This window comes from Tachysurus vachellii, chromosome 1, assembly GCF_030014155.1.
Source record: "Tachysurus vachellii isolate PV-2020 chromosome 1, HZAU_Pvac_v1, whole genome shotgun sequence".
Lineage (NCBI taxonomy): Eukaryota > Metazoa > Chordata > Actinopteri > Siluriformes > Bagridae > Tachysurus > Tachysurus vachellii.
Window position 1 is genome coordinate 12,519,342 of NC_083460.1, and position 125,862 is coordinate 12,645,203.

General features: G+C 41.9%; 11 protein-coding genes across 16 annotated transcripts; 6 read left to right on the forward strand and 5 right to left on the reverse strand.

Annotated features, from left to right (window-relative positions):
• Positions 1–1,189: 1,189 nt before the first annotated feature.
• LOC132843334 (uncharacterized) lies at positions 1,190–4,432 on the forward strand. The gene is made up of 5 exons (XM_060866582.1): positions 1,190–1,233; positions 2,196–2,382; positions 2,945–3,153; positions 3,286–3,487; positions 4,146–4,432. Exons 1-5 carry the CDS (start codon positions 1,231–1,233, stop codon positions 4,430–4,432), a joined length of 888 nt encoding a protein of 295 aa, XP_060722565.1. The 5' UTR covers positions 1,190–1,230.
• Positions 4,433–5,811: 1,379 nt separating this feature from the next.
• rhbdl2 (rhomboid, veinlet-like 2 (Drosophila)) lies at positions 5,812–17,111 on the reverse strand. Of its 3 annotated transcripts, none has more exons than XM_060872951.1 (8): positions 16,738–17,111; positions 16,054–16,274; positions 14,977–15,125; positions 14,766–14,878; positions 14,569–14,669; positions 14,098–14,158; positions 13,748–13,809; positions 5,812–7,327 (listed from the first exon to the last, which is right to left on the reverse strand). In XM_060872951.1, exons 2-8 carry the CDS (start codon positions 16,264–16,266, stop codon positions 7,145–7,147), a joined length of 882 nt encoding a protein of 293 aa, XP_060728934.1. In that variant the 5' UTR covers positions 16,267–16,274; positions 16,738–17,111; the 3' UTR covers positions 5,812–7,144. The 3 variants fall into 3 exon arrangements, with proteins under 3 accessions (XP_060728934.1, XP_060728926.1, XP_060728917.1); XM_060872943.1 differs by having other exon boundaries at positions 16,054–16,350; XM_060872934.1 differs by having other exon boundaries at positions 16,054–16,279; positions 16,738–17,110.
• A 7,873-nt stretch (positions 17,112–24,984) lies between these two features.
• Positions 24,985–28,097, reverse strand: akirin1 (akirin 1). Its single transcript, XM_060872964.1, has 5 exons — positions 27,723–28,097; positions 26,125–26,250; positions 25,865–25,999; positions 25,527–25,598; positions 24,985–25,411 (listed from the first exon to the last, which is right to left on the reverse strand). The coding sequence occupies exons 1-5, from the start codon at positions 27,925–27,927 to the stop codon at positions 25,401–25,403; spliced, it is 549 nt and encodes a 182-aa protein (XP_060728947.1). The 5' UTR covers positions 27,928–28,097; the 3' UTR covers positions 24,985–25,400.
• A 3,660-nt stretch (positions 28,098–31,757) lies between these two features.
• pnrc2 (proline-rich nuclear receptor coactivator 2) lies at positions 31,758–32,168 on the forward strand. The gene has a single exon (XM_060866594.1). The coding sequence runs from the start codon at positions 31,758–31,760 to the stop codon at positions 32,166–32,168; it is 411 nt and encodes a 136-aa protein (XP_060722577.1).
• Positions 32,169–35,044: 2,876 nt separating this feature from the next.
• LOC132843351 (macrophage mannose receptor 1-like) lies at positions 35,045–43,278 on the reverse strand. Its single transcript, XM_060866607.1, has 7 exons — positions 43,179–43,278; positions 39,064–39,243; positions 38,527–38,626; positions 37,878–37,940; positions 36,080–36,436; positions 35,649–35,981; positions 35,045–35,513 (listed from the first exon to the last, which is right to left on the reverse strand). The coding sequence occupies exons 4-7, from the start codon at positions 37,912–37,914 to the stop codon at positions 35,143–35,145; spliced, it is 1,098 nt and encodes a 365-aa protein (XP_060722590.1). The 5' UTR covers positions 37,915–37,940; positions 38,527–38,626; positions 39,064–39,243; positions 43,179–43,278; the 3' UTR covers positions 35,045–35,142.
• A 7,271-nt stretch (positions 43,279–50,549) lies between these two features.
• LOC132837796 (macrophage mannose receptor 1-like) lies at positions 50,550–56,503 on the reverse strand. 2 transcript variants are annotated; one of them, XM_060857708.1, is made up of 5 exons: positions 56,370–56,503; positions 56,112–56,174; positions 51,835–52,209; positions 51,404–51,736; positions 50,550–51,265 (listed from the first exon to the last, which is right to left on the reverse strand). In XM_060857708.1, exons 2-5 carry the CDS (start codon positions 56,146–56,148, stop codon positions 50,895–50,897), a joined length of 1,116 nt encoding a protein of 371 aa, XP_060713691.1. In that variant the 5' UTR covers positions 56,149–56,174; positions 56,370–56,503; the 3' UTR covers positions 50,550–50,894. The 2 variants fall into 2 exon arrangements, with proteins under 2 accessions (XP_060713691.1, XP_060713780.1); XM_060857797.1 differs by having other exon boundaries at positions 50,551–51,265; positions 51,835–52,191.
• A 1,781-nt stretch (positions 56,504–58,284) lies between these two features.
• LOC132837904 (macrophage mannose receptor 1-like) lies at positions 58,285–62,976 on the forward strand. The gene is made up of 5 exons (XM_060857928.1): positions 58,285–58,455; positions 58,877–58,942; positions 61,329–61,685; positions 61,776–62,117; positions 62,256–62,976. The coding sequence occupies exons 2-5, from the start codon at positions 58,903–58,905 to the stop codon at positions 62,624–62,626; spliced, it is 1,110 nt and encodes a 369-aa protein (XP_060713911.1). The 5' UTR covers positions 58,285–58,455; positions 58,877–58,902; the 3' UTR covers positions 62,627–62,976.
• A 4,412-nt stretch (positions 62,977–67,388) lies between these two features.
• Positions 67,389–70,052, forward strand: LOC132837962 (secretory phospholipase A2 receptor-like). Its single transcript, XM_060858055.1, has 5 exons — positions 67,389–67,396; positions 67,602–67,664; positions 68,334–68,690; positions 68,789–69,121; positions 69,254–70,052. Exons 2-5 carry the CDS (start codon positions 67,628–67,630, stop codon positions 69,577–69,579), a joined length of 1,053 nt encoding a protein of 350 aa, XP_060714038.1. The 5' UTR covers positions 67,389–67,396; positions 67,602–67,627; the 3' UTR covers positions 69,580–70,052.
• Positions 70,053–71,606: 1,554 nt separating this feature from the next.
• dop1a (DOP1 leucine zipper like protein A) lies at positions 71,607–94,871 on the forward strand. 3 transcript variants are annotated; one of them, XM_060872976.1, is made up of 39 exons: positions 71,607–71,707; positions 71,814–71,949; positions 72,834–73,001; positions 73,120–73,301; positions 75,672–75,842; positions 76,501–76,690; positions 76,779–76,877; positions 77,112–77,211; positions 77,816–77,925; positions 79,000–79,114; positions 79,322–79,442; positions 79,530–79,649; positions 79,776–79,863; positions 80,196–80,225; positions 80,963–81,175; positions 81,311–81,767; positions 81,944–82,221; positions 83,626–83,778; positions 83,886–83,986; positions 84,164–84,441; positions 84,550–86,623; positions 86,709–86,820; positions 87,675–87,851; positions 88,064–88,189; positions 88,277–88,411; positions 88,730–88,785; positions 88,875–88,979; positions 89,083–89,149; positions 89,368–89,512; positions 89,593–89,672; positions 89,762–89,871; positions 91,173–91,322; positions 91,488–91,549; positions 91,909–92,061; positions 92,195–92,331; positions 92,428–92,483; positions 92,633–92,797; positions 93,042–93,171; positions 93,782–94,871. In XM_060872976.1, the coding sequence occupies exons 3-39, from the start codon at positions 72,864–72,866 to the stop codon at positions 94,085–94,087; spliced, it is 7,290 nt and encodes a 2,429-aa protein (XP_060728959.1). In that variant the 5' UTR covers positions 71,607–71,707; positions 71,814–71,949; positions 72,834–72,863; the 3' UTR covers positions 94,088–94,871. The 3 variants fall into 3 exon arrangements, with proteins under 3 accessions (XP_060728959.1, XP_060728966.1, XP_060728975.1); XM_060872983.1 differs by having other exon boundaries at positions 71,613–71,949; positions 77,843–77,925; XM_060872992.1 differs by lacking the exon at positions 80,196–80,225 and having other exon boundaries at positions 71,613–71,949.
• A 2,496-nt stretch (positions 94,872–97,367) lies between these two features.
• Positions 97,368–116,374, forward strand: snap91a (synaptosome associated protein 91a). Its single transcript, XM_060873006.1, has 28 exons — positions 97,368–98,009; positions 101,542–101,684; positions 101,800–101,875; positions 102,420–102,522; positions 102,985–103,078; positions 103,341–103,452; positions 103,579–103,685; positions 103,798–103,839; positions 103,929–103,990; positions 105,086–105,098; positions 105,561–105,673; positions 107,335–107,414; positions 107,647–107,661; positions 107,993–108,181; positions 108,315–108,383; positions 109,395–109,655; positions 110,433–110,519; positions 111,228–111,296; positions 111,583–111,672; positions 112,072–112,134; positions 112,250–112,429; positions 112,694–112,924; positions 113,013–113,037; positions 113,317–113,395; positions 113,541–113,615; positions 113,941–114,036; positions 114,124–114,218; positions 114,404–116,374. Exons 1-27 carry the CDS (start codon positions 97,880–97,882, stop codon positions 114,208–114,210), a joined length of 2,691 nt encoding a protein of 896 aa, XP_060728989.1. The 5' UTR covers positions 97,368–97,879; the 3' UTR covers positions 114,211–114,218; positions 114,404–116,374.
• A 63-nt stretch (positions 116,375–116,437) lies between these two features.
• Positions 116,438–121,288, reverse strand: prss35 (serine protease 35). The gene is made up of 2 exons (XM_060873019.1): positions 121,096–121,288; positions 116,438–118,882 (listed from the first exon to the last, which is right to left on the reverse strand). The coding sequence occupies exon 2, from the start codon at positions 118,861–118,863 to the stop codon at positions 117,643–117,645; it is 1,221 nt and encodes a 406-aa protein (XP_060729002.1). The 5' UTR covers positions 118,864–118,882; positions 121,096–121,288; the 3' UTR covers positions 116,438–117,642.
• Between the last annotated feature and the right edge of the window lie 4,574 nt (positions 121,289–125,862).

The following is a 125,862-nucleotide window of genomic DNA, read 5'->3' on the forward strand; positions in this document are numbered from 1 at the left end:
TACTTATTTATTTATTTTATGTTCCAATTGTACTTGTTCATTTTGATATTTAATTTCTTGTAGGGTAAAAAACACCCTACAAGAAATTAAATATCAAAATGAACAAGTACAATTTTTTTTTTTTTTTTTTTTTATATTGATGTGGAAAAAACCTACTAAAAATAGTAGTGAAAAAACCTGCAGATCAGCTGAACATGAGTACAGATAATGCACCTGATTTTGGAGATAAACAGTGAAAATTGTGATGATGTATTTAAATCTTATATCTGATCACGCCATCTGATAGACGCCCTCTACAGGTGAGTAATTACACTGACTGTCATCTGAAAGACTTAATGAATTTATGGAGCTGTTTATCAGGGAGTAGCTCAGAACTTCTCTGATAAATGTATAAATCTGCACACAATATCACATCATAATTCAGAGCTACAGTTAATCATACGATACTCATCTACAGCTCTGATGTAATAATCACCAATAATCTCTCCATTCTGTTTCTAATCAGTGAGAATTATTTACAGATGTACAGATTTCTGATGGCAGCAAACACTTCCCTCTGCTGGTCACAGAGAAAAAAATAAAAGGCTCTATTTATTGTTTGTAAAATTATACATGGCCAAAAATATTGACTTTGTTGTGTTGGTAAGTTGGGTTGCTGTGTTTTCTTTGACCATTAACTTTTTTTTTACTTCCTCCCTTCAAATCGTCCATCACCGCTGTACCTGCTGTCTGAGTAACATCTAATCTCTTTTCTCCTGTAAACAGCAAGAATGCATCAACCCCAGAAAGACAGATCCAGGCGGCTGCTTGGCTGTTTTCTACTCTGATATCTACTCTGATTTCTATCTTATTTCCATAATCACTGGTGCTCATCAAGGCTGATCGTGTGTGACGATAATCTGTGCTTTGGGGTCTGTGTTTCTTTTTCTGATAGATATGTGTCTACAGCTGTTGTTGTTTTGTGACACTGTACACAAATTGAATTGAATAATTCAGTGAAATTGAATAAAGATGACAGTCTGAGTATTTACAGTACAGATTTGTGTTAAATATTTACATAGACAAAAAGAGGAACATGCCACATGCTGACACAAACAGACTACAGATTTAAATAACCGCATAAAACCACATCCTTTCATATAAAAATTAATATATTAACTTCCTGTGACACCAAAACGTACTGCAGACACATTAGTGAACTCACTGGATGGTGAGTGCCGGTGGACAAAGATGGTGGGTGTTGCTTTCTTCCTGAAATATTTGAATCTATATTTTCAGTTGATTAATTTTCATATTTTTATTAATAATTGTTGTACTAAACTATTCATATAAATTATTGTTTGGAAATATTATTATTTAAAATAATCACATGGATATTTTAGTAACAAAGGACGAACGTTCACACCAAAATTTTTAAAAACAAATTAAATAAACAAATTTGTAATGATTAATAAAATGAAATAGACAAATTTATTCATTTAGACACTAATGATGTAGAAGGTTGTAATATGAAGTAGCTATAGATGAACTAATATAGAGGTGAAGACACGAAGATGGGAAAATTTCTGAATGTTTTGGTGATGATTTGTTTAAACTGCAGGCTTCAATCTCAAACACATCACTGCCCTTTACTTAATCACCATCACACTCTTCACCAAAAGCTCATAAAAAAAGGAGAAGAAAAAATCAAACAAAAGATTGCAATCCCAAAGAACGATTCAATTATAAATTACACCCAAATAACAACTTATTTAAAAAAATAATTATAACAAATTATAATAAATAAAGCCTCTACAAATTGAAAACGTTTACAAATGAAGCAGCAATTCTGTAGTTTTCTATAAATCAACTCAAGAATCTGTTCTGTTTCACTCATATTCAAGTAAAAGCTTAGAAACCCGCAGCACCTGTGTTTATTTAATGTTGTGTTCATTTACTGTTTTGTTTATTCAGTGCTGTGTGTTTATTGTGTAGTAACACTTCAACCTAAATACTATTATAAACGAAAATGACTGTGGAGCTTAATCAGTATTTGTGTAATGAAAAAAAGGAAATGAAAACGCTCGTAAGTTTAGTGTATTTTCATGAAGAGTGAAAGACTTTTACTGATTAACAGACCCACTGATGTGCTGAAATTTTTGACACTGGTTTCCTGTCCTTTATTTTTTGAAATCCTCATATTTGGTTTGTTTTAGGCACAATCAAAGGAGAGTAAGATGAGACTCATTTTGGAACCCAAGGTCTTCACAGTTGTGAAAAATTACAACGAGGAATACACTGGAGATGTGCAAAATGGAGACATCTTCATTGTGCAACATCATAAATGGAGCATCGATGCTGGAGTTTACTGTGCCGAAGACACACGGATCATTCGGCTGAAAAGTAATCTGTACACTCCTTCGTCATGGATATCATACAACTACACACATTGTTAATTGTGATACTATTAACACCGGAAAGTTGATTATTTTGTTCTAACGTCCGACACTGTTTTATTCCTTTTACACCACAGCAACTTAACAACGTGTTTACATCAGAAGTCCCTCTTTATTCTCTCTATTAAATTTAATAATATAAAATTGCAGCTTGTAAGTGAGGATGTAGGAAAACTTCAATTGTTAAGGCTGACACTGGAGACTCCTTCCACAACACGCGTGTTTAATCAGTTTATCAGTGGTTTGTGTGCTGTTCATGTCCCTGTGAATGAGCTGTTACTACAGAAACGATAATATATCATAGTGAGTGAACTAATATAAACCTGTTTATCGTGTCAAAGATGCATTTCTTGCTGTACAGAAATAATGTGCACCCCCTGACCAATCAGATTTAAGTGTTCATTGTGCCGTGGCATTACTTTGTCGCTCGCAGGTTTCTATCATGAAAGTCCTGTGATGCATCATATGGTATTATGTGTATAGTCATTGTTGTTGTTTTTTCTTTACAGAAAAGTTTTTCATCAGCACAGAGGTACAGAAGGTGAATGTGCACACCTTCACCAGAGGGAACAGATTTGCAGTTTATAGGAAGAAAGGAGGGATCCCTCATTCATTCAGAGAAAATGTTAATGAAGCAATGAGCAGAGGTCCAGAGTACAGTTTAAGCAGATACAACTGTATTGAGTTTGTCATGGATCTTCTTGAAGTTGATCTAAAGGTAAAACTCCCATTTTCACAGTTTAAAGGTTAATTGTTAATTCTTTTCATTGTTTGTTTTCATAGTGCTTTATTTTCCTTTTTCTTTTCTTTACTAAACAGCATTTCAATTGACTCGTTTTTTTTTTCTCAGCCGACTGTACAGGACTGCATAAATATTGGACTCGGCACTAAACCAAGGGGCTTCAAAGTTGTCAAAAAATTCTCTGACAGTTATCCTGGAAATGCAAAGTTAGGGGATCTGTTTATCGTGGAAAGTGCAATGAGTGAAATAGGATATCACCATGCTGGAGTGTGTTGCTGTGAAAGTGGACAGGAGATTATTCACTTCACACGTAAACGCTACATGTCTTTATAAATGTCCACATGACACACACACACAACAGATTAAAAGCATTCTTAATATCAGTGTGATTCCTGTGAAGAGAAATGTATTGTGCTGATCAATACATTAGGGCTGATAGTCAGAGGTAAAGCTGGAACTTTAAGGTTTCCCACATCTTCAGGACAGAGGAGTTCACACTTCTTTTGCGGTTGTTTATTGTAATAGGTCATTCTCTATTTCTCCGCAAGGGGAGACAGCGAGCTACTTAGTCAGCTGTGTGTTTACTAGGAGCTCAGTGGACACTGTTGTATGTGGACGATCTTAATACGATAAACGTTATTTTCTCGAATAATTGTCTCAGGGTTGTAAAATTGTGAATTGTGCGTGTAAAAAGTAGAAGGAAGAAATCCTCTCATCCGTTTCACAACCTGCTTCCTGCACGTTGTTTTGCGCCTTTTGTTATTCCTTTTTAAATTAGAGCTTTCTACAGAAGTTGCGCTCACACACACACACACACACACACACACACACACACACTCTCTCTCTCTCTCTCTCTCTCTCTCTCTCTCTCTGTGGACACACACACACTCTAAAACAACATTAACACAATGTTTCCTTTCTCCAGTATTATATTATATTATATTATCAGTGTGATTTCTTTTCTCCAGCCTTGTATCCTGGGTCCTTTGGGATCAGTGCTGCAGTCTCTTCCTTATCCACTTCCTGTCAAGGTCTCGTCAGCAAAGTGAACGTTAAAGGCTTCACACACAGCAAATTTGCCGTTTATAGGAAGAAGACAGGAATCTCTGACTCATTCCAGAGAAGAGTCACAGAAGCAATGATCCAAAGCCCAAAATATCAACTGTTACATTATAACTGCATTCACTTTGCCCTGGAGCTTTTTTATGGAGATCTGGAGGCAAGAAATTTCAGTTCTCTTAATGTGTTCATGTGAATTACTGCAACCAGAACACAATCTATTGATATACTTGAGATTCATATCAAATCTAATTCGAATATACAGTATACAGTATATTAACAACAATATATTAAGAAATATAATTAATAAATATCCTTTTTTTCACAGGACAAAGACAGAAATGTGGAAGATCTAATGAAACTGTTATTTGATGATTTTGAAGAAACAGAACATTTTTCATTGTGACATTAATACACTTGTAAAACACACACACACACACAGTCCCACTCACACACACACACTGTCCCACACACACACACCGCTCTGATTCAAAGTTAGCATGTGTTCAGCTAAATGCGCTTAAAGCCTTAAATATAAATGTGTTTGAAATGTGTGTGTAAAGATGAAGAGCAATGTTGTGGTGGTGTTTTTGTCATTTGTTTTAAGGAGACGTTGAAATGTCCTTGTTGGACACAAAGTCTGCTGATGGATCATTTTTGTTCTATGCTGTAATTATTAGACATGAAATGAGTTGTGGATTTTGATTGCATTGTTTCATATAAACTGATAATTCAATAATGTAGGTTAAACCCTTATATTAGTATTTATCATAATTATTGTTTCCTCTGTCATTTCATTTTATATGGTTCATTATTGATTTAGAGAATCAAACTTCTTGTAAAAATCAAACACATGAAGTTAACCAGCAGGACAAATCAAATGGATTTTATTGAACATTACAGAGTGAAGAGAATAGATAGGGTTTAAAAATAGACAGGAGTTTATATACATATTTAACTCACTATAATACAGAAACGTGTTATAAAGAGTTAAATTGTGTATATAAATATTTGTTAGCTTTGAAGGAAATTTGTGTAAATTGTGTTGAGCTTTGTGAGGAACATTTACATACTTTTCTTTTAAAACTCTAAATATTACATTATTAACTGGAGAGTGGGGGCACGGTGGCTTAGTGGTTAGCACGTTCGCCTCACACCTCCAGGGTTGGGGGTTCGATTCCCGCCTCCACCTTGTGTGTGTGGAGTTTGCATGTTCTCCCCGTGCCTCGGGGGTTTCCTCCGGGTACTCCGGTTTACTCCCCCGGTCCAAAGACATGCATGGTAGGTTGATTGGCATCTCTGGAAAATTGTCCGTAGTGTGTGATTGCGTGAGTGAATGAGAGTGTGTGTGTGTGTGCCCTGTGATGGGTTGGCACTCCGTCCAGGGTGTATCCTGCCTTGATGCCCAATGACGCCTGAGATAGGCACAGGCTCCCCGTGACCCGAGGTAGTTCGGATAAGCGGTAGAAGATGAATAACTGGAGAGTTTTTTAATACATCACTGCTATAAAAACAATTTATTCTGTACTTTATTCTAAAGATTTTAGTGATTTTAAAATGAGTGAATAAAACAAGTTTTAAATTTTGAAAATGGCTTTTAATGAAACATAACTTCCAACTGTACAAATAACAGGTTTCTAATATTTCCATCAAAAACCACGTAAATTTTCCCCTTAAAGTAACAGCATAAAAACAGGAAATAAACACAAACACAATCCATAAATTAAAGCGATAATTTCATATCGTTTAGGTCTGAAATCAGATTAAAGATCAATGTTTCCAACAAATACCTGAGACTTCAATTAGAACACACTCACCTCACACACACACACACACACACACAAAATGCTTAAGGCTAGAATATTCCATTGCTTGTTAGCTACATTGCCACGCAGGTCTCAGCTGATCTTCAATCAGTAAAGAGGAATCTGTGAACATTTGAAATTTGTACTTTTGGCACAACATATCCTTATAATGTTTTTTAGTAGAAGAAGAAGCCATTATTATTGACACACGTTACATTACAGTACAGTGAAATCTTTTCTTTGCATATCCCAGCTTTTTGAAAGTTGGGGTGAAAGCAGAGGGTCAGCTATGGTACAATGCCCCCTGGAGCACAGAGGGTTAAGGGCCAAGCTCAATGGCCCAGCAGTTGTAGCTTTGCGGTGCTGAGGATTGCATCCTGATGTTCTGATCAACAACCCAGAAACTTAACCACACAGTCTTACACCAACACACAAAGAGCTTCTGTCTGGCTGCATGACAAACAACACACTAGTGCACCAAGTTGTGACTACATTATGGGGACACCATTATGACTACAAAATAAAATGGTTTTGAATTATGACTACATAATAATAATAATAATAATAATAATAATAATAATAATAATAATAATAATAATAATATAATGGTGTGCTGAACTGGTGGTGGTGGTGGTTAATTCTCTCTAACAGCACTTTTATATTAAGGCACTCGCTCTGATACCTTCTAATTTCTATAGTAACAGCTCATTCACACAGACATGTAACAATTAGAAAAACATGTGCTTGCTGAATAAAATAAAATAAAATAAAAAACGGAATAAACTGTAAACAAACCCCTAAAAACCCTGAAAATCCCCAAAAAATGGAAAAGCACCATAAATGAAGTCAGTTTTCTTCTATAAAATGAAATATTAGAATGAAAAGCTCACTAAAGGTCCATGCGGTGTTCATGTCCTGTAGCAGCGAGGTTTCAAACAGCACTAAAATTATTTTCTGACTTGAATTCAAATGACATTTATCTGCAAGATTACTGTGTTTTTAGTGTTTGATTTCTCAGCATTAAACCTGAAGATGTCTGTAAACAGCATGTTGATGAAGATTCAGACAAGGCTGCGTTCCCACGTCTCGGCTCCACTGTTTTATCAGCGAGGAGCCGGAGACAGGAAGATGTTGAAGAAGACGGCGAAGAGCAGGAAGATGGTGTAGCCCACGATGCAGAACCAGAAGCGAGGATCTCGCAGGAGTTTCTGGTTGTAGTTACTGAAGAACACGTAGCCTATGGTCATTCCTGCGATTCCTCCACCAATATGAGCCACAAATGACACCTGAGTCAAAATACAGAGTCAGTGACAAGCATCCAGTCATGGAGGTGACAGATCCGAATCAGCACCACAACAAGTGTGTGAGAGATCAGTGAGGCTCAGACACTCACACACACTGTGTCACACTCACACACTGTCCCACTCACACACACACTCACACTCTGTCCCACTCACACACACACACACTCTGGCACACTCACACACACTGGCCCACACACAAACACACACACACACTGGCCCACACACAAACACACACACACACTGGCCCACACACAAACACACACACACACTGGCCCACACACAAACACACACACACTCTGGCCCACACACAAACACACACACACTCTGGCCCACACACAAACACACACACACTCTGGCCCACACACAAACACACACACACTCTGGCCCACTCACACACACACACTCTGGCCCACACACAAACACACACACACTCTGGCCCACACACAAACACACACACACTCTGGCCCACACACAAACACACACACACTCTGGCCCACACACAAACACACACACACTCTGGCCCACACACAAACACACACACACTCTGGCCCACACACAAACACACACACACTCTGGCCCACACACAAACACACACACACTCTGGCCCACACACACACACTCTGGCCCACACACACACACTCTGGCCCACACACACACACTCTGGCCCACACACACACACTCTGGCCCACACACACACACTCTGGCCCACACACACACACTCTGGCCCACACACACACACTCTGTCCCACACACACACACTCTGTCCCACACACACACACTCTGTCCCACACACACACACTCTGTCCCACACACACACACTCTGTCCCACACACACACACTCTGTCCCACACACTATCCCACACACACACACACACACTATCCCACACACACACACACACTATCCCACACACACACACACTGTCCCACACACACACACACTGTCCCACACACACACACACTGTCCCACACACACACACACTGTCCCACTCACACACACACTGTCCCACTCACACACACACACACACACACACTCTGGCACACTCACACACACTGGCCCACACACAAACACACACACACACTGGCCCACACACAAACACACACACACACTGGCCCACACACAAACACACACACACTGGCCCACACACAAACACACACACACTCTGGCCCACACACAAACACACACACACTCTGGCCCACACACAAACACACACACACTCTGGCCCACACACAAACACACACACACTCTGGCCCACACACAAACACACACACACTCTGGCCCACACACAAACACACACACACTCTGGCCCACACACAAACACACACACACTCTGGCCCACACACAAACACACACACACTCTGGCCCACACACAAACACACACACACTCTGGCCCACACACAAACACACACACACTCTGGCCCACACACAAACACACACACACTCTGGCCCACACACAAACACACACACACTCTGGCCCACACACAAACACACACACACTCTGGCCCACACACACACACTCTGGCCCACACACACACTCTGTCCCACACACACACACTCTGTCCCACACACACACACTCTGTCCCACACACACACACTCTGTCCCACACACACACACTCTGTCCCACACACACACACTCTGTCCCACACACACACACTCTGTCCCACACACACACACTCTGTCCCACACACACACACTCTGTCCCACACACACACACTCTGTCCCACACACACACACTCTGTCCCACACACACACACTCTGTCCCACACACACACACTCTGTCCCACACACACACACTCTGTCCCACACACACACACTCTGTCCCACACACACACACTCTGTCCCACACACACACACTCTGTCCCACACACACACACTCTGTCCCACACACACACACTCTGTCCCACACACACACACTCTGTCCCACACACTATCCCACACACACACACACACACTATCCCACACACACACACACACTATCCCACACACACACACACTGTCCCACACACACACACACTGTCCCACACACACACACACTGTCCCACACACACACACACTGTCCCACTCACACACACACTGTCCCACTCACACACACACACACACACACACACTGTCCCACTCACACACACACACACACACACACTGTCCCACTCACACACACACACACTGTCCCACTCACACACACACACACACACACACACTGTCCCACTCACACACACACACACACACTGTCCCACTCACACACACACACACACACACACTGTCCCACTCACACACACACACACACACTGTCCCACTCACACACACACACACACACTGTCCCACTCACACACACACACACACACTGTCCCACTCACACACACACACACACACACACACACTGTCCCACTCACACACACACACACACACACACACTGTCCCACTCACACACACACACACACACACTGTCCCACTCACACACACACACACACACACTGTCCCACTCACACACACACACACACTGTCCCACTCACACACACACACACACACACTGTCCCACTCACACACACACACACACACTGTCCCACTCACACACACACACACACACACTGTCCCACTCACACACACACACACACACACTGTCCCACTCACACACACACACACACACACTGTCCCACTCACACACACACACACACTGTCCCACTCACACACACACACACTGTCCCACTCACACACACACACTGTCCCACTCACACACACACACTGTCCCACTCACACACACACACTGTCCCACTCACACACACACACAGTCCCACTCACACACACACACAGTCCCACTCACACACACACACAGTCCCACTCACACACACACACAGTCCCACTCACACACACACACACACTGTCCCACTCACACACACACACACACTGTCCCACTCACACACACACACACACACACTGTCCCACTCACACACACTGTCCCACTCACACACACTGTCCCACTCACACACACTGTCCCACTCACACACACTGTCCCACTCACACACACTGTCCCACTCACACACGCACACACTGTCCCACTCACACACGCACACACTGTCCCACTCACACACACACACACTGTCCCACTCACACACACACACACTGTCCCACTCACACACACACACACTGTCCCACTCACACACACACACACACTGTCCCACTCACACACACACACACACTGTCCCACTCACACACACACACACTGTCCCACTCACACACACACACTGTCCCACTCACACACACACACACACTGTCCCACTCACACACACACACACTGTCCCACTCACACACACACACACACTGTCCCACTCACACACACACACACACACACACACACACTGTCCCACTCACACACACACACACACACACTGTCCCACTCACACACACACACACTGTCCCACTCACACACACACACACACACACTGTCCCACTCACACACACTGTCCCACTCACACACAGTGTCCCACTCACACACACGCACTGTCCCACTCACACACACGCACTGTCCCACTCACACACACGCACTGTCCCGCTCACACACACGCACACACGCACTGTCCCGCTCACACACACACACACACACGCTGTCCCGCTCACACAAACACACACGCTGTCCCGCTCACACACACACACCCACGCTGTCCCGCTCACACACACGCTGTCCCGCTCACACACACACACACACACACACACACGCTGTCCCGCTCACACACACACACACGCACTGTCCCGCTCACACACACGCACACACGCTGTCCCGCTCACACACACACACACACACACGCTGTCCCGCTCACACACACACACGCTGTCCCGCTCACACACACACACGCTGTCCCGCTCACACACACACACGCTGTCCCGCTCACACACACACACGCTGTCCCGCTCACACACACACACGCTGTCCCGCTCACACACACACACACACGCTGTCCCGCTCACACACACACACACACTGTCCCACTCACACACACACACACTGTCCCACTCACACACACACACACACACTGTCCCACTCACACACACACACTGTCCCACTCACACACACACACACTGTCCCACTCACACACACACACACTGTCCCACTCACACACACACACACTGTCCCACTCACACACACACACACTGTCCCACTCACACACACACACTGTCCCACTCACACACACACACTGTCCCACTCACACACACACACTGTCCCACTCACACACACACACTGTCCCACTCACACACACACACACTGTCCCACTCACACACACTGTCCCACTCACACACACACACACACACTGTCCCACTCACACACACACACTGTCCCACTCACACACACACACACACACACACACACACACTGTCCCACTCACACACACACACACACACACTGTCCCACTCACACACACACACACTGTCCCACTCACACACACACACTGTCCCACTCACACACACACACTGTCCCACTCACACACACACACTGTCCCACTCACACACACACACACTGTCCCACTCACACACACACACACACTGTCCCACTCACACACACACACACACTGTCCCACTCACACACACACTGTCCCACTCACACACACACACACTGTCCCACTCACACACACACACACTGTCCCACTCACACACACACACACACTGTCCCACTCACACACACACACTGTCCCACTCACACACACACACACACTGTCCCACTCACACACACACACTGTCCCACTCACACACACACACACACTGTCCCACTCACACACACACACACAGTCCCACTCACACACACACACAGTCCCACTCACACACACACACACAGTCCCACTCACACACACACACACTGTCCCACTCACACACACACACACTGTCCCACTCACACACACACACTGTCCCACTCACACACACACACACTCTGTCACTCTCACACACACACACACTGTCCCACTCACACACACACACACACTGTCCCACTCACACACACACACTGTCCCACTCACACACACACACACTGTCCCACTCACACACACACACACTGTCCCACTCACACACACACACTGTCCCACTCACACACACACACACTGTCCCACTCACACACACACACACTGTCCCACTCACACACACACACACTGTCCCACTCACACACACACACTCACACACACACACACACACACACTGTCCCACTCACACACACACACACTGTCCCACTCACACACACACACTGTCCCACTCACACACACACACACACTGTCCCACTCACACACACACTGTCCCACTCACACACACACACACACTGTCCCACTCACACACACACACACTGTCCCACTCACACACACACACACTGTCCCACTCACACACACACACACACTGTCCCACTCACACACACACACACTGTCCCACTCACACACACACACACTGTCCCACTCACACACACACACACACTGTCCCACTCACACACACACACACACTGTCCCACTCACACACACACACACACTGTCCCACTCACACACACACACACACTGTCCCACTCACGCACACACACACACTGTCCCACTCACGCACACACACACACTGTCCCACTCACGCACACACACACACTGTCCCACTCACGCACACACACACACTGTCCCACTCACACACACACTGTCCCACTCACACACACACACTGTCCCACTCACACACACACACTGTCCCACTCACACACACACACACTGTCCCACTCACACACACACACACTGTCCCACTCACACACACACACACTGTCCCACTCACACACACACACACTGTCCCACTCACACACACACACACTGTCCCACTCACACACACACACACTGTCCCACTCACACACACACACACTGTCCCACTCACACACACACACACACTGTCCCACTCACACACACACACACACTGTCCCACTCACACACACACACACTGTCCCACTCACACACACACACACACTGTCCCACTCACACACACACACACACACTGTCCCACTCACACACACACACACTGTCCCACTCACACACACACACACTGTCCCACTCACACACATGCTGTCCCGCTCACACACACGCTGTCCCACTCACTGTCACTCATTCTGTCACGTGCACACACAAAAAACGGCTAGACTTATAATTTAATTCATAATTATCATTAAAACATTATTATTAATATTTTATTATTAATAATAATAATCCATCCATTAACAAAGATTAGATTATTCAGCTTGGTTTTCGATGCTTTTACTCATTTCAAGATTTAGCACATATTTTTACTTATACAGTGTAGAAGCCATCAGCTGATGTCAGATTAATTTGCATATTCATTTAAAGGTGATTTGAATATTAAAACTCTGATCTATTAAAAATCCACCGGAGACATAGACAGAGTGTGAAACTCTCACCTTTAATCCTGCAGCGTCACTCAAGAAGCGTCTGTAAAGAGCGAAGCCCACGTCTGTGCCCACTACACAACATACACAAAATACACAACAGATATACAACACAAGTTTAAAAACAATGAACATTCAACATACTGTGGTGTTCTTTTGCTAAGTAACAGTGTAATTAAAGCCTTTTTTTATAAACAATAATCACGGTGATGGGATTGATGATGTCACATGACCACATTTGCGATTGGCTGATCAAATTTTATTTAAGCTCTGCTCTGATGAATATTCAGGTCAGTTCTCTAGCTGTAATTATCATCATAGTGTTGGATGTAGAAAGGCTAAAGTGTGTAACAAAAACCAACCGATGAGAACAATGACAAGGATGCGGAAAGCTCCAAGCAGAGGAATCATCTCTCTAAAGTTCTGTAGGAGAAAAAAGAGCAAGTAAATACACGTGATGTAAAGTAAACATAATGTATAACACTGATGTTGAAGTTGTGCAAAAAAGCACAACATTATCAGTAGAATTAGCTTAAAACCTTAATTAATATTTCTTTACATAATCTATTTGCTTTCAATTTGTTTCAGTGAATAAAGAAAAATAATCTACAAACAGGAATGAATCAAGTGAATCACATTGAAACAGTTCTGTCAGGAGATTCGAATGAATCAAAAGTTCTTTTGCACACGTGTGGACAAAATGAATCAAACTGTGATGATTGAGCTGTTTTCATCACAAATATTTAGACATTTCTAGATATTTTACAATGTTTTAAAACTGAAAGCTGAAAATTGTCAAAGAATTAAAAAATAATTTGAAATAAAGAGCGCACCACTACAGCGTTCATGAAGTAACCTCCGATCAGGGCGTAAACTCCTCCTGAAGCTCCAACAAGGGCGCTGTAGGGGTCAAAGATAGAGCTTGCTAATGATCCTAAAAACACACACACAGACAGACACACACACAGAGTTAAATAGACAATACAGAGTTTTTCTAATGAAAGATGAACAAAAGTGTCCCGTGTCTGACCTGCGAGGACACCGCCGAGGTACACCATCCCCACCTCAAACCCTTTATGAACCAGTTCTAATGGGATCCCGAGGAGCAGCTGGAGAATCAGGTTTCCAAGGATGTGCTGAACTCTGGAGAGGAGAAGATAAGCAAAAGCATGAAATCACACAACAAAAACAAACAAAACAACAAACACTACTCATGTCAAAGAAGGAAATAATGTGTTTACCCCGCATGTAGGAACATGTAGGAGAGGAAACGCCATGCCTCCTCTCGCTCGTCAGGTTTATAAATTAACGGACTCCTCCAGATTCCGTCATCCAGAGTTATCCACTGCTTCTGTGGCTTCCACACGGCGTAATAAATAAAAACCGCCAACTGTCACATGACACAGAAAAGGTTATTAATATTCATTACTGTTTATCCACACACACACACGTTCCTCTTAATTTAAGTTAAATGGCTGATTTATTTTAATGATAAGAAAGAGTGAGAGAGACACAAACTGTGATGCTCTATAATAAATATAAAAACTTAGAGAGAAAGATACTTTCAATTGAAAAAAATGCATCTTCATATTAAACCTTTTTAAACAAGTTTAAAATGTTAATGCCGTTTAAAAGCCATCCTCAGACCCTCAGATTGCAGTAAGACACAATGCTTTTACAGTCCAAAACGAATAAACACTGTGTTGTTTGCCTGAACAGTCAACACTGTTACTGCTGTGTGTGTGTGTGTGTGTTTAGTGAAAGAGTCTAAAAACTGTTTTTTTTGGTTGTGTGTGTGCTGAATGTCCTAATTCATGTCTTTTTTCCCTCTAAAACTCAAAACTCACTGAAAATAACCTGCTCACACAGACACTATACCCCAAATCACCCTCTCGGTTTAACAGAATTCAGGAGCGATGAAATTGTTTACTCTTAATACTCAGGGTCAATGTGTGATCTGATTAATACAGAACATTTTATGCACTCAACAGTAAAAAAAAAAAAAAAAAAAAAAGTGTATAATCTGGTTTATTATTATTATTATTGTTTTCTGGTAAGACTGAATTGAATGTTTGTGTCTACTGCATTAATAACAAACAAATTGTTTGTAATGTATGTATGTAAACAAATGATTGTTTACTCAGCTATAAAAGAAACGTAGAAATAAATCATGAAATAAATCATCTGATTTAGTTTTATATTGTTTACTTATGTAGTGGAAAGTATTTTATAATGTTAACAGTTTTTTCTTTTTTTTTAAAAAAAAACATCTATACAAGGTTTTTTGTGTGTCAAAACCGTGTAAAGGTTTGTTTTACCTCTCCAATGCTGATGAGGATGATGAAGATAGGCGGCGGGCAGCAGTTTGCTCTCTCCAAATACGTCTCTCGCAGGTCCTCCGGCAGCATCCACCTGGACACGGACACGTGGAACCTATCATGGCATCCCAGCTCCCTGCTCTCCTCCTGCTCCTCCACATCGTCTCTCTCTACAGGAAACGCTTCACTCGCCTCCACATCCATGCTTGCCATCTCCAACCCTAACCTTCAACATGTGTGTGTGTTGTTTGGGTGTGGGGGGCAGGCGGTTGAACACAAACGCACATCCTGTAAATACTCATACAGGAAATGGCCAAAGCAACACTATATTTATTTATAAACACACAATTTATACAGCAAATCCTTCATAGAACAGTGTGATCAAACACACACACACACTTTATACAGCAAATATTTCCTAGAACTTTGTGCTCACAGTTTACTCTGTATTGCTGTCCTGTGTACAGGAAATAGGAACATAAACACCTCTCTCTCTCTCTCTCTCTCACACACACACACACACTTTGTATATTTTATCAGAAGAACCTAAAGAATAATTATTAAAGTTCCTTCTACACTTTCCCATGTTCTGCTCAGTAAAAGCTCCTCCGAATTCGTATAAAGAAAAACTTAACTGGAAACTGAAAGGTAAAAGAAATCTGAAATTCCAGTAAATTTACTCACCGACTTTTTCTCTTTCCTATTCTAGAAGGTGAGACTTTTCTGAGCCGAGTGCGATCAGTGTGAGACTATGTGGAAGAAAAACGTGCTGTGGATCTGATCAGTGTGTTCTAGTGTAGCTCAGACCCTCTGGTGTACTGAACCGCGCGCGCGCGCAAACACACACACACACACACACACACACGCTCAAGAGGGAAATCGCGATAGAGATCCAGCTTTAATCAGTTCTTCCTTCCGCATCAACATTCCCTAAACCCTGCAGCTCTCCTCTTGTTTGTTCACTTCAACAATCTCAGAACACAAAGAGAGTAAAAACCTAAGACGCCATTTCCCGCAGTGCCACACCTGAGTGACGTCACGATCCGGAAGCAGTGCACAGGTAGACTGCAGTGTGTGCAGGAATTTACTTAACACCTGGTTGTTTGTTTGTTACTCATCAGTAACGCATTGCGTGCAGCTCTTCTGTAGAGGATGTGTGAAATACATTCGAATGAGAAGTAATGAGTTGTTTTCTCCTTTTCAGTTTGTAACTCATTATTGTTAACGACTCAAGTCACGTGACATCATGAGACTTAGAATACTACAATAATAATAATAATAATTAGCCCATAGATACTATAGATATTTTAAATTAACCTTTTTTAAATTAATTTTAAACTTTAATTGTATAAATGCATTTAAGTATTTTTATCCTTATTTCTTCTTCTTATTATTATATATTTATTTCTTTTTTTCTCTCTCTTCTGTTTCCATACTTCTGTAAAGCTGCTTTGAGACAAGTGGAATTGTTAAAAGCGCTATAGAAATAAATTGAACTAAATTGAATCTTCGGAAGTTTGTAAATAAATCAGAAAAAAAAGTGTGAAAAGCTTTTGTGATTTTTCAATAAACATCAACAATCCTGCTGTAGTTCATTTATTAATCAGCATTAACATTATATCAATAAAACACTGGATGAGAAGTGAAGATGGAGCGAGTGAGTGAAATGTGAAGTTTTAAATGTCACTCAGCTTGATTACTGTTTATTTTTCTTCTCTGCTGCTCATTTTAACTACAGATATAAATGTGTTACAGTGTAGAAACTACAGAAATACTTTAACATTTAAAGTAACAGCAGTTGCAAGTGAAATTAGCTTCGGGAAGTTTTTAAAGAGCTTTATAGTGTCACAGGGACGGTCGGTCGGTCGGTCGGACGGACGGACGGACGGTCGGTCGGTCACTCGGACACACACAGACACACACACACTCACTCGGACACACACAGACACACACACTCGGACACTCACTCACTCGGACACTCACTCACTCGGACACAGACACACACACACACTCACTCACTCACTCACTCGGACACACACACTCGGACACTCACTCACTCGGACACAGACATACACACACACTCACTCGGACACAGACACACACACACACTCACTCGGACGGACACACACACACACACTCACTCGGACGGACACACACACACACACTCACTCGGACACACACACACACACTCACTCACTCACTCGGACACACACACACACACACACACTCACTCGGACACACACACTCACTCACTCGGACACACACACACACACTCACTCGGACACACACACACACTCACTCACTCGGACACACACACACACTCACTCACTCGGACACACACACACACTCACTCACTCGGACACACACACACACTCACTCACTCGGACACACACACACACTCACTCACTCGGACACACACACACACTCACTCACTCACTCGGACACACACACACACTCACTCACTCGGACACACACACACACTCACTCACTCGGACACACACACACACTCACTCACTCGGACACACACACACACTCACTCACTCGGACACACACACACACTCACTCACTCACTCGGACACACACACACACTCACTCACTCACTCGGACACACACACACTCACTCACTCACTCGGACACACACACACACTCACTCACTCACTCGGACACACACACACACTCACTCACTCGGACACACACACACACTCACTCACTCACTCGGACACACACACACACTCACTCACTCACTCGGACACACACACACACTCACTCACTCACTCGGACACACACACACACTCACTCACTCACTCGGACACACACACACTCACTCACTCACTCGGACACACACACACTCACTCACTCACTCGGACACACACACACACTCACTCGGACACACACACACTCGGACACACACACACACTCGGACACACACACACTCGGACACACACACACTCGGACACACACACACACACACTCGGACACACACACACACACACTCGGACACACACACACACACTCGGACACACACACACACACACACACACTCGGACACACACACACACACACTCGGACACACACACACACACACTCGGACACACACACACACACACTCGGACACACACACACACACACTCGGACACACACACACACACACACTCGGACACACACACACACACACTCGGACACACACACACACACTCGGACACACACACACACACTCGGACACGGACACACACACTCGGACACACACACACACTCGGACACACACACACTCGGACACACACACACTCGGACACACACACACACACTCGGACACACACACACACACTCGGACACACACACACACACACTCGGACACACACACACACACACTCGGACACACACACACACACTCGGACACACACACACACACACACACACACTCGGACACACACACACACACACTCGGACACACACACACACACTCGGACACACACACACACACACTCGGACACACACACACACTCGGACACACACACACACACTCGGACACACACACACACACTCGGACACACACACACACACTCGGACACACACACACACACACTCGGACACACACACACACACACTCGGACACACACACACTCGGACACACACACACACACTCGGACACACACACACACTCGGACACACACACACACACTCGGACACACACACACACACACTCGGACACACACACACACACTCGGACACACACACACACTCGGACACACACACACACTCGGACACACACACACACTCGGACACACACACACACTCGGACACACACACACACTCGGACACACACACACACACTCGGACACACACACACACACTCGGACACACACACACACTCACTCACTCGGACACACCACACTCACTCGGACACCCACGCACACACTCGGACCACCACACCACTCGACACACGCACTCACTCGGACACACGCACTCACCGACACACCCACTCACTCGGACACACACCCACTCACTCGACACACGCACACACCACACTCGGACACCGACACACGCACCACTCGGACACACCCGCACTCACTCGGACACACCCCACTCACTCGGACCCACCGACACACGCACACACACTCGGACACACGCACACCGACACCACTCGGACACACTCACACACGCACTCACTCGGACACACGCACCACCGACACACCACTCACTCGGACACACGACACACACACACACTCACTCGGACACGGACACACACACTCACTCGGACACACGCACACACACACACACGGACACACACTCGACACACCACACCACACACGCACACTCACTCGGACACACCACACACGCGCACTCACTCGGAACACACCCCACTCACTCGGACACACGCACCACTCACTCGACACACCAACGCACACTCACTCGACACACGCACACCACTCACTCGGACACACGGACACACGCACATCACATCGGACACACGCACACGCCTCACTCGGACACAACGCGCACCATCACTCGGACACACGCCACTCACTCGGACACACGCCACATCACTCGGACACACGCGCACTCACTATCGACACACGCACACTCACTCGGACACACGCGCACTCACTCGGGGACACACACACGCACTCACTCGGACACACACACACGCACTCACTCGGACACACACACGCACTCACTCGGACACACACACACGCACTCACTCGGACACACACACACGCACTCACTCGGACACACACACACGCACTCACTCGGACACACACACACGCACTCACTCGGACACACACGCACTCACTCGGACACACGCCACCACATCACTCGGACACACGCACTCACTCGGACACACGCCACATCACTCGGACACCACGCGCACTCACTCGGACACACGCCACAATCACTCGGACACACGCACACACGCGCACTCACTCGGACACCACAGCCACTCACTCGGACACAGCACGCACTCACTCCCACTTCGGACACACGCACCACCTCACTCGGACACACCACACACGACACCACACTCGGACACTCGGACACACGCACACTCACTCGGACACACGCACACTCACCGACAACCCACTCACTCGGACACACGCGCACTCACTCGGACACACGCGCACTCACTCGGACACACGCGCACTCACTCGGACACACGCGCACTCACTCGGACACACGCGCACTCACTCGGACACACGCGCACTCACTCGGACACACGCGCACTCACTCGGACACACGCGCACTCACTCGGACACACGCGCACTCACTCGGACACACGCGCACTCACTCGGACACACGCGCACTCACTCGGACACACGCGCACTCACTCGGACACACGCGCACTCACTCGGACACACGCGCACTCACTCGGACACACGCACACACGCGCACTCACTCGGACACACGCACACACGCGCACTCACTCGGACACACGCACACACGCGCACTCACTCGGACACACGCACTCACTCGGACACACGCACTCACTCGGACACACGCACACTCACTCGGACACACGCACACACACTCACTCGGACACTCGGACACACGCGCACTCACTCGGACACACGCGCACTCACTCGGACACACGCGCACTCACTCGGACACACGCGCACTCACTCGGACACACGCGCACTCACTCGGACACACGCGCACTCACTCGGACACACGCGCACTCACTCGGACACACGCGCACTCACTCGGACACACGCGCACTCACTCGGACACACGCGCACTCACTCGGACACACGCGCACTCACTCGGACACACGCGCACTCACTCGGACACACGCGCACTCACTCGGACACACGCGCACTCACTCGGACACACACGCACTCACTCGGGGACACACGCACTCACTCGGGGACACACGCACTCACTCGGGGACACACGCACTCACTCGGGGACACACGCACTCACTCGGGGACACACGCACTCACTCGGGGACACACGCACTCACTCGGGGACACACGCACTCACTCACTCGGGGACACACGCACACACTCACTCGGACACACACGCACACTCACTCGGACACACACGCACACTCACTCGGACACACGCACACTCACTCGGACACACGCACACTCACTCGGACACACGCACACTCACTCGGACACACGCACACTCACTCGGACACACGCACACTCACTCGGACACACGCACACTCACTCGGACACACGCACACTCACTCGGACACACGCACACTCACTCGGACACACGCACACTCACTCGGACACACGCACACTCACTCGGACACACGCACACTCACTCGGACACACGCACTCACTCGGACACACGCACTCACTCGGACACACGCACTCACTCGGACACACGCACTCACTCGGACACACGCACTCACTCGGACACACGCACTCACTCGGACACACGCACTCACTCGGACACACGCACACGCACTCACTCGGACACACGCACACGCACTCACTCGGACACACGCACACGCACTCACTCGGACACACGCACACGCACTCACTCGGACACACGCACACGCACTCACTCGGACACACGCGCGCACGCACTCACTCGGACACGCGCGCACGCACTCACTCGGACACGCGCGCACGCACTCACTCGGACACGCGCGCACGCACTCACTCGGACACGCGCGCACGCACTCACTCGGACACGCGCGCACGCACTCACTCGGACACGCGCGCACGCACTCACTCGGACACGCGCGCACGCACTCACTCGGACACGCGCGCACGCACTCACTCGGACACGCGCGCACGCACTCACTCGGACACGCGCGCACGCGCTCACTCGGACACGCGCGCACGCACTCACTCGGGGACGCGCGCACGCACTCACTCGGGGACGCGCGCACGCACTCACTCGGGGACGCGCGCACGCACTCACTCGGGGACGCGCGCACGCACTCACTCGGGGACGCGCGCACGCACTCACTCGGGGACGCGCGCACGCACTCACTCGGGGACGCGCGCACGCACTCACTCGGGGACGCGCGCACGCACTCACTCGGGGACGCGCGCACGCACTCACTCGGGGACGCGCGCACGCACTCACTCGGGGACACGCGCACGCACTCACTCGGGGACACGCGCACGCACTCACTCGGGGACACGCGCACGCACTCACTCGGGGACACGCGCACGCACTCACTCGGGGACACGCGCACGCACTCACTCGGGGACACGCGCACGCACTCACTCGGGGACACGCGCACGCACTCACTCGGGGACACGCGCACGCACTCACTCGGGGACACGCGCACGCACTCACTCGGGGACACGCGCACGCACTCACTCGGGGACACGCGCACGCACTCACTCGGGGACACGCGCACGCACTCACTCGGGGACACGCGCACGCACTCACTCGGGGACACGCGCACGCACTCACTCGGAGACACGCGCACTCACTCGGACACACGCGCACTCACTCGGACACACGCGCACTCACTCGGACACACGCGCACTCACTCGGACACACGCGCACTCACTCGGACACACGCGCACTCACTCGGACACACGCGCACTCACTCGGACACACGCGCACTCACTCGGACACACGCGCACTCACTCGGACACACGCGCACTCACTCGGACACACGCGCACTCACTCGGACACACGCGCACTCACTCGGACACACGCGCACTCACTCGGACACACGCGCACTCACTCGGACACACGCGCACTCACTCGGACACACGCACACTCACTCGGACACACGCACACTCACTCGGACACACGCACACTCACTCGGACACACGCACTCACTCGGACACACGCACTCACTCGGACACACGCACTCACTCGGACACACGCACTCACTCGGACACACGCACACACACGCCCTCACTCGGGGACACGCGCACGCCCTCACTCGGGGACACGCGCACGCCCTCACTCGGGGACACGCGCACGCCCTCACTCGGGGACACGCGCACGCCCTCACTCGGGGACACGCGCACGCCCTCACTCGGGGACACGCGCACGCCCTCACTCGGGGACACGCGCACGCCCTCACTCGGGGACACGCGCACGCCCTCACTCGGGGACACGCGCACGCCCTCACTCGGGGACACGCGCACGCCCTCACTCGGGGACACGCGCACGCCCTCACTCGGGGACACGCGCACGCCCTCACTCGGGGACACGCGCACGCCCTCACTCGGGGACACGCGCACGCCCTCACTCGGGGACACGCGCACGCCCTCACTCGGGGACACGCGCACGCCCTCACTCGGGGACACGCGCACGCCCTCACTCGGGGACACGCGCACGCCCTCACTCGGGGACACGCGCACGCCCTCACTCGGGGACACGCGCACGCCCTCACTCGGGGACACACACACACACACACACACACTCACTCGGGGGGACACACACACGCACTCACTCGGGGGGACACACACACACGCACTCGGACACACAACACACTCGGGGACACACTTATTCACACTCTCTCTGACGCTCACTGTCTCATGCACGCACACACACACACAGACTCTCTCTCGCACGCGCTCTCTCTCTCGCACGCTCTCTCGCGCTGTTTAACGCGCTCTCGCACGCGCTTTCGCCCTCTCACACGCACGCTCTCTGTGTGTGAGAGTGAATGATTGTGTGTGTTTGAGTGAGACTGTCTCTCCATGACACTATAAAGTACTTTTACTTAATCTCACTCACATTCAGTCTCAAACTCACTCACTAAAATATTCAATAAATGATGTGAAGATAATTTAATAAGAATTCTATTTTCATTGTGAAACCACAAACCCTCCTGCTTTTCAGCCTGCCATGTGAAATGCTTGTGTTACAACAGCAGTGTTACTCATCTCTATTTTAATACACCACTTTAAAAAGAACTCCCATAATTCTCTTCATGATTTGAGAAGAAAATACTGCATCAAATAAAACAGCTGAGAAATAAAGAGTGAAGAGGGGCCTTGGTTTGAGAAGACCACTGAACCTTTATTCTTTTCAAAAAAAAAAACAAAAAATATAAGAGTAAGGAAAATAAAAATATCCACATCCCTCAGGTTTGAAGCAGGAAGTAGAGTTGAGTGTGTTATAGAAACGTCAGATTCAGAAACATTCACTTTCAATTTTCTGTCTATTTTAAAAAGAGGGAAGAGAGAGTTTATCATCAGAACAGCGTTTATTCACGACTGCTCAGGAGCCGGGCTTCAGGAAGAAAAACGAAAAAGAAGGTTACGTGGACAAAGAACCCAGATCACCCGAACAGTGTTTAAAATGAACAAGGAATGAGAGAGAGAGAGAGAGAGAAGAGAGAGACGAGAAAGAGAGAGAGAGAAATGATACTGCAGCAACCATGCTGTTGGCTTGTACTCGTCCATTTCAGAACTTCAAGATACGTCTGAAACAAAAACACACACAATTTAAGACTTAAATATAAAACCTCAGAGTTAACTGTAATACAAATAAAGTTTATAATCGAATAAATGTTAATGAGAGAAGAGAAGTGTACATACAGCTGGCAGGTCGAGCTCCGTACCGCCTCATTATCTGGTCCTGTGTGAATTTCACAAACGATTCGTATTGTTCTGTAATGAAAGAGAGAGGATCAGCATGCACACACTGGGCTGTTATTGTGTTTGAGTAATAAAACCACTAAAAAACAAAAATAAAAAGAGTGTTTAATGTAATCACAGAGTTGGATAAAAAGAAACTCTCCAGTGTTAACGATGTTAACGTAATTAGAGACATGACAATGATGTTAACAGTGTGATCACTGAAGGACTCAGGACTGAAGTTATTTTTCAGAAGTCAGTAAAATCTGCTGGAATGATAAGTCTTCTCTCTCTTGTACCTGCCAGTTTGGTGTTGAGGATCTGCTCGTACTCCTCACGAATCTTCTCTTCATGGTCTTTCAGGAGGCGCTCGCACAGATAGCTCACCTGCCGCAGGGTGAACGTGGGCTGGTCCTTCTTCACTGATGATGCACCTGTGGTGAAGGAGGAAGAATAAACCAGATCAGATCAACGTACTGTTCTCTCACAGCTCAACATCAGTGCAGTGTTCTGACTACTGTCTTCACCCAGGGTTTAGAGTTCGAGTGTGTGTTCTGACCTGATGGTGAGCTGGGGTTGGAGCTCTCAACAGCTGCACCCGTCTCTGTCTGGTTAAACGCTCCCTCCAGCTGCCGTCGCCGTTGGTAACGACTGTACTCCTGCCGAATGTTCTGGAAGATCTGCTCTGTAAATACAGACACAAACAAAACATTTAACCAAGTTTTAAACAAATATTTAATGGTTTATATTAATTCATGCACTTTGATAGGTTATTGTTTCAATAGTAACAGCTCATTCCCGGGGACATGTACAGCTTATGTTTTGCCAAAAATTGTGGGGAGAGAGAGAGAGGGAAAAAAAAAAAAAAAAAAAAAAAAAACCCCACCATTTCAACAGCAACTACACTTCATCACACTGCCATTATTTTACCACAACATACACACTTATGCACACACATGATTAACTCAGTGTATTTAACATCTGAGTTGAGGCATCCTGATGAATAGAGACAACTCTGAGCGTTCTGTTGTGGCGAAACACTGTTGTATTAACTGTGTGTGTGTGTGTGTGTGTGTGTGTGTGTGTGTGTGTGTGTTTTCAGTTCAGTTCCTGAAAGTCAGGTCACCATATCCATCCTTTATAATCAGATATAAAATATACTGAAAACAGAGTAACCACATTAGTGTAAATGCAGCATAATACAATTAAATCCTAAAGTTAAATAAGTCTAAACAGGGGAGAGAAAAAAATTGCCTTGTCAATAAAAAAAAACAAAAAATAAAAATAAAAAAAAAATTAACAAAAGTATATAAATAAATAGCTGTAACTGGATAGCGATCTAGTTACAAATTCTTGTTATTGTACTCTCAATTTAAAAATTTGTATTTTTTTTTTTTAAGTTTACATTACACGTTTAAATTACACAGTAAACCTTAACTAGTGATTAATCCGGAAACTTTATATTTTTACATTTCCCTCAGAACATTATAATCTGGTCACTTTTATTCTACTTTAAAAGTATATGATAAATATTCTTTGTTTTAAAACAAATCCTCAAATAAACAAAGCTCGTGAGAGTCTGGCTAGGTATGTTAGCAGTGTTGCCATTATTTACCATATTGTATTATAATACGTACTGAAATACTACCGCGTTTTAAAGAAATAAACATACATGCACCTTTAAAGTGTCATCATCTGGATTGTTTGTTTATATTTTTTCTGCTGATGCTGCTTGAATGAGAACAAAAGGTTATAACAACAACAGTTAGCCTACCTTAGCTAGCTTGATTAGCGAGACGCTAACGCGACAGAGATGCTTCAGGCTAATTACACTATAATTACACCAAATGTAGAGAAATACTTCATTTTTAAGACATATTTGACTATAGAGATGTATATGAATAAAAATAAGATGTGATGTTTAAATAAAAAACCCTAAAGCTAGCTACAAAAAGATAGTTTAATCCCAAACCGCGACCCACTTGCTACATTAGCACCCTACATAGGGCTCCACTGTACATACCGGCTGCTGTAGTGCACCAAATGTATCATAGGAGTATATTCGGAATTCAGCCTTAGATAGTGGAGCTAAACCTGAGCCTAAAGACTAAATAAAGGTCTGATATAACGCGAACGATCGGTGACTCGGCTCTTTACCTGGAGTTAGCCTGTGTTCTCCGCTCAAAGCCTGAGGGGACGCCGGGTTGACTGGGCTTTCCGTTTGAGGTCTTAGGCTGCACCTCTGCGGGGAAGGAGTAGCGGCGGCTCCGGCTAGCGGGCTACACCGCCGGCGCTTCGGAGACTGTGGGCCCAATAGGGCCTCAAACTCCATGGAGCGTTTTAACGTCGCACCACACGCCATGTTTTCACCAGATTGGATAAAATCACAGTCGAGTTTTGAGGGCTTTCAAAAATCCCAAGTGTTCGACAAAACCTCCGACTTCCGCTCTCTCAACCCGTCTTTCTCTCCCTAAGCTTTCTTTATGAACTCAGCGGATTGCTCCCCCTCCCACTAACACCGGTTTGGATTTGCCAATTGCCAGTGTCTAAGTAAAATGCTACTGCGTCACAATGCCAGACTGTACCATGTCGCACACATAGGGGTGTACGTTAACATGCTTCCTCGCAGTACATACGGTTTTGTCTTTATTATTCAGGCCCCATGTGAGGAAATTTTGCGTTCTATGTTGGTTACAAACGATTATAGAAAAAGGTCTTTTTGTTCCTGTGTTCATCCGAAAACATTTTATTCACATACCGTTTCTTGGCTTGCGTCCAAAAAACACACCTTATTCAATAAACCAGTAATTAATCAATCGATAAAGTACTGGTTTATTGAATAAGGTGTAAATGTAAAGCTTCTGGATTTTAACAGCATGCACAATATGAACATTCAAAATTCTATTTTTAACTCTGTCACAGTTTATATATATATATATATATATATATATATATATATATATATATATATATATATATATATATATAATTATTATGGAATTCTCTGATCTTATTTTTTCCTTCATGCTCCACTTCTTCAGTGGGTTCTTCAGTGGGTTCTCTGTATCGTTTTAGTTTGGAAACCTTCCTGATTGTAGGGTTTTACACAGCAGAAGAACCTTAACGTTGAGGTTTCTACATCTGACCTCTTCACCTAAAGATGTTTATATCACACCTATATGAAAAAGACATGATGAACCATCATAAGCTATTCATACACCTTTTACCTAAAGATTTAGCTTGTTATCTGTCGGTGTTCAGTAATGCTGCAGGTTTTATTCACTTTTTTTTTTTTATGTCTTGGGAAAAAAATGACACAAATGAAATTTAACACGATCATAAACAGATCATTTGTCTTCCTACAGATTGAGTGATGAGTATCATATACCGTCTAATTGTAGATAATAAAGTGTAAATTAATAAAGTGTGCTGGGTTTTTCAGATCACCATTATTTATATCTCATTCTCTCTCTCTCTCTCTCTCTCTCTCTCTCTCTCTCACACACACACACACACACACACACACATATTGTGTAAATAAAAAGTCTACACACCCCTGTTAAAATGGCAGGTTTTGGTTGTGTAACATGTCAGAAACTTTTCTTGTTTCAAAGCAGTTTAACAGAAGTATAATGAAGTTAATATATATATATATTATATATATATATATAATATATATTGGACTGATATAACTGATATATTACAATACAATTTGAGTCAAAATTAGAATAAAATGATTAGAACAAAATATATGAAGAAGACAAAGACAATTTGAAGAGAGGGCTGTGTAGTTCTATAGAGATAAATTCAAGTCTGTGCAATTATATATTCCAAATATGTTTAAAATACAGAGTTGCGCTGAACCTCAATTGCTACAACACCCAATATATTTCTAAACACTTCTTGTTTTTCCATCAGGTGTGAAAAAGCCACCACTTAGTTTTGGACATTACGAGATAAACAGATGTGCACACACTTCATACCTCATCTCCTGAGAGAAAGAGAGAAAAACACCTTATGTATGTATGTGTGTATATATAGATGAAATAGAATTAATAATTTTTCCGATTCTCTACAAACTGTCTACAAAAAGTGCTGCATTTCAGACAAACTTTCTCATTTTTTACAACAAACAATTGAAACAATTCTACAAGTCTGTAGAATTATACCATTATCAATTATTTGTTCTAACAGTAGCATAAGACATTATATTTTATATAATAAACTCTAAATTCATATATTTTTTTTGAAGAATATGATTTTTTTTTATTAACTAACAAACTCAAACATAGTAGGGAATTTAAATATGCAGTACTATTTGATAAAGATAAACAAGCTATAATCCATAAACTGTATAATGTTATAATGTACACAGGAGTCGATGATGTGGGCAGCAGTTTTAATGAATCACAAAACATTTGGTGTCATTAATAATAACGGAGTAAAAACAGGAGATGAATCGAAAGTAAAATTTGCAACAAAGTGAAAAATAAAAAAAAATCAGAACTAGAAAAGTTTTCTTGCTAAAACTGCGTCACCGTTTTAAGCCTGTGGCGTAACAAAGGCAGCAACAAGCGTGTCGCTCACGCCTATTGGTCTAACCAATTGAGTGTTCCATTTTGATTGGTCGCGGTACATATTCTTGACCGAGGAGCCATTTTGTTGTGAGACAGACGAAGTGAAGGAGAGAGATAGATAGATGTATATATATAGAGAGAGAGAGAGGGAGAGAGAAAGTAATTATTTGATTTGTTATATCGGGTCGAAGAAGCTGTTAGCTCTTGTGGGCAATAACTTTCACCCAACAGCTGTAGCTGGCGTTTTCGCCCACAATCCCTTAAGGAAGTCGGTAAGACGTCTTTTTTGATTCCTTTTGCTAGTTAGTAAAGTTAGCTTAAAGGGAGTTTTTTTCCGCACCCGTTTTGCAGTTGTTTCTTCGACGTTTACGTTAGGATTGGCTAGTATTTCGTAGCTCTGTGGTTCCCATTGGCTAGATGGTTGTAATACGATGCACTAGCCAATCATTGCGCAGGAGGAGGGATTTACAGAATGCGGGTGGAAATGGTAAACCAGTCCTTCGACCGCCATATTGTGAGCTCTTTGTTTTGGTACGGCTCCAACTTTTTGTTTGCTAGACCTTTTCCTTTTTGTTATTTTACGTTTTGTTTAGTGAAGTCTATGAATACACGTTTTTGCTTTAAGCACACCGCTTAAGTTATCCGTGTAATTAATTAACCGTTTAAATGTTCCTGGAATAAGAATGTAAATATCTCCTATTGAGGCGTCGAAAATCCTTTTGTCTTCTGAATGCACCAAGATTCGGTAGTTAGGATTATATTATAAATGCTATTTGATATATACATTGATATGCCACAGTTATATATTTCAATCAGACTGTACGGTATGAAAAAAAACACGATTTTCTTTTTGTTCGTAGATTTAAGGGCTTCCTTGAGCGCCGTGTGTGCCGAGGTGAGTTGATGTTCAGCTCGGCTTCACGACAAAACGTCGCTCTTTGGCACATGAACACCACAAAGACCATAAAGACCGAGTTAAAGACGTGTGCAGTGAGAAGTAGACGGACTACTTCGAGGACCTGGAGACAGATCAGTGAGGAGACGGTGAGAAGGAGAAATCTCTGCAGAGTCCACTTTACATCAACAACAAAGAGGTAAAGCTGTGCTACAGAAGACTGTGAGAGAGTGAGATGATGGTGATGATGATGAAGCACAACAATTTAATTTCTTTTTTTAATAAAGCATACATACTAAAATATTATTTTGTACATGTTAGATCACTTTTTTTTAATGCAGTGCTGCGATATATCTTGTCTTGTGTCGCATATCATAAAATAAGTGTGTTCTCTGGAGGTAGTTTAAAGAAGCACCTAGTTTGTCTTTTGTAATCGATGGAAGATTCAGTCCTGCATTCAAATGCATTTGTGAAGTCATTACGCTGTTTATTATGAAAATGATTTGATAAGTTTCTCCTAATTTCTCATCTTTTGTTATTAAGACTTAAGTGTTCTGAACAGTATGAAACTTCTTGATTAGCTGGTATGATCCTGCTATGTCTTTTCGGTTTGGCTGATAACGTTGTGCTTTATCAGGTTTATCATGGCTACAGTAACACTGGCTCTAATTCCCCTTGATGTTTGTTTATATTTTCCAGGTGACATCGAGCACAATCAGAATGGGAGGCGGGGAGAGATACAACATTCCAGCGCCCCATCCCGATCACTCGGCCTCCAAAAAGCACCGTCACGTTAGCAAGGCCAAGCCGAGGAGCAGGAACCAGCACACCAGCTCTTTTTCTGTGTCTCCTGGTGCTCCAACCTCTCCTGAGAAACTGGCTGAGAAGGAGAACAGCTCTGTTCGCTTCTCCTACAGCAATCAGTGCTGGGGAGGAGCCGTGACTCACTTGAACAACATTCTGGTCACACAGTGCAACCATGCCTATGCTGGCGCCAAATTCAGCGAGCCGCCTTCTCCTAGCGTACTCCCTAAACCTCCTAGTCACTGGGTTTCCCTTCCCATGATTCCCTGCGATCGACGCGAGTTGATGGCCTTTCAGTTAAAGAGCCTCCTCAAAGTACAAGCGTGAAGAAAAACAATGTTAATGAATCATCAGCAACTTCATACCAGGCTCCGCCCCCCCTGCAACGCTGCAGCGCTGTGATTTTAAACGGGACCATTACTGCAAATGGTTCCATTTTAACTATATAGTATTTTTATTTTATTAATTTTTTTTTTTTTTTTTTTTTTTTTTTTTTTTTTTTATAAATGTTTAGCACAGATATCGTCACTGCGGCCTTACAGGAGGGAGGAGTGTTTTAATGGAGTCAAACACCTTGATGAATGAAACGCTCACCTGAATTTCCTCCTCACCTATATCTTTTTCGTTTGTTTGTTTTTGTGTTGGCCGTTAATGTTAGTCAGTGTGTGGTGGGACACGTCCTTTCTCTATACAGTGTGCATCATAAAAACTTTTTGTTTACTACAGGAAAGAGTTAACCATCTTGAACATTAAACATCCAAACAGCCAAAGTGCTGATGAGGGTGTTATCTCACACTTGCCTTTACATTTCACACCTTTTTCTCAAAGGCAAGCCATGTCTTATTTTATAGATCAGAAAACATCGATCTGGCTTCATGTGGGTTGTATATTTTTCTTTTTTTTTGGGTGGAAGAGGAAATGTTTGATGCAAACCAAATGCAAACGTGTGTATTGTGACATCCTCACAATGTGGACCACACACAGCTTGTGTTTTCAGCCCCTATACTTTTATAATTAGCGCTGTGCGCACTGCACTATGGGGGTTGAAATTCGACAAGGTGTGTAAATAAGCATCTCCTTTGATTTGCTTTATTCTGTCAATCCTATGTGTTGAAGTTTATCACTTACATCAGGAATTCCCTTGGTCACATGGTTACAGATGTACGTGTGCTGATAGTCTGTAGAACGGTATACCTCACTGTTAGGCGTGGACGACGTGCAGTCGAGCTCCATTCACGTCCACTTTAGTTTCAGACCAGTTTAATAGAGCGCATCTTAGGGCTCTTATTAAAGTCATTTTAAATCACAGCAGCTCCGCTGTCAGTCACGACATAGAGCCGTGATATCAACACATGTTTGTGGAGTTTCCAGGATTTACACCAGAAAGGAGGATGTGAACGCAGTCAGTGACTTACAGCAGCTTTGTGGCAGACGATGCAGAGGAAGGTGTATGGAGATGAGGTGCAGGAGTGTTGAGCATCTTGCTCTCTAACTTCATTCACCTGTTTGTCATGCAGCATGTCGTTAAAGTCGTGTTGTAGCAGTTAATTGTTTACAGGGGCCAAAGTTTTAGACACAGCTGACTTGTTCTTTGACTTGCACTGTGTGTCCATGTTGTGAGTGGGTTTTATTTCCTCTTTGTTTAACATGTTCAGGCATGTGCCATGTCATTTACTGTAACTGCCCAGTCTTCTAAGTCTGATATTGTACTTAAAATAATAGTAAATGATTTAAGATGGAATGTATTAGTGCAGTGTGGATCATCACAGGTTTAGATGTCAGTTCAAATACAATCACAATCCCATCACATCCTTTCACAGCTTTAACTTTCCACAATAAGGATAATTGTAGAGTATCGTGATTTATATCGTATAGCTGATTATCGCCACATGCCTGAACACAGTGTTCTGTTCTGCACACGGGCGCATTAACGGCCAGCAGGAAGGCGACTCTGGATAGCGCGCCGGAGCCGTGTAAATAATGAGCTGTATAAAACCTTGTAGCATATTGTACATTGAACGCAGGGTTGTTTTAAACCTGCTGATAAAGTATTTTTAGTAACAACACTGAATGTAAGTCATGCAGATGATGTGGCTTGATTTGAAATGCTGAAATTATTTTTGTTTAGAAAAAAAAAAAAAAGCAAATTTGTACTGTAGCCTGTGGAAGTCCCTCTGCACGGTGCCGTGTTTCTGCCAGTGATCCTGCACATGATTTTATTTTATAGAAGGCACAGTGCAGAGGAGAAAAGCTTTAAGTGCAAGTTTAAAAAAAAGGTTGTTTTTTAAAGTTTCAGACTTTTACACACACATCAGCTCCATTTTTCAAAGCAGAACCATGATTTTATGATTTTTTTTTTTCTTCCCCCACTTACAGTAGAATTTAAGTAGCTTTGTGTATCCATGAGTGAGTTCTTTCGTCTGCAGACTCGCATTTTAAATACATTTATTATTATTATTTTTTTTATTTTAGTATTTTTGTTTCAATGTTTATTTGCTGTGTGTGTAAAAGTCTCTGGACATTCCCTGATAATTGGTGTTGAATTTGTCCCAAACTTTTAATATGTCACTTTAGGAGAATAAATAAAAAAAGAAACAAGGCCCATTTTATTATAATTGGTATGTTATTAAATTTTTTTAAAACACTGCCTAATTTGGTTTAAAAAAATAAATACCCCCCCTTTAACCCCCAAAACTGTGTGTGTTTCTTTTCTTGAAATAATTACTATGTGTATTATATTGTTTGTGTAATTAGTGTGTGATGTGCTGCTGTTCCTCGGGGAAGTGGAAGATGGTAGAAGTGTTGAATTCTCAGCTGAACCGGATGAACACCTAAACTCACGTCACTGGTTTGTTTTAAGTCTCAGAGTTTAGTGACCTCTGTGGTGCAGGGCCGAGCAGTACACACTCTTGTAGTGAATAAAGTTTGCTCTGGATAAGGGAGTCTGCCAAATGCTGTAAATGAAAAGTTCAAGATGGCTTCAAAAATACATAATCTTTTAAAATATTTGAGTATTAGTTTTAAAAAGCAAAATAAGATGATTAAAAAACAACCAAACCCTATGAGTTTCACATGTAGATGAATAATGTTTAAAATGGTTAGTAATGTAAATGCAGTTGATCTAATTTTTTTCAAGAATTCCTATTTCTATCAGTGTAGTTATATTAAAATTTTCCCACAAATAACCATGTAGTCTCTAAGCTTTAAATGAAAATTATGTTGAATAATTACATATGTGATAGGGAAATTTTATATTATATATAAAAATTGATAAACATGTATAGTGTATATGTATAGTGGTTCATGGAGAACATCTGATGTGACAGAGAGCTCTGTACTGAGCATCACAGTTCATGTCTTTCCATCTGTAGCTCTTTTGTGGAACGATGGCACCGCAGTGCTGAGAGAGTTGATGCTCAGGCTGTTTCCCTTCATCCCAGTTGGAGTACGGAAACACAGCTTTCCCATCGGGCCAAATCCAGAACCCAAAGAGCTGGCTCTGTCTAAGCCCCACCCACACAGGCTCAGAGACACGCCTCCTTCTGAGCTCATTCTCCACATCAGTCTGGTCATGGTCAGACTCAATCTGCAACAATCCAGCTCTGTTCTTTTTATCACAGTAATCCAGCGCATTCTTCCAGCTCAGAGCCTCTTCACTCACATGTATGGAAGCTGATAGAGATACAAAACACCAAAAGGAGGAGTGATTAGTGTGATATCAGAAACAGAGACTCACACCAGCTGTGTTCTAGTCATCATACAGAAGATTGCTGAGATGATTTTACTGTTCAGGAAGTCGACACTTACTGTAGTAGCACAAAGCAGAGGCTTCATTACTGCACGGGACTGAGTACCATCTCCCTCCTATCACTACTGCACAGCTGTTTTGTTTTTGAAGTTCACCGCTATCCCAGTTTCTGTAGGCAGAGATTCCTCCATCAATCCACTGCCAGTCATCACACAGCAGGCCGATCCAGAAGGGTGTGGTACTGTTTAACCCTTTAATCTTCACCTCTTCATTGTGCTTCTGATCTCTGATGCTGACCAGGTCAGTGTATCTCTGTCTACAGTAACACTGAGCTTCATACCAGGTCTTAGTCTCAAGGATTAGATGATAATTACGAGTCTGTGAGGAAGCATCTGTGGAAAGTGCGAAAATAAAAATGTCTATTTATCTTATTTATCTATATTATATTTATATTTCATAGTTATACTGTAATGAAGTCACCTGGAGTTACCTTGTTCATAGCACATGAAATTTCTTGTCACTGTGCACTGAAGACTCTCCCACGAACCATCAGCCTTCATAGCAGCACAGTAGCTCGATATCCCACAATCCCCTGTCATTTTTCTGAATGTTACAGGATCACCATTAGACCATTTCTCACTAAAATTACTGCGATAGAGTCCGATCCAGCCAGAAACATTACCAGCCTTTATCGTCAGTTCAGCCAGTTTAGTGTTGTCTCCATCAGAGTACACAGTGACGAGGTCGGTGTAATTTTCTCTGCAAGCTTTCCGGGCCTCAGTCTGATTCATGTGAACCGGAATGATATGGAGGGAAGTGAGATGACTCTGGACTGGTGGAGTAGAAGCTGTGGAAGAAATTTCTCCTGTTAATGTAGCAGGACAGAAATAAAAGGGCTGAAATGTGATGTGGTTAAATGCAGACATTAATCTTTTTATGTATTATTAATTTGTTTATATGTATATTTGATTAATGACATAAATCATTATTCAAATGATAGGGTTCATTTGAAAATAAAAAGTGTTCTATGAATGAAGATAATTCTTTAAATAATATTCTATTAACCATAACTTTCTATAAGAATAATGTTAAACAGCTTCAGAAATAGTCTGTAGTCTGTAATAGTCCTGTAGACTGAGCAGTAAAACTAAACCTCTCCTCACCAGCAGGTGGCAGTGTGAGTCATTTGAGCACACAAACATAAACAGGAGCTCAGTCGCTGGTACAAGTGCGCATCAAAACAAATAATGTGTTTCTTCTATTACGTTTTGTTTGCTGATGTATAAGGTTGTGCTCACAGCTATCACAGCATGAGAAGGGGCAGAGTTAAGCAGCATTGAGGGTGTGGCTATAAATTGATTGACAGGAGTCTCATAAACAACACCACTTTCCTCAGCTTCAAACAGAGAAAAACATTTCAAGTGGAAAAAGTTGTTCTTTTCTGTGACATGTTTATAATCCAAATAAACAAAATTCACATTCACATAGTTTTATCTGCTTCCAGTCTCCATATCTGAGACCTACAGTGTGTACAGGAATTTTACAACAACACCATGTGAGATATCAGTAGCCATGTTTGAAATTAGATTTAAAGTAGATTTTGAATATTTACTTACAGATAAAATAACGTAAATGTGAATGTGTTTCTCTCATTCTCACAGCCCAACATTCACTCACACACACACACACACACACACACACACACACACACACAGATGCTACACAGTATTATTCCATGAGCTCCAAACTGTTGAACCATTAAAAACATACTGCAGTTTTAACCTGGCTACTGATTGGAGCTCGATACACTGCAGGAAAAACTGCAGCTTTTGTCCTGATTAAACAATAAATAAACACATTTCATTGTATTTTGTTTAACAAATGACTAAAATCATACACATAGACTTGCAATTCTGTCGACAATGAGATACTAAAATACTTTTAAAATACTTTGTCAGTAATCTGTGGTGTTTAATTTGAATGGTTCACTTTTTTGTCCAGTCTCCTCTGTGCTGAGCTACAAAACTCATCCAGATAATATCATCCTGAGCACATAATCACAGCCACTGACTTTATTATTTCTATGAATGATAAAGCAGAAATAACCGTGAAGAGTTTATTTATTAAAACAGATGTCAGGGTCTTTCATTCTGTAATCACATAGTCTCACACATACTGTTTATAATGATGAAACTTTCACTCTGAATATTTTCACAGTTCAAAATGTACAACAATTATTACATCTGAAATATTTTAACAACGCTTATTAATTATAATGAAACAATTACCTGAGAGCAGGAAAAACAGGACTGACACGGTTACCATGGTGACAGCAGTGCTGAGGTGATGCCCTGTGTGTTAAAAATCCAACATCAGATAATAATAATTCATTCATTCATCTTCTACCGTTTATCCGAACTACCTCGGGTGACAGGGAGCCTGTGCCTATCTCAGGCGTCATTGGGCATCAAGGCAGGATACACCCTGGACGGAGTGCCAACCCATCGCAGGGCACACACACACACTCTCATTCACTCACGCAATCACACACTAGGGCCAATTTTCCAGAGATGCCAATCAACCTACCATGCATGTCTTTGGACTGGGGGAGGAAACCGGAGTACCCGGAGGAAACCCCCAAGGCACAGGGAGAACATGCAAACTCCACACACACAAGGTGGAGGTGGGAATCGAACCCCGACCCTGGAGGTGTGAGGTGAACATGCTAACCACTAAGCCACCGTGCCCCAGATAATGATAATAATAATACTAATAATAATAATAATAATAATAATCATCCCTGCACCCAGACGAAGGGCTTTTTGTCAGAGAGCAGCTCGCTGTGTGTTTGTGTGAAGTGTAAATGATAAAAGCCGTGTGTGAATCAGTGAGAAAGAGATCAGGTAAACAAATCCAGGTAAAGTGCTACAGTCTTACCTGTTGAGCTGCTTGCTGCTGAATGGAGGCTCAACGTTCAACTCAACCCTTTTTAACGTCAGTCACTTTGGTGATGTCACGTGATGAAGTTAGATGAGAACTGATAAACAAATATGTGGAGATTGAAACAGTAGAAAGATCTGGTTTGATAATGAGTCACATAACAGAACTCAAGCACACAACAGTATCAATGGTGCACACACACTAGAGGGATAAATAAAAGTTAATCCTTTTAAAGTGAAAAACTGAGAGGAAATTGAACTGAAAAAGTGAATGTGAGTGATATTTAGATTGGTTTGGAGCATGAAACTCTGATTTTTTCCAGTAGAATGTGTGTAACTCCTTCTAACTCCTAACCACCAGAAGCACTGAGAATCTTGTGTGTCAAGATCATTAACAAACGCCTAATGTGATTGTACATGTAGTATGTGATGTAAATAACGTCACACACGGACGTACACATGTAGGAACTCTTGAGCACCCTACAGCTCTCTGAGTAAAAGCTTGTGAATGCTTATGAAACATCTGTAAACATACAGGCACTGCTCCTCTCTCATAGCTGTGGCTCAGTCAACAGCCTCCATCATCTCCTGACCCGCAGCCTGTGGCTCAGTATGGCTCAGGGATTCTGCAATAATGAATGATCTTCATGTCTAAGCTTCCTCAAAGTGGACCATCTACAGGACGAAGTCTTCAGGTGGACTCCCCGCTCTGTCACTGTTTACAAATCAAAAAAATTGTGAATCAAATTATAAACAGTGTACATTTACAAATCTAAAATCTCTATTTTTACCAGTACTTTCTAAATGATCTGTTATCATACAGACACGGCACTCGGTTAAATCTATAACACAGACCTTAACATAAAAATAGCTGTATTGAGAAGCTAATCAGTATTCAACATTAGAGTTATCGATAACATTAGCCAGTTAGCTTGTTGCTAAGCTTCTCACTAGTGTGTAATTTTCTCGCTGTGCTGCAATTTCTGTCCAAATTGTTGCATGAATGTTTGAAGGTCACTCCAGTAGAACAGAACTGATAGCCTATAAACATGGTCTAACAAAGCAAACAAAACTCATGCCTTTATGGAAGCCTCCATGTTTTTTCCACTTCACACTTTAACTGTTCCAAAGTAAGGAATGATGTTATTACAACCTGCAAATTTTCACATACAAACTCAGAGTCTTATGCTAATGTGTAGGAGTCCTGCTCTCAGACAGATAGTGGAATTGTGGACAGTAGGAGAGCAGATGCTTCCTAAGACACGTCATGTCTGTAGCCATGGCTGTGAAACGTGCAGCTCGTTGCAGTGAATGCGTTCCTGAGCAAAGTGCAGTGCTTTCTTCACAAAGGATTCTTGTTGCAAGAGGATATAGATTATTTCACGAGCAGTTTTTGCTGATGGTTCAAAAATATGACAGTCTTTTTCTCCACACACCTGATTAAATGGTGTGGAGGTGATGCTCAGGAATCAGGAAGAGCCACACTGATCGAGTGAACTGATGTTAACTCAGTTAGTGGGACATTAAATCAAAATGCTTTCTAGGCAATCTGTGCACCTGAAGTCTACAAGGATCTTGGCTTGATCACTCATCTGGTATGAAACAGAGTAACAGAATGGTTCTGTAGATGAACCAATGGACAGGAGAATACTAAAAACACGACTACATTCAATTCAGTTCACTTCAGTTCATTGTGTACAGATTTTGTCTCAAAGCAAGTGGAGCTGGACTTTAATCTGGGTCTAGACATTACATGTCTATAAACACATAAAGTCTGTTACAAAACACACATATAAATGTTGATTATTTCTTCAGCAGAGATCCAACATACAGGAAATGAAGTTATGGAGAAAACTGAAACTGCAGAACAAAACACATGCAAATGCTTCTGGATGGAAACAGGAAAACTACTGGAGATAGAATATCATAAAAATAGACGGATTTACATCATGGAAATCATACATCAAGCAACTTAAAACATGACTGAAGTAACATCACACATGTGTCATTAACATTAATTATCCAAACTTTACAGATTATCCTCCAACCTCATCAACAAAACTCCATCTAAAATAAAGCTGAGGTTACAGAGTTATTTTTATAATGCCTCTTTTGATCTCAATCTTATTAGTTTTATTTCTCTCTGCCTTCAGTATTTTATTAGCATTCTACCTGGTTTTATTTCCCCAAAATGTATACACACTAGTAGCTTACATGAATATGAGCGAGCGCTATACATGTACGTGTAATGTTTTGTCTTCATGTTAAGGCTCATGTTCATATTATTGAACATAGTCTTTCTTTGTGCCACAGGTTTCATCTGACGTCTCAGTTGTGCTCATGTAAAAGTTAAAATCTTGTGCAGTTTTCACACGATGTGCAACTCTAACTCGTCCAGATGCCATATGTGGGCAAGATTTGGACAGAAATTACTAAAACAAAAAACCTGACCAGTTCTCCTAATGTTCATATGTGTATTAATAATAGTTTAGACCACTGATTACATTGCTTACTGATATTTTAATGCCCTTAACTAATAATTTACTACATTATAGAGTAACAATCTTGAGCATTAAACAGCCAAAGTGCTGATGAGTGTGTTATCACTCTCTCGCCTTTACTTTCACACCTTTTTCTCACACGCAAGCCATGTCTTCTTTTATAGATCAGAAAACATCGATCTGGCTGCCTGTGAGTTCTGTTTATTTATTTTTTTTGGGTGGAAAAGGAAATGTTTGATGCAAACCAAATGCAAAACTGTGTATTGTGACATCCTCACAATGTGGACCACACACAGCTTGTGTTTTCAGCCCCTATACTTTTATAATTAGCGCTGTGCGCACTGCACTATGGGGGTTGAAATTCGACAAGGTCTGTAAATAAGCATCTCCTTTGATTTGCTTTATTCTGTCAATCCTATGTGTTGAGGTTTATCACTTACATCGAGTCCCCTTGGTCACATGGTTACAGATGTACGTGTGCTGATAGTCTGTAGAACGGTATACCTCACTGTTAGGCGTGGACGATGTGCAGTCGAGCTCCATTCACGTCCACTTTAGTTTCAGACCAGTTTAACAGAGCGCATCTTAGGGCTCTTATTAAAGTCATATTAAATCACAGCAGCGCCGGAGTCAATCATGACATAGAGCCGTGATATCAACACATGTTTGTGGAGTTTCCAGGATTTACACCAGAAAGGAGGATGTGAACGCAGTCAGTGACTTACAGCAGCTTTGTGGCAGACGATGCAGAGGAAGGTGTATGGAGATGAGGCGAAGGAGTGTTGAGTTAGCAGTTAATTGTTTACAGGGGCCAAAGTTTTAGACACAGCTGACTCGTTCTTTGACTTGTGTAGCAGAGTGAGTGAGATTATTTGCTTGTTGGGTCACGTGATGAGTAAATAATTATATAAAGGCAGGTTTTGGGTTACCTGGCTATGCGTCATTTTTGGCACCGCCCTCTCATGGGACCCCATTCATGGTTTTCTCCAGGTATGTGTGTTTAACAGCGTGGTAACCTGTCCGGCAAACTTTATATGCGTGCTTACTTATGTACTTTGTTAAACACTATAGGACAATACTGTTCTGCTGTATGTGCGTTATTTTCTGTTTTATACGAACTGGTGTACTGAAATTTAGGTGTGTCACAATTTCAGTGTGGGCTGGCGTCCAGTTTGTGAACAAGAAAACTCAATCTAGTGAAGGTGCTTGCGTTTAGTGAGTTACAACCAGAGCCGATCCTGACCTCACTGGGGCCCTAAGCAAAATTCTGCTAAGGGACCCTCCTACCTGACCCGTGAGCTATGTAAACCATTTGCCACACATTCACACTTGACACCCCACTGCTCCCACTACAAACCTCCCTCCTTTTAAAAAAGTTTGCTCCATCTCTCGGTCAAAGAGTAAAACAATACAGAATTAAATGAGGTATAAACAAATCTTTATTGAATGGAATATTTTAAATAGAATTTTGAGTTGAATTTAAGCAAGAGAATTTAAATGTAATTCCTGATATCAAAAATATGGTTACTACTAGAAATCACACTCTTAATATTTACATTTTAAGTATTGAAAACTGAATTCTTGATATCAAAAATCCATATCATGTTTATGTATAAAAGCTAAAATGGCTTGCCATACCGTATCACTGTGTTTTATAGTATGCATGAGAGCAATACTTGATCCCTGATGGTTATTATTTACTGAGGGATGTGCATTCATATTGACCTGGCGTTATGTCCATTCCAATGTAAATCCATTGGTTTCCATATTGCATTAACGTTGTTGTAACCTTGATTGAGAGACTATAAACATTGTCATTTAGGAGCGCTATCACGCTACTTTTTGTACTGGTCCCCACACAGATGTTGCTGGAAAGTGCGCGTGACGTGTCATTGCGTGAACGATTGCACGCGCATATGAACGCATGTTCACGCGCGGCGCGGTTATCGAGCTGCCGTTTATAAACACGGGCATTTATTCACGCGAATGTTCACGCAATAAATTGTTGTGTGACAGACAGGCCAAGAGATGCACTGGCAGCACTGCACAGCTAATTTAGCTAGTCAGATAGAGACTAGAGACAGAATCACATCAATTTTACTTTTATTTGCTCTTGCTGACATCAAACTTGAAGAGAACACAAGTTTACCTGACTGATGTTTTCGCATTTCACTCTCATTTTGTTTCCTTTTTCTCTTTTCATGGCCAGATGGATAGCTCCGCTTCATATTGTTATCTACACAGTAAACATTAACACGCGCTGTAAAATGAGGCAGGGGGAGGCGGGGCCTTGCGTAATTTGCGAGGCCCTACGCAACTTGCGTAGTGAGCGTATAGGGCCGATCCGCTCTGTAAGTTACAACTGCTAATCTCTGGTACGTATTATGTCGGTTTATTCACTTATTGTTAATAAAATACTGTTATATGCTTGGCAGGTTGATCTGGTTGTCCGACCACTTTCTGGGGATGAGAGGGTTAAGTCCATGGGTATGACAGCGCTGCTGTTTTGCCTCTGAGAATACCTTTGTGGGTCGCTGTGACTCCAATTCAACGCAACGGTGCTTCACTCCGTGTGCCGGTGTTTCTGTCGGCAGCCCTGTTTGTTTTACGTGAACTCTTCCCTTTGCTGACGCGTTTAACGTCGAGTCGCTTAGTCGAGGTCTTCGTTTTGTTTTTTCATTTATTATGTTGGCTTTGTAGACGCCAACATTCTGTTATGCTACTGGAGTTATTTTTCTTAGCCAACTTTTTATTAAATGCTACTCCTCCTAGAGCTTTCGAGCCACATGCACCAAATTCGGATATGTTGTAGACCCTGGTCTGAAGTTTGTTGCTATTACTTTTCTAAGCAATCTGAGTTCCAATATAATATATATATAATCTGAGTTAACAATATAATGCATAGTGCTAGTAGGTGTAAGTTTATTACTTACATTCTTCCACTTGAGTAAACTTCAAATGGACAATCACTACTTACCTTATAGCCTACTGCATGCAACACTGCTACAATGGTGTGACTATACATGTTAATTTAAACATTTAAATGATATTTGTTTATTAAATGATACACAAAGCAATTTGCAGGTGGAAGCAAATCACAAATTTGAGAAGAACATAATGTGAAAGTTAGATAGTTGAGGTGCCAAAGACTGTTCAATCTTTTATTTATTCTTTTCCCGCAATATTTTTGCAACATTAAATAAGTAAAGTCACATAAACCAAAAGAAACACAGTTTGACTTTGAGGCTGAACTGCCAACCTAACTGGTGACATCCTTCCAGGACTGTCAGCTGAGTTAACTATTTAAAAAAAAAAGTCGTGTTGTTTCCCTGCAACAACACGACCTTACACAGTTTCTTCCTGACACTTTTGCTCTGCAGTTGCAGAGTATGAATCTTTGCGACATGGTGTTGTCTCAATTTATGAAAGGCACAGACAACCAGTGACATTAAGCTAAAGTGATGGTTGTCTATGCCATCTTGAGTCTCAACAACATGATCACGAAGACCAAATATGTCCTCAGAGCCTACTTCTGCTTTCACGACTCTGTTTAATAGAGACACTGGGCACTGATTGGCAGCTGAGTTGATGTTAAAGGCCCGTCGGATGCAGTGCTCAGCCAAGCGAATCACTTTAACGGTACCAAAAACACAAATATCATATAAATACAATAAAAACAAAACTAATATAAACAGCAAGTCATATTATACATTTTTTATTAACATATGATAAAAAAAATCCAAACCCTTTTCAGACATAATGTCATTAAATATGTCCTTAAGTGAAGTAACTTGATAAAAGAGCATTCTGCATGTGTTAAATCCAGGACAATCTAATAAAATATTTTGACAGATAAGGGAATCTTACAAAACATACTTAAAGTTGGGTTTTCACCTTTTAAGCAAAAAAAGCATGGGTCAATTTTTAATGTCCTTATTAAGAGCTTCGGAATCTACAAACATTGTCTGTTTTCCTAACTGTCAAAAACTAATGGGTAACTAGCATGGATTAGCTGCGGTCGTTAACCAAGGACTAAAACAAACCAACGGAACAAGAAATATAATTTCCTAACATTCAATATCATAAAACACATTCTCACTTGTGAAATGTAATCCCTTGCTGTCTGGTTTTTAGACTTCTTTCATTTGAACAACCATATGCAGCACAGAAGTCCGGCATCGTCCATGCATTTGAGGCAAAGGAGCACCGTTTACGCATTTTTAGGACCCCAAGGCGACATCTAGTGTATATATCTATGACTAGGGGAACTTCCTCAAGGGTATTCTGGTCATGTCACGTGACGTTACGTGACGTCACATGAAAAACAATAATTAGCACAACATGGAAATGACATATCAAAACACTCAACCCAATGTATGGAACTTCCTCAAGAGTATTCGGATGACATCACATGCTCGTCTCCAATTACCTTTAAATGTTTTGGCACCCTAGCTTTCTGTCCACTTGCCTCCAAAAGTAACACTAACCCTTATGTCCATTCGCCTCCAAAAAGCAAGGGCCTTTGCGAATACTTTGTCAAAGCCAACATCAAAGTTTGTCGCGATGAATTTTACAAATCTAGTTTGATTGTTACTGGTCTTGTGACCCCTCTCTGTATATTTTGTCTGTTTCTTTTGTTTTCTTTTGTATAAAAGCATCAAGAAACTATCTCTAAACAAGGTCTATTCTCAACGAACGCTAAATTAAAAAGATAAGTTTTTAACTGAGACTTAAAACCTTCTAAAGTTGAGGCCTGCCGAATGTGCAAAGGGAGGCTGTTCCACAGTTTTGGGGCAATGACCATGAAAGCTCTATCGCCCCTAGATTTTTTTGAGGAACGGGGAACTGCCAGTAGAAGTTTATCTCCTGATCTCAGTGACTTGACTGGAGTATGATCCTTTAAGAGGTTGGCGATATAGCTTGGAGCGATGTTGTGAAATGCTTTAAAAACCATCAATAGAATTTTGAAATCAATTCTATACTGGACTGGAAGCCAGTGAAGAGTAGATAATACTGGAGTTATGTGTTCTCTAATTTTTGTGCCAGTTAGAAACCTAGCTGCTGCATTCTGCACCAATTGCAGACGAGATAGATTGTGTTTGCTTATCCCAACATACAGAGAGTTGCAATAGTCCAGTCTTGAGGTGATAAAAGCATGCACTATGTATTTACTATGTATGTACTTTAGTATTAAGGATGGGTTTCAGCCTGGAGATCAGTCTAAGTTGATAAAAACTCTTTACTACTGACTTAATCTGGTTGTCAAAGCTGAGGGTAGAATCAATAATAACACCAAGATTCCTAACAGTATTTTTTATAGGTATATCCAGTGGGGCAATAGCACTAGACATAGCTTCCTTAAGTTTTGATGGACCAAAGATAATTATCTCAGATTTTTTCTCATTTAATTGAAGAAAATTGTGCAATAACCAGAGTTTGACTTCATCCAGGCAGAGTACTAAAGGCTGTAGTGAGTTCAAATTTCCAACTTTAAAAGGCAAATATAATGTCGTATAATGTGAGTGTCGTCGGCATACAAGTGATAAGAGATGTCGTGACGACGACAAATTGAGCCAAGTGGGCTCATGTACAAAGAAAATAAAATGGGCCCCAAAATAGAACCCTGAGGAAGACCGTATTTTAAAGATGCCTGCGAAGAAGAGTTATTTGCAAGATTCACAAAGAAAGTTCTTTTATGCAAATATGGCTTAAACCATTTTAAAGCAGTCCCCTTGATACCTACTTTATCCTCCAGGCGATTCAAAAGAATTGAATGATCTACCGCAGTGTTACTCATTGCGCGGCTCGCGAGCCTCCTGCGGTTCGCCAAGCTGTATGTCGCCAAGCTGTACGCCAATATGTGGCTCGCATGGCAGTAAATAATACGATATGATCATGTGGTTAAAATGTATTTTTCATTTAAATAACATTAAAAACAATCAGGGAAGCATAGAAAACCGAATGTGCTCTATTACAAATAATATATATTTATAAATATTATTTGACTCGTCACTGACTCACTGCGTTCTGCGCAATAGCCTGCCAGAAGCTAGTTTGTGTTCATGCTAGTTAACAACTTGTGTTTACTGTACACACGGACTAAAAATAGATCGATTTCTTATCAAACAATCCCGCGCACAAAATGAACAGCCACAAAGCAATGTGACAGTGACAAAAGAGGTAACTGATGGGGAGCATGCATCATCCGCAACTCGAGAGGAAGACGGAGACGGAGGTTGTGGAGAGTCCGCGCCTGCTAAAAAAAGAAAGGTGCGAGTCATACAAGATGAGCATAGAAAATTTCAAGAAAAGTGGACAGATGAATTTTTATTTGTCCTTCACAGATCGAACCCTTGACAGGTGCATAATAAAGAATGATTTTTAAGTAATTATTGTATTGCAATATTGTACATTGTATTTAAGCAGATAAGCTAGTAATTATTGTATTGCAATATTGTACATTGTATTTAAGCAGATAAGCTCTCCTATTGACTTTGTCCTATCAGTGTGGCTCACATGAAAAAAATAGTGAAGACCACTGATCTACCGTGTCGAAGGCAGCACTGAGATCCAGCAAAATTAAAACAACCCCCAACCCAGCATCAACTGACATTAGTAGATCATTTACTACTTTAACTAATGCAGTCTCTGTGCTGTGGCCAGCTCTAAAACCAGATTGGAAGTTATCTAAAATGTCATTTTCCATTAGAAAAGGAGTGATTTGAGAAAAAACAACTTTTTCCAATACTTTTGTGAGACATGGTAATTTGGAAATTGGTCGATAATTATTCAACTCTGTAGGGTTACAGACAGATTTTTTGAGTAAAGGAGAGACCACTGCTTGTTTAAGACAAGGAGGCACCACTCCATTTCTCAGACAGCTATTTACAATAGATAAAATGCTAGGGCCAAAAATATCAAAAAGATCTTTTAAAAAGCGAGGAGGTATAGGATCCAGGGGAGTATATTTGATAGTTTCATGTGTCTAATAATATCCTCCAGAGCTGGAAGAGAGACTGAGTCAAAATGATCAAATGTACAAGAGATTGTGGTGGAAGCTGCTAGAACACAATATGAAGGCTTAATATCTTCTCTGATTAATTCAATCTTCCTTTGGAAAAAAGTCAAGAAGTCCTCGCAAGTGTAAAGAGAGGAATCAGAAGAAGTAGCTATAGATGGATTAAGTACTGAATTTATTGTGCTAAACAAAGTTTTGGGGCAGTGAGAAGATCTATTTATTAACTCTGAAACATATTTAGTTCTAGCAGCTTTATTGAGGGTGGCATTTACACTGTGTGCTGTGTTTGATTTGTACCTTCCACATGTGAGTTTGTGTGTGAGTGGTTTGGCTTGACACAGCGTTTGTAGCTAGGTCATGTGTTATATCCTCTTGCACTCAAAAGGCCTGGTCATTTAAAGCAGTGGTCCCCAACCCCCGGACCAAATGGTACCGGGCCGCCCAAGGAACATTAAATTATTTTTATTTACTGTGGTGTATTTCTCTCAGGTTTGTGCGACTTTCCATGGACGAGAGGTTAACCGGGAGCTGAGAGAAGTCATCTAAAGCTGCACCAATACCGCGCATGCGCAAAATATCGTGATATCGGGCCTGGTTTAGGTGACGTCTGGAGCTGAGCGGCTGCAAGCGGCAGTGGCGTTGTAGCTTTGGTGGAGAGAAGGTGTGTATCACTCTTCTCTCTGTTCACCGGTACTTACTCTCAAATTTAACCCACAAATTAGCAAAAATGAGTACGAAACAGACGTCGTTAGAAAGTTAGAATCTCTGCCGGTGTTCTGGATTAAAGTCATGGCGGAATACCCTGAGATTGCCACCACAGCACTTAAATCCCTATTGCCATTTCCGACATCCTATCTGTGTGAAGCGGGGTTTTCTGCAGTGACAGCAACCAAAACAAAACAACGGAATAGACTGGACATAAGCAACACACTTCGGGTGTCATTGTCTCCTATTACCCCAGATGGAACCATCTCGTTGCAAAGAAACAAGCTCAGGGTTCTCATTGATTTAGCGCTGTAGTGAGTTAAAAAGGCATGTTTAAATACAATTAAATTAAAATTATTAATTTTAATTTAATTGTATAGCCGCCACCCCCCACCCCCAGCGGGCCGCGGTAAAATTATCAAACATTGACCGGTCCGCGGCGAAAAAAAGGTTGGGGACCACTGATTTAAAGTATATGTTGTCTTGTGTTCTGTGTGTTCGTTTTCGTTTTCTGTGTGTTAGATTTCACTTTTTTTTTTGAGAATTTTAATCCTGCATAAAGTGTATAAATAAAGGTTTATTGTTGCTAATGTCATGCCCTCGTCTCTTGCTCATTATTAGGTAACTAACCTGTGTCCTTTTGGGACTGTTCCCCTCATAAATTCAGGGGTGGCGTAGTCGAATATTGTGCCCCTAGGGGCCTTTTTGGGTGTTTGATAAATCTTTAATATAGAAGGGGTACATTCTTTCCCCTACCACTCTGCTACACTTGCACTGTGTCCATGTTGTGAGTGGGTTTTATTTTTATTTTGGCTTTGTGTAACATGTTCAGGCATGTGCCATGTCATTTAACTGCCCAGTCTACTATTAAAATAATAGTAAATGATTTAAGATGGAATGTATTAGTGCAGTGTGGATCATCACAGGTTTAGATGTCAGTTCAAATACAATCACAATCCCATCACATCCTTTCACAGCTTTAACTTTCCACAATAATGATAATTGTAGAGTATCGTGATTTATATCGTATAGCTGATTATCGCCACATGCCTGAACACAGTGTTCTGTTCTGCACACGGGCGCATTAACGGCCAGCAGGAAGGCGACTCTGGATAGCGCGACGGAGCCGTGTAAATGAGCTGTATAAAACCTTGTAGCATATTGTACATTGAAAGCAGGGTTGTTTTAAACCTGCTGATAAAGTATTTTTAGTAACAACACTGAATGTAAGTCATGCAGATGATGTGGCTTGATTTGAAATGCTGAAATTATTTTTGTTTAGAAAAAAAAAAAAAGCAAATTTGTACTGTAGCCTGTGGAAGTCCCTCTGCACGGTGCCGTGTTTCTGCCAGTGATCCTGCACATGATTTTATTTTATAGAAGGCACAGTGCAGAGGAGAAAAGCTTTAAGTGCAAGTTTAAAAAAAAGGTTGTTTTTTAAAGTTTCAGACTTTTACACACACATCAGCTCCATTTTCAAAGCAGAACCATGATTTTATGATCCCCCCCCCCTTACAGTAGAATTTAAGTAGCTTTGTGTATCCATGAGTGAGTTCTTTTATCTGCAGACTCACATTTAAATACATTTTTTTATTTTTTTTTATTTTAGTTTCAATGTTTATTTGCTGTGTGTGTAAAAGTCTCTGGACATTCCCTCATAATTGGCATTGAATTTGTCCCAAACTTTTAATATGTCACTTTAGGAGAATAAATAAAAAAAGAAACAAGGCCCATTTTATTATAATTGGTATGTTATTACATTTTTAAAGCACTGCCTAAATTGGTTTAATAAAATAAAAACCAATTTAACCCCAATTTAATACATAATCTGTCAAAATATTTATTGCAGTATTACTTTTAAAAAGCAAAATAAGATGATGATTAAACAATCAAACCCTATGTGAGTTTCAAATGTAGATGAATATATGTTTAAAATGGTTAGAAATGTAAATGCAGTTGATCTACTTTTTTTTCCCAAGAATTCATATTTCTATCAGTGTAGTTATATTAAAATTTTCCCACAAACAACCATGTAGTCTCTAAGCTTTAAATGAAAACTATGAATAATAATTACATATGCGAATAATTTATTTATTTATTTTTAAAAGATTGGTAAATATGTAAAATGAATGTATAGTGGGTTCATGGAGAACATCTGATGTGACAGAGAGCTCTGTACTGAGCATCACAGTTCATGTCTTTCCATCTGTAGCTCTTTTGTGGAACGATGGCACCGCAGTGCTGAGAGAGTTGATGCTTAGGCTGTTTCCCTTCATCCCAGTTGGAGTACGGAAACACGGCTTTCCCATCGGGCCAAATCCAGAACCCGAAGAGCTGGCTCTGTCTAAGCCCCACCCACACAGGCTCAGAGACACGCCTCCTTCTGAGCTCATTCTCCACATCAGTCTGGTCATGGTCAGACTCAATCTGCAACAATCCAGCTCTGTTCTTTTTATCACAGTAATCCAGCGCATTCTCCCAGCTCAGAGCCTCTTCACTCACATGTATGGAAGCTGATAGAGGCACAAAACACCAAAAGGAGGAGGATTGTTTAGAGTGATATCAGAAACAGAGACTCACACCACCTGTGTTCTAGTCATCATACAGAAGATTGCTGAGATGATTTTACTGTTCAGGAAGTTGACACTTACTGTAGTAGCACAAAGCATGCTGATAATTACTGCAAGGGACTGAGTACCATCTCTCTCTTATCACTTTTGCACAGTTGCCTTGTTGTTGAGATTGACTGCTATACCAGTTTCTGTAGGCAGAGATTCCTCCATCAATCCACTGCCAGTCATCACACAGCAGGCCGATCCAGAAGGGCTTGGTACTGTTTAACCCTTTAATCATCACCTCTTCATTGTGCTGCTGATCTCTGATGCTGACCAGGTCAGTGTAGTTCTGTCTACAGTAAAGCTGAGCTTCATACCAGGTCTTATTCTCAAGGATTAGATGATACTTATGAGTCTGTGAGGAAGCATCTGTGGAAAGTGCAAAAATAAAAATGTCTATTTATCTTATTTATCTATATTATATTTATATTTCATAGTTATACTGTAATGAAGTCACCTGGAGTTACCTTGTTCATAGCACATGAAATTTCTTGTCTCTGTGCACTGAAGACTCTCCCACGAACCATCAGCCTTCATAGCAGCACAGTAGCTCGATATCCCACAATCCCCTGTCATTTTTCTGAATGTTACAGGATCACCATTAGACCATTTCTCACTAAAATTACTGCGATAGAGTCCGATCCAGCCAGAAACATTACCAGCCTTTATCACCAGTTCAGCCAGTTTAGTGTTGTCTTCATCAGAGTACACAGTGACGAGGTCGGTGTAATTTTCTCTGCAAACTTTCTGAGCCTGAGTCTGATTCATGTCACCCAGAATGATATGGAGTGAAGTGAGTTGACTCTGGACTGGTGGAGTAGAAGCTGTGGAAGAAATTTCTCCTGTTAATGTAGCAGGACAGAGATAAAATGGCTGAAATGTGATGTGGTTGAATGCAGACATTAATCTTTTGAATTATCATTATTTTGTTTATATGTACATTTGATTAATGACATAAATCCTTCATCAAATAATGGGGTTCATCTAAAGATAGTGTTCTATGAATGAAGATAATTCTTTAAATGAACAAAAATAACATGATTTGCCTATCACATCATTTTTTACTTTATATTACCTGCTTATATAACACCTAACCATTCTAAAGAGCAAATGAATACTGTATTAACCATAACTTTCTTTAAGAATAATGTTCAACAGCTTCAGAAATAGTCTGTATTTCTTATTTGTCTGCTCCTGTAGACTGAGCAGTAAAACTTAACCTCTCCTCACCAGCAGGTGGCAGTGTGAGTCATCTGAACACACAAACATAAACAGCATAGATATCTACACTGTTTTTGTAATTGAATTTTTGCCATGAAAATAGCTTTGATTGCTGACATGGCATTAAATAAAATAATCTGAATCTGTCACACCATTGTAGCAGTGTTGCATGCAGTAGGCTAGAAGGTAGCGATTGTTCTTTTGAAGTTTACTCAAGTGGAAGAATGTAACTAATAAACTTAGACCTACTAGCACTATGCATTATATTTTGAAAAAGTAGATTATCCTAATATCAAAACCTTAAATTTTCTCTGGACTCAATGATAAATACATGTCTGACCTTTGGAACGAACCAAAAAAACTAGAAAATCGCATTCATGATGATTTATGGTGATTTTATTTCCGTTAGACCTTTGCCTACATTGACGCTGATGCATTAAAGAGATGGCGGCTCTATTGACGCATTCGTTCCAATGAACTGCCGTAGCCAAGGCGACAGCTAGGTGTAGATATCTATGATAAATAATGTGTTTCTTCTATTATGTTTTGTTTGCTGATGTATACGCATAGATACCGTGTTGTATAAAGTACTAGAAAGCAATACTTGAGTAAAAGTACAAGTATCGTACTAGAAAAAGACTTTGGTAGAAGTCAAAGTTACCTTTTAGAATATTACTCAAGTAAAAGTCTTAAAGTATCTGATATATACTGTACTTAAGTATCAAAAGTCATTTTCTGATATTTAATGTACTTAAGTATTTGAAGTAAAAGTAAAAAGTTTTAGTTTTTTTTTAAAAAGCAAGCAGTTTTGTTTGACTTTGATTGTGAACTTTATTGTGGCTTTCTTATAGTAAAGCATAAAGCATATTCAGGGTTCCCATATCATCTTAATCTCACTCATAAAATCAAAATCACAGTCTTTTCCAGGACTTTTCAGGCACAATTCTCTTAAGTTCAAAGAACAAACAGCATATTTTTGGAGCTGACAACAAAGAGAACAACAGAAACAGAAATTTCACTTTTGTATGAACTTCAGGTAAAAATGAAAAATAAAATAATTTCTTTTTAAAAAAAAAATGACCTGCTGGTAGACATTTTGGTCATGTTGTATGGGCTTACTCCCCAGGTCACCATCTCACACACACACAGGCCATCTATGTCCAGCAGCTACTAATACGCCAGTCATTAGTTGAAACTGAAAAGGTGTCTGTTCATCTTCAAAAGAAGCTGGTTTTCAAAGTTGCCAGAATTCAGTCTTACACATCTTGGACTATCGTCGGGGTGGTCGTCTACAATAACGGGAGGTCCTCCAGTAGGGCAGCCACTTATTTCCAAGGATTTCAGTACAGCGTAACAGATATTGTGTCATCGGGTAGGCGTGGCCTATTTGATAATCTAACCATAACCGTAGTTTTTGATTGTTTATTTGTTTTCTAAAATAAATCTACCTGTATGACTGTTTTGTCCTTCGTAGTATGCTGTTTTTTTTTTAAAGAGGTCGTTTTTCCAAGACCTCCGGAAACACGCCCACTTTACGTCGTGGTAACGAAACCCCTGGAATTTAGTGAATGCCCCTCCAGCAGGTGCTTCCACGGCGGTTTCAGTTGTGCTTCCTCCTCCTTTGGCAACATTACGCTGAAATAGTGCGTGCGGAGCGTAATGCAATCAAGAAGCAGTGATTCGCCAAACCGCCCTTATTACAGTCGCATACATTTCTTCTGATTTTAGAAGATGCTTAGTGGAAATATATCGGAGTAAAATTATACATTTTATCTAGGAAATGAAGTGGAGTAAAAGTGAAAATTGACATAAATTTAAATAGCGAAGTAAAGTACAGATACGTGAAATTTCTATTTAAGTACAGTAACGAAGTATTTGTACTCCGTTACATTACAACACTGCATAGATATATATACACTAGATGTCGCCTTGGGTACGGCAGTACATTGGAACGAATGCGGCAATAGAGCCGCCATCTTGGTACAGGGGACCCCCTCCTCTTAATGCATTAGCGTCAATGTATAATTACAATGTAATTGCCTCATTAAATAAGTATGTACTAAAGTCACATAAACAAAAAAAAAAAAACAAAGTTTGACTTTGAGGCTGATCTTGTGTGTTACACTGCCAAGCTAACTGGTGACATCCTTCCAGGACTGTCAGCTGAGTTAGTATAAGTGTTTCGTATCCCTGAAACAACAAGACCTTAGACAGTTTCTTCCTGAGACGTTTGCTCTGAGTATGAACCTTTGTGACATGGTGTTGTCTCAACTTATGGAAGGCACAGACAACCAGTGAAATTAAGCTAAAGTGATGGTTGTCTATGCCATCTTGAGTCTCAACAGCATGATCACGAAGACCAAATATGTCAAATTATACATTTTTTTAATTAACATACGATAAAAAAAATCCAAACCCTTTTCAGACATAATGTCATTAAATATGTCTTTAAGTGAAGTAACTGTATAAAAGAGCATTCTGCTTGTGTTAAATCCAGGACAATCTAATAAAATATGTTTGACAGATAAGGGAATCTTACAGAACATGCATAAAGTTGAGTTTTCACCTTTAAGCAAAAAAGCATGGGTCAATTTTTAATGTCCTTATTAAGAGCTTCGGAATCTACAAACCTTGTCTGTTTTCCTAACTGTCAAAAACTAATGGGTAACTAGCATGGATTAGCTGCGGTCGTTAACCAAGGACTGAAACAAACCAACGTAACCAGAAATATAATTTCCTAACATTCAGTAACATAAAACACATTCTCACTTGTGAAATGTAATCAATTGCTGTCTGGTTTTTAGATTTCGTTCGTTTGAACATCCAAACGAAGCACAGAAGTCCAAATGCATCCATTCTCTCATTCTCACAGCCCAACATACACACACACACACACACACACACACACAGAGAGAGAAAGATGCTAAACAGTATTATTCCATGAGCTCCAAACTGCCAAACCATTAAAAACATACTGCATCTTTAACATGGCTACTGATTGGAGTTCGATACACTGCAGAAAAAACTGCAGCTTTTGTCCTGGTTAAACAAAAATAAACACATTTCATTGTATTTTGTTTAACAAATGACCAAAATTATACACATAGACTTGCAATTCTGTCGACAATGAGATACTAAAATACTTTTAAAATACTTTGTCAGTAATCTGTGGTGTTTAATTTGAATGGTTCACTTTTTTGTCCAGTCTCCTCTGTGCTGAGCTACAAAACTCAGTCACGTAGTGAACAGTTCGATATATAGGGTAAATATCATCCTGACCACAGCATAACAGCCACTGACTTTATTATTTCTATGAATCATAAAGCAGAAATAACCGTGAAGAGTTTATTTATTAAAACCGATGTCAGGGTCTTTCATTCTGTAATCACATAGTCTCACACACATACTGTTTAAAATGATGAAACTTTCACTCTGAATATTTTCACAGTTCAAAATGTACAACAATCATTACATCTGAAATATTCGAACAACGCTTATTAATTATATGTAATGAAACAATTACCTGAAAGCAGGAAAAACAGGACTGACACGGTTACCATGGTGACAGCAGTGCCGAGGTGATTCCCTGTGTTAAAAATCCAACATCAGATAATAATAATAATAATAATAATAATAATAATAATAATAATAATAACAATGATGATAAAATGCCCTATACATTTTATGTGTGTTTGTGTGAAGTGTAAATGATAAAAGCCGTCTGTGAATCAGTAAGAAAGAGATCAGGTGAACAGATCCAGGTAAAGTGCTGCAGTCTTACCTGATGAGCTGGTCGCTGCTGAATGGAGGATTAACGTTCAACTCGAACCCCTTTAATGTTCACATGATCACGTGTTCACTGTCAACAGGAGCTGATGAGCTGATATGTGCATCATTTACAGAAAAAAGGAAGAAAGGTTTAACCTTCCTCAGGTAAATGAGCTGAAGTGCTCATGCATCATGGTGTTATGGCCGCTGCAGACTAGATTAATCATTAAACTTAAATATCATCATAAACAACACTGTCCCTTGTCCTGATACATTCCACAGAAGTGATGAAGAAACAAAACAGGACAGAGTTTTATTAACTGTCCTGTCTGCATTTTAACATTCGCATGTGGTTTGTGCTGCAGCTTCTGTTTTCTCAGAGGCTAGAAAATTAAGGAATGATTTTTATTTCTAATCTCTAGATGAGTCCAACCTGAATGTGTGCGCGATGTAATAATGTCATCACACAGGTTAAGGCTCGGTTCTTTTACAGGTCTAATGTAAGAAAGAAAAAATAAACCCCACTGTCCCTTGTCCTGATACAACACTGCAGAAATTCCACAGCGGTTCATGTAAACTTTCGATCATTTAACATTATTAATTAGGTGCATTAAAAAAATCAGTAAGCAATGTAATCAGTGGTCTAAACTATTATTAATACACATTATGGATATTTGGAGAATTGGTCAAGTTCTGTTTTTTTTTTTTGTTTTAGTCATTTCTGTCGAAATCTTGCCCACATATGGCATCTGGACAAGTTAGAGTTGCACATCGTGTTAAAACTGCACAAGATTTTTACTTTTACATGAGCAAAACTGAGACGTCAGATGAAACCTGTGGCACAAAGAAAGACTATATATGAATAATAATAATATGAACATGAGCGTTAACATGAAGAGAAATATTAACAATATAGCAGTCATGTGTGATGTTGCTTGATGTCTGATTTCCATGATGTAAATCCCTCTGTGTTTATGATATTGTTTCTCCATCAGTTCATCTGTTTCCATCCAGAAGCATTTGCATGTGTTTTGTTCTGCATTTTCAGTTTTCTCCATAAATATATTTCCTGTATGTTGGATCTCTGCTGAAGAAATAATCAACATTTATATGTGTGTTTTGTAACAGACTTTATGTGTTTCTTGGATTATTGGAGGTATTATAGAGCAGAACATACTGTATCTTCTTTATACAGCACAAGATTCAGTGGGAATAACTCAGTGGCTGAATAATTCCTAACTTTTATTAGTTATGTTTGGGGAGATAGACGTGTAATGTCTAGACCCAGATTAAAGTCCAGCTCCACTTGCTTTGAGACAAAATCTGTACACAATGTACCGAAGTGAACTGAATTGAATGTAGTCACGTTTTTAGTATTCTCCTGTCCATTGGTTCATCTACAGAAACATTCTGTTACTCTGTTTCATACCAGATGAGTGATCAAGCCAAGATCCTTGTAGACTTCAGGTGCACAGTTTGCCTAGAAAGCATTTTAATTTAATGTCCCACTAACTGAGTTAACAGCAGTTCACTCGATCAGTGTGGCTCTTCCTGCTTCCTAAGCATCACCTCCACACCATTTAATCAGGTGTGTGGAGAAAAAGACTGTCATATTTTTGAACCATCAGCAAAAACATCTCTTGACATTATCTTTATCCTCTAGCAACAGGAATCCTTTGTGAAAAAAGCACTGCACTTTGATCAGGAACGCATTCACTGCAACGAGCTGCACGTTTCACAGCCACGACTACAGACATGACGTGTCTGAGGAAGCATCTGCTCTCCTACTGTCCACAATTCCACTATGTTTGCTTTTTCAGTTCAGTTTTCTCTCAGTGTTTTTACTTTAAAAAGATTCACCTTTATTTATCCCTCTAGCATGTGTGCACCATTGTTAGTTAGAACAATACTGTTGTGTGCTCGAGCTTTGTTACAGTATGTGACTCATTATCAAACCAGATCTTTCTTCTGTATCAACCTCCACATATTTGTTTATCAGTTCTCATCCATCTTTATCATGTGACATCACCACAGTGATGGACATTAAAGGGGTTCGATGTGAACATTAAGCCTCCGTTCAGCAGGGAGCTGCTCATCAGGTAAGAATGCAGCGCTTTACCTGGATCTATTCACCTGATCTCTTTCTCGTATCACTGATTCATTATCTGCACATTCACACTTTTTACTTCTGGGACACTTGTGAATAAATGATGATGTGTGTACATTCTTGACACATTTTATGACAATTATAGATAAACTGCTTGTCAGGGTTATAACACCCCAAGAGTATGTCTTGAATAAATGTAGTTACAGGAGCTGTTTATCTCCTACCGTGCCATACTGAGCACAAGGGTCTTCTTCTTCTTCTTCTTCTTCTTCTTCTTCGTCTTCTTCTAATTATTATTATTATTATTATTATTATTATTATTATTATTATTATTATTATTATTATCAGCAGTAGTAGTAGTAGTAGTAGTGTTATTAATATTAATGTTACAGTTTTGTTCCTTAATCACACAGGCACACACCTCCTCATTGGCATAATCATGGTAACTCTGCCAGCTCTGCTGCTCCTCATCTTCTCAGGTAATCATGGACTATTAATCAATAAGCTTTAACTCAACTGCCTTTTTTGATCAGTCTTTTCCTGTATGCTGTTATCTTCTAGCTGAGGTTCTGCAGGTGGCTGTCAATATTTGTTTTTATTTCTTATCTATAAAAAGAGGGACTTATGCTTTATATTGTAGGCTTTCTTCTTCTTTTTGTATAAGTAAACAAATGATCATTAGACTTAAATGATTAAGTATTGTTTATTTTAAGTTGAAAGTCTCTGTATTAAAGGGGAGAAATGTTTCACATAATTAGGATATATCATCAGTCCATGGACAAAGACCAAAACTCTTGTTTGAACTCAACAAGCTTTTTTAAATTCCCCGAACGTTCGAGCCTCAGAAACAGGTTAAAGGACTGTCTCGTCACTGAGGTTTGAGAGGAGCCCAAGTGCCACTCTGCAGCCTTCTTTTCAATGAACTTTTACTTTAGCAACAGATAGCTACTTGCTATGAAATAGTCCTTGCAGACATGCTGCCGCTATTTGGAAGGGGGCCCTCATCCACCAAATTGCATTCTGCTGAGCCTCTGAGCAAGGCCCTTAACCCTCAATTGCTCAGTTGTTGAAATAAAAATGTAAGTCACTCTGGATAAGAGTGACTGTTAAATGCTGTAAATGTAACTAAAGAGTATGTTCAGAAAATAGACTAAACTTTTACGGAGCCCACTGGGCCATATCCTTTTGCAAAGCTTCAGTTCATCATCTCCTGCAGACCAGGCTTCAGGAACACAAAGCCAATTCTCAATCAAATCCAGTTCCTCCCTGAGAAGCCACAGAGGAGTGAATCCTACTACAACTATGACATGTAGGGACTAAAATCTACTACACTGATAGGGAGATAGGAAACACGACAGAGGTGAGTAAAGCAAGCAAGAAATATGTACCCTCTGAAAGACAAATTGATCACATGGGCTCACACCTCCCCAGCTACTGCACACTCCGGCATTTACAGAACACATCGTTTCAGGTACCTTCATTGTAAATTCTGGTGACCCCTCATGTTTCAAGACTTATCTCATGATGCTCTCCATGTGCCCATGCCAGTGAACCCTGAATCCTGCCCAAGGGGAAACTCTTCACCCATGCCACAACTACCTTGTTCACATATATTCATTGACATTGTCATCTACCTCCCCATGTCTCAGAACAACACGGTCGTTATAGTAATAGTAGGCATTTTTCAAGTTCAAGACCATTTTATTCCCTATCCATGGACTGTTCACGAGCTTGTCTTTAACTATGCGTTTAGGTACTTTAGCATCTTGGAGGATACTGTGAGTGTGATGGCAGCATGCATTACATGAGCGATCGGAGATCCCAATTTGTGTACTAAGTATGGGGATGATTCATGGAAAAGCTCAGAGATTCTGTCAACATAACTTAGCAGTTTCGTCCCAGTCCAACTAGGGGATCAGCTGATTCAATTTTCTACTAAATTCACCTCATTTCAATGTGTCCTTGGCTATAAGCCACAACTGACTCACCAGCATTTAATAATGGCTGAGGCTGTGTGAGCTGGTATGGGAAACAGCACACCAACACCTTGACCATACCACCAAAATGTGTGTGGTTGTCCAAAAAAGACATCCATGTCACCCAGGGGTGCAGGAACCATCACAACTCTACATCAGCAGGTTCAACATCCTCCAGAGAAACAATGAGGTAATCTGCAAATTTCACCTCCAACATTTACAAGGATAAAGCCACTCACACCTGCCCTCTCACCAAAGGCATCCCTCTCTCCTCACCCCAGCAGCCCTTGACTTCAAGGGAGAGACAACATATGCATCAGCGAGGAGGGACATATCCAATATCTTGTTGAGTGGGAAGCCTATGAACCAGAGGAAAAATACTTTGTTCCATCCCACAGTGATCTGACACACTGCTGTGTCAAGAGTTTCTTGCTCACCACACTGATCACGAAGCCCAAGAGGCAACAAAGAACTAGTAAATTCCTTGCTTCCAGAAGTAGTGCTCAATGGGAAGGTGGGAACAGCATTACTGTAAGTCTGTAAACATGGTCACAACAAACTACACAAACTTTCTGAATACACCTGTATCCAATCAACACAATCACACTCACAGCACATAACAAGTCCTTATCCACACCCTCACTGCAGAATAGATGAGCTGTGTTTGTTGTAAGCTGATACAAAGGCTTTGTATTTTGTGCTTCTCTGGTTTTGATCTTGTTTCTGGTCCTCTTGTTTTTTGAATCTTGTTTTTATTGTCTCTGTGTTTGCTGGTTTTATGTTTAAGTTTTATGGTTTATATTTCTCTGCCAAAGTGCACTTGCATCCATCCCTGCCATCTAAATATATGGAATTGTATATTCATCTCTGTCTTGATTTTCTTCCACAGCTTCTACTTCTCCAGTCCACAGTCACCTCAGTTCATTTCATTTGATTCCGGGTCACATGAATCAGACTGAGGCTCGAAAAGCTTGCAGAGAAAATTACACCGACCTTGTTACTGTGTACTCTGATGAACACAACACTGAACTTGCTAACCTGGTGATAAAGGCTGGTCTGGGTTCTGGCTGGATCGGACTCTCTCACAGTAATTTAAGTGAGAAATGGTCTAATGGTGATCCTATAACATTCAGAAATCTGACAGGGGATTGTGGGACATCGAGCTACTGTGCTACTATGAAGGCCGATGGTACATGGGAAAGTGCACAGTGCACAGTGACAAGAAATTTCATGTGCTATGAACCAGGTAACTTTTGACCTATTATACATTTATGATGTAGATCTGTACTTATTGAAATATCTGTCTGATAGGCTGTGTATTCTTTTATGTCTTTAGATGCTACCTCTCAGACTAATAATTATCATCTAATCCTTGAGAATAAGACCTGGTATGAAGCTCAGCATTACTGTAGACAGAGATACACTGACCTGGTCAGCATCAGAGATCAGCAGCACAACGAAGAGGTGAAGATTAAAGGGTTAAACAGTACCAAACCCTTCTGGATCGGCCTGCTGTGTGATGACTGGCAGTGGATTGATGGAGGAATCTCTGCCTATAGAAACTGGGTTTGGCAGAGCGGAGAACCTTATCCATCACCATACAATTGTGTAGTACTGAGTGGAGGGAGATGGTACTCATGGCTATGCAATAATTCATATCCTGCTTTGTGCTACTACAGTAAGTGTCGACTTCTCGAACAGTAAAATCATCTCAGCAATCTTCTGTATGATGACTAGAACACAGGTGGTGTGAGTCTCTGTCTCTGATATCACTCTAAACAATCCTCCTCCTTTTGGTGTTTTGTGTCTCTATCAGCTTCCATCCATGTGAGTGAAGAGGCTCTGAGCTGGGAGAATGCGCTGGATTACTGTGATAAAAAGAACAGAGCTGGATTGTTGCAGATTGAGTCTGACCATGACCAGACTGATGTGGAGAATGAGCTCAGAAGGAGGCGTGTCTCTGAGCCTGTGTGGGTGGGGCTTAGACAGAGCCAGCTCTTCGGGTTCTGGATTTGGCCCGATGGGAAAGCCGTGTTTCCGTACTCCAACTGGGATGAAGGGAAACAGCCTGAGCATCAACTCTCTCAGCACTGTGGTGCTGTCGTTCCACAAAAGAGCTACAGATGGAAAGACATGAACTGTGATGCTCAGTACAAAGCTCTCTGTCACATCAGATGTTCTCCATGATCATGTTCTCTATAAACCACCAACCCACCCCAAACACACACACACATGTGGGTGTGTGTGTTTTAGAATTGTACAGTGACACACACTCTTACTGGGGTCAGGGTTGAGTACTTTACAGAGTATCCCTTGTAGTTTAGGAATTTAGGTCTCTCTCTCTCATCTCTCTGCTCATGAAGATGTTTTAGATGTTTATGTTCATGGCTTTGTTATAGGGTCTTTAATCCAGACTGAATATAGCGGGATGATTAAAAAGTAATGATAATTCTATCTTCTTGACTCAATGTTTAATGTGTTTATTGCTGTTTCTATGATGTCGTTCAGCACAGACTGTAACTTTCTCTGTTTATAATAAAGTTTGAACACACGACTGCAGCCGAAGCAGATTTCATTTAAACTCAATAGATGACCATGTTAATGTGCAGAGTAACTCAACAGTCCATCACGACTGTCACCAGTCTTATTTCATCATAAGCTATATATTTATATTTATTATTATTTATAAATATTAGAATTATTTTTTATAGTCTATAGAATATTATACCACAGCACAGCACAGCTGAACGTCTCAGACATATTACATTTACATTTACATTTACAGCATTTGGCAGACGCCCTTATCCAGAGCGACGTACATAAGTGCTTAAATCTCTAACATTGAATACACTAATGCTGGATCACTAAGTTACATACTTAAGATACCATGAGTTTAAAACATTTGTTCAAAGTTACAATGAAAGTGTCAAAGGTGTGTTTTTTTTTTTTTTTTTTTTAAATGCAAAAGATAATGAAAGAAGTGCTAGTTGAAGTGTTTCCTGAATAAGTAGGTCTTCAACCGCCGCTTGAAAATAGCCAGTGACTCAGCTGTCCGGACCTCTAGGGGAAGTTCGTTCCACCACCTTGGTGCCAGTACAGAGAAGAGTCTTGTAGTATACTTGCCTCTTACCCTGAGAGATGGTGGAACCAGTCGAGCAGTGCTGGTAGATCGGAGGGTGCGGGGTGCAGTGCGAGGAGTGATGAGGGCTTTGAGGTAAGAGGGAGCTGGTCCATTTTTGGCTTTGTAGGCCAGCATCAGTGTTTTGAATCTGATGCGTGCAGCTACCGGAAGCCAGTGGAGGGATCGCAGCAGCGGGGTGGTATGAGAGAACTTTGGCAGGTTGAAAACAAGCCGGGCAGCTGCATTTTGGATCATTTGCAGAGGACGGATTGCGTTCATAGGTAGACCTGCCAGCAGTGCATTGCAGTAATCCAGTCTAGAAATGACAAGAGACTGAACAAGTACCTGAGCAGCCTGTGTGGACAGAAATGGTCGAATCCTTTTAATGTTGTAGAGAAGAAACCGACATGAGCGAGTCACATTAGCAACATGAGAGGAAAAGGACAGTTGATTGTCCATGGTTACCCCAAGGTTGCGAGCTGTGGCTGAAGGGGAGATCAGATCGTTGTGCAAGGATATAGCAAGATCATGACCTGGGGATGAATCACCTGGGATGAAGAGCAGCTCAGTTTTGCTAGGATTAAGCTTTAACTGATGAGCAGTCATCCATGATGAAATTTCTGCCAGACATGCAGAGATCCGGTCAGAAGCTGTGGCATCTGCGGGTGGGAAAGAGAAGATAAGTTGTGTATCATCAGCATAGCAGTGGTAAGAGAACCCATGTGAGGAAATAACTTCACCAAGAGAGTGAGTATACAGGGAGAAAAGAAGAGGACCAAGTACTGAGCCTTGTGGGACGCCAGTGGAGAGTCTGCGTGGAGCAGATGTCACTCCCCTCCATGTTACCTGATATGAGCGTCCTTCCAGGTAGGAAGCGAACCATTCCCAAGCTGATCCGCATATCCCAAGACTCCTGAGGGTGGCTAAGAGAGTCTTATGGTTGACCGTATCAAACGCTGCTGAAAGGTCAAGGAGGATAAGGACAGATGAGAGATTGGCTGATCTAGCAGCATGTAGTTTCTCAGAGACATCTAAAAGGGCTGTCTCTGTGGAATGAGCTGCTTTAAAGCCAGACTGGTTGGGGTCTTGGAGGTTGTTCTGTGAGAGATAGACAGACAGTAGATTAAAGACAATGCGTTCAAGAATTTTTGAAAGAAACGAGAGAAGTGATACCGGTCTGTAGTTACTGATGTCTGATGGATCCAGAGCAGGTTTCTTCAGGATGGGAATAACCCTTGCTCTCTTGAAGGTAGTTGGTACCTGACCAGATGCTATGGATCTATTGGTGATAGTTGTAATGAAGGGCAGAAGGTCTTGCGAGATGGTCTGCAGCAAAGTGGAAGGGAGTGGATCCAATGGGCAGGTGGTAGGATTGCAAGACTGGATGAGTTTTAGAATCTCTTCTGCTGTTACAGTTGAGAAATGTGACAACAAAGGTGTAGGGGAGTCCATACTCTGAGATGTAAGTGCAGTCGGGGCTGAAGTGAAGGTCCGGCAGATTTCCTCAATCTTCTCCTGGTAGAAAGAAGCAAAGTCTTCTGCAGTCAGGGAGGATGAAGAAGGTGGAGCCGGGGGGTTGAGCAGAGAAGAGATGATGTTGTGGAATTTCCGAGGGTCATGTGAGGAAGCTTCAAGCTTTTCCTTGTAGAAGGAAGTCTTGGCAGAAGTCACATCTGAGGAGAACTTGGCCATGAGTGTTCGGTAAGAATCAAGATCTGCATCAAGTTGTGATTTCTTCCACTTTCTCTCTGATGATCTTAGCTCTCTTCGATTGTTGCGCAGCACATCTGAAAGCCAAGGAGCAGAACAAGAAGTTTTCTTGGGTTTAGTGGACATAGGGCAGAGGAAGTCCATAGTTGAGGAAAGAGATGAGAGGAAAGTATCTGTGGCCGAGTCCAAGGGCAGTGAGGAAAAAGACTCAGGATCAGGAAGGGAAGAAAGAGTGCCAGAAGCTACAGAAGAAGGGGAGACAGAGTAAAGGTTGCGGCGGGTTAGAGCGAGGGGGTGAGAGGTAGTTTTAGGTAGGGTAGGGAGAGTGATGGTAAAGGATACCAGGTGATGATCAGAGACGTGTAGTGGGGTAGCAGTCACGTCTGTAGCTGGAGAAGGACGGGTGAAAACCAGGTCCAGCACATTGCCTCCTTTGTGTGTGGGGATGTAGCTGTTGAGTGTGAGTGTGAATGAGTCAAGAAGAGACAGGAGGGAAGAAGAATGTAGCTTGTCAGAGGGGAGGTTGAAGTCACCAAGCACTGTCAGGGGGGAGCTATCAGAAGGGAAAGCACTAAGCAGTGTGTCCATTTCTTCCAAGAAGTCACCTAGGGGACCAGGAGGGCGGTAAACAACAATGATAACAAGGTTAATTGGAGAGGTAACTGAAATGGCATGGAATTCAAAAGAGGAGATGGTTAAATGAGACAAGAGGAGAGGTGTAAAGCACCATTTCTTTGACAGCAATAAACCTGTACCACCACCCCTGCCTGTTTCTCGTGGTGAGTGAGAGAAAGCATAGGCAGAGGATAAAGCAGCTGGTGTAGCAGTGTTCTGTGGGGATATCCAGGTCTCTGTTAGTGCAAGAAAATCAAAGGAGTAATGGGAAGTTAAAGCAGAGATAAAATCAGCTTTTTTCACAGCAGACTGGCAATTCCAGAGCCCACCTACCACCACTGTTTGAGACTTACACAACAGAGGAGGGTAGATGAGGTTACTGGGATTGTGACCTCTGCTCTGTGGACGAGAGTGTCTGCGAGTGTAGGAATTGAGTACAGAGATGGGTTTAAGGCACATATTTGCAGTCAAGAGTGAGAATTAAGGTATGGTAGAATATAGCAAAACAGTATTAGACACAAAGTTTACAATGAGAGAGAGAGAGAGAGAGAGAGAGAGAGAGAGAGAGAGAGATACTTACAAACCGCTACAGACGCTAGCGTCTGTAGCGGAGAACCTTCAATTTAAATAGGTAAGCCCTGCCCCCAATTCACACCTTAAGGTAGACTGATTGGACAGTGGCTCTGACTGTAACTTAAACAACTAGTTTATATTAATATTAATGCTCATTATTGTTAGTGTAGTAACAACGCAATGTAACATGGTTTCCCAGGTCAGGAATGTTCGATACTGGTAGTGAGTGTTTATCACAGCTGTAATATCAGTGAGAACCGAACATCAGGATCTAACACCTCCCTCAAAACTATAAAGTGATAGCATGTGAGATTAATGTCATTCCTTCATAAATGAATTGAATTGAATGAATTATTGGTAAATCTCTGTGGAATAAGTGGAATAATAACACACTCCTTGCACACATTCAGGTTGGACTCATCTAGAGATTATAAATAAAAATCATTCCTTAATTTTCTAGCCACTCTATCTTGTACTGTTTAAATTTAAAAAAATAAAGTTTCACAAGGGAGCATAAATGTGGATTATTTCCTCAGCAGAGATCCAACATGTGGGAAATGAAGTCATGGAGAAAACAGAAGCTGCAGCACAAACCACATGCAAATGTTAAAATGCAGACAGGACAGTTAATAAAACTCTGTCCTGTTTTATTTCTTCATCACTTCGGTGGAATGTACAGTATCAGGACAAGGGACAGTGATGTTTATGATGATATTTAAGTTTAATGATTAATCTAGTCTGCAGCGGCCATAACGCCATGATGCATGAGCACTTCAGCTCATTTACCTGAGGAAGGTTAAACCTTTCTTCCTTTTTTCTGTAAATGATGCACATATCAACTCATCAGCTCCTGTTGACAGTGAACACGTGATCATGTGGATGTTAAAGGGGTTCGAGTTGAACGTTAATCCTCCATTCAGCAGCGACCAGCTCATCAGGTAAGACTGATTGCAGCACTTTACCTGGATTTGTTCACCTGATTACTTTCTCACTGATTCACAGACGGCTTTTATCATTTACACTTCACACAAACACACAGCGAGCTTCTGTACACTTCTGTGTACAGGGCATTTTATCATTATTATTATTATTATTATTATTATTATTATTATTATTATCTGATGTTAGATTTTTAACACACAGGGCATCACCTCATCACCGCTATCACCATGGTAACCGTGTCAGTCCTGCTTCTCCTGCTCTCTGGTAAATATTTCATTATAGTCTATAAACTGTAACGAATCTTAAACAGCTTTAAAATAAAGATGTGAAGTAAAACTGTAACACAGTAGAACTTAAGTGCATGACCTTTTTTTTTTTTTTTTTTACTGGTTACTGTTTCATTCATGGGTTTTTTGTGCATCCCTTTAAGTCTGCACTGTACTGGATTTCCCAGTAACAATGTGTGACCTTTGATAGTTTATCATTGTAATGTAAAGATTTTAAAAATATAGAGAAAACTAGAATTGAGTGCAAGTAATTTCAATTTCAATTTCAAGCACACATTCAACATTTAATATATTTAATCAGCAAATCGATAATACATTAAGCTCGAGCCGTTACATTGGGCCGTCACAAATATTAAACTTATGTAGACATTCAGTATGTGATGTAAAAAATGTATATTTGTTAGCAGTAATGTAAAAATGTTAAAATGTTACAGCTGCAAAAATGAAAGTTCTATTGTCTTTATGACATTCACTGTTTATCATCTGTTTAAAGCTCCAGCTGTTCACATCACAGTGTTTCACTTTTCTGAGTCTCTTCACCAACAGTCCACTAACAATGGAAACAGAACAGAGCCATTCATCCACATCACATTTCAGCCCTTTTATCTCTGTCCTGCTACATTAACAGAAGAAATTTCTTCCACAGCTTCTACTCCTCCAGTCCAGAGTCATCTCACTTCACTCCATATCATTCCGGGTGACATGAGTCAGACTCAGGCTCAGAAAGCTTGCAGAGAAACTTACACCGACCTCGTCACTGTGTACTCTGATGAAGACAACACTAAACTGGCTGAACTGATGATAAAGGCTGGTAATGTTTTTGGCTGGATCGGACTCTATCGCAGTAATTTTAGTGAGAAATGGTCTAATGGTGATCCTGTAACATTCAGAAAAATGACAGGGGATTGTGGGATATCGAGCTACTGTGCTGTTATGAAGGCTGATGGTTCATGGGACAGTCTTCAGTGCACAGCGACAGGAAATTTCATGTGCTATGAACAAGGTAACTCCAGGTGACTTCATTACAGTATAACTATGAAATATAAATATAATATAGATAAATAAGATAAATAGACATTTTTATTTTTGCACTTTCCACAGATGCTTCCTCACAGACTCGTAATTATCATCTAATCCTTGAGAATAAGACCTGGTATGAAGCTCAGCATTACTGTAGACAGAGATACACTGACCTGGTCAGCATCAGAGATCAGCAGCACAATGAAGAGGTGATGATTAAAGGGTTAAACAGCACCACATCCTTCTGGATCGGCCTGCTGTGTGATGACTGGCAGTGGATTGATGGAGGAATCTCTGCCTACAGAAACTGGTATAGCAGTCAATCTCAACAACAAGGCAACTGTGCAAAAGTGATAAGAGGGAGATGGTACTCAGTCCCGTGCTGTAATTATTACTCTGCTTTGTGCTACTACAGTAAGTGTCGACTTGCTGAACAGTAAAATCATCTCAGCAATCTTCTATATGATGACTAGAACACAGCTGGTGTGAGTCTCTGATATCACTCTAAACAATCCTCCTCCTTTTGGTGTTTTGTGTTTCTATCAGATTACATCCATGTGAGTGAAGAGGCTCTGAGCTGGGAGAAAGCGTTGGATTACTGTCATGAAGGGAAGAAAGCTGGAATTCTGATCATCGATTCTCAAGCTGAACAGGAACAGTTAGAGTCTGAGCTCATGAGGAGAGGTGTCCCTCCAGGGTCTCTGTGGGTGGGGCTTGGACCAAACCGTCTCTCCGAGCTGAAGGTGTCATCTGAGCCGCTGACCTGCGAGGACATACAGAGACAGAGTGAAGCTGACACACACACTGTAGACGCAGCACCAGATTATGTGATGGACTCCACTGAACTTCGAGTTGTGTGTAAACTGAAGTAAAACATTTCCCTCGATGCTGGAAGAACAGAGCACTGCATAGTTTAGTTTTCCAGCACAAACTCACCTGAACACTTCATTATGCATTTGTTCACTAGGTGATGAGCTAAATCACAGAGCAGGAAAAGCCTAAAGTGTGCAGGAAGTGTTCACACACTCAGAGTTCACACATCAATTGGCCTTCACAAAAATATTTAGAATATGGGCTTAAAGGTCTCTCAGCTTCTCTGTGTGCAGAACTGCAGATGTCACTATGTATATATATATTAAAATATGTAAACATTCTCTGTCATTGAACAGTCTCAACATACATGAACATTCAGTTCATTAAAAATCATTTTCTTCAAATTTGTTAAGGTACATTTTTATTATTTATTGAAGTTGTTTCATACATTAATGAAAGTTATTGTGAAATGTTTACTGTTTTAATTTTTGTAATCTAATGATCTTATATTACCAACATAAAAACCTTGAATAACCACTACTGTTCTTTAATTATCAATACACATTCTGTTATATATTAAGAAGTATATATAGACGTGTATATATTAATTCTGTTTATTTTAATAAAATGTAACCTGGTGTTTTGACAAAAGAGGTATTTGCATTCTTTTTACCCTCAGGGTTATATTTTATATTTCAGCTGAGTTTTTTGAAGATTGTTGTTTATTTAAATAATTTCATTATTCATTTATTCCAGACATAACAATTGTCAGTGTGGGCGGGCTTTTATCTCTCGAATTAATCAGTGTATCTAGAAACAGAGCGCCATCATGGCCCATGGCAGAGGGAGAAAGCCCAAAAAATGAAAGTATAAGACACATTTAACACCATAATACAAAAAAAAAGGGGGTGGGGGGGTGGTGGTTTGGGATGTCTGTTGTTCAGCGAATAATTAATGGTGCTTGCAAAGCAACATTATTACTATTGTGCCGGACAAAATTTCGAAGCATAACTTGTCCCGCAGCTTTTGTCCTAGACCCATGAATGAAGTGTCAAATTGACCGGCTCATTGAGGAGAGGAGTGCTATGACTTTTATAAGCGATCCGAGTACCGGTACTTCCGGTACCGGGTATCAAAATGGCCTTTTTTCCCCATAGACTCCCATTATAAACTTTGGAGGTTTATAACTAGGCAAGCTTTCAAACTGTCTACACCAAACTCGGTGATACTCTGAACAAACTTTTAAATTGGTGTACCGACTGGCCTTCCGGTTGTGCCGCAGCCCCGGTTGTCTTCCGGTTGTGCCGCAGCCCCGCCCCCAAAATATGCAAAAATCAAAAAACTTTTTACAGCATAGACATGTGACATATCAAAACACTCACAACAATGAGGGGAACTTCCTCACGTGTATTTTGATGACGTCAAGTGATGTCACGTGAAAATAAGAAATTAGCACAACATGGACATGTGACATATCAAAACACTCAGCACAATGCGGAAAACTTCCTCAAGAGTATTCAGATAACGTCACATGCTCGTCTCGACTGGCCTCCGGGTTTTGCCACGTGCAAGCACCATTCACATTTTGTTCAGGAAATGTACGTTTAGTTATTATAATAAAAATTGTTACCCTGTTGGTTAAGCGTGTCATTGTTGCCTCATTCACTGCCGTTTTATGGCTTTTATTTTGATAATATGCGGCCACGCAATTGTGGGGTGCAGTTCAGCATTTAATTGAGGGATTATTTTTGCTGTCTTTGCTGTTCTGGAAATATTCAATTCATTTCAAATTTATTTGTATAGCGCTTTTTATAATTTGATATTAAATAGTATAATATTATAATAATAATAATAATAGTAATTATTATTATAGTTATTGTTGTTAAATTAATTGTTGCTTAATATATTAATATATTGTTGCTATTATTAAATTAATATTAATATAAATATCTTAAATATTTGATATAAGCTGGAAATGTTGGAGATTTGAATACAGCTCCCTGAAGCTGATAACAGTATGTATAATATATTATCGCCCACCGAGACTCGGAGATCTTTTATTGTGAAATGTGGTACGTTAGAGACCCGGAAGTGCAAGTAGAAGTGGCTCGATTTCTATAAACAGCTTTTCTTAGCACAGGTTCGATATTGGTGCCTTACACTGAACAATAATGTGTTCATTTAGAGGTGAGCGGGTTTAATGGAGCAGAGATGTAGGTGTTAATGTCAGTGTTAATGTCAGTGTTAATGAGAAGATTGTAAAAGCGCGCTGTGTCTCTTGGTTTTCTGTCAGGAATGTTGATGAAATCAGTGAAGAGGAAATGAGCGCGTTATAAGTGAACAGCAGCGCGGGTTGGGATCCACTGTGATCAGCTGGGATCCACTGGTATTCACCGGGATCCACTCTACTCTATTCTCTTTATGCCACAGTAAGGAACATTAACATGAACAATTCTAAACCCAAATAATAATCCGGCTTATTATTATTATTAATAATAATGTTGGACATTTGTTATATGTTATAATAAATGTTGTTTATTATGGTGACTGGTTCACTGGGAGCAGCTTTGATTGTAAAGTCTAATAGCAGCAGGGAGAACAGAGCATCTGTATCGCTCTTTCAGACACTTCGGAAGTAACAGTCTGTCACTGAAGGAGCTGTTCAGAGATAAAACCGTTTCATAGAGGGGGTGAGAGTCTTTCTTCAGCAATGAGGATAGTTTTGCTACCATCCTTCATTCTCCCTCCACCTGTACAGTGTCCAGAGGAATCCCCAGGACTGAGATGGCCTTCCTGGTCAGCTTGTCCAGTCTCTTCCTTTCTGCCGTAAAGATGCTCTCCACCAGCATACCACACCATAGAATATGGCTAAGGCCACCACAGAGTCAAAAAAAGGTCTTCAGTAGCTCTCACTGCTCTCCTAAAGACCTTAAGTCTCCTCAGCAGAAAGAGTCTGCTCTGTCCTTTCTTATAGATTGCCTCAGTATTGTCTGTCCAGTCCAGTCCAGTTTTCTGTTCAGATGAACACCCATGTATTTGTAAGAGTCCACTCTCACAATGTCCTCACAATTTCTGAATCCCTGAGGATACATTAAATCTTTTTTTTTTTTTAAATGTGTGTTATAGTGTTGAAGAATACAGGGATAAACTGCTGTGTTGGTGTAACAGCATAAAATTACAGGTTCATTAATATTTGAGTTAGAATTGTAAATCTTTCATATCATTTATATGAAGCGTAATTATGAAAGGCATGTGACATACCTGACAGAAAGACTTTGGCACTAACTTTCTTCACTGTGTGTGTGTGTTGTAGTGTGTTATAGTGTGTTTTAAGTGTGTTAGGATGAACACAGAAGAAGTGGAGCTGCTTAGTGACTCTAAATACAGGAACTATGTGGCGGCAGTGGATAAAGCGCTAAAGAACTTTGAGTACTCCAGTGAATGGGCCGATCTCATCTCAGCTCTTGGAAAACTCAACAAGGTCTATTTCATTCTCTCTCTCTTCCTCCCCCACTCTCTCTCTTTCTCTTTCTCTCATTATTAAATAAATATTTGATAAATATGTATACAAATGTTGTTGTATATTTTATTACTTCTAGGTACTGCAGAACAATGCCAAGTACCAGGTCGTCCCCAAGAAGCTGACGATTGGGAAACGTTTGGCTCAGTGTCTTCACCCTGCGCTGCCTAGCGGAGTCCACCGCAAAGCTCTAGAGACGTATGAAATCATCTTCAAGATCATCGGACCCAAACGTCTCGCCAAAGACCTGTTCCTGTACAGGTATCCAAAATACATCAACCATCTTTCACACACACACAGAGCTCTGTAAAGATCGGCTCTGATCACTTGAACACTTTGCCTTTTCATACGTAACTCCAGAGTGACATTTACAGCATTCCGCAGACACCCTTATTCATAGCGGCGAACAACAGTGCTTTTAATTCTCTATCAATGAATACATTCAATTCAATTCATCAGTGGCAATTAATCATGAACAGAGAAAATTTAACAGGGCCCAAAATGGAACCCTGTGGAACACCAGAGGTGAAAGGGGTGGGGAGGAATAGAGATCACCAATCATAACAGAATCAAGTGGTCAACAGTATCAAATGCTGCAGTGAGATCGAACATTACGAGCAGTACAGGATTTTTTTTAAACAAGGGACATGAAAATGTCATTCAGTACCTTCAGGAGAGCAGATTCGTTGCTGAGACGTGTTCTAAAGCCGTAACAGACTGAATTGTATTGGATGACACGCTAGGATGATTACAGCTGATGGAAATTACATTTGACAAGTACATACCTTTAGCTTCTGTAACAGCATTTTTATAGTCTGAAACAACAAATGCAGTCACAACAGGTGAATAATAGCACAAACTAAGAGCAGACATTCAGACTATCAAGTGTTTAAGCAGTCAATCTAACAGGACTCATCTGGGCATCAACAAACACCTGTCAGTCACATGGGCCAAGATTCATGTTTGCCAAATAATTGAGTGGTCTGTTACTTTAGAAAATTTAAGCTGATTGGATTGGAATTTCTCTAGAATATTTCTATCCAAAAAGACTGAAACTGGATAAAAACAACGTTTTAGAAAAAGAGGCGACCTTCTCAACAAAATGTTTGAGAAATTTATCGCAAGTTGAACTTGATACATGTTTCAGAACATTGCAAAATGGATTTGTAATAGAGCAATAGTAGAGATACTGGGGTTCATCCTGATACAGGGGTTGCGATACAATATGTTGCGATACATTGTGATAAGCAAGGCGATAGATTGGCATAGTTCTTATATTAGGAAAGCTGTCATTAAGAACACACCATCATATGCAAACTGTAGCAAAAAAAAAAATTAAACAACACAATGTAATTAAATTTACTAATTTAACAAAGAAAGTCAGAACATTGTAATTTGAACAAAAGACATGACCAAATTCTACTCAGTCATTATGTAATGCGCTGTTAGTGTTACGAATGATTCAGTGGCTCATGATGTCCAAGCGTCACATGCCAACTCGACTCTCTCAGCTGAGCTACAAGATTCTTGTACCTCCTTGTAGAAGTTTGGCACAGCGATGTCCGTAATGAGCTGTCGGGATAGTACTGTGTAGCGGGGCTCCAGAGTTTTCAGCATATAACGAAAGCCTTTGTTCTCTAAAGCACTGAGAGGGTGCATATCTTTACAAATTAAAGAATTGACTGTTATTTTGGTTGCAAATATTGAGGTTGGTGGTAACTTTGACGTGTGAGCTTGCTCCAGAGTGAGTTGAAGAGGATCCACTCAAGCAGCCGTTTGTTGCTGTTGTTCTGTTAGCGGTACATCAGAATGGTGCCTCATTGTGTCTGCACTCAGCTTAGTTGTAATATTTGATGTTGGCATTGCACATTTTACACACCACATGACTTTTGTCTTTTGTGCCTTGTTTGTAAAGAATGCCGAAAGTACGCCACACTTCAGCTTTGTACACCGAGGCGGGAGCGGGAAAAATGATTTCTTCCTCCATTGCAAGCAACTATATTATATTTACGCTAACATTAGTTTAGTTCTTGTATGTCCTGTCACTTGTTCAAAGATAAGATAACTGCTATCTAGCGGTCAGGATATTAATATCGATATTGCGTTTTTGAGAATCGATACAGTATTGGCAAACAGAATATTGCGATCTTCACTTATCGATATTTTCTTACACCCCTAATTTGTAACAGACTGAATTGTATTGGATGACACGCTAGGATGATTACAGCTGATGGAAATTACATTTGACAAGTACATACCTTTAGCTTCTGTAACAGCATTTTTATAGTCTGAAACAACAAATGCAGTCACAACAGGTGAATAATAGCACAAACCAAGAGCAGACATTCAGAGCTATCAAGTGTTTAAGCAGTCAATCTAACAGGACTCATCTGGGCATCAACAAACACCTGTCAGTCACATGGGCCAAGATTCATGTTTGCCAAATAATTGAGTGGTCTGTTACTTTAGAAAATTTAAGCTGAAATCCTACACTCTTCTTCTAATCATTTTTGGAGGGACTGAAGTTTGTATGATTTTCAAATAGAACAAATGAATGTTGTTTTTGTCTTCACCCCCTAAGTTAGTGTGTGTGTATGTATGTGTGTGTGTTGTGGTGTGCTCTCTCGTCAGCTCTGGACTTTTTCCCCTGCTGTCAAATGCCTCCATGTCTGTGAAGCCTGTACTGTTGGGTCTGTACGAGACGTTTTATCTGCCGCTGGGGAAAACGCTGAAGCCGGGACTGCAGGGACTCCTGACTGGTGTACTGCCTGGTCTGGAGGAGGGCTCCGACTACCATGACAGGTCAGAACAGCCAACATGCTTCAGTGTATTCTCTGTGTGTATATGTGTGTTTATGTGTATTTGTGTGTATTTAAAGCAGTTAGGTTACCAATCACACACTTCTTGCCCTGTATGCTGCTGCCACTGAGTGTGTAATAATAAGTTTTGCCCACAGAATGAACATTTTAACAATATATTCGGTTCTATTTTGATAATCTACACAGGTATTCTCAAAGATAATAAATGATGTCCCTAATAATCTGAAAGAAGATCTTAAAGTTCCTCATTACAATTTATGTCAACTCCATCCATCCATCCCTCCATCCACCACCTGGCCATCCATCCATCCACTTGCTGTACCACTTATCATATAGAGGGGAACCTGGAGTGTTGGGGAACCTGGAGTGTACCCCAGAGCACGCTGTCATGCACACATTGATACACACATTCACACACAATGTAGCAATGCTGAACCGTCGATGGAGGAAAAAACAAGAGGGAAATTTATCACAAATCACTATCATGTCATGCAGACTGTCAGCAATGTCTTATTTTCAATTTACTGGTGTTTCCTCTTCCTTGTTTATCTTTGTAGGTTTTTACTACAATATTTTTGAGTCTGTGAAACAGTAAATCTAGATTTTGAACACTGCACATCTTTATCACGGCACCCCTGCAGGACAAATGCACTGTTGGAGAAGGTGGCATCAGCAGTGGAGCAGTCTGTGTTCTATAGTGCCCTCTGGGGGAGCATCCTGACCAGCGCGTCAGTGAGACTGCCAGCCATCAGCTTCGTCCTTCTGCATCTCAACCGCAAACTGTCCATGGAGGACCAGCTGTACATCATCGGCAGTGACATCGAGCTCATGGTGAAACACAGCAGCAGACTCACCTGTTACACTCTAACCTGCTACACACAACTCTGCTACAACTCTGTGTGTGTGTGTGTGTGTGCAGGTGGAGGCAGTCAGTACATCTGTACAAGACTCCAGTGTGTTGGTTCAGAGGAGTACACTCGACCTCATCCTCTTCTGCTTCCCCTACCACATGAGTCAGGTAATCTTCTCTCTCTCTCTCTCTCTCTCTCTCTCTCTCTCTCTCTCTCTCTCTCTCTTTCTCGCTTTCTTTCTCTCACTCAACAATGCGTGTGCAGTATTCAGCTAATTTTTGCTCTTGTTCATCTCTTTCTCTCTCTCTCTCTCGTTCTCTCTCTCTCTCTCTCTCTCTCTCTCTCTCTCTCTCTCTCTCTCTCTTTCTCTTTCTCTTTCTCTTTCTCTCTTTCTCTTTTAGGCCACACGACCTGACATGATCCGAATCCTCTCTGCAGCATTGCACGTTGTCCTGAGGAGAGACATGTCACTGAACCGCAGGCTGTATGCATGGCTACTGGGTGAGGAAATCCCCCCCCCACACACACACACTCACAGAGAGACAGACAGACAGAAACACACACGCAGATGGGTTGATGAGAGAATGAGTGTTTATCACAGATATAACGTATGTGCGATCAGGAACTCGTCTCTCAACTTTATCAACATTAAATTGATTATAAATCATTAAAACATGTGATGTGAAGATAATTAATAAATAAAACATGGCAATCGTCTGCAAAACAGTGTTGAGTAGGAAAAAAAAAACAGTCCATGCAGTTTACGAAAATAATACACTTCAAGGGAGACCAGTATTATTTGGTTATATAAGTATTATTTATTTAGCACATTCATACTGTAGAGTTTATTACAGCGTCATAAACACTGCAGTTTATTTATCTCCTGTTTACTCTGTTTTTACCTGCATTCTGTGTGCTGGGGACGGGCATTACGGTGAGTGTGTGTGTGTGTATGTGTTTTGCTCATTTATCAAGAATGAATAGAACATTGTGTGTTTGAAATTGTTGCGTTTATTTATGTAATTCAGTGCATGTAACTCTGTGTGTGTGTGCGTGTGTGTGTGTGTGTGTGTGTGTGTGTGTGTGTGTGTGTGTGTGTGTACAGGTTCTGACAACAATGGTGTGAAAACAGGTCCTCGGAATAGCCGGCTGAGTAACCCAGAGGAAAACGCAACACACTACTTCAACACCTACTCTAAAGACCTGCTGGTGCAGGTATGCATCATACACGCACGCGACACCGTATACATGCATGCACACACACCTTCTTGTATGCACACACAACACCGTATATACACACAACACCATATTGTCACACCAGGAGAAGGAAGACAGACCCAGATACAGGATAGTTCAAATAAATAGGCTGTAATAACTTAAATACACTTAACAGCAACATGGAAGAAAACTAGACAGGACAAATGATGAGGAAGAACAACATACACTGACAAAGATTCGGTTGAATAGACATGACAATTAACACATGGGGAACAGGTGTGCAGAGACGGGGAGGAAGAGACAAGGGTATATACACACACACATCATTGTATACACACACAACACCGTATATACACACACCATTGTGTATGCACACATATCAGCGTATATACACACACAACACCGTATATACACACACACACCATCGTGTATGCACACATATCGTATACACGCCGTGTATATACACACACAACACTATGTATGCACACACCATTGTGTATACACACAACACCGTATATACACACATAGCTCCATGTATATATACAGACCATTGTATATGCACACACAACACCGTATATACACACACACACCATCGTGTATGCACACATCATTGTATATACACACATAACATCGTGTATACATACACACCGTTGTATATACACACACAACACCGTGTATGCACACACACCATCGGGTATGCAGGCACATAACACTGTGTATATATGCATATAACACTGTATGTACAGTATATATATATATGCACATATCACTACATATATACACAGTGTTATGTGTGTGTGTGTGTGTGTGTATGTATATATATATATATATATATATATATATATATATATATATATATATATATATATATATATATATATATATATATATACACATACACATACACACAGCACTGTATTTGCACACAACTCCGTATATAGGCTATACACAACACTGTTTATTTATCATTTTAAATGTTTAGAATAATCTATTAATAATATTTAATAGTCTAAGAGCTCAGTCAGATTAAAAATGGATACTCTTCGTGTGTGTGTCTGTGTGTGTGTCTAGGCCATGGTTGGGATTCTGCAGGGAAAAGCTCGAGGTGGTGAGGAGGAGAGCGCGCTGATGCACGACCTGAAACCTTTTCGTATTCTAATCAGTCTGCTGGACAAACCTGAGCTTGGTACACACACACTCTCACGCACACACTCACAGGGCAACCTGACTGAATTTTCATCTGCTTCACTTCATACGTTGTGGTTTTTCCAGAAAAATTCCCTCCTCCAGACGCCGAGCTGACTGTGCAGAGCTGGACTCTGAATTAATGATAAGTGACAGTGACTCGTCTCTCTCTCGCTCTTTCTCATGTCTCACTCGTTTGTATGTTTAGGTCCCGCCATCTTAGAGGACGTTCTGATCGAAGTGTTTAGAACCTTACACACACAGTGCCGAACAGAACTGGACCTGCAGAATCAGAACCCCTTCAACAAAGACCACACCCAACTTAGCAGGTATCATCAACAACAACAACGACATTTTTAGTTTGATTACTGACGTGTTATTAATCTTTTCTTTCTTTGCTTTTTCCCTGTGCTCAGTAAACTTAGAGAGAATAAGCGCACAGCTGAGATGATTAAAACTGCTAACCTCTTATTCAACTCTTTTGAGCCATACTACATGTGGGATTACATCGCTCGCTGGTTCGAGGACAGCTGCAGGTGTGTGAGAGCCTTCTTTCTTTCTGCCTGTCTCTCTGTCTGTCTTTTTTCTTTCATATTTCTGAAGACTAAACTATGCTTCCTCTGTTTAAATGTTTTTTAATCATTTGTTGAATCCCTGTGCAGAAGAACGCAGAGTGGATCAGCAGCTTCAGTCCTGTCATTGTTTGAGTTCTGTCAGCTTGTCGACTTCCTGTTGGACATCGTGTCTTTGGTAAGCCGAACGACACACACACACACACACACACGGTTCACACCTGAAGCGTGTTTTAGTAATAATAAGGCTATGATGAGTTACACTGTGTGCTGGTAGCTGAGCTGCTCTTCAGCTTTCCTGAACTTTCTTTATTCACAAATTTTCCAGACAGATTTGAGAGAGCTGAGAGAGTTTGTGAATAAATTTCTTTATCGACTGTTTTCTGTCCATGTGCTCTATTCACCTTTCTCTTCTGAACGTCTCTGCTCTCTCTCTCTCTCTCTCTCTCTCTCTCTCTCTCTCTCTCTCTCTCTCTCTCTCTATCTCTCTCTCTTTCTCTCTCTTTAAAGCCCACTAGAAGTATGCGAGTGATTTGCCAGGTACAGTACTCCTCCTTCTTCACTGCTTGTTTTTACACCCATTTATTCTCCTGCATCGCCTTCATTTCATTCACACAGATTAAGCTGTGCATGTGCTTTTCACTCTCTACATCCTCTTTCTTCTTTTACCCTGAACCCAGTGGATCAGCTGAGATGACATCAGTGTGTGAAGTTTAATTGATTAGCTCTACACTGGAGCATTGATGCTTCACACTCTGTTTGGGGGCGTAGCCTCAGGTCTGAAGGTGTGCGTGTGTGTGTGCGTGCGTGTGTGTGTGCGTGTGTGTGTGCGTGTGTGTGTGCGTGTGTGTGTGTGCGCGTGTGTGTGTGCGCGTGTGTGTGCGCGTGTGTGTGCGCGCGTGTGTGCGCGCGTGTGTGCGCGCGTGTGTGCGCGCGTGTGTGCGCGCGCGTGTGTGCGCCTGCGTGCGTGCGTGCGTGCGTGCGTGCGTGCGTGCGTGTGTGTGTGTAAGGAGGTAGAGTGATGTAAGTTGTTGGCTCTGCAAATGAATCTTTTGGTTAATCCATGAAAACAGACATTGTTTAAATATCTCCCTTCATCTAGCAATGTTATAATTTGCTTTGTAGAGTGATCACAGCTCATCTGATTGACTGCAGGGACGTACCACACCTTTACATTTCTGCTCCTTTAACCCGCCCGCTTACATTTCAGATTTCTCTGTCACTCTCTCTTACTCTTTCTCCCTCCCAACACTGTGTGTGTGTGTATGTGTGTCTAGGAGACGTATATAGAGATTCAGACAGAACACTTACCCCAGTTGTTGCTGAGGATGGTGTCGGCCATCACGCTGCAGCTCAGTGCGCTCAGTCTGTCAGAGATCACACACTGTCTGTGTCTCTGCTCCAAAATCCTCAGCAAGGTCCAGCCACCACTCGTCTCCCCACTCATCCTCCCATCCAGTGGCTCCAACCGAGAACAGGAAACACGGCAGGTCAGTACACACACACACACACACTGTTGAGATGTTAGATATTTCACTCACACAGAAACACAGCTTTTTGCTATTATATTACTTTTTGTTATTGTTTTATAACTCTCTCTATCTCTCTCTTTCTCTCTCTCTCAGGCCGCCCCATCTTCTGTGGATGTTCCAGTCAGTGAGGATGTGTTTGAGGATAGAGAAAGTCCTTCACTCGTGCGTTCTCCTGAGAGCAGCTTCACAGATTTTGTTCAGTACGAGGGGGCGGAGTCTTATGACCACGCCCCTCCCTGGTCCAGTCCCAGACAACAGGCTGGTTCTGCTGCAGCCTCTCAATTTCAGGGTGCCCCTGTAATGCAGCACTGCCTCGAGCACTTCCAGCACTTCCTGTGCAGACTGGTGGAGCTCTACATTGCCCCGGGTCACACAGGGGGTGGGGCTAACCAGACGGAGGCGGAGTTGCCAGACAAGCTGTGTGTATTTGATCAGAAGGAGTGTGTGTCTGCCTTTACTGCTGCGTGTCAGCTCTTCCTGGAGTGTTCCAGTTTCCCCGTGTATGTCGCAGAAGGAAACCTCAATTCTCCTAGCAGAGATGAGCACGAAGGTTTGAGCACCTTTTAAACTTACCCTCTCTTATTTAAGCATTATTATATACAGTTATGTTTGCTTTTCTTTTTTATTTTATAGAACTTTTATTTGTTAAATTATTTGCTTATTATTACTAATTACTGTATATAATCACTTATAAATCAATAACAATGGGGATTATGATGATGTCAGACAGTGGAGGTGAGACTCCGCCTCCCCGTTGGCTGGATTCTTTGATGAACGCCTGCTTCTCCAAGCTGGACTTCAGCGTCCGCGCCATTGCCATCTCTCTCCTCATGGACCTGGTCGGTTTGACTCAGTCTGTCGCCATGGTGACAGCAGAAAGGGTGGGTGTGGCCGACTCCTCCCAGCCGATGAGCCCGAGTCAGGGTCGTGTTGCCGTGGTGATCAGGCCACCGCTCACGCAGGGGATGTTAAAGAACATCGCTGAAAACACTGACTTCTTCAAGGTGATCTCTCTTTCACAATTGCTCTAAATAACTGCTCTTTTTGTGCTCTCTCACTCTCTCTCCCTCTCTCTCTCTCTCTCTCTCTCTCTATCCCTCTTTTTTCTGTTTCTATCTTATTACCTCGGCCCCTTTTTTACACACTTTTTATTGCCTTTTTCTCTCTTGATTTTAGCTTTTCATTCTCTAAATCTTAATATCTATTGCCTCAGTTCCGAGCTAAGAGAGATGTTCGGAAACGCGCACCATATTCTTGAGGTGGTTCAAGATAAACAGGAAGGCCTGCTGCCTCAAAAACCTGTAGAAGTGAGCAAAAAAACAGGTGCCAGCGCAGTTCTCCAAACACCTAATACAGTCACCTAGTTCAAGCTGCATTATTTAAGAGGAATGATCGGTGACCCTGTGCTTGTACTTCTCTGGAGGATGCCAGCTGTTGGTGAACAGAGCCCGTACCAGCTACAGCCACACAGGATGTTCGTGTTAGCATGGAACTCCATCACTTTGATGAGGACATCACAGAACACTTGTCTCAGGCCATCATTCCCAACTGTTTTTTCTCTTCTTTCTGCTGAGTCATATTCTGTTGGGTTAGAGTTAACGTACAGGTTTATCCTTAATGTCTGAATTTGGATTCTGGTACAGATGAGTTTTTAAACTCAGAATGTTCAGATTCTTTATTTCAGCATAATAATATTCAGTTCCAGTTCAATGAACATGTGAAAAAGTATAAAGTGAAACTGACAGAAACCATGCCATTGAGGATAAATCTCTGTAAAGTTTTTTGTTCAAAGCTTTTATAGTCTGCATATGTCCAAAACACACACACATGCACACACACACACACACACCATGAAAATCCCATCTCCCAAAAGGAAGAAAGTTGACATTAAGACAATCAAATATTAATGGAGGAAAAGTTAATGATTTTGTTTGTTCGTTTGCTTGCTTGTTTTGTAATTTAGAACAAAATCTTAAATCAGCGTGAAGGAACTAATAAAAACAAATTGAAGCCATTAGGCCACTGTCAGCACTGTTTACATTTACAATCGTCAGCATTTAGCAGATGGCCTTATCCAAAGCGATGTACAGAAGTGCTTTAGTCTCTGTCTTTGGATACATTAACTCTGGTTCACTAGGTTACATACTTAAGATACCATGGGTCTAAAACTTTGTGTTTTTTTTTTTGTTTGTTTTTTAATTAATGTTTTTTTTTATAACCATATATGCAACAAACAGGGAAGGAAGTGATAGTTGAAGTGTTTCATGAATAAGTAGGTCTTCAACTGTCATTTGAAAATAGTCAGTGTTCACTATTTTCTCTCTCTCTCTCTCTCTCTCTCTCTCTCTCTCTCTCTCTCTGTTTCTTTCTCTCTCTCTCTCTCTCTCTCTCTCTCGGCTTGGTTGTAGAGCGTGGCAGTGTTGTTGTGGGATCAGTTGGGTGAAGCGACTCCTCAGCATCATCAGCGCAGTGTGGAACTTTTCTATCAGCTGCACAACCTCGTTCCCTCATCCAGCATCTGTGAGGACGTCATCTCTAACCAGCTCAATCACAGAGACAAGGTGAGACTCTTTAATATGCATAAAAACATCATATCAGTATGCATACAACAGACCTGTTTACATGTTTGCATCACTTCCTAAACAGCCATCTGTTTTCAACCTTTCAGAGGATCCGTTTGGAAGCTCATGTGAAATTCTCGGTCTTGTGGCATCTAACCCGAGACCTGAATGTCACCAAGTCTTCTCCTTTTAGCCGCACCTTTGACAGGTGAGATAAAACCTTCCGGAAATGTTGTGGATATAAGAGTATCATTTATCAATAAATTAAATATTACTGATAAGGAGAACAGTGAGCATGCGAGGGAGTCACTCTGTAGACTAGGTGGTGATGTGAACTTAAAACCTTGACTCAGAGCTTAAATCCATCGTGTCGGACCCCCTGCAGGTCTCTCTTCATCATGTTGGACAGTCTGAGTTTTTGGGATGATTCTGCGAGTGCTGTGGGACGGGCATGGCTCAATCAAGTGCTCCAGAGACATGACATCGCAAGAGTTCTCGAGCCGCTTCTTCTGCTGCTGCTGCATCCAAAAACACACCGTGTGTCCATCCAGCGTGTTCAGTCTCAGCGCCACTGGACCTGGGCCTTTCCCAACCCTTCAGCACCAGGACTGAGACCAGAGCCACATGGAGCTGGATGCTTGGAAGACACAGGCTGCTCTGATTGTGAGTGGGGTTTATTTCTGCATTTGGTTTTGTTGTTTTGTTTATGATTTTTGTTCATTGGTTTTGTTGTTTTGTTCAGATCTATTTGTAAATTGTTTTGTCCTACAGATTATTGTATGTCTCAGGAAAACCTGAAGAGACAAGACCTTCCTCTGGATGATATGGAACCCTTCAGCCTAACGGTGAACCCTTTAAGTGACAGTCTGTCTCTTATGAGCCTCAGCTTTGAAAATGTACATCTTTGTGGTGAATATCAAGCCCCAGACCAGCAGGAGGAGCCACTGAGCTCAGAGTCAACTGGCTCTCAGTCCTCCACTGTAGATAATGGCAGCTTGAGTGAGCAGGAAGGAAGTGGTAATACATGCGATCAGGCAACACAAGAGGCAGAATTACAGGACGAGTCCATAAACACGGCTGTTTCTGTGATTCTTGCTGATCTGGTGGACAGGGTGGTGCAAATGTTGGAAGACAGTTCAGTTGAGACACCTTCACCTCCAGTTTGGACTCAAACTGACTCAGACAGTTCCAACACCTCAGAAGCATCTGTTGAACCACAGGTCAACATGGTCCCCTTTTCAGGTAACCACTTCCGAACACTTCCCGAATTGGTGGCTGGAGGCACACTGGAATTTCTCACAGTTCCTTCATCATGTGATGAACCTCATGAAGGAATAACAAGACACAGTTCATCTCCTTCCATTGTCATGCTTCCAGATAGTAGTGGAAATGGTACGCCAGAGCTAAGCTTTCACCCAGATGACCCTCGGTCCCGAAAACGCAGCCACAGCAGCACACAGCTTAGCCTAAAAGGTAAAATCATGGAGCGTCTTATTGACAAATCTCCTGGAGCCAAGCCCAAGGTGAAGAAGAACAAGAAGAAAGAGGAGGAACATCGAAAGTCAAACCAGGCAGATAAGAATCGCCCCCCCAGTATATTCTTTGGTGACAGCTTGGACTTGGAGAATTGGTACAGCTGTGGCGAAGGTGAGGTTTCAGAAATTGAAAGTGATATCGGATCTCCTAGTGGCGGTGCTAGTGGTCTCCTAGGCTTGTCCAGATCATCTTCTTGTCTTACTCGTTTTAACATTCACCCCCTTTACCAGCACATCCTGCTGTATCTGCAGATCTACGATTCCACTCGGACTCTTCATGCTCTTTCTGCCATAGCTGCCATGTTACGCACAGCTCCTGCTGGCTTTGTCAGTGCCATCTCAACCACCAGCATCAACAACACCTACACACCTCAGCTCTCGCTTCTTCAGAACCTTCTAGCCAGACATCGCGTTTCCGTCATGGGTAAAGATTTTTATTGTCCCATTCCCCAGGATTCACATTCACATCCCTTCCGCAGCGCCATGTACCTGGAGATCATCATCTCCCTGTGCCTCTACTTCTTGAGGAGCTATTATTCATCACACATTCCAGCAGCTCCACAGGATCTGGCAGGGAACCGTGCCATGCAGCTGGCCAGCGTTGAAGTCCTGACTCTGCTCTTCAGCGAGCTTGTCAAGGTGACTGGCGGCTCGGCTAAAGGGTTCGCCAGCTTCATCAGTGATGTTCTTTCCAAGTGCAAGGTGCAGAAGGTGGCACTGCACTGTCTGCTCTCGTCCATATTTAGTGCTCAGAAGTGGCATGAGCAGCACATGCGTGGAACCAATATGCCCGTTGTCGAGGAGGGACTATCTGAGGATAGTGTCATCAACTTGTCCGAGGACCAGCTGGATGGATGCAGTGGTGTACAGTCTCAACTTCTTCGTCTGCTTCAGAGCCTCATTGTACTCGAGCATCATGTTCTGGTACCTGGAGATGAAAGTGGAGAGGTGGTACCAGGAACAGGGAATTCAGGAACTGTTGGTGGAGCTGGGGCTGGTTGTGGTGGTTTTGATATCCTGGCTGGAGAAGTGGAGCATGTGAATCCTCAACAGCCAATGGCATCACTGCAATACCTGCATGGGCAACCAATTACAGCACAGGGTATGTTTTTATGTGCTGTGATACGGGCACTTCACCAGCACCACACATGTAAGATGCACCCGCAGTGGATTGGCCTTGTCACGGCCACGCTGCCCTACATGGGTCGGGTTCTGCGTCGCGTGGTTGCTTCAGTGACAATACAGCTCTGCAGGAACCTAGACCACCTGATCCAGCAGTACCGCTATGAGACTGGAATCACAGACACCAGGTATGTCACCTAGCACCACTGTAGGTACTGCAGGTTAGGGGCCACAAGCTAGTCAGGAAAATGAATTAGAGTGTTGTATTTTCAGGCCCCAGTGGATGGCGCTGTGTATTCCTCCTGATCTGATCCTCACTGTGCTGGAGGGAGTCACGGCCATCATCCATTACTGCTTGCTCGACTCATCCTCTCAGTACCACCAGGTGGGAGTGCTGTTTTGCTACAAACTCACTTATTTCTATTTTGAGGAGTGTACATGTGAGGTGATCGCTTTTCATTTTTTCTGTGTGCGTGTCTGTCTGTGTGCGTGTGTCTGTGTGCGTGTGTCTGTGTGCGTGTGTCTGTGTGCGTGTGTGTCTGTGTGCGTGTGTGTCTGTGTGCGCGTGTCTGTGTGTGCGCGTGTCTGTGTGTGCGCGTGTCTGTGTGTGCGCGTGTCTGTGTGTGCGCGTGTCTGTGTGTGCGCGTGTCTGTGTGTGCGCGTGTCTGTGTGTGCGCGTGTCTGTGTGTGCGCGTGTCTGTTTGTGCGCGTGTCTGTGTGCGCGCGTGTCTGTGTGCGCGCGTGTCTGTGTGCGCGCGTGTCTGTGTGCGCGCGTGTCTGTGTGCGCGCGTGTCTGTGTGCGCGCGTGTCTGTGTGTGCGCGCGTGTCTGTGTGTGCGCGCGTGTCTGTGTGTGCGCGCGTGTCTGTGTGTGCGCGTGTCTGTGTGTGCGCGTGTCTGTGTGTGCGCGTGTCTGTGTGTGCGCGTGTCTGTGTGTGCGCGTGTCTGTGTGTGCGCGTGTCTGTGTGTGCGCGTGTCTGTGTGTGCGCGTGTCTGTGTGTGCGCGTGTCTGTGTGCGCGCGTGTCTGTGTGTGCGCGTGTCTGTGTGCGCGTGTCTGTGTGTGCGCGTGTCTGTGTGTGCGCGTGTCTGTGTGTGCGCGTGTCTGTGTGTGCGCGTGTCTGTGTGTGCGCGTGTCTGTGTGTGCGCGTGTCTGTGTGTGCGCGTGTCTGTGTGTGCGCGTGTCTGTGTGCGCGTGTCTGTGTGCGCGTGTCTGTGTGTGTCTGTGTGTTGTCCCACACAGCTTCAGGTGAGTGTGGATCAGAAGCACCTGGCTGAAGCACGCTCCGGCATCCTGTCAATCCTTCACACCATCATGTCCTCTGTCACGTTGCTTTGGAGTGCACTTTACCTGGCTGACAGCTCAGAGCGACCCAGTGGAGCAACCTGCAGCTCCAACATCAACCTGGGGTCCACTAAGGTGAGAAGACCCACACCTGAGACAGACTTACTGGAAGCCAGCAATAATTTTTTTTTTTTTTTTATGAATGCAATTTGAAGTATGAAGGGTTTGATGTTGATGTTTACATTCACACAATTTAATAAAAGTCTGGAGTATAAATGCAAGAAAAATATTACATTATTATTATTATTATTATTATTATTATTATTATTGGACTTTTCTTTCTACAGAATCTCCGTCAGCAAATCCTTGAACTCCTCGGCCCAATCTCGATGAACCATGGAGCTCACTTCATGGCTGCCATTGCTTACGTCTGGAACGAAAGAAAACAGAACAAAACTCCTGCCAGGAACAAGGTGCACATCAACTACAGAGATAAATCATTTACAGTGTGAAAAAGGAGATGCATGTGTGAGTTTCTGCATTTTATATCATGTGCGTAGGTAATTCCAGCAGCGAGTGATGAACAGCTCCTCCTGGTGGATTTGGTGAGGAGTGTTAATGCCATGCGCACTGAAACCGTCATGCAAACAGTGAAGGAGGTTCTCAAACAGCCACCAGCCATCGGCAAGGAGAAGGTTCGCATTTTAATAATAATAATAATTAATATTGTTTAATATATATATACAGCACCTTTTTCCAACCCAGGGTTGCTGTGAAGTTTTGGAAACAAATTAAGAGAAACAAAATAATAAACAATAATCCACAGACTTTTATGATGGGATTTATATAGAATTATTTGTGTTTAATTATTTTCTCTGAGCTGTTCGGATTTAAACAGCAAAAACTCAACAGCTGATTAAATCAGTATTTTAAAATATGTGAATATCAATTAAGACTTTTTTCCTCCACTTTATCTCTTTCTTTCTCGTCCCTCACTGTTTTTCTCTTTCTAGAAACATCTTTCTCTTGAAGTCTGCATGCTACAGTTTTTCTATGCGTATGTTCAGAGGTGAGTCAGATAAAGCAGAAGAAACTTGTCTGTGACTCAGTAAACAATGTATAATTAGTAATATAACGATTAGTGATGATGTTCTGCAGGATTCCGGTGTGTAATTTAGTCGACAGTTGGCCCTCACTGCTCTCGCTGCTGAAAGACGCAGTTCAGCTCGGCCTTCCTGCCCCGGGGCAGTTCCTCATCCTCGGGTAACACACACACATATGCACATTCTTTATCTCAGGTTTAACAGATGTTCAGTTATTTGTATGTAGCTGTAACTTCGCTGTGTTTCTGTGCTGAATATTTTAGCGTTCTGAATGAATTTATCCTGAAGAATCCGACTCTGGAGAGTAAGAAGGACCAGCGTGAGCTGCAGGTGACCGAAACGTCCTCTCTGATACCATCCTGCTTTAGTTTTAACTTTACAGAAATGTGTCAGGTCTTGAAGAAGAACAGATGAACCAAATAGAAATATTCTGCACTGAGAGAGGGAAGAGGCTGGTGGTGTTGATCAGAAACACCAGATGATGACAGTTTACAGTAAATGATGATATCTTACACAGAATAGAAATCCTGATGGGTTTTTGTTAACAGGACGTGACCCATAAGATCGTGGAGGCTATCGGGACGATCGCAGGTTCCTCTCTGGAACAAACAACATGGTTGAGGAGGAACCTGGAGGTGAAACCATCTCCTCAGATTGTAGTGGATGGAGCAGGGCTGGATTCAGATGTAGAGGGTGAGAGAGAGAGAGAGAGAGAGAGAGAGAGAGAGTGTTATAGCATGAGCATTATAATTACAGTTTAACGTGTGTTTCAGATCTAATGCTCACAGTGATGGAGGCGTCCAGTTTTACTCCCTCAGTCTACAGTGTTCACGCCCTCACACTGCTAGCAGAGGTAAACTCAGCATGTCACACACATACATGTGTGTATGTGTAGTCTGTGTGATTAATTGTGTGTGTGTGTGTGTTCATGTGCCTGTGCAGGTGTTGGCTCACCTGTTGGACATGGTTTTCTACAGTGATGAGAAGGAGAGAGTGATCCCCCTGCTGGTCAACATCATGCATTATGTTGTGCCATATTTACGCAACCACAGGTATAAACACACAAACTCAGACACTGATGTTATCTGTAGTGGTGATGTTCTCCATGGTAGTGATGGTCTCCGTGGAAGTGATGGTCTCCGTGGAAGTGATGGTCTCCGTGGAAGTGAAGGTCTCCGTGGAAGTGATGGTCTCCGTGGAAGTGATGGTCTCCGTGGAAGTGATGGTCTCCGTGGAAGTGATGTACTCTGTGGAAGTGATGTACTCTGTGGAAGTGATGTTCTCTGTGGAAGTGATGTTCTCTGTGGAAGTGATGTTCTCTGTGGAAGTGATGTTCTCTGTGGAAGTGATGTTCTCTGTGGAGGTGATGTACTCTGTGGTAGTGATGTATTCTGTGGTAGTGATGTACTCCATGGTAGTGATGTACTCCGTGGTAGTGATGTTCTCCACCACCATATAGTATATCATCAGCGTGGATTACATCAGTACCCCAGAGTACATCAGTACCCCAGAGTACATCACCACCCCAGAGTACATCACCACCCCAGAGTACATCACCACCCCAGAGTACATCACCACCACAGAGTACATCACCGCCCCAGAGTACATCACCGCCCCAGAGTACATCACCGCCCCAGAGTACATCACCGCCCCAGAGTACATCACCGCCCCAGAGTACATCACCGCCCCAGAGTACATCACCGCCCCAGAGTACATCACCGCCCCAGAGTACATCACCGCCACAGAGTACATCACCGCCACAGAGTACATCACCAGCGTGATGTACTCTGTGGTAGTGATGTTCTCCACACTGATGATATACTACGTGCTGGCGATATGTTCTCTGTAGTGGTTATGGTCTCCGTGGTAGTGATGGTCTCCCTGGTAGTGATGGTCTCCGTGGTAGTGATGGTCTCTGTGGAAGTGATGTTCTCTGTGGAAGTGATGTTCTCTGTGGAAGTGATGTACAGAGTGGTAGTGATGTTCTCCACAGTGATGTACTCTGTGGTGGTGATGTACTCTGTGGCGGTGATGTACTCTGTGGCGGTGATGTACTCTGGGGACTAATGTACTCCACACTGATGATATATTACGTGGTGGTGGAGTACATCACTTCCACAGAGTACATCACCGCCACAGAGTACACAGAGTGATGTTCTCCACGGTGACGTTCTCCACACCGATGATATACTACGTGCTGGTGATGTATTCTGTGGTAGTGATGTTCTCTGTGGTAGTGATGTACTCTGTTTTAGTGATGTACTCTGTGGTGGTGATGTTCCCTGCACCGTGGTGGTGATGTTCTTGATGCTGGGATTTAGGATTCCTTCTCTGTGTTTTTCTCCTGTTGCAGTGCACACAATGCTCCGAGTTACCGGGCATGTATTCAGCTCCTGAGCAGTCTTAGTGGATATCAGTACACACGGCGAGCGTGGAAGAAAGAAGCCTTCGACCTGTTCATGGATCACACCTTCTTCCAGATGGATGCGTCTTGTGTGAGCTAGTGAGTGACTTGACTTATTTATCATTTAAAACAAGAACCTGCTGAATGTATTTAATATAATATACAAAATTACAATATTCAGTATGATTACTTCAGTGTATGGAGCCTTACTGACTTTTGTGTTCTCTTCTTTTGTGTGTGTGTGTGTGTGTGTGTGTGTTTCAGCTGGAGAGCAATCATAGACCATCTGATGACCCATGATAAGACTACTTTCAGAGATCTGATGAGTAAGTGTTTATTTTTAACAGATTTTATTCACACACACTGTCTCTCACACACACACTGTCTCACACACACACAAACACTCACACACACACACACACACACACACACACACTGTCTCACACACACACACACACACACTGTCTCTCACATACACCGACAGTTATAGACTACACAATTTACTGTAAAGAATCTCATGCATCCTGAAACCAGATAAAACTCCACTATGTTGACTCTATTTCACATCCAGAGATTTTCTGAAGTGCTTTGTTAGTTTTACTATTTTTAAAACTTGGCCTTTTTTTATTGTTTAACACTTTGTGTAATCACAACACTTCCTCCTTCTCACTTCCTGTGTTCTCAGCACGTGTAGCTGTAGCTCAGAACAGCTCTCTGAATCTCTTTACTAATCGTGACGCAGAGCTGGAGCAGAGAGCCATGCTGCTAAAACGCCTCGCCTTCACCATCTACAGCAGTGAGGTGGACCAATATCAGAAATACCTCCCAGATATACAGGGTATATACACACACACACAGACATAGTGATTAACAGATAATTAAAACATGACGTATATCATATAAATCATTTATTACACACAACCATTCAGACAATATAATACATTTATTGTGTGTGTGTCTGTGTGTATCAGAGCGGTTGGTGGAGAGTCTGCGTCTCCCTCAGGTACCGATCCTGCATGCCCAGGTGTTCCTGTTCTTCAGAGTTCTGCTGCTGCGAATGTCTCCACAACACCTCACCTCCCTGTGGCCTACCATGATCACTGAGCTGGTATATACACATGCACACACACACACACACATACAAATATTTGTATTCTTTATTATTATTATTATTATCCATTTTAACAAGTTTTTTTCCTCTCAGGTTCAGGTGTTTTTACTGATGGAGCAGGAGCTCACTGCAGACGAGGATATCACCAGGTACACACACACACACACACACACTACAGTCCTGCGGTATGTCAGTAAAAGCTTTGTGTGTGAGGGTGGCAGGTGTCTTAGAGTGTACACAGTGTACAAGGTTCTGTTGTATTTCTGTATTTTCTGAGTATTTCGTTTTTTCTCTGCAGGACGTCGGGTCCCTCGGTTGCAGGACTGGAGACCACATACTCTGGAGGAAACGGATTTTCAACATCCTACAACAGCCAGCGCTGGCTCAACCTCTATCTGTCTGCCTGCAAACTGCTGGATCTGGCGCTCACTCTGCCGTCTGAGAGTCTCCCGCAGTTCCAAATGTGTGTGTTTTCCTCCCTACAGGAAGTACATGTTCAGAACAGGAAGTTACCTGTAAACACACCTGTCTAAATGCCGAATAAGAGATTTAACTGTGTCTCATATCTAGGTGCAATAACGTTTCAAACGGAATACCAACAAGAGCATAAAGCTTGTGTACCTCTTTCTAATGGAAGTCTAAGGGCAGTTGTTCAGCACTGAAGTATTCCTTTAACGCTGACATTCTGTGGTGTGTCGGTGCTACAGGTATCGCTGGGCATTCATCCCAGAGTCCTCGGATGATTCCGGTCTGGAGGTGCGCAGACAGGGGACACACCAGAGAGAGTTTAAACCTTACGTAGTGCGACTGGCAAAGCTGCTGAGGAAAAGAGCGAAGGTACAGAGAATAAACATCACACTGAAGCATTAAAGCATCTAAAAACCACAAAGATAAGAAAGTAAAATGAAACTGTAAAATAGCCACATAACCGTTCATCTGTAATTCAGTTCTTTATTTCGACTCATTAGTTCTGTTGATCATAAAACCCACGTGTCAGTGTATTATACAGTATACAGCACAAGCAGCGATCACTGGGGCCCAAGCACTGTGTGTCTTTAAGGGAACATGCAGAAAACCTACTGGACAATTTCAGCCCAGGTCATTTTTCTCAGCTTGAACACAGAAATGTTAGCAGGATGTTCAATTTAACATAGAATAAGAGTTAACTTATAGAGTCTATACTTACACAGACCATTCAAAATTTGCAATTGGCCAGTGTTAAGCTGATTGGCAGCCTTGTTATCAATTGAAAGGTTCTAGAGTTATGGGAAACACTACATATGATAGATTTTAGTGCTGCTTCCCAGAGTAGCTGAGCATCATCCGGCCACTAAGTTCTAATCTGTTTCTCAGTTTTGGAAGGAATAATGCTTTGACCAGTAATAAAGGTCAATTAATTCGTCACTACAGCATGATACGTGGTGTAACACTGTTTTGTATTTATCAGAAAAGCGCAGAAGAGGACGTCTCGAGTCGGACGTTAGCGTGGGAGCCTGGACGCTTGACTCTGACTCTGTTCGGGATCCGTAGCATCGAGCAGCTTCTGCCCTTCTTCACTGTGCTCAGTCAGGTGTTCAGCAGCAAATCAGGCATCAGATCCACGTCATTCCACAACAGCTCCCCACCCAGTGACGCTCCGAACGCCTCGAAAAACAACAAACACGAGAGCCAGAAAATGTTCTGGAGCCGAGCCAGACACGACATCGAGGAGATGGTGGAGAAAGACTTCCTGGAAGGTCTCATAAAAACATGATCGGACCCCAAACACCTAAATGTAAATAAAGAACTGTGGGAAACACTAACACCTCAACTTTTAGACAAAATGAAAAAAGAAATGAAGTATTAAACAATTTGTATATGGGTTTTTTCTTTTTCTATTTATAATTAATGTTTTTTCCAAAGCCTTTATTAATTTAATTTAATTTAAAGCCTTTTATCTGAAGAGGGTGGGCCTTAAAACCCTCTGAATAATGTGAAGATTCTTTGTCATTCCATGTTATGATAAAAATAAAGACATATCATCTAAAAAAATTCCAAAAAGAACAGTTAAAATAATGTGTAAAACAATAACAGCTCAGGCGAAATCAGGATTATTTAACAAACTGGAGGTGCACTTATGATTTCTTTCACTTTTCCACACATCTAACAGATCTTTAAACCAGAGCTGTGTCTGCACCGGACTGGAATTTTGAGATGGTCTAGTTTAATTTGCCAGATAATGAAGATGTAGTGACCAGAATATTAAACCCCATGCAGCTTGTTGGCAAGGACGGCTGTTTAAATTAGCGTCAGCTCCGTTGTGTATATCACAAGTATTTCATCATCATCTACAGAACGGTTTCATTTATTCCTCAGTGTTATAATGCGATGTACGAGTGTGTCCTTTACGTTAGGCTGAACACAGCTCATGTCTTTAGTCAGATATTGTGATCTGAGACACAGCTGATGATCTGCAATGCTGCCTGCATGGCACTCAGACCGAGCAGCGCTGCTGTTAAACCCTGACCTGCTGAAATAAACCACTACTTTGATTATTATGTGCTGTATTTAGTCTCATCTTTTGGCTCCGATTGAAACACACTCACTCCACACAGTTCAGACACTATAATCACATTTATTAACCTGAGCAAAAATCAGAACCGACACCGGTAATGTACAGAAACTATACCCTTATTAAGCCTTTTATTCTGATTCTTCTTCTTATTATTATTATTAATATGTTGTTAGTTTTGTGTTTTTTTCTACTCTACGGGGCAGCATGTTGGTTTAAAAGCTGGAGAAGAGGCAGTCATATCCAACAGGATCCAGCTGCTGGTCTGCATCTGGATGTATATCATCATATCAGCTGCCAGACCACTCATTTAATTCTTTAGCTCGGAAGCTGGATGGAAAGCTGAAGGGCACCGGGCCATGTAGATTAAACTGCAGAACAGTCTGATTTGTTTAGTGTGTTAAACATCTTCCTTTTCAAACTCCAGCTAAAATACTTCGATAGAAATTATAATGAGTCTGAAAACATGACATTCATCAAGACAGAACATGTACCACTCTCTGAACAACGTCTTCTTCTACTTTCAGCTTTTCCTATTAGGTCACCACAGCGAATCATCTGTTTCCACCTAACTCTATCCTCAGCATCCTCTACTTTAGCACCAATTAACTTCATGTCCTCTTTTAACACATCCATATACTGTATCTCTTCTTTGGCCTTCCTTTTGACCCTTTTACCTGGCAGCTTCATCCTTCTACCAATATAACCATCTCCCTCCTCTATACATGTCCAAACCATCTCAATCAACCTTCTCTGACCTTGTCCCCAAAACAGCCAACCTGAGCTGTCCCTCTGATGTGCTCTTTCCTAATCCTGTCCATCCTTGTCAATCCTAAAGAGAACCTCAACATCCTCATCTCTGCTACCTCCATCTCTGCCTCATGTCCTCACTGCTACTGTCTCTAACCCATACAGCATAGCTGCTCTCACTACTGTCTTGTACACCTTTCCTTTGATTCTTGCTGACACTCTTCTTTCACACACAACACTCCTGACACTTTTCTCCACCCACTCCAACCCGTCTGCACTCGCCTCTTCACCTCTTTTCCACATTGGTTGACCCCAAATTTTTAAACTCCTGCACCTTCTTTCCACAGCCCCCTGTAACCTCACTGTTCTCCCTCCCTCTTGTTCATACACATGTATTCTGTCTTATTACTACCGACTTTCATTCCTCATCTTTCCAGAGCAGACCTCCACCATTCCAGGTGTTCCTCCACCTGTTCTCTACTCTCACTACAGATCACAATGTCATCCACAAACATCATTGTCCACAGAGATTCCTGCCTGACATCATCTAATCAAACGGTCCATCACTATAGCAAACAAGAAGGGACTCTAGCCCCACCTCCACCTTGAACTCCTCTGTCTGACCTACAGCACATCTCGCTGCTGTCATACTCCTCTCATACATATCCTCAACTACTCTTATGTACTTCTCTGCCACTTCTGACATCCTCATACAGTACCATAGCTCCTCTCTCGGCACCCTGTAATATGCTTTCCCTAAATCCACAAAGACAGTGCAATGCCATACTGCTGCTAACAAATATCCACTTCCTTTCTTAGCCTAGCTTCCTCTACTCTTTGCACATCACCCTTGTTCTTAAAGATCGGCACTAGAACACTTCTCCTCCATTCCTCGGGCATTTTCTCACTCTCCAAAATCCTGTTGAACAATCTAGATAGAAACTCCACTGTGTCTCTCCTAGATACTTCCACACCTCCACAGGTATGTCATGTCTTGAGGCCTTGACCGATCCGGTATGGGATTCACACTGAAGATTTGCATGTTTCACATGCTTTGGACCGGCACAGGTTATGTACCACTCTCCGAACATGCATCAAAACTTTAAGGGTTCTTCAGATGTCCCTCTCCGAGAACCTTTAAACATTCTGTACAGAGCTCTAAAACAGTGTGGCTAATGATCCCTTTAAGAGCATTTAACATTTATATCTGATGTAAATCATTATATATACATTTATATTAGGATCATTATATTATTCATGTACTAAAATACTTTCAAATATAACATGCATGTTATATTTCATATGTTATACATGTTTCATATATTTAATAACACACGTGATCCACTGAAACGCTTTAAATGAAATAATCTGTACATGACCCGTAACTGTAAGGTGTGATGGAGGATCACAGCAGGATGAATGCAATGACCACGCAGTAATAAATCAGTGCACGGGGTATTTTCACTGGCATTGTGAATTTCATCCCTAAATATCCCTTATTAGAGAGGAACATTTTTCACCCCGCCTTACTGGGCTGTGATTGGATAGAAAACGATGATTGACGTTTTTTTCAGGAATAAAGGCAGATTCCACACCTGCGGGTTTTGCGGATGCTGATGATGCTGAATTGCGCTGAAACGTCAGCGCGCACACGACGTATTACCGACTCGCGCGAGGGGCGGAGTGACACCCGGGAATAAAAATAAATAAATAAATAAATCAAAGTGTCGGGGTGTGAATCAGCTTCCGGGAGCAGAGCTGGAGAGAGATGAGGAGGATGGATGAGGCGCGCCGTGTGACGCTTTAACACGAGGAATTATTCTTTTTATTCTGTTATTGTTGTTCTTATTAACGGGATCCGGTTGAGCGCCAGGACGAGAAGAAGAAGAAGGAGGAGAAGGAGGAGGAGGAGGAGGAGAGGGAGAACAGGAGGAAGGACAGAGCATCCATCATCTTCGGGCAAACCGTCGATGTGTTATTAATCACTGTGTCTGTGGGAGCTGTTACACGACCTGACACACGCAACCCGGTGCTGTTGAGACGCGGTTATCTCACTGAAGCTCGGTATCACAGCCGGTTCCGTTAGTACCGGAGGTGTGGATGGGAAAGAGCGCCGCGCGGCCTCGATACGCTCCAGAGCGCAGACGGAGTAATAGAGTAATAACCGCGCGTAATAACGGATAAAATAACATCAATAATAATAATAATTAATAATAATAATAACAGACAGGGGAAGCAGCGAACATGTCGGGTCAGACGTTAACGGACCGAATCGCCGCGGCGCAGTACAGTCTGACCGGGTCCGAGGTGGCACGCGCTGTGTGTAAGGCCACCACGCATGAAGTAATGGCACCCAAGAAGAAACACCTAGAGTGTAAGTGACTGTCGCTGCATTTAACACACACACACACTAGCTCTGTGTACATTCTGAATACTACACCAATATCAGAGCTTGATATGGTCAGAAACTGATCCGATCTATTCTGCTCACTACCCCCTATCCATTATCCCCTACACCCTAACCCTCGTACCCTAATCTCTGCATATAAAATCAGACACACAAGGTCAAACCAGCATCAATTGCAGTAATCATGGTTCTCACAAAGATATAAAAACACTCTCTCTCTCTCTCTCTCTCTCTCTCTCTCTCTCTCTCTCTCTCTCTCTCTCTCTCTCTGTCTCTCTCTCAGACACACACACACATGTGGGTCAGTGATCAGTGGTTTGGTCTCTGGGGTATTAAATGCTGAAGGATGCTAGCTGTGTGTGCGTGCGTGTGTGTGTGTGTGAAAGTGTGAGACACCACACTATGTCTGAGCCAAGCAGAGACAACATGGCCGTCTCTGACAGTGTAGAGGTTTTTACATTCTGCTGAATGAAGCCCAGCAGTCCAAGTTCATTTATGCAGACTGTCCCAAACTACATCTTGTAGGAACACACACACACACACTCAAGATTATTACTAAGGGTGTGTATGTATGTGTGTGACTAGTGTACTTTGGGAATTATTTTAAGTGTTTCTTTTTATTAATGTAGAAAACAGACCGCTGTTCTACTGATCTGTGAGTCACCCTGAATGAGCCAGACAGGGAGTGCTTTATGTACCATCTCAGTGCTGAGGAAGAAAATGCACTGTGTACTAGGAGCTCAACAAGAAATGCCCTGTTCTGGGTATCAAACAGGAAGTGAAGTGTATTTTGATTTATTGGCCTTAATTGATGGATCAGTGGCTCTGTCTCAGTTCTATAATTCTGCACCTTAATTTCCAAGGGTGTTTCATAGCCGTCTCCTCTAATGGCTCTATCGCCTTCTTCTTTATAGATCAGGCTGTTCTCACTGTGTGTGTGTTTGGGGTTATGCTTTATTTCTCAGTAGTGTGATTGCATGAGGTGGTTATTAATAGTGCACTCAGTGTGCTTAGTGCACTACAGGAGCAGAGTTATGCATGTCTCTTAAACATCGTGTGTGAAGTTTTAATGCTCTGGTCGGCGTTTAAACACTCTCATGGGTAATGAGGCTGCATCACTAAAATTCGAGGAGAGATTAAGCTGCAAGATTTACTGCACAAACTACAAAGCAAACACCCACACAGTTTAATGCAGATTACTGCATTTATATCACGACCTGATATCTAAGAGAAAAAAAGAGAGAGAACTTTTCTAATCACTAATGCAAAAGATTATCTAAAGCTGAAATTTCCACAGTGCTGCCAGAATCAGTTCTAATCTATTAGCAGAGACGTGTTCAGATCTTCAGTTCTGCTCTGGAGCTACAATTAATGTAGTCAACAAGTAATGGAAGCTGATGGCCTTCAGTTTAGCAAGGCTCTGTAAATGTGCAGGAATAAATCATTACAGAGTTTTGTACCATTTGTGTGTGTGTGTATGTGTGTGTGTGTATGTGTGTGCACGCAGGAATTTCAAGGACATTAAAGGACATGGAGAGGACACACACACACACACACACATACACACACACCCACAAGCTGCTCCTTTGAATCTATTCACTGTGCAGATGGCCTGAGTGTTTCCCCAGCTTTACATACTACTGCATGCACACACAGACACACACACAGACGCACACACACGGCTGTGAGTTCAATAATGTAGGAGGAGGTTGTGTTTCCTGTGTAATCACGACTCTCTTCAGAGAGAATGGGACATTTAACACTAGCTTTGTGTTAGCATTCTATCATGACTCCAGATCACATGGCCTGTGTGTATAACATCATCCTCACTCAGAGACACACAGTGTTGTGTTTATGTGTCTGTAGGTCCTCCTCAGGGTGATGTGATCAGATTAATTGTTAATTAACTTTTCTCTCCTGAATATATTTAAGATTAACAATGCTGTGATTCCCTGACACTTCATAGGAAGTTCACAAGTACCCATGGAAACAGACTTCCTCACACAGCTGTTTTACACTGTAGAGGTAGTTGTGTGTGTGTGTGTGTGTGTGTGTGTGTGCATGTGTGTTGGGGCAAGGTACTCTTTGTCTCTCTCTCTCTCTCTCTCTCTCTCTCACATGCACACACTCACACACACACAGCTGTTTTACACTGCAGATTTGGTTTTGTGTGTGTGTGTCTGTGTTTATGTCCACAGTCTTTAACCTGTTTATGATAAGTTAAGCGTGCGCTGGACACATCACTGTGAACGATCTGTTGTTGTGTGTGTTAGTGTGTGTTAATAATACTGGGTGTGGTGTGTTAATGTGCTGTGTTGTGATGTCTTTCCTGTTTAACATTTACATGAAAGGCCTGGAGCTATAGCATCATCACTTAAAAGTGTGTGTGTGTGTGTGTGTGTGTGTGTGTGTGTGTGTGTGTGTGTGTTTGTGTGTACAGCTGCGTTTCACTGATAATTGACTTGGCTTTACGAAGACTGCAATTATTGACTGCTAATCTATGTTTGTGTGTGTCCTTGAGTTACATTACTAAGCAAACCATGTAACCATGGCAACAGTGTCTGGCACTATGCAAGCACAAAAGTGAATAAGAACAGTAACGAAAATGTACACTAGACTGCAGCATCTGTGTGTGTGTGTATGTGTGTGTATGTGTGTGTGTGTGTGTCAGTGTGAAGACAATCCCTAACCCAACTAACCCTTATATTCATTAAAAAAAAGAACATGAAAGTTACAATGGCAACCATATTGTCACTAAGGTGTCGTTAACAAAACAATGTGAAGTAATTGACAAGTTTGTTTTAAATGCTTCACACAAGGAATCAGACAAGGAATCATTTGCAAAGTGAATCTGAAAATTTTTTTTTTTTTTGTTTTTTTTTTTTTAGCAATTTGCTTAAATCCTGAAATATCTCAGTTACACACGTGCACACAAACACACACACACACTCTCAGTGATTCATCACACTGTATTTATTTGCCATTCACACTGAATTTGTGTGTATATGTCTGTGTATGTGTCTGTGTATGTGTGTGTTTGTGTGTGCGTGTATGTAAATAAATCCCACATACAGCGTTGCTTGCAGCACATCATAATTAGTTTTGTAGTGAAGTAGTGTGTAGTATTATGTTCAATGAATGCCACACAATCCCAGAATTGTGTATGTATGTGTGTGTGTTAAATCTTTTGTAAAATTCCAAACTTTGCTGAGATCAACTATGATAAGAAATATACAGAAGCACAGGATTATGCCATGTGTCTGCGGTGTGAAAAAACATTTATAATAAAAAAAAATTCATGACAAAGTACTGAATAAGTTTATATTTTCACCTGAAGCTCATGTGGATCATTTTATCAAACGTAATCTATGTGTGGTGACACGTGTTGAGACAGGAAGTAGGATATCGTATCACCACAACCATTCAGCTCACTTTTTTATTTAAAACATAAAGACACTGATTGTTGACCATGAGGCTCTGCCCTCGCTCTCCTCCTCAGATCTGATTCAGGCCACACAGGAGACGAATGTGAACATCCCTCAGATGGCCGACACTTTGTTTGAGCGAGCAGGGAACGCCAGCTGGATCGTGGTGTTTAAGGCTCTGGTCACTACACACCACCTCATGGTCAACGGAAACGAGGTCAGACTCCTAGCATCACACTCACTACAACAACCCAATAATATAAACTCTGATTATTAACACTACGGCGTGTATGTTTAAATGAGATCTCATGTTTATTACATAACTTTTGCAGAGATTTATCCAGTTTCTTGCCTCCAGAAACACGCTCTTCAACCTCAGCAACTTCCTGGATAAGACGGGATCACACGGTGGGCAGAGTTGAACTCTTAACATTATTACTCAAGCTCATTAATCACGACGTCATCCGATTTAACGATGATGCTTTATAGTCGCAGTGCACTCTGAGATTAACAGAAAGTTCTTCCATGATGCTTTAAAGGTTTAATGGAGGGTTAAGAGCTTTGTGCTTCCTGAAATGGTTCTACTTGGAATCTTTTCTAGCAGGGAAACACTCAGAGGGACAAGTGAAGAAAGGTTAAGAGTTTTCAGTGTAGGCTTCAATGTGCTAATTCAGTAAGCAGAACTTAACAATTGAATAAAAAACACCTTTATAATAATAATAATAATAATACTACTAATAATAATAACCAAGAAAATACAGTTTTACAAATCCTGTCAGTCTAAAACAATATACAATAAATAAGAACTGTACTAATAAAGGCTTTTTTTAATGTTTTAAAGTTGAACAAAACATTAACATCATGATCTTAATTACATTTCACATTTATGAAGTGAGTTTTGAGGGTTTGTTAATCTTTCCTCTCCTAATAACTGAATATTTTTGTATTTCAGGTTATGACATGTCCACCTTTATCCGGCGCTACAGCAGGTATCTGAATGAAAAAGCGTTTTCTTACAGACAGATGGCCTTTGACTTCGGCAGAGTGAAAAAAGGGTGAGTTTCAGTGCCATTGCACACTGGTACAGCTAACAGTACACAGCTAACCACTTACAACTTACGGTACACAGCTAACGGCTCATGGCTAACGATAAACAGCTAACAGCTCACGGCTAACGGTACACAGATAACAGCTAACGGTACGCAGCTAGCTTCAACAGTAACTTCTGTTTAGAGTTCATTCAGTAATTTACAGGATTTTATACTTCAACTTGTCAGCATTCTTGTGACAGACAAATAAAGTGTTTTAAAAGATTATTAATATCTTCTCAGTTGTTGTGATGTGTTTCGTGGTGTTTGTCAAGTCGTTGAAAAAAACCTTTCTGAAATTTGTGAAAAATATAGAGGTTGGTGTTCAGGTCATTGTTCAGTGATTAGTAATAATGATATAGTAATAATGAATATTTAGAGTAATAACAGTATTATAAGATTGTGTGTGTATCTGTGTGTGTATTTCAGAAACGATGGTGTGATGCGGACGATGGCTACAGATAAACTCCTGAAAGGCATGACCACGCTGCAGAATCAGATCGACGCCCTGCTGGAGTTTGAGGTATGTTTCAGTTTCATACTTTAATACATCAGTTATTTATTTACATGCTCTGCATTACAATATAGCAACTACATAAAGTGCAGAAAATATATTTAAAATACATTTCAGTGTCAAAATGAAGATGAATTCTAAACATTATTTTTTAAAAAAAAGGAAAAATATAAAATTAATCAAATTTAAGACATTTGTTTGTGAGTCTGAATATTCTGGATGTTTCTTAAAATACTCTTTATTTCATATTTTTGGTCCTTTTTTCCTCCAGGTTCATCCTAAAGATCTGGTCAATGGTGTCATCAACGCTGCATTTTTACTTCTCTTTAAGGATCTGATTAAATTATATGCCTGCTACAATGATGGAATTATTAATTTACTAGGCAAGAAATAAAGACCCTGTACCACATATACACATTGATGCATGTTCAGTACTTGTACAGTGCATAGTACGTTTTCAGTACTTTTATTATTTGTTTGTTTGTATATTTGTTTGTCTTTTTTTGTAGAGAAATTTTTCCAGATGAAAAAAGGTCAGTGCAAAGATGCTTTAGAAATCTACAAAAAGTTCCTGACACGAATGACCAGAGTTTCAGAGTTCCTCAAAATTGCAGAGGTACAGAATTTATGTCTTTGGAAGTAAAATTTAGTGTGTAAGAAAGGAATTTGTATGAAATATATTAAAATAAAATGCATTATTATTGAACTACACACTTTCCTTTTAACAGCAAGTGGGAATTGATAAGAGCGATATTCCTGAGCTCACTCAGGTGAGCAGAGCGATACACACTTCACACTTCAACAGCTTCAATCTCTTATCTACTGCATTCCATAAACCTGTGTGTGTATGTGTGTTTAGGCACCTGAGAGTCTGTTGGAGTCTCTGGAGACACACCTGAACACACTGGAGGGGAAGCGGGGGTGAGTCTGCTGCTGCTGCTCCTGTTTAGTTTAATAGTCTGAGCTTCAGGATGATGTTTTTGAGGTAATTTGGTACAGCTGATACTTATTCAGGAGTTCAGGCTGGAGCTTTAGATCTAAGTTGTTCTGTACTGCTGGTGATTAGGAGTTGAGGGTGGCGTTGGTTTTAAAGGTTCTGGCGCTGTTGTGGGTAGGGGTTGGGGATCAGTGGTGTAGGATACTGGTGGGTTTATGCACATTATGGTTGGATTACTGGATGTGGAGTACTGCAAGCTACAGGAGTGTTAGGTTCTGAGGGGTCGGGTTTGTGGTTCTAAGTAATTGGGTTTGGGGTTATGAGTGGTGCTGTTTGTGGTTCTGAGGGGTCTGGTTTGTGGTTCTGAGGGGTGCTGTTTGTGGTTCTGAGGGTCCCTTGTTAATCTTAATCCTATCTTTTCTTCTGGATTTAAGGATTTTGTCTGTAATTCTGATTAATGTTGCTTTTCCTCTTGTTTTGTGTTACCAGTGATGAGTAAGTATTTAATTAAATGCACATCCAAGCGATTGCATTAAAGTGGTGTTTTTACACACTGCTGCATTGTTTTGTTCCTGTTTGTACAGTTTGATTGTGTTCACTTTACAATTCTATAGATCCAAACTAATAGTTCAATGATTCAGTTCTAGATCTGTAGAATTGGAGTTTTTATTCTGGGCCAGTGTGTGTGTGTGTGTGTGTGTGTGTGTGTGTGTGTGTGTGTGTGTGTGTGTGTGTGTAATGGTATGATTTGGTTACAGTATGATGCATTGTACAGCTCCATGTGTTTTTTTATTAATGTTTGCCATCTGACTCTCTGATGTGAATGCTGTGTTTCGTATCAGAAAAACTGGAGTTTTTTTGTTGTAATTTTCACTTCTGACTGCATCACTGCATGTGGGCCTTTAAATATTCATTTCTTTTTTAATATTGATTGAAAAGATAATTATATGCTGACATGATCAGTTCTCCTCTTCCCTTCTGCCTGCTGCTTGCCTCCACTTTATTAGACTCTAGAGTTGTTTATTATAATTCAGGTTTTACTAATTGTTTTTATTTGTATTTTATTTTTTTACTTTTAGGTCACCAACTAAGGTAAGCTTGGTGATTTATAATTACTTAGGCATAACAGTATTTATACAAAATGTTTTATTAAACCATTATGTAATTATGTCACTAATATTTATTTTATTTTGCTTGAATTTTAAATCATTAAATTATTTATTATTTAATTAATTCAAATGTATTTTTTTACGCCTAAAATATCCCCTCATGAACGATGATACATTTAATCACATTATTATAAAGTGTTAATAATATTTGATTTTGTGCTTTTTATTTAGTTACAGATTAAATGAACTTTGCTTCATTGTAGATTAACTTTTAAAGATAGATCAAATGTTAAAATGAGGTGAACCTCACTAACAGATTATTAGTGTATTTCAGAGGAGTACAGTGTGGATTAATGATCATGAAATTAATCAGTGGTTTTAAATGATGCATAGACAGATAAGTGTGTGTGCCTGTGTGTGTGTGTGTGTGCCTGTGTGTGCATAGAAGAGTTCTTCAGTCAGTAATGGAACTCCTGCAGGAACTCCAGTGAAAACTGTGAATGAAGTTCCTGCACCAGCAGAAGCTGAGAGCTCGAGTGCAACAACAGCTACAGTGGGGTGTGAACACTGAACACTATACCCCAAACACTAAACACTAAACCCCAAACACTGAACACTAAATGCTGAATTCTATACCCCAAATACTGAACACTAAACACTGAACACTAAATACCAAACACTGAACTCTGACTACCGAACACTATACACCGAACATTAAACACAGTACATTAAACAAAGGACACTAAACTCTGAACTCTGAGCACTAAACAATCAACACTAAACCCTAAACAGTAAATGCTAAACACTAAACCCCAAACAATGAACACTAAACACTCAACACTGAACATTAAACCCTAAACACCAAACACAACACACTAAACACTGAACGCTGAAGACTAAACACTACATTTACATTAACGGTATTTGGCAGACGTCCAATTATCGATGGACACGTACAAATGTGCTTTGAATCTGTAATTAATGAATACATTAACACTGGTTCAATAGGGTACAGACTTAGGATACCAGGTTTTTTTTTAATATGCACATAAAACAAACAGGGAAATAGGTGCTAGTTTAAGGGTTTCGGAAAGAGGTTCACACATCGTTTGAACAAGAACTTCAGCATCCTGTGTGGATAAAAATGGCAGAATCCTTCTAATGTTGTAGAGAAGACACCGACATGAATGTGTCACATTAGCATCAGGAGAGGAAAAAGACAGTTGATTGTCCATGGTGACCCCAAGGTTGTGACCAGTGCCTGAAAAGAAGATCAGATTGTTGTGTAGGGATATTGCAAGATCCTGACCTGGGGATGAATCACATAAGATTACTAGCATTTCAGTTTTGTAGGGATTGAGTTTCAATTGATAAGCCATCATCTACAATGATATATCTGCCAGACATGCTGAGATCTGAGCAGAATTCATGATATCTGAGGAAAAGAAGGAGAAAATAAGTCACCATAGCAGTGGTAAGAGAGCACATGTGAGGAAATAACTTCACTTAAGAGTGTAAGTATAGAGGGAGAAAATGAGAGCACCAAGTACTGAGCCCTGTGGGACACCAGTACAGAGTCTGTGTGTTGCTCTCTTCTATGTTACCTGATATAAGCGACCTTCCAGGTAAAAAGCAAACCATTCCCATAATATCCACGGATTCTAAGACTCCTGAGGATGGATAAGATCCTCAGGATCCTGGATAAGATAACAAGTCTTGTGGTTGACCATTGACCAAAAGGGCAGTCTCTGTGAAATTTGCTGCTTTGAAGACAGACTTGTTGGGATCTTGGAGGTTTCTTCAGGTGGGGAATAACCCTTGCTCTCTTAAAGGTAGTTGGTACATGACCACATGTTAGGGATCTATTGATGATAGTTGTAATGTAGGGCAGAAACTCTTGTGAGATGGTTTGTAGTATAGTGGGAGGGAGTGGATTCAGTGGACAGGTGGTTTGCAAGTCTGGATGAGTTTTAAAATCGAAAAAAGTAGCCGTAGTTGGAGCAGAGGTGAAGGTCTGGTAGTAAACACTGAACACTATACACTGAACACTATACACTGAACACTAATCACTGAACGCTAAACACTGAACACTAAACAATGAACACTGAACACTAATCACTGAACACTAATCACCAAATTATTTCAGTTTCTCTTTGTTAAATTTCATTTGTTTATTCGTTTTGTTTCTCCCACATTTTCTGTCTGTCTTTGTGCCACAGTGGATTCAGTGAGTTGGTGGATTTTGATTTATTAGCTCCGAGTGCAGGCGCTTCAGCAGCTCCGACGTCTGCGTGGGGAGGTGAGAGTCATTATTTATTACACACACTGCACAAACACACATCTGTCTTTGAAGAATAAAGTTAAAACACAGTAGAACTGATTTATTATTAGCATTCATTTCTGCACTACAACTCACTGTCATCAATAAGGGGTGGAGTCTAAATGGGTGGAGTCTAAAACAAAGGGACTAAAGAAACTCATTTCATTATACTAACATTTTTATTTGTTCCTTTCTTTATCTCACTGTATAGATCTCCTGGGTGAAGGTGAGTACTGTTCACGTGTGTGTGTGTGTGTGTGTGTGTGTGTGTGTGTGTGTGTGTGTGTGTGTCTGTGTTTGCTGACACATGGACGCTGAATTGAAGCACACAAAACCCTGTAATCTATCTACATTGTTTACTCAGACCTACAAAACCTGAATAAAAAAAAATCTTTTCAATTCTCTTTTTTCTTTCTTTCTCTTTTTTCTTTACTCTTTTCTTTTCTATTCTATTCTTTTCTCTTTTTTCCTTTCTTTGTCATTCCTTTTACCTTTTTTCGGTTATATTTTCTCCTCTCTCTCTCTCTCTCTCTCTCTCTCGCTCTCTCTCTCTCTAGCCGCTGCAGTTAGTTCTTCATCTGCGCTCCTCTCTGAGTCTGAGTCTGTTGCTCCTGCTGAAGTTGTTGAAGCTGAACCTGCAGCTAATGCTAATGCTACTGCTCTGCCATGCGCTGGGGCTAATGCTAATGCTAGCATTGCCGCTCCTGCTCCGACCTCCTCCCTGTCAGACGTGGACCTGTTCGGAGGTCAGTTCAGTGTTCAGCACTGAGGGAGAGCCACGCTAAGCTATGCTAAGTGACTTCACCAGAACACACTCTAACTTACAATTGTGTGTGTGTGTGTGTGTGTGTGTGTGTGTGTGTGTGTGTGTGTGTGTAGATGCATTTGCCCCATCCCCGAGTGAGGGCGGCGCTCCAACAGTGGCTGCTATTGCATTTACTGGTTCTGGTTGGTTCAGCCACACACACTCTCTCTCTCTCTCTCTCTCTCTCTCTCTCTCTCTCTCACACACACACACACTCACTCTCTTTCTCTCTCACACACACACACACACACTCTTTCTCTCTCTCTCTCTCTCTCTCTCTCTCTCTCTCATAAACACAAACACACACACACTCTCTTTCTCTCTCTCTCTCTCTCTCTCTCTCTCTCTCTCTTTCTCTCTCTCACACACACACACATCTTTACTAAATACACACTGGGTATGTGTTAAAGTGTCAAAATGTGAGATTTTTTACTCTGTTTAAAACTTTCAGATCTGTGTTGTATATACATTACTGTATAGGTGTGTGTGTATGCGTGTGTGCGTGTGTTTCTAGTTGCTTGTGCTTTGCTGCTTTCTCTCTTACTACACTGATAGTAAGATTCATCACAGTTCATTTCTGTTAAAATTTATATTTTATTATTTTAGTAGGCTAAATATTAAGTTTGCAATGAAGGTAATTATTTTTTAGGACTAAAGCACAAAGTTAGCATCAGTTCACCTCTTTGTTTATATTTATCTTTTTAATATATAAGTCAATTACAAGAGATTTTTTAGAGACAGTAAGAGTTTCTGTTTTATAATAAACAGATTTTTGACCTCATTTGGCCTCATCAAAGAGCTGCTTAAGACTTTCTGATTGCCATAGAATTGAAATCTCAGCTTTATTTTTATAACAAGAAACTGATATTTGCTTTTTTTATGGATATGAAGAGGCGTGTTTATGTTTTATGTTTAAATGTGTTGTGTGTTGTTCATCTGTCTGTTCTTCATCTGTTCATCTTCTCCTTCTGACTTCTGATTCTTCAGGAAGCCAAACGCTTTTATTAAGCCTTTTTGTTTTTGCAGCATTTGTAATTTAACATCACTTCCTCCTCCTCCTCCTCCTCCTCCTCCTCCCCCTCCTCCTCCTCCCCCTCCTTTTTCTCCTCCTTCTCTTACCCTGTTACCTCCTACTTCCTGTTTGCCCCTTTAAGACCCCTGGGCTCCCTCTGAGGGGAGTATGGAAATCGCCCCAGGGCTCGACCTTTTTGCCATGAAGCCAGCAGAGGGCAGCACTGAGAGCCCCACTAACGAAGAGCCCAGCACCTCGCCCACTGTCGCCCCTGAAAATGCCCCTGAAAACACCCCTCCTACTCCCTCTGTCCCAACCACAGAGTCTGCGGCCCCCCCGGCCCCCTCAGCCCCCTCGGCCCCCTCGGCCCCCTCAGCCCCTGCGACGCTAGACATCTTTGGCGGTAAACACTCTGCTCACATTTTCTTCTTTCTTGCATTGTGACATTAATAACTCTGCATTATTATTATTATTATTATTATTATTATTATTATTATTATTATTAATTTATTTATTTGTTTATTTTTATTAAATTTATTCCTGCTCATGATGTCATTACTAGTTTGGAAATGTGGAATCAAACTCGACCACCTTATAAATAAACCCTTATATTAAAGCAGCTCATATCTGATCATATGCTAATGTTAAGGCTAACGCTAGCACTGAGTGAAGCTAGTTTATTTATCTGGTGGTGTATCTCTGATTCACATGTGATAATTCTGCTGCACTCAGGGCCTTGTGATGACAGAGCGCTTTTCTGTCATTTAATATATCCAACTGGAATATTTTACCCCCAAAAATGGGACTATTATTAGCATGGCTGCTATTAGCATTTTTGGGTGGTAATATTCCTTGTTCTGCATTTTTGATCTACTTTTAATCCTGATTTAAATTTTTTGTTATAATAATATTTTGCACCAGAATCAATTTCTGTAAAGCCAATTCATAAATTTTGCATTTAACTGAATACAAATACACCCACATTTATTCAGCACACACACACACACCACATTAAAAAAATCTTAAAAAAAGTGAATAAAATATTTATAAAGATTTATGAATACAGGCTTGATAGAAAACGTTTTTGAAAATTTTCAGATGTTGATTGCACATTTCTGAAGCATAACCGTGTATGTGTGTGTGTGTGTGTGTGTGTGTGTGTGTGTGTGTGTGATTGTAGATATGTTTGATTCTGTGCCTGAACAAAATGCCTCCTCAGAGCCCAAAGCTGCTGTAACTCCCACTAACGTAGATCTGTTCGGTGCAGGTACAGGAGACCTTCCCACAGTTCCATCTGTCCAATGTCTCGTCTCGTTTCCGGTCTCTTCTTCCTGATGTTCCTCCTGCTCTCGTCTTTAACCGTGTGTTTGTCCCACAGTGTGTTGGTGTTGTTTGCGACTCAGACTTGTGCATGCAGTGGCCTGTACACGCATGTATGTCTGTCAGTCTGTCTGTCTACCCCCTTTGCTGCTCACACAGACTCTATCCTGGTTCTGGTTCTTGGTTCCTGTGATGGTTCTGGTTCTTGTTCTAGAGTTCTTCCACTGCACAGTGCTGGAGCCTGATCTAACATCTCACACTTTTTACAGCTGGTTCTCAGCCTGCATCAGTTCCATTCTCCACAAACTTCCTCAAACTGAAGAAATAGTGACATAAGCAGTTGGGGGCAGAGTCATTTCTTCATTATGATAATTAGCAACTTGATGTTAGATCCTTGGTCATGTCTTTAAGCTGGTTCTGAAGGTAGTGGCTGCTCAGCGATGATGTCATGGTTCAAAGGGCATGACCCATCTGTCTGTCTATCTATCTATCTATCTATCTATCTATCTATCTATCTATCTATCTATCTATCTATCTATCTATTTGGAAACACATCAGCTCCAGCAGTGTTGGCGGAAAAGCTCACTATGTGTGTGTGTATTTGTGTGTGTGTGTTCTGTGGTCCTCACACTCTTTCTCCACTTCTTCATTGAAGATCTTCCTGCTGTCTCTCGAGGCCCTTCACCTTTACCTGATGCTTCAATTACTGCTGATCTGTTATCTGGTGAGTGTATGTGTGTGTGAGAGCGAGAGAGTGTGTGGGTGTGAGTGAGAGTGTGTGGGTGTGTCTGTGTGTGTGATTGAGAGAGAGAGAGTGTGTGTGGGTGTGAGTGAGAATGTGTGTGAGAGAGTGTTTGTGTGTGTGTGTGAGAGAGAGAGAGAGAGAGAGAGAGAGAGAGAGAGTGTGTATGTCTGTGTGTGATTGAGAGAGAGAAAGAGAGAGTGTGTGTTTGTATGTGTGTGTTAGTGTGTGAGAGTGCACCTGATTAACTTGCCTGTCTCTCTAACAGACTCGTTTATTAGTCCGACAACGACTTCCTCTGTTGTTGCCGCTCCAGTGTCTCCACCCAAAACTGAAGCTCCTGTGTTGGACCTGCTGGGTGTGTACACTCTCTCTCTCTCTCACACACACACACACACACACACACACACACACTCTCTCTCTCTCTCTCTCTCTCTCTCTCTCTCTCAAACATACACACACACTCTCTCTCACACACAGGCACCCAGTCTGAGTGCTGCTTAGACTCATCAGTGTAAATGTTGTGTGAACAGTTTAGAGCACTTTACTGCCCCCTGCTGGTGTTCTATTGTTTAGTGGTTTTGCTCTGGAAATGACTGAGTGAATACTGAGTGCTAGAGAACAGAGGTAGTGTGTGTATGTGTGTGTGTGTACTGTCTCACACTCTCTGTGTGGTCCTATCTCAGTGTTGAAGCTGATTAACACTTCTCTACTCACACGCTGCATTCGGGATCACGATCATGATGATGATGATTAGATACATTTGGAGAACCTGTGGTGGAACCCCAGACTTCTTCATCTACAGGGGATTTGCTTGGAGGTACATCACTGTGTGTGTGTGTGTGTGAGAGAGAGAGAGAGAGAGACAGAGAGAGAGAGAGATGCAGATGAGTGTCTCTGTGTCCTGATCTGTGTTCCTCTTTGTGTCTTTACAGGTTTGATTTCCCCTGTTGCCCAAACCGCCACTCCTGTTCCTGTGGTAACCACAGCATCTGTTGGCCCAAGCAACTTGCTGGATTCAGGCTTTGATGCTTTTGCTATGCCTTCTGACACCTCTGTGACCTCTGACCCTCTGCCAGCTTCTACAGCACCCTCTGGAGGATTCGAGGCCTCAGGTGGGAATAACTGCACACAGACAAGCAGCTGTTTTCGAAGAGAACTGTTGAGATGATGTCATTTTATTAGGCACACACTGTTTTAAGTGCACTAAGACAGAGAGAATACGCACTTGGTGAACACACTCAGCTCATAAACACAACAGTGCATGCTGGGTAATTAACACTGTACAGTCAGTCATCAGATGATCTCCATCAGGGATCAGGATCAGAGTGTGTCATTGTCTTTTCAGGACTTTACAGTGTGTGTTTGTGTGTGTGTAGTGTTTGATGGATTAGGGGATCTCCTTATGCCCTCCATAACCCCTCAGAGTACTGGTGGCAGTAGTACTCCTATAGTTCCTGCAGCATCTCCTATGGTTGCTGCAGGGACTGTTCCTCTTGCAGCCCCAGCAGCCACACCCACTGCCACGCCTGCCATGATGCCCACCAGCGGCATGCCTGCTAAAGCCATCAGTATAGATCTGGACGAATCGCTCGCAAACCTGGTTGGAAGTAAGTGCTAATGCTAACACTATGCTAATACTAATTAACATTCATTAATATTTATGTTTTATTAATAATAATATTTATGCTTTTGCAGATCTGGGAATGGGAAGCCAAAAAAAGTAAGATAGTTCTCTGTGACTGGGTTTGATCATTTTCTAACACATACCATACATATAACATGTCATGTTAATTAGAACAAGGATGTCCTTGTGGGTGGGCGGGGCTTACCTCTCACCTGTCAATCACACAAGTTACCTTATATATGTATACAGAACATGGCAGATGGGTGGTTGTGTAAGTGATGTGCAGAGTGTAGAACATTGGTGTGTGTGTGTGTGTGTGTGTGTGTGTGTGTGTGTGTGTGTGTGTGTGTGTGTGTGTGTGTGCCTGCGTTGCAGGGATGGTGAGAAGAAGTTGACCGGTGGAATGAACTGGACCCCTCAGGTTGCCCCCACCAGCTGGGGCACTTCACCCATGGTAGCATCTCATCTATACTGTTCACACTGTTCTAAGAAACAGCAGTTATTATCATCATCATCACCTTCACACACAACACTTCTCTATGTTACAAAACTAGAATGTAAACAAGACTCAAAAAAACAAGATGTGATGTATGTTTCAGGCTGGTGCAACATCTGGAGCACCGTCTACTGGAGCCATGCATCCACCCATGGGGACGCAGCCTGCATTCAGCCTGGTGACTATAAACTACTGTGTTATTATTATTATTATTATTATTTATTTTTCTTATTGTAGTTTCTATAAATATGAGTAAAGAGTTACAGACTGTTTACCGGAAATTCAGTTTGTATTTTTAATTTTAAAATGACTGAGATAAAAAATGGCATTAAGAAAACAAACTAATCAAAATAATCTCTCTCTCTCTCTCTCTCTCTCTCTCTCTCTCTCTCTCTCTCTCTCTCTCTCTCTCTCTCTCTCTCTCTCTCTCTCTCTCTCTCTCTCTCTCTCTCTCTCTCTCTCTCTCTCTCTCTCTCTCTCTCTCTCTCTGTCTTCCCCCCCAGCCCCCTGCAGGAGGTGCTGGAGCTCCTATGATGCCTCAGCAGATGATGATGGGACAGTCGATGATGAGGCCTCCCTTCGCAGCAGCAGCTGCACCTGTAAGTATCTTTTTCACATTTGCAACAATTTGTGTGTTTATTCACAAATTTGTGCACTTACTGTGTGTGTGTGTGTGTGTTTCTCAGCTGTCTCCAGGTCCTGCAGCTCCGAGCCCCAAGAAGCCGCCGACTAAAGACCCATTGGCCGACCTTAACATTAAAGACTTCTTATAACCTGTAAGGTATGAGAAATTCCGACATGTCCGTCTCTCTGTCTGTCTTTCTGCTAACAGCATTAGCATTTGTGTACTGTGCTAAACCCTACCCTCCTGAGAAGCATTGAACAAAATGGAGGCATAGATATTTTGCTTTTTTTTAATTATTGTTCTCTAAGTAGTAAACATCTGTCTCTCTCTAATTTTCTCAGTGATTTTGGACTTGGCTCAGTTGAAAGCTGATTTGCTGATCGTTTACACCCACATACACCTGAAGATCCTGCAGTTAGCCCCTCCCCTTATTTCATATCCACACCCCGTTCCTCCTCTCTGCGCTGTGTATGTCGTAGCAAAATCTGTGAAGTGAACTGTAGAGAAAAAAAAGAAAAATATAGATAGATGGAGAGAGAGCGTGAGTGTGAGAGACGGAGTGCTTTATCTTGATGTGATATTTTGTTTTAATGAAAATTAAACAGGAAAAAATGAAAACGTATAAATATTCAAATGTGTAGCGTTTTTTGCAAAGTGTTTCCTGTTTTGTGTGTGATTGTTGAGTGTTGGAGCAGTGTGTAACGTGTCCTTGCAGAAGGTTTTGCTCTCCTCTATCTGTGTATCTGTGGACGATGTGAATCTGGTTATTAAACGATGATGTGACACTGCTGTTGGTTCTACACATCTATGTTAATGAGTAGAACTTCATGACGTTTACATATTCAGTAGAAACTCATACCTGGGCTTGCACATTCTCCCTCTTACTGGTTCCTTTTCAGAGTGTCGACACAGTATTTGCTCCCTACGGTTCATTTCTGGTCAGGTTTCATCACTGAAAGGTTTTTATGACAATGTGATGGAGCAGATGTTTTTAAATTGAAACACCTCACACTTTTATGTGACAGTTTCGGCTGTGTGCAGTAACACTTTGTAACACTCCAGATGTCATCTGATTCAAATCTGTAATGATTGACACATGGTAAGGAGGGCGGAGCTTAAGTTAAATATGTGCAGCCAATCATATTGCATTTCCAAAAAATGTTACCGTCATGAGCAGCAAATACAATTCTATGTAAATTCTGATTCATCGTGAATTAAAAGCAGCATTTTATAAAAACGTTAGTAAAACTGTTAGTAGCTCACTGTAAGAAGATACGATTGAGCTGAGGATGAAACATACTTTAAACTGATGATTCTCGCTGTACACAGTGTGGGAGAGACACTAGAGTTAATGACGGAAGCATTGACAGGAAACGGTGTTTTAATTGAATCATGGTTGTGCTCCTGTAAAAGCGTGAAGCTCCATACACCTCGTCCTTAAAGTTTACATTTCTATTTATAGTAAATATTTACTTTCATTTCTTGTATTTTTCTCCTGTGTGAAATAACCACATGTGCTAAAGTGTGTTGTAAGGAATTACCCATGATCCTCTGCGTTCCAACAGTGTTTTTAGCGTTTTCTTGTTGACTTAACTTCACATCATGCAAGGTTCAGAGTGTGTATTTTTTATCACAGTGAGAACTTCCTAGTTAGTGTGTTAATTAGTAAGAGCTACAGTGTGAGGTGATGATGGCTGAAGGGAAGCAGAGCGTTAAATACAGTGCTGGAACACAGGCATGAGGAACTGAAGGAATGTGGATGATTAAACACACACACATACACACAACCTCACACATACACACAACAGCACACACATACAAACAACCTCACTCACACATACACACATCCTTACACACACAACCACACACACACAAAAGATGTACACACACACACACACACACAACTGCATATACACACACAACCAAATACACACACAACCGTACACACACACACAGCTATATACACACAATCGCATACACAAATACACAACCATACACACACACAGCCGTATACATACACAGACCCGCATACACCCACACAACTGCATACACACAAACACACACACAACCGTATACACACAACCAAACACAAACACACACACCCGCATAAATACAGTATACACACATACTGAAGTTTCGATGTTGTTCTTTGATCATCTGTGGACCTAATGGAAGATTATATATATTAAGTTTATTTTCTCAATGAGTTTATTTATTTATAAATGTATTTCTATGTATTTCTAAATATATTTATTTTCCTTGATTTCGTCATATCTTTCTGCTCCCCAACCCAGTGCATGTATACCTTTTGAGATGCAATAAAAAAAAAAATAAATACACTGAACATTAAAGTGTCTGACTGATTAAATCAAGACTTTTTGTATGAATCATAATTTATTTGGTCTTTAAAAAAAAATCCAACACATTTTGGAAAATCTGAATTTACAGCAACGCTCCTGATTTACTCCTCCATTATTTACGTCTTTTACTCTCGTTATAACAACAACAAAATGCCCAGCGGCAATGGAATTTAAATAATCTTCTGCAATGTTAACATTAAATTTAGCAGACTAAAGATTTCTATAATTCTACAGTACATTACTCAATAACACTCTGACGAGCCTGAAAACAATAAGTTGAACATCAAACATTAAATTAGCACCAAAACGTCGATGTGAGCGTCTGCATCAGTTTATAACACGACATTCACCAGGACGACGTCAACAAAACTTACATCAAAACTTAGCAGGTTACAGCAATGACCGAAACACCATCAGAACACTGAGCAAATTAGGAAACATTTTTTAAAAAAAAACACAATATAGAAATCACCAATAAAATACCAAATCTTCTCTGAGAAAAAAAATTTTTCTGAGTCATAAACTACCAAATTTGCTTAAAAGCAACGGATGACTTGCGAAAAATAACAATTGTTTTACTTTAATTTTTCAAAGCTGTTTTAAATCAAGTGAATCCTGAAACAACAACTTTTTAGCAGGTTTGTTTTAAACTAAAAATAAATGATGTTTATGAGCTGTTTGTGTTACAGTGATGAATGTTCGGTGCAGAAGGAAGTACAGGGTCTGACTGGAGCCCTGAGACTTTAGGATGATTAAAATAATAACAATACAATAATTCATTATAAAAAAAAAATACATTAATGCTGACCTTTTTCTCGCCTGGATTTAAAACGCTTTTTTTGGGAATAATTTTATAAAGAACAGAAATGGTTAAAGAAATGGGTTCAGAAGACAAGGGAAAAAGATGAGTGCAGCTGATGTGAAAAAAAATAGGGTAAGAAAGGGGGGCAGATGGGGTAAGGGAGGGGCAGACAGGGTAATGGGTGGGGCAGATAGGGTAAGAGAGGGGCAGATGGGGAAGGAGAAGGGGCAGATGGGCTAATGGAGGGGCAGAGGGGGTTATGGACAGGGTAGACGTGGTATGGGAGGTGCAGAAGGAGTTTTGAAAATAAGTGTAAACTGCTAAACTTCTTCACACTGTTTGGATAACTCCAAGGTTATAAAGTGTGAGAGCAGGGGGTTGGGGTTAATGGGGTAAAAGGCAGGGTAGTTTAATTCCATTAGGTGTTTTGGCACATGCTGGAGTCTCCGTGTACCCAGGAACAGATCTGTGCGAATTTCACCGGTGTGATTCTCACAGCTACATTATAATCCTGCTGCTGGCCGTTCACCTGCACCCACTGATGCCCCGTAAACACGCCGATGACCTTCCGCTTCCACTTCCTCTTCCCCGGCTCCTTCAGACGCACGTACACACCGGCACCGCTCGCTCCGGGCTTCGCGTCACACTGCTGGTACATGAGGTCGTTGGACTCGTCTGAAACGGAGCAGAACCGGTACACCAGGTTCCCGGGCCGGTCGTCATCGAACCCTGAGAAGTGGATGCGTGAAGCGGGAAGCTTTTTTACAGACAGGATGATGCCGAGCTCCATGTGGTGCACCTTCTGTGCCTTCTTCAGCTCGAGCACGGCGTAATCGTAATCAGCCTCTGCACTGTCTGAAACGCCTTTAAACCAGCCTTTGGGGATCTGTGTCTTCTTCACGCGCGTCCAGCGAAATGTTGGCTTTCCAGACTCCGCGCTCCGCTTGTTCCGACTCTTCCGACCTTTAGACTTTCGCTCTCGTTTCTTTCCCCCCATCTCCGTTTCCACTTTCTCTGCCTCACCCTCCTCCTTTCTGCCCTTCCCACGTCTTCTCTTTCCTCCCTTCTTCTTGTCACGCAGAACTCCCACGCTTAACTTCTCTGCCCCTTTGATGTAATCCGTGCCGTCGTGGATGCAGTGAGCTGCGGTCAGTACGTGTTTGGGTGACACAAGCACACCAGTGCAGCCGGTGGAAATCTTCACGGCGGTGGAGAACGGATACTTCATCGAGTACTGCTTGTCGGAGATGGTGAAGCGTGTGTCCGGGCCGTAGACTTCACGCTTACGCCGGGATGTGGAGGATGAAGACGTGTTCTCGGCCATGACCTCCTGCAGCATGACAGACGTGAGTGTGCGTGTGCCGTTCTCGTACATGGTTTCGTAAGAAAGCATCTCCTGGAGAGCCTCCAAGCTCGGCTCCGGAAACTCACGCTGACATTCGATCCCACACGTGCCGTTCAGCTCTGACTGATGCTCAGACGAGAAGCTCGAGGCGCTCAGACGCACTGTGCGTTTGTCGAGCACGAGCGGCATCTTCCTCTGTGGCCAGGTGTAGTCATCCTCACCTGAGCTCAGAGCTGGAGAGATACACAGCAGGAACAGTACAGAGAGCAGGAGACTCAGGGGTACGGGTCCCATCTCTTATACAGAAACACACCTGCACCAGAGAGAGAGAGAGAGAGAGAGAGAGAGAGAGAGAGAGAGAGAGAGAGAGAGAGAGAGAGAGAGAGAGAGAGAGAGAGAGAGAGAGCACACTTAACACACTGTACAGGTAAAGTATTACTCTATAACTTAAACATAGACATAATAAAAAACAGGGAATGAATAAAGTATAGTAAGTGTTTAACACTGATTAAAACCAACACACACACACACACACACACACACACACACACACACACACACAACCATGCTATGTTAATCTATATAAACCTCCAGACACATCAGATCCACTCTATGGTTAGATGTGGCTGGATAGAGAGGGGTGCCAATATTTTGTGTGTTTTGTAAGACAGTCAGGTCTTCACACCTACGGAGTGACGTATGTTTGCTTAAGATGAATAAAAAATACATTAAAGTGTGTACTAAACATCCTGATTTAGTTTGGGGAAAAAAAATAAAAATAGTGCGCTGTTCGATTTCCACTAGAGGGAGACACATGATAACACAACACACACACACACACACACACACACACACACACACACACACACACACACGTTATTATTATTATTATTATTATTATTATTATTATTATTATTATTATTATTATTATACATAAAGTGCTCCTAAGTGTGTGTTAGTTTGTGATTACTCTTAAATTCATTATCAAGTTCACACTATCAGACTCACGAATCCGTTTTCAAACTCGTTTTTGTCAGAGAATGAAGAAGACGTAATTTCCAGTACTTCTTGTGATTTATTGTGAACACGGTGTAAACGATAATAGTACACAAGTGCAGGAACCATTCAGGCTGAATGAGATGAAGCTAGAACAGAAGCCACAAGTCACCCGTTAGTGTGAGTGTGAGAGACGTAACGGACGTGTGACGTCATACAGGTGAGTAAACTCGGACCTTAGGGCTTTCGACGGTGTGTAAATCTGCTGGATGCTTGATATGTAGCGTTATCTCAACCCTTTTGTATTCTCCCTTTCTACCAGTCTCTCATTCATGCCTCACTCATGCAGTGTCCACAGTGCTGTGTGTGTGTGTGTGTGTGTGTGTGTGTGTGTGTGTGTGTGTGTGTGTGTGTGTGTGTTTGTGTGTGTTTGTGTGTGCTAAGGACAGAAATAAATTCTGAGAGCCAGCAGCAATGTGGGATGAAATTAAGAGCTAGGTCCAATGCCAACACACACACACACGTAATGTACTCTGTGTGATGTAATTAGGTGACACAGTTGATCTTCAGATTTTCCCACGTCATTATTTGAAATCTAGGAAAATCCATTAAATACCATAATAACGGTCTAATAAAACATCTCTCTCTCTCTCTCTCTCTCTCTCTCTCTCTCTCTCTCTCTCTCTCTCTCTCTCTCTCTCTCTTCAACACACACACACTTTAGATTCGATCTAAATTTCCAAACTTTATCCCAAACCACAATTACACTGCGCTGCCACACACACTTTCTCCCAGAATAAAAAAAAGTGAATGAGGGCCTTGGGTTCGAGTGAACGTTTCATCTCGACAGATCTTCACTAGTTAAGAAAAGTCAAAACCACTAAAATAGGGAATCTCATTTCATTTACATTTAAGCCAAATATATGCTCACGTATCAAAAACTACATATTTAATCATTTTTAGTATTTTGTTAAATATATATATATATATATATATATATATATATATATATATATATATATATATATATATATATTAAAGCAATTCTATTTGCAAATCGTTCCAATTATTTGATTTATTTGACCAAACAAAAGTCTAAACTCCTGCAGTGTCTCAGAGCAGAGAAACTCTTCCTCCTCAGAGTCAGCTCCTCTTCCACCTCAGCTGAAGCTCCACTACACAATCAGAAACACTACCTCTCATTCAGACCCTCTGTCATTAATCACTTTCATCACTTTCAATGCAGAAATAAACCCGAGCGAAATAAATACTTTCCCGAAAAAAGATTCATTAAACTGATAATTAAATGAAAGATATTCGGTGCGGTGGAAACCATCCGGGAAAAAAAAAATCCTTCAGTTTTTGTCTGAGAGCTGGAAATATTAATTCTGGTATTTATATTGATAAATATATATATTTCCCTCATTCCTTGGGCAGGAGTGTGAGTGTAAAGAGTCTGCCTTCTGCTCCATCACACTCAGATTCCTGCAACAGAGCAAAGTTTCCATTCCTGCACAAATTCATCCATACCTGTTAGATCATAGAGCCTGATGGAGGAGAAGATCTCCAAACAGCTGCTGCTTTATTCCAGAAGAAAGTCCTGCTTTATTTCATGGTAAAGATCTGAACAACAATGGACAATCCAGTCTGCAGCATGCACCGGGTGTGTGTGTGTATGTGGTGCGCAGTGGGAGTGTGTTTGAGTGTTTGGGGTGCACTTGATGCCGGTGAAACGGGAATGGCGAACCGTTCTGGCACGAATTCCCCCTTCCAGGGTTGCCAGATGGGATACGAATCCACAATTTTCTTTTTCTTTTTTTCTTTTGTTGCAGAAAAAGTTACAGAATTTTTAATATGAGGGGCGTGGCCACATAAACAAACATCCCCATCCAAATACTGACCTCAGATCCATGTCTCTTGACTCATATGTGGCTCTTTGAAGTACATGTGCAATGAATCAAATACAGAAAGAGTTTATAAAGCATTAAGTTTACTTTATCAATACATCCATGCCTCTGTGTTTGTACAAAGTGATAGAGAATGAACATCCTTTAAACTAGAAATCACGAGATTTCTAGGAATCTTGACTGTCTGGGTGGGAGGGGCTTCCTTTCTATTCGCTGTCAATCACAGCGACACTAGCCAATCATGGCGATGTGTAAGCTCATGTATGTAGAAGAGGGTAGAGAGCTGAGAGTGGGTTTCCTAAGATTTCCAAAATAATTGTTCCTAATGATGAGCCTCTCAGTACTTCTCATTTTTATTTATTTATTTATTTATTTAATAGTCTTTTACTCCACACTGCCAATGCCTGTGCAGCTCAGGGTTGCCAGATCTCTATCAACTCAATGGAAAATTCAAACCAGAGAAATTAATGAGACACCAGTCTTCAGAGATGACTTAAATGTCTTTATTCCAGTAATACAGATTTCTGGAACACGGCTGGAACATGTGCTTTCAACACTTTTATACAATTAAAATATAATTTAATACTAAACAGAACAAACATTTGGATTTCGAGGACAGGACAGCATGAGACAAGACAGAGACGCAGGGTTTAAATTCACAAACTAATGAGAATGCAATGAGAAACATGTGAACAAGACAAAATAACCAGAACCCGGAACCAGAACTAAAGAACATACAGACAGCACATGACCTCAGACAGAGAGTGAGATGATTCCACATTAAACTGAGAACAGATCCCATGAGAACCACACAGCAGCGTCTGACTAGAAAGACTCAAAACAGAGACGTCTGTCCTGAGATGGAGTGAAGGATGGAGAGAATGAGAAAAGAGAAAACCACTGCTTCCGTCATTAACCACTGAATAAATTTCACACTAAAATCAAGAAAAAAAAAGTTCATTGTACTCTTTCAAAAACAAGTAAGCGGGAAAGCAAGAGCGCAGAGAGACAGACACAGGGGGTCTGATAGAAAGAAAGAAAGAAAGAAAGAAAGAAAGAAAGAAAGAAAGAAAGAAAGAAAGAAAGAAAGAAAGAAGTGAAAAAAAACCAGGGGGAGCAATACTGAATACTAAAAAGATCAAAAGATAAAGACAGACAGACAGACAGGTGAAGAGAGAGAGGGACCGATAAAGTAAGATAAGGCTACAAAAAAGTTAAGACACACACACTGTGCTTTGTATAACACTTTAGGGAGTGTGTGTCTGTGTGTGTGTGTGTGTGTGTGTGTGTGTGTATGTGTGTGTGCAAGAGAGAGATCTGTGGTTTGGATACAGACGGGGTTTGTGTCGGTGAGAGAACCAAAACAGTAATTCATCTCTTTGCATTTATACATTTAGGCTGTGTGTGTGTATGTGTGTATATGTGTGTGTGAGTGTGTGTATGTTTGGTAAGGGGGTGCGGGTGTGGGTGGTGTGAGCTTTGGCACAAGAAAACACTTCTGTACATGTGAGAAATGTGCATTTGCATGTGTGTGTGTGTGTGTGTGTGTGTGTGATATCCTGATGAATTGTGTCTCTCATTATTATATCTTGGGAGATGTGTAGTTCAGTGGTTAAGGCGGTGGAATACCCACTGGCAGGTTGTGAGCTCAAATCCCAGCTCCTTCAATGCTCCCATCACTGGTCCTTTGAGCAAGGCTTCCAACTCTCAATTGCTCAGCTGTATAAAAATGAGGTCAATTGGAAGTCGCTGTGGATAAGGGCATCTGCTAAATGTTGTAAATGTCTTTGACCTCGGCTTTGTTCCATCACAGGTATTTTATAATCTGTTTTTTTTTCTCTGTGGGATCTGTGTTTTTTTTAAGCCCTACACACACATCTCCACTCTCTACCATAATTCCTGCAGCTTTAGTGGACACTTACATACTTCCCCTATATGAAGGGCATTTCAGCTTCATGCCAGAGCCAGACTATAGACTGCAGGGGAACCTGTCAGGTTATTTTTAATAAAGGATTTTGAAGAACCCTGTCCAGATTCCACTGAGATTAAATTTTAGAAGTAATTTATATTCTGTTCAGCAGAGATTGGATTGACTCATTGTTTTACAAACCACTTTAAGTCCACTTTAAGTCTTGAAACCATTACGATGATCTGCTGCCAAATCATGCAGGCTTTGTAAAATCTGTGTTTTATAAAAAATAAAAAAATAAAAAAATATTTACATCAGTTTAAATGATGTAGTTGTAAAGATTTCACTCAACGTCCTGTGTATGAGGATCAGTAGGTCATCAGAATATTTCAGCATGCTCAAATTGGATCTGCTGCTAGAAGAGAATTTATTTTAATCTTTTACAGAATCTGAAGTAAAGAAGGAAGAAGTGTTTTTCAGCAGTGTAGCTTAATTTCCTACACCTCAGCACTACCTGCTTGGCATGTCACTTTATAGAGGACGCAGTAAAAAAAAAACAGAGTTGATCAAAGGAATGAAACACCGCTGTAAAAGAACCACCGGAATAAAAACTTACAGGAGTTTTCACTTAGACAAACACCAACACTGTACATCTTGACTAACTTCCTGACACACGAGCGGAACGACTGACAATAAAAACAGTGTAACAGTGAGAGAAACAGATGCAAACATCTGAACTTATCTTAAATATTATAATGATTTATAATTCCACTCTCAGTGTTCTTAATGATTTATAATCCCACTCTTTGGTGTTTATAATGATTTATAATCCCACTCTCCGGTGTTTATAATGATTTATAATCCCACTCTCTGGTGTTTATAATGATTTATAATCCCACTCTCTGGTGTTTATAATGATTTATAATCCCACTTTCTGGTGTTTAGAATGATTTATAATCCCATTCTGGTGTTTAGAATGATTTATAATCCCACATTCTGGTGTTTGTAATGATTTATAATCCCACTCTCTGGTGTTTATAACGATTTATAATCCCACTCTCTGGTGTTTATAATGATTTATAATCCCACATTCTGGTGTTTGTAATGATTTATAATCCCACTCTCTGCTGTTTATAACGATTTATAATCCCACTCTCTGGTGTTTATAATGATTTATAATCCCACTTTCTGGTGTTTAGAATGATTTATAATCCCATTCTGGTGTTTAGAATGATTTATAATCCCACATTCTGGTGTTTGTAATGATTTATAATCCCACTCTCTGGTGTTTATAACGATTTATAATCCCACTCTCTGGTGTTTATAATGATTTATAATCCCACTTTCTGGTGTTTAGAATGATTTATAATCCCATTCTGGTGTTTAGAATGATTTGAAATCCCACATGCTGGTGTTTAGAATGATTTATAATCCCACATTCTGGTGTTTGTAATGATTTATAATCCCACTCTCTGGTGTTTATAACGATTTATAATCCCACTCTGATTTTTATAATGATTTATAATCCCACTCTCTGGTGTTTATAATGATTTATAATCCCACTCTCTGGTGTTTATAATGATTTATAATCCCACTCTTTATTTACATATTCCTGTAAAGCTGCTTTGTGACAATGTCCACTGTTGAAAATTCTAAACTAAAATGCGTGTGTTGGGGCAGGGTACTCAATACCTCTGTCTCTCTGTCTCTCTCTTTCGCTCTCTCGTAAACCTCTAATCGTATCTCATTACACCTGACCACGGAAGAGTTTATAGAGGTGTGATAGAGCTGACAGTGCAGCCTCATTTTCCACCAGCGTGTTTTACTGCAACACAGAAAAAATAAAGTGGAAACACAACATTAAAGCACACATCACAACCTAACCCTGCCCCTTGTTGTAACCCCATGCCTGTAATAACCCCACCTCTCCTCTCAGTATTAACTGTTCAGTAAATCATACACAAACGCTTCTTTATTTATTGTGTGTTGTGTTTTTTTGAAGTTTTTTCATTCCTTCCTGACTTCCACTTTAACATTTCCCTCCCAAACTCACAGAATGTAACACCAGAGTCTCTGACTCTGACCAGGCCAGGCCCAGCGCTGCTTCACAGTCAGACTGATGCTGCAGAATAAACGGTTGATTTCTGTAGCACTGATCTGCAGCACCGCAGCTCTATTTATCTTGGATTAAAGAAGAATGTGAGCGTCTCAGGAGGGTTTACTGATCCATCACAGCTCACACACTGGAACACACATGCTCAGGATGTTTTTTACCTGATTCTGTACTTTTTATAAGATATTAAAAAGTGTGTGTGTGTGTGTGTGTGTGTACTGTATATGGTAAATGTGTGCTTACAGAGCAGAGCATTAAAGTCTGAAGATCCAGACTATAATCACACTCAGAGGAAATTCATGGAGCTCAGACAGAGACACTTCACACTGATAAGAGTTTTGTTCTGTTCTGCACAGCTCTCAGACATC

Excerpts from the sequence above, each read along its gene's own strand:
- LOC132843334 (XM_060866582.1), top strand. Across the intron at positions 3,154-3,285 it reads TTCTTGAAGTTGATCTAAAG|CCGACTGTACAGGACTGCAT; the intron begins GTAAAACTCCCA and ends TTTTTTTCTCAG. Across the intron at positions 3,488-4,145 it reads GGAGATTATTCACTTCACAC|CCTTGTATCCTGGGTCCTTT; the intron begins GTAAACGCTACA and ends TCTTTTCTCCAG.
- rhbdl2 (XM_060872951.1), bottom strand. The coding sequence starts at position 16,266 with ATGGCAAGCATGGATGTGGAGGCGAGTGAAGCGTTTCCTGTAGAGAGA. Across the intron at positions 14,159-14,568 it reads ACTTCATGAACGCTGTAGTG|AACTTTAGAGAGATGATTCC; the intron begins GTGCGCTCTTTA and ends TTTCTCCTACAG. Across the intron at positions 13,810-14,097 it reads CCTTGTCATTGTTCTCATCG|TGGGCACAGACGTGGGCTTC; the intron begins GTTGGTTTTTGT and ends TATGTTGTGTAG.
- akirin1 (XM_060872964.1), bottom strand. The coding sequence starts at position 27,927 with ATGGCGTGTGGTGCGACGTTAAAACGCTCCATGGAGTTTGAGGCCCTA. Across the intron at positions 26,251-27,722 it reads AGAACACAGGCTAACTCCAG|AGCAGATCTTCCAGAACATT; the intron begins GTAAAGAGCCGA and ends CTGTATTTACAG. Across the intron at positions 26,000-26,124 it reads CAACCCCAGCTCACCATCAG|GTGCATCATCAGTGAAGAAG; the intron begins GTCAGAACACAC and ends CCTTCACCACAG.
- pnrc2 (XM_060866594.1), top strand. The coding sequence starts at position 31,758 with ATGGGAGGCGGGGAGAGATACAACATTCCAGCGCCCCATCCCGATCAC.
- LOC132843351 (XM_060866607.1), bottom strand. The coding sequence starts at position 37,914 with ATGGTAACCGTGTCAGTCCTGTTTTTCCTGCTCTCAG. Across the intron at positions 36,437-37,877 it reads CCTGTTTTTCCTGCTCTCAG|CTTCTACTCCACCAGTCCAG; the intron begins GTAATTGTTTCA and ends TTTCTTCCACAG. Across the intron at positions 35,982-36,079 it reads TTTCATGTGCTATGAACAAG|ATGCTTCCTCACAGACTCGT; the intron begins GTAACTCCAGGT and ends CACTTTCCACAG.
- LOC132837796 (XM_060857708.1), bottom strand. The coding sequence starts at position 56,148 with ATGGTAACCGTGTCAGTCCTGTTTTTCCTGCTTTCAG. Across the intron at positions 52,210-56,111 it reads CCTGTTTTTCCTGCTTTCAG|GAGAAATTTCTTCCACAGCT; the intron begins GTAATTGTTTCA and ends CTACATTAACAG. Across the intron at positions 51,737-51,834 it reads TTTCATGTGCTATGAACAAG|ATGCTTCCTCACAGACTCAT; the intron begins GTAACTCCAGGT and ends CACTTTCCACAG.
- LOC132837904 (XM_060857928.1), top strand. The coding sequence starts at position 58,903 with ATGGTAACTCTGCCAGCTCTGCTGCTCCTCATCTTCTCAG. Across the intron at positions 58,943-61,328 it reads GCTGCTCCTCATCTTCTCAG|CTTCTACTTCTCCAGTCCAC; the intron begins GTAATCATGGAC and ends TTTCTTCCACAG. Across the intron at positions 62,118-62,255 it reads TCCTGCTTTGTGCTACTACA|CTTCCATCCATGTGAGTGAA; the intron begins GTAAGTGTCGAC and ends TGTCTCTATCAG.
- LOC132837962 (XM_060858055.1), top strand. The coding sequence starts at position 67,628 with ATGGTAACCGTGTCAGTCCTGCTTCTCCTGCTCTCTG. Across the intron at positions 67,665-68,333 it reads CCTGCTTCTCCTGCTCTCTG|CTTCTACTCCTCCAGTCCAG; the intron begins GTAAATATTTCA and ends TTTCTTCCACAG. Across the intron at positions 68,691-68,788 it reads TTTCATGTGCTATGAACAAG|ATGCTTCCTCACAGACTCGT; the intron begins GTAACTCCAGGT and ends CACTTTCCACAG.
- dop1a (XM_060872976.1), top strand. The coding sequence starts at position 72,864 with ATGAACACAGAAGAAGTGGAGCTGCTTAGTGACTCTAAATACAGGAAC. Across the intron at positions 88,412-88,729 it reads CAGCCATCGGCAAGGAGAAG|AAACATCTTTCTCTTGAAGT; the intron begins GTTCGCATTTTA and ends TTCTCTTTCTAG. Across the intron at positions 91,550-91,908 it reads TACTTTCAGAGATCTGATGA|CACGTGTAGCTGTAGCTCAG; the intron begins GTAAGTGTTTAT and ends CTGTGTTCTCAG.
- snap91a (XM_060873006.1), top strand. The coding sequence starts at position 97,880 with ATGTCGGGTCAGACGTTAACGGACCGAATCGCCGCGGCGCAGTACAGT. Across the intron at positions 103,079-103,340 it reads ACGCCCTGCTGGAGTTTGAG|GTTCATCCTAAAGATCTGGT; the intron begins GTATGTTTCAGT and ends TTTTTCCTCCAG. Across the intron at positions 109,656-110,432 it reads GACGCTAGACATCTTTGGCG|ATATGTTTGATTCTGTGCCT; the intron begins GTAAACACTCTG and ends GTGTGATTGTAG.
- prss35 (XM_060873019.1), bottom strand. The coding sequence starts at position 118,863 with ATGGGACCCGTACCCCTGAGTCTCCTGCTCTCTGTACTGTTCCTGCTG.